The sequence below is a fragment of the Bactrocera oleae genome, chromosome 2 (assembly GCF_042242935.1).
Source record: "Bactrocera oleae isolate idBacOlea1 chromosome 2, idBacOlea1, whole genome shotgun sequence".
Lineage (NCBI taxonomy): Eukaryota > Metazoa > Arthropoda > Insecta > Diptera > Tephritidae > Bactrocera > Bactrocera oleae.
Window position 1 is genome coordinate 90,415,407 of NC_091536.1, and position 114,833 is coordinate 90,530,239.

The 114,833-nt window shown below is 35.0% G+C and overlaps 7 protein-coding genes across 10 annotated transcripts; 4 read left to right on the forward strand and 3 right to left on the reverse strand.

The window, feature by feature from the left end:
- Positions 1–200: 200 nt before the first annotated feature.
- Positions 201–25,715, reverse strand: LOC106623412 (uncharacterized). 3 transcript variants are annotated; one of them, XR_011394960.1, is made up of 3 exons: positions 3,600–3,667; positions 644–844; positions 201–395 (listed from the first exon to the last, which is right to left on the reverse strand). XR_011394960.1 is itself a non-coding variant. In XM_070105980.1 (3 exons), the coding sequence occupies exons 1-3, from the start codon at positions 25,127–25,129 to the stop codon at positions 288–290; spliced, it is 330 nt and encodes a 109-aa protein (XP_069962081.1). In that variant the 5' UTR covers positions 25,130–25,715; the 3' UTR covers positions 201–287. The 3 variants fall into 3 exon arrangements, 2 of the variants coding, with proteins under 2 accessions (XP_069962081.1, XP_069962080.1); XM_070105980.1 differs by lacking the exon at positions 3,600–3,667 and adding an exon at positions 25,109–25,715; XM_070105979.1 differs by having other exon boundaries at positions 3,539–3,692.
- LOC138855694 (uncharacterized) lies at positions 5,482–6,830 on the reverse strand. The gene is made up of 3 exons (XM_070105974.1): positions 6,673–6,830; positions 6,054–6,599; positions 5,482–5,954 (listed from the first exon to the last, which is right to left on the reverse strand). The coding sequence occupies exons 1-3, from the start codon at positions 6,781–6,783 to the stop codon at positions 5,889–5,891; spliced, it is 723 nt and encodes a 240-aa protein (XP_069962075.1). The 5' UTR covers positions 6,784–6,830; the 3' UTR covers positions 5,482–5,888.
- Positions 25,716–44,884: 19,169 nt separating the features above from the next.
- On the reverse strand, positions 44,885–51,063 carry LOC118679839 (uncharacterized). Its single transcript, XM_070105981.1, has 3 exons — positions 50,914–51,063; positions 45,330–45,461; positions 44,885–45,081 (listed from the first exon to the last, which is right to left on the reverse strand). The coding sequence occupies exons 1-3, from the start codon at positions 51,022–51,024 to the stop codon at positions 44,974–44,976; spliced, it is 351 nt and encodes a 116-aa protein (XP_069962082.1). The 5' UTR covers positions 51,025–51,063; the 3' UTR covers positions 44,885–44,973.
- A 7,227-nt stretch (positions 51,064–58,290) lies between these two features.
- On the forward strand, positions 58,291–88,009 carry LOC106623406 (uncharacterized). Its single transcript, XM_014242921.3, has 13 exons — positions 58,291–59,048; positions 61,421–61,606; positions 61,864–62,350; positions 62,427–62,580; positions 65,142–65,223; positions 65,319–66,579; positions 66,672–66,947; positions 84,220–84,806; positions 84,889–85,044; positions 85,103–85,577; positions 85,657–85,895; positions 86,327–87,563; positions 87,648–88,009. The coding sequence occupies exons 1-13, from the start codon at positions 58,432–58,434 to the stop codon at positions 87,873–87,875; spliced, it is 5,985 nt and encodes a 1,994-aa protein (XP_014098396.3). The 5' UTR covers positions 58,291–58,431; the 3' UTR covers positions 87,876–88,009.
- On the forward strand, positions 74,007–77,528 carry LOC106623409 (aminopeptidase N). Its single transcript, XM_014242922.3, has 6 exons — positions 74,007–74,615; positions 74,695–74,850; positions 74,911–75,385; positions 75,467–75,705; positions 75,854–77,090; positions 77,159–77,528. Exons 1-6 carry the CDS (start codon positions 74,056–74,058, stop codon positions 77,378–77,380), a joined length of 2,889 nt encoding a protein of 962 aa, XP_014098397.3. The 5' UTR covers positions 74,007–74,055; the 3' UTR covers positions 77,381–77,528.
- Positions 88,010–91,674: 3,665 nt separating the features above from the next.
- LOC106625741 (membrane alanyl aminopeptidase) lies at positions 91,675–101,502 on the forward strand. Of its 2 annotated transcripts, none has more exons than XM_070105982.1 (7): positions 91,675–91,700; positions 97,699–98,208; positions 98,685–98,843; positions 98,933–99,407; positions 99,472–99,713; positions 99,796–100,923; positions 100,999–101,502. In XM_070105982.1, the coding sequence occupies exons 1-7, from the start codon at positions 91,690–91,692 to the stop codon at positions 101,291–101,293; spliced, it is 2,820 nt and encodes a 939-aa protein (XP_069962083.1). In that variant the 5' UTR covers positions 91,675–91,689; the 3' UTR covers positions 101,294–101,502. The 2 variants fall into 2 exon arrangements, with proteins under 2 accessions (XP_069962083.1, XP_069962084.1); XM_070105983.1 differs by lacking the exon at positions 91,675–91,700 and adding an exon at positions 95,638–95,761.
- Positions 101,503–105,778: 4,276 nt separating this feature from the next.
- On the forward strand, positions 105,779–112,926 carry LOC106625742 (membrane alanyl aminopeptidase-like). The gene is made up of 7 exons (XM_070105984.1): positions 105,779–105,880; positions 108,245–108,754; positions 110,133–110,291; positions 110,360–110,834; positions 110,897–111,138; positions 111,220–112,347; positions 112,423–112,926. Exons 2-7 carry the CDS (start codon positions 108,246–108,248, stop codon positions 112,715–112,717), a joined length of 2,808 nt encoding a protein of 935 aa, XP_069962085.1. The 5' UTR covers positions 105,779–105,880; position 108,245; the 3' UTR covers positions 112,718–112,926.
- Positions 112,927–114,833: the final 1,907 nt, after the last annotated feature.

Sequence of the window (114,833 nt, forward strand, 5' to 3'; positions counted from 1 at the left end):
ATATTTCTAATAAAAAACAATATAGTATACCAGAAAATTTAACATCGCTATCCTTATAGTTTTATGCTGAAGACAAAAGGATAATTTATAATTCATTTCGAGAACTTCGGGCTGAATATCAGTTCACTTCGAAGTGGAATGAAATCAATCATTGAATAATTCCAGATAATTCTTTGCTACTACTACATCCAAACACAGACTTTTTTCTCATAAAATATATTTATTTCATAAAAATTAATTTTTATAAGTACATAGATAAATCGTTGACTAAATAAATAAATTTCTTTCTAGGTCACACATCTTTTAGCATAACTAAGACAACGCTTAGTACAACAATCATCGGCCAAATTGCAGAATTCGCCAACTTTCCCACATTCTGTGCTGCCTGACGGAAGCTGAAAAATAGTTGAAAATATCATTAGGCAATCGGACGATTCAATAAAGCGTTAAAATTAAACAAAACTTTCCGAACGAAAACGAAAAATAAACATTGAAATGCTACAGCAATAATCAAAAACAACAACATATGACAGAAAGCGCGCAAAATGTAATAAAAAAGGCAAGATAAACTCAGGACAGCTCAACTAAAGTAATTTTTAGCTATAATTAAATAAAATCCACACAAATTGGCAATCAACTTTACCTCATCCGCTGGCAATAACTGCATCAACTGCGCCGCAGCAGCCGAAACTTCAGCGCCCGACACAACAGAACTCGGCATCGCCTTGTTGACTTCGTTCACGCCCGACTCCAACTCCGACGCCACCGCAATCGCTGCCGGCTGGCTTGGCGGCTCCACCGCTTGTGGCATTGTCACCGATGCCCTCGGCAAACTTGTTGCATGCTGCAAGTTGCACGAACGTAATTTTATTGGCACATTGTGGTTTGATGTTGTTTTTGTAGCATGTACACGCCCGTTGTTGCAATTTAATAACAACATTTATTAAATGTCAGTGCAAGCGCCGTGGAGGTGGAATGGGCGAGAAACAAGAGAGAATATTAATATAATTTATGCTCAGTAATTTGAAAATTTTTGTCGTAAATTTGCGATATTGAAGCAACTACTGGTATACATAAACACACACTCACCCACACATACGCATACATACACACAGGAAACTACGAGCAGCGACTAGATAAGTGGAGCGACTATTGGGTGTTGATATAAGTTTTAAAGGATTTTCAGCTAAGCACTGGGGAAGTATAAAATAACAACAATAATTATGTAACTCTTATTTCGCCAAAGTACTCTTAGTAGCTTACAGCATTTGTTGTCAGCCTGTTACATTTTACCGAAGTTTGTTGTTTGCTTCGAATATTTTGAATTTTCCCTTTGAAATTTGATTATTTTTACCACTTTGCTGGAACTCAATGAATAATTTAGCAAGCACTCTACTGTTCTAGTAGTTTGACTTCTAGGCAGCAGAAAAAATCCTCAGTAGAGTGGGCTGCATTGCTACTATTGGTAGATTTCTCGAATATTTCAACATAAATTATAATTTACAACTTTGGTGAGGCCAACATTGATCTACAAATTTATATATGGTTCTATGGTAGGGAATCAATTACTATATTATTACGATATGTTAAAAACTGTTCACAGATTTTATCAGTTTCTATTTTTAGGCTTATAACATTTCTGATGAGCTTATAATTTATAAATCCTACTACATTCCCTATTCGTAGAAAGATACTCAGAGAAATACTTCGAAATGGTTCAATATGTAGTAATCGTGACTAAAGTTAACTTTAACTTTCTAGTTCAGTCACAAAGCCAGTTTACATTCAGACTTCTAAAATTATGTAAAAGGAATGTTGACTATCTGGACCATTCCGCCGCATATCCCATGATTTTAATTCTTATTTTAGCATATCTGATTTTTCAGTCACACTTTTTAGCAAGTAAAGACTATATAAAGCTGTTGAAATTTATTTTTCCAATTAACTAGTTTTAGACGGCTTACTGCCTTCTAGTCGGATCCGTAGAGCATTGTTCGTATATTACACGATTACGTTAGTTAAAAAATATAAGATTTTTATTCTCTTGCAACATGTTACTACAGTGTATAATAGTTTTGTTCACCTAACGGTTGTTTGTACCACCTAAAACTAATAATGATAGATGGAGCGATACCTTTAAAAATCGGGCTTTGACCCCACCCCTTAATAAGTTTAATGTATATATTATATCTTCCAAACCAATAAAGATATATCACCCAAATTTGCACAGTACTCATTTTTTTAAGACTTTCTACAATAGTGTGAAAATGGGTGAAATCGAATGATAACTCTGAACACTCCCCATATAATAGTTTTGTTAAAAATTACTAAAAGTGCAACAAATCAATAAGTAAATGTATCAGAGTCATTAGATTTTACATCCAGGATGGCACAAGCGAACTTTATGGGAGCCGTGTCAAAATTGGACGATGAGCATGTCACAGCCCACTTTTAAATTCTAACCAATTTTATTTCGAAATTCCTTAAAAATATATTCTCAAGTATTCCTTTTTCCTTACTCCCGGAATAAATTGTCAAAGTTCAGCCTTTTTGAAAGGTTTTAGAATGAAGATACTTTTATTTATTAAATTGTGGGCGAACCCTTTCTCGAATTTTTAGATTATACTTGTATGAAAAGCCAAGCAGATTCGACTCAGAGAATCGCACTATTATGTTCTATTTTAAAGTTTTTTTCGGAACGGACTTAAAACTACTACCCGAATGGTAGCCATAAACGTACCAAACTGAACTAGAGTAGCCAAGCTGAAATATAATAACAGAGTTTATACTATTAATTTATCTATGTGATATTTGATTTAGTATAATTTTAATGTCATTATTCTAAACTTCATTCGGCTTATTTCGAGTTTTACTATAGGCTAGAGGAAACAACAAGTAAGGGTATTAACCACTTACTTACTTACTTAAAGATTGTTTCAATCCTGTACTGCGTTCAAGAAATTAGAAAATTCTGATCAGATTTTTAGTAATCAAATCAAAATCCAACAAAGATCTTATAACCTATGATTTACGAAATATCTGGAATTATAGTCACTTCACAGGAGATTCTATAAAGAAATACTTTTAGATATTTGTGAAAAGAGTTTATAATAATTAAGTAGGATACTTTTTTATGAATTATTATATTTCTTTATTAAAACGTGAAAATCTTTTAAGTGGAGATCAATTATCATATGCCAACCAAATAAAATATTTTACATAGTTACTTCAATAATTATTTATGAATAAAAAGAGTATACTCCGAAAATTTAGTCGTCTTCGATTAGCTTTATATTTTCGAACTCTACTCTCTATGTTTGAGACTAGCTCTCGGAACGACAAGATAATCTAGCTACATGTCCTACAATAATTCTGGATAATTGTTTCAAATAGTGTAACAACTTTTTTATTTATTTAAGGATTTATCCCGGCCGTGCGTTCGATTCGCCACTCAGCAAGTTTGAGCGAAACTACAACTAGTAATAGTAATATGCGAATATATAAGTATGAAATCACGTATATTTCTTTAAGACCCTACCATAATACACAACGATACCAACAACAATTGCAACAACATTATTTTCATTGTGATCATATACTTCACTTCAAGTTAATTTACTCGTATAAACTTTCTTTGTAATTACAACTTGTTTTAAGTCAATCACAAGTGTATGTACACTCTTGTCACTTTCAAATTCTGAACTGTGTCGAAAATCGCCCATTTAGTGCTTATTATATATTCGCTGGCAAAAACTTTCACTTAATCTTTACACATGTAAATAAAAAAGTATAATTCTGTAGACGATGTCAACATACTGTATCACCATATACCACATACCCATATTATTATCGTCGATATAAGAAGGCGGCGCACAATTTTATCGCTATGACACATTTTCCAGATTTTTTATTATCAACAAACTTGCGAAATTTCTTACTTGTTCACCTACTTACTTGTATCTTTTTTGGTGTCCACTTCAAATTTTGGTTTTTTTTTACTTTCCATGTGCTATATCATAAAAAGTACTGAACTACGTTGTCAATAAATCTGACTTGCTTCAAGAATCATACTGAAGTGCCTAACTTTAAATTGAAGTTTTTACGGGCTTTACCATACATTGATTGAAGAAAGCGAGTGAGTTAGGAAGGACTGATGGGATCAGAACGACGTTCTGTGAGAAGTCGGCAAAGCGTGTGTTTGACTTCTATTAATTTTTAAGCCAAGTCTTAAAAGCCACAGACGGCACACTCTATATGTCAATTTTCTTGGAGGGTTTTAGTTGTTATTCTAGAAGCAACTAGTTTGTTAGGATTTACAACACAACTATTATTTTAGTGATTTTTGTGGTTATTAACAGCTCCGTAAAAAAGACTGCGACCTACAAAGTTTCGACCAAGCAGAGCTCTAACAATTTATTAGAAACTTTTATTAAATATTAATTTTAAAGAAGGGTGTCGCGCCAACTTTTCAGAATTTGTAGAATAAACCGATAGCCGAACAGACACAGCAAAGTATTTCGTGAGATTGTTGAAAAATATAATATATTTTAAATAATTTGATCGGAGCTTATGGACAAGAGCTAAAGTTTGAGGAAGCCGGCTTTGTACACCAAATATCAAGAAAAACTGGTACTGGGAAGAGAATATTTTCGCAGACATCTGGTTGCATGACTTTTATACAAGAAAAATTATATTTCTAGTCATAACTACTTTTTTCTTTCTTGCTATTTCCAACGCAACTCTCGGCTGGTGGTGATATTGCATATTTCTTCTGCCACGGACATCCGAGAATCAAAAAGAGGCACCAACTCCATGGGGGAATCAAAACGATGGCTGGGGTGGAAGTCTTTAAAAATTAGTCATTATTAGACCTAATCAGTCATTTCATGTGGGCCTATCACATATCATTTTGGTTTCATCGATTCCGTTCCAGTTGATCCATTCCGTTTTGACGATGATTTTGATACAAAGGATACGTACACGCTCTACAAGCGCTTATAAACAAGATTGACGAAAGTATCGATAAATATCATCGATTCTGAAAATCATGTAAACAGTCCTTCAACTTCCTCGGAGCTGAACATTGTACAAACAAAGCCTGAAACCGTTCAAATAAGGTTGGATACAAAAAGATGCTCAATGTCAGAGGCTACACGAATTAATGTAAAAAACAAAACCATGAACCAAATTTCTGTTCGCCAATCGCTACAGAAAAGCAACAAAATCAATCCATTTCTGAAGCGGATGGTTACTGGTGATAAAAATTGAGTATCTTAGAACAATACCTTGTAAACACAGTAGTGGTTGAATGGTTGACGGTCCAGAAAGTTTTACACTGTTTGGTGGTATTGGCCGGAAATAATCTACTATGAGCTGCAAAATCGGGCAAAATCTTGTTTTGAAGCTGTGCCAGCAAGAATTGAACCGTCTATATAGAAAACCCTCGTCCAGAAGCGGGCAGATTTAAGTTACATTCACATATACTATTAAGATAAAATAAACATTTATTTCTGTTCTTAAAAACTAAGCCTAAAACTGAATTTGCGTGTAGATTTTCATTTTGCACAAAATTAAGTGACAAACTGTAACTTTATATACCTCAGTCAGTTTTAAGTATTACAAACAACCGTTACATGTAGCGAGAGTATAAAAATAATTGGTTAATTGGATCGTCGTGTTTCGGCCAAACAATATTTACGAGAGTGTAAATGAGAAAAACCAAAATTTATTATTTCTGCTGTTGTTATGCAGTTGCTCAACAGCAATAATAATTAATTGATATTTTGCTTATTCATACTAAAAACATTTACGCCATAAAAAAGATTAATTCGTTTCTTAAAATAAATAAAAATGTGCATATGATAATTGGCAGCGCTTCAAGGGGGCACCTATGTAACGCACTGGTGTAAGAAGCCATGACAGCGTTGGGTGCAGCACTCTTCATGGCGATAACACTGAAAGCAAAGGCAAAGTAAAAAAAAAGCAACGAAAAAGCAACAATTAGTATGTATTTGTGTGTGCGTGTGTAGATATGTAAGCTGATCTTGTATTACCTTCTCGCCAATTGCTCTGCACTGAGTCGGTGTTGTTGCCGGCGACTCACCATCAGCTGTAGCAGCTTTCTCAACTTCTGCTTTCACATTTGGTAAAGCCTCAGTTGGCTGAGGTTCTGTTGGCGCGTCTTGTGCTATTTCTGTTTGCTGTTCCAACTGTTTCGGCTTCGGGTTTCGCGGCATATTTTGCGGTTGCAAAACAAAGAATATGTAATCTGGCCCATTTGAAGTGTCTGCAATGTCGCTGCGCGTTTGAACAGCGGCGAAACGTTCCTGCAAAACTGGCTCCACCGTTTCAACGCCCCACCCGCGCCTAACGTTGAGCAAACTTTTCAGTGCTAGCTTAGCTTTTCCTGCATTGCCACTGCCATTTTGCGGTTGCGTGAGAGCATTATCATGCACCATGTTGACCTCAGCTATACTTCCTAGCAGCTCGTCGAATGTCATGCTGGGACGCTCGTAAAGTGGACCGGGGCGCCGCTTGCCAATGCAACGGTAAGAGTAAGTTAAACAAGTATTCGAACAGCATTCCCAATGCTCTTGACACTAGAATAACATTTGTTAGTAATTGTTGTTGTAAATGCGCTTTAAAGTTCAATTAATGTGAGTTTTTACTTACATATTCATTGTATTCGGCGCATTTTCTTTGCGCTCCCAAGGTGTTATCACAAATCACCAAGCACAAAACAACAAAGAAAAGAAACTTCACTGAATCGCTCATATTAAACATGTTTACTGTTGTAAAGCCGGCATTCAACTGATGCAGCAAGCAGCTCAGCTTAAGTTATCGTGGCGCTTAGCTGTAACTGCAACCAGGGTTGCCGCATGACTTTCAACTGACTGTGGAGTAAACTTGAAAGATAAATATGAAGAAAATATGTCTACCACTTATTGATTTGAGAGTTGGTCAAGTTCAGAATTGTTTCTGAGAGTTATTGAAAAGGAATCGAAGTTTTTTTAACATTTGCTTGATTTTATACAAATTTGTTTATATGTTCATTTTTAAAAAATTGTCGGATATAAGGCTAATTTTCAGAATCGCCTATGTCCATAAAGCCTCGACGGCCCACAATGATTCTACAAACTAGTGCTGGCTAAACCAAAATAAAAAACGGGATCACATAATACTTTCTCGTAAAGTTCGACCGATTTTGGCTTTACATCAATGTTGCGTATGTAAAAAAAGGTTACTTTTTAACCAAAAAAAAACAATAAATTGTTCATAAATAAAAATGTTGCAATAATAGCAAAACCATCGCAAGGGTAAGTAGGCTATGCTACCACGCAGTTACAGTAAAAATATCAAGTAGTTACGTTTTAAATGAAAATCTTACTCAATAGACCTAACCCCTTCGCCGCATTTGTATAAGCAACTTTTTGACCAAATCAGAATCATTTCTGTAACGAGGTTATTGACAGTATTTAGTATATTATCTGTGGGTCACTGCCATGAGTTTCTTTCAATTTGAAAATGAATAATAATCCACAAGAATCTACAACAAAATCAAGTCTCAAACTTATGTTTCTTATTTCAGTTACCTATAGTTTCAAATTCCTGAGTAATCTACATGTATGGAGAGATAATAAAAATTTTTTAAACAATATTGAGTAGTTAATATATATCAATAAAATAAAAAAAATTAATTTTTTATCGATCACCACGCTCAAAAAAGGTAACTTGATTTACTATCAGAGAAAAAACTTAAATTAATATCAAAGACAAAAAAACATACCGCATAAATAATAATAATAAATAAATTGTTGCTTAACTCAATCGATAGAACGTGACTGAGTGGCAAGCAGATCACATCAAACTGAGCAGTATATTGAATGAATTTTAAATAGCCACCAAAAGTCTTAAGCTATACTTTTCAAGAAACCTAAAATACAAGACAAAATGCTAACTATAAGTATAACCAAATCTGAAAACATAACTAACGGTTTGCAACAAATGAAAAAGGTTTTGCTAGTTCTTTCCAGTCATATTCTTTATTATAATATACCGTCAAGTCGAATTAAGGTTACATAATAAGGAAAGAATATTTTTTATGAAAAAATTTGATTTTGATCGGTCAGTTTGTTTGGCAGCTATATTTTATAGTGGTCCGATGTTGGCGGTTTCAACAAATGAGCATTTTCGTGAGCATTTTCTTGTAAAACTTCATATTGATATCTCAAACACTGAGAACTAGTTCGTGTATGCACAGACTGGACAGACAGAGGGACAGACATGGCATAACCGCTGGTATATATACATATACATACATACTTTAGGGTCAGGTTACTGTTCAGGGTATATTAAAATGACAGCGACCGAAAAATTAATAAGTAATGCTTGACGTTGGTGCATGTCAAACAGGTCATTCAAAGAAAAAATTTAAATTTTTTGACGAGACCTCACAAAATGTTCTTCAAAAATTATATTATATACTAACAACTATTTATTCAATTGGCAACTCAAATCCAAACAAATCAGAGTTTTAATACAAAACATATAGTTAAAACTTTGTTTTGCTTACTTTTTCGAACTTCAAATCGATTTTTGCACTTTTTACTACATAAATACATATATGGAGACACATATATTTTTTATAATGTATGTATGTATGTACATATGTGCACAACTTAATCTCAGTCTAGAGAAGCGATTAAACAGAAAGCAAAAACACCAAAATAAAATTAAATTGTAGTAGATATTGTTTTTTCTTTTGTTTTTTGTTAAACCGAGAATTTATTGACTAATAAATTGTAAACAACGGCAACGTCAGACTGCGGGATTTACGGGAATTATTGAAACATTTGCCAAAAAAACACACACTTTTAACAAAAACAAAATGAGCGTGTTTCAATTTATTTTTTAGTTCAAAGTTTTGCAGGTTATAAAAAAAATTGTGTCTCACTCGAGGTAAACTGAACGACTGAAGGATTTATTTATTTACGAATATTTGAACATGTTTGATGTAATCCGTTTTCAAAATTTGAAGTAAAAAATCACATACACAGAAATAATACAAACTGAAAGTGTTTAAGAAATTCCGTCCTAATTTGGAAAGTTAATGCGATAAAATTGATCAAATAAACGAATTAGTAGAATTTAAGAATCACAATAAAAATATTTAGAATAGTTAAACCAATCCTCCTTGTATCACTAATCAGCGTTAATCTTATTCGATGAATACTACCTGGATTATAAACTCCTAAAATTGGTTCATCAGATTCTCTTAGGTCAACGAGGCGTTTTGAGCACACAATGCACAAACTTATTTAGGTGATTAATATCAATTCCAGTTACTTCGCTAGATTCGAAAAGATGCGTCTGCCGAGGTATTTCTATCTCAGTGGCAAAAGCTGGACGATAGTGGAGAAACTGGCAAGATTTACGTAGCACACATTTAATTAAAATAAAAATAAATTACTTATCGTAATTATTTAATTTTCAACATTAACCCTCCCTAATAAAAAAAAAATCGTATCAATGTGATAGTGCATTTTTAAGCTCTATGTTGAGAATGACGGTAATAATATTTTTACCAAGTTGTTCTACTAGCAATCAGCTATTGAAAATCATATAATTATGTATCAAACGCCGACTAATTACTAGTTACTTTCAATTCTTCCAGCCCTTGAAGTGATATGCCAAAAACTTAACATACTTATAGAACCTGCAACAAACAAGGTAAGAGCAGCCGTACTGGTAAAGAAAAGTATGCAGTCATATATGCATAGATATAAACTTCTCTTTAGATGACTTGACTGTAGGGACTCTCGCATCATCTTATATGCCTCCTGGTGGCGAAACGCCACCGTTAGAACTTTGGAGGCTGGCGAATAAAGCTAAGAGACCTCTAGTGACAGGCGCAGGCGCCAATGCGCACTTATAATGATAAATAATATAGCTATAGCTAACCAAGAGGAGGAACCAACATATATTGACCCAACCTCGAAGAAGGTTCATGATGTAACAATGCATACTAGCAAAATCAACACTGTCGAAGATTGGGAAGTGCTTCGTACACCCTCGTTTTCTAACCATGTGTATGTGTCCTCAATAAAAGTGCAATCTTCAGAAATCCTAAGAGTACTAACTTAGATCCATACAGGAAGATTGGAATCGCGTACCCTCCAGTCATACCGAAGGCGGGCAAAGGAGTCCGCCTTTTTCCGAAAAAATATATGTAGGCCAATAACTCTAACCTCATTCCTTTTGAAGACATTTGAAAAAATTCTAGACGCCTATATTGGAGACAAGCTTTTGTGAGCCAACATGTCGAAAGCACAGCACGCCTATACGAAGAGTAGATGCACGGAGACTGCACCTCTTTCGCTAGCCCTAAATGTAGAAGGAGCACTAATTGCTCAGCACAAATTGCTCAGGTTAGGGCAAACAGAAACTCCTGAGGGGAAACTCCCTCCTAGGGTAAGTTGTAGCTAATGAACTTTTGGAAAATTTTGAAAGGAAAATTGATAGCCTATGTAAACGGATATTATATTCTTTACAAGGAGGTACCTCCCGAGGCTCAGCGTGGTTGAATTAAGGCAAACAGTTACAATGAAATTTTCGAAATGGCTGACTAACTGATCAGGACAATATGGAATGCCTTAAGGTCATGCAGTATTGCCAAAATCAATCCCCGAAGGAAAGCACAAACTACTGGCCTCACATGCGAGCCGGATAGACATAAGTACCAACGATACATGCAAAAAGTGAGCGTAGGAAGGTGGGTATGAGAGAGATGCTGTTATACCTCCTATGCTTCTATCCAGCATTATTTAACAATACAATATTTATACAATACTCAAATCGATGAGATTTCGTACCTGTTTGGACTCTTCATCTATAATGTACATATATATATATGTCTTTTCTAGCATTACTAATTAAAATAGTCATTTTCAAATCAATTTCTTCAGTACCAGTTGAACAGCCGCCATATCTATTGCTGGAACTACTAAGTCCAACATAATATTATAATTTTTTTTGTAGAATTTCAAATGCATCATCAATGCGTCACTTCTTATCATGGTTTGTTTTCTGTATATCAGATTAGAAAATAAAAAAATTAAGTAGCCCACATAACTGTACATGACTACATGTGCAAATATGATGAGGGGACACTAATTATTAATGTGGTATATTATCTAACCATATTACTATTTGGCACACACTTATCTAGAACATACAAGAATACAATTTATTATAACTATGGAAAAGCCGAAGTTTCGGCGATTGATGTGCCTACACCTCTAACGACGGCTCAAAACTTGATTAAAATTATTAAGAATTTACTTACTTACAACTTAAACCGAAAACTTTGCTTATTCCCTTAGCTCCCTGTACTCTAATTAATATAACAGTAAACTAACAAATGAGGTTATAAGGAAGCTAGGCGAGTTCCCAAAGCACATATTTTGGCCAAAAATACGCAAGCGGACTATTGCCTACCATTCATTTAAAAGCATCGCTTTTTTATAAAGCTCTATTCTAATTCTATCCGGTTCATTTCCAGTGAAAAGAGTATGGTTTACGAGGCTTCTTCCCGACATATTCCGTTTTCTGCTTCGTCACCTTCCTAAGTGAGGAATCAACGCATCTTCACTAGTATAGGACTTGGACTTTAGCCATTCACATTCATTTGGGTTGCATAACCGAAAGAGCTGGGAATGAGTTAAGTCGAGAGAGCCCTTAATCTCACGCTCATAATCGATTTGAAGAAATTTGTCATTATACCCTCTCTGAAGATCAAATTCAAATTTCAGGGACGAAACATTTCTTGGCCGCAAAACTAGAGTTCGCTCACAATTACCCCACATCGACAAATATTCAAAAAAAATGTTTAAACAGCGACACCTTGTACTGATCCATTCCAGCAACTTATGAACAGTCGAATCAAATTGTAGAGAAACAATACGATGTACATTGCGCACACAAAATACTCAATTCGTTATCTTATCAGTCTGCCAAATGTACGTTTGTCGCTATTTACTATCAAGTGAGCAAGCAGACGTGAAGTCTTACAAAACGCAAGAGCGCCCAAATAAAGGCTAAAGGCTGAATATATGTACATACATTCATAAGTAAATATGGAACTCGCGGATCACTCAATATTACAAAATTCCATACCACTTCAACTTAAAATCTCTGTATCTCAAAGAGTATTAATATTATCAATTTGGTGCCAAAGACTTTTTTGTAGGAAATTAACAACAATTTTGTTATTTACAATTTTTCTGTAGCTAGTGTTGTTTACGAGATAATTCCAAAAAAACGCGAATTTCATGGAAAAATTAGGTTTGGGGGCCCGTACTACCCCGCAGGTGCAAGTTATAACTTTACCGCAATGGAGACTTTTGTAGAGTGTTCAATCCTGAGGAACTGCCGCTGAGTTATAAAATTAAAAAGGAAAAAAATAAAGTTTTACGTGTATTTTATATGGGAAATCTTTACAGGCCTAGGTCTAGTACTTAATATTAAAATTAAAGTCCCAAATTTTTAGGGAATTTTATTTTTGGTATTTCCAACAAAATTTCACCATGAGATCGAAAAAAAAAAATAGTTCAAAAAAAAAAGCAGTCTAATGTACATATACTCATAAGTAAATATGGAACTCGCGGATCACTCAATAATCTAAAACGAGTATGCCCTTTGACTTTACGAGAGTATAAAATGTTCGGTTACATCCGAACTTAGCCCTTCCTTACTTGTTTGCTTTCATTTTAAAACTTCAATAAAGAAACAACATTAGTTTTAACAAATAACTTACTGACAGTATGGTTAAAAATTTACAGCGAAATATTGGTGCATACAAAGTATGGTACAAATTTCTTCTGACTTTTTTGGAACACAATTATCAAGATTGTTTTTATTGTCAGCTTTTGCCTTTTTACAGAGAACCGTTAAATTAGTATTCGTCGTAGCTGTTGCTCGGTTTAATTGATATTAATTATGCAAAGTTGAAAAGTTTATATGTATGTATATAATGTGTAAATATTTCATATTGTAAACAGTTGCAATGTTGCTTGTGTTAATGTGTGCGTATCGCAACATTCAGTCAGTCGAGCGAAATTTGATATTAATTAACCACAGAGCTATATACATACACAGAATTGCATTCATTTACAAAGTATGCAATCGCATGCAAATATATATTTATGGATTTAGGTATATACAATACATATGTGAGAAAGCAAAACGATTTCAAATGAGTTTGATGGATGGAGGCTGCATATTCGTATTATATTTTTCATTTTCACAGGCAAATATTAGTTAAGCTATTGTTTAACTAAAAGTTATACATTTTTTTAAATAATACCTACATTTTCTTCAAAGTATTAAGTTTTTTTATAAATATTCAACAAGTACAACATAAACACTGGCCGTTTCGAAATGCCCATATTTCAGATTCATATCATCAGCTTATTCATTCGCTTTTAGTACATTTGAACCTCAGTATTGGCATTATTTTATGACATATGTTTAAATTGCATAATTTAATTAGAACTCCGTAGGCGATGTGTTATTAAGTGCTACAAATTTGGTTTTAAGGAAAATTACTGCTTCAGTTTAAAATGATCGGCAATTCATAATTATACTTTAGTTTTATTGATTTCAAATTAAGTTGAAACCAACAATATATGTATGACAACAAGACAAGAAAACTGAAGATAATTCTCTCCTTGGATGCATTAAAATATTGTCGCAAAAGTATACTGTACGAAAGAGTATTCGATTGTTTCTGTTGTCCTCGGCCATTATAGCATATAAGTTACCATACAAATTTAAAAAATAAAAAAAAACTTTTTATCTGACAAAATATCATATTTAATACATACGGAAGTTTATCAAAAAAAATTTCATTAACATATATTATTAGAAATAAATTTAAGAATAACGGTAAATAATAAATTATTGACTTCACGAAGAGTTAAGTAATATTAATTACTATTACTAACGCGGAAATATAAAATGTTCCCCCCGTTACCCGCGCTCTATTCTTTCACAGCGCGGAGACCAACAGCTCTTGCTTGAATGATATAAACGTTTTTAATCATTTGCGGATTTTTGCATATTTCTTCTTATGCCCAAAAATTGTCGAAATTGAATCATAACTTTGCAAAGACCCAAACACCAAATATGTGAACCCCAGTGTATAAGGCTGATTTTTTACCGAACATATCGGTAAATCTGTGAGGGTTAGTATTTAAATTCTGGGAGAAGCCATCTTTTGATGACAGCATTTCTTGTTTAATATAACGTTTTGCAACATCGGAGTGTATTTCACCAGCTTTGAGCTTGACAAATTGTGAGAGTATAAAATGTTCGGTTACACACGAACTTAGCCCTTCCTAACGTGTTTTATAATTAGTTTATTGTCAGTTTTAACACCCATGATTATCATTATGCTGCTGAAACATTATATCTATGTAGCTTCTAGCAACAAACACACACAAATATACGTCTGTATATGTGTGTATATTTGAGTTGCAAAAATCAATTGTCGCTGGTGTAGTGAGTTACTCTTGTGGCGTTGCAACCAAAAACAGCACCAAGCCATCAACACTCGTGTCGCATGTCATGTTACCATTCGCCTCATACAAGAACCTAGAACGCTAGCTGCGTGTGGCAGAATGTTGGTTACGTGCGGGAAAAAGCAGCGAAAAAATGTATGTCATTGCCATCTCTCCTAGTTACTCGGTGCCTTTTTATTACTTTTGTTTTTTCAGCGTTTTTAATTAAAACGTAAGGTTTGGCAAGTCAGTTCCTTTCTTTATTTTTTTTTGCTTTTGTCCTATCTGCGAAAGGCGTTGCTGTTGTCACATAAGTTGTGATTGTTGTTGTCTTATGTTCCTTTTAAGCTTTACGAGATTTATTCAATTTAGATTTTAATGCATTTGCGATGCTTCGTAAAATGCTCGGCGGAAGGACAATTATTTTGCCTTAAAAGCAAGCGTGATTAAATACAAGGCAGCATGGATTACGTTATGTAAATGCAATATCATAAATAGAAACAAGTGGAACTAAAATTGCTCTCACTTTAATTAATATACGATATCTGTCAATATAATGGACTCGCGGAAAGCTTTTGTTAGAACTTTCTACTCATTTCGCTCCCGGGTGGGCGATTTCATGCTGTAAAAGGATTACTTAAGAATATGTGTGAAATTCTTCTTGACTACCTAGATCTGCTGGGTTTTCTTTTAAATGCATAGAACATAAAAAATAGAATGTATAATGTTATCATAACAACATTTTCCTAGCCTAAGAGGAGGTGCTCTTCTCAGATACCAGACTTGTTGCTTTACATCTATATCTACTACATGTTGTCTTAAATACAAGCATGATATGAAATGAGGTCCTAAGTTGCCTTACAGAGAGTAAGAAAACTCCTCAGGCTGTCTTCTTAGACCCGCTGTTTTTATCATTGAAATATTTTTATCATGCTAAGTTAACAAATTTTCTACACTCCTCTGATCTTATAAAATATAGGCGTGAGTCACAATAGTAGTATTGATATACTCCTCCTCAAATAGATGTTAAACTACTTCCTAAAAGTGCGTTTACGTGCAGTTGATTGCACGAATGCCACAGCCTGTTAATTACAAACTGCCTTACTACCAGCAGTAGAAGAAGCACACTTGCACAAAGTTGCTTCTTTTATTAAGAAAATTAAAGCTTTGAGTGTTTGTGCCTCTTCCCACGCTGATATTTTTAAATTTAAAACCCCCAATTGCGCAAAAGAACTAATCCAACACAAAGGCAACAACAACGAAGCTTTAATGAGATATTGCAATTGTTTGAGCAGCAAAATGAGCTCAACAAGAGTGGACACGCGTCGAACAGCTCGGCGGCACGATCCATATTAGTATTAAATTCTTTTGCTGCCAATCTGGCATAGCAGCCGTACACGTTAGTCAAGCTCTTTGCACTATCTGCTACAATTACTATTATTATCATTAAAGTTTTGTTGTTTGTTTTTGTAGTGATTACTATCGACACCAAAGGACTATTATTGCAAGTGTACTTGTTCTATTGGCAGGAATTGTCAGGAAGTGCCTTCCTGCGCATGGCTCTATTTGCCGATATATTAGGCTGTATTGCTGCTCAACTGCTTGCTTGCCACTACTGGTGTCGACGTCTTCTGCGTAACTGTATGTGTGTACCATATATATGTGTTTTGTTTGTTTAAGGCGTTGATTTCACTTGACGATTTCATGTTGGGCTCACTTTCATTCCATACAAGCTTAGCTAGCGTCCTCAGCCACATCCACACCGACTTACTCAAAGTCAGCTCCCAATGGACTCAAATGAAAGGCGAATGTATTGCAAATGCTAACAGCACATTATCGCCTGGCAACACCACTTGGGCAAGGCAATACTTTCTTCTTTTTTTCTAAATATTCCATTTCTGTCTATTACATATTCCCCTGCTCCCGCATGTAACTAGTTGTATGTTGGGTGTTCATAATGAGGAAAATAATTGGCAATATAAAATGCAAGAAAAAAGTGCCAGGAAAAAGAAAGTAATAAAGTTTAATAATGAAAATGGAGTAGAGAAGCACGTCTGAGCTGCACATACATATATACAATTAAATTTTACAATATATATATTTTATAGTATAGCTACTTATATAATATATATGTACTTACATAGTTTCTTATGTTAAACTGAAGCCATTCTATACAAAAGTGCGTTTGTATGCGGTTGTGTTTTTGTAAAGTAAAAATATTGTTGATAAACACGAAAAAAAGATCTTAATTAATGACATAGTTTTGCTGTTGCGTTTAATTCCATTTCGGAAACTGTTATGTGAAAGATCAGTGAGTTAAATTAATTTGCTTATTATTATTATTTGAAAATAACCGTGTATTTAGGCAAGCGAATTTCTGCACTTCTGTAATTTTTGTGATTTATGGCTTAGCCAAAAACAATCTTAGCCTTCTCTGATGACTTCACATACAAATGAATATTACAACTAGAGCAGAGATGTAAAAATATAATATTAACTTTTATCACCGGTAATTGTTTTTGACGATTGCAAAGCGCAAAGTTACTTTTATGACCAGATATGTCATATACATGTCACTCACTATACATGCTTGTAAACTACATTTCCAAAGTAGTAAGATTGTTCATATAATGACTCTGATGCATTCAAATTACAGGCATTTATCTATGTAACATCCTGAAAACTGTCATTAGCTAACATTTTAGTTTTCAGACTTAATTTCTAAAGATTTTTCTATAAATTTTCGAACGATCACAAAACTTGTGGTAAACATGTGATAATCACATAATTTTTTCAGCGAAGAGTACCGCTGGACCAATGCCGATATCTCCACTGTTGGCAAATATGGCAAAAACTCTTTTACAATCGGGCTTGGAATAGACAATTTAAACGTTTTAACTCTAGATAGCTAAATCAGAGAGTTGTTGGTAAGAAAATTTTGTGTATCTTCGATAACTTGCTTATTTTTGAAAACAAGGAAATGAAAGAACAAAGAAAAATGTCATACTAAGTTGGTTGTTTCGATTCGCTCACAATCACTACTATAGTAAATAACCTTAAACTTTAGAAAAGGGACTAATTCTGCTAATTGCCTCATCGAACTCATGTGAAGATTATTTAAATATAGAACTTTCGATGTAATTTCAACAATTTTTAAATAAATAGATAAAGGTTACACAACTGATAAGTTAAGCTCCCAAAACTTACAATATACAATAAAATTATTATCAGCCAACCATCACATAAATTCACAAATTCGATTGAGCAAAAGTGTAATATTTCCAAGTATTTTTCATCAAGAATTTTGGGTAGAGAACTGCAAAAGTTAGTCAATGCGAAAAAGCCCATCTGAAATAAAATTCAAAGGAAGAGTGAAAGCGAAAGCGAAAGAGAAAGTGGCGCGAATGTTAGAAAAATTTCAAAAATCATCCCTTTGTTGCTTGGTGGTGCATTAAAGCAGCTTTGGGAGCAAACGCTTCGGCACTTACTTTCCAACATTTTTTGAGTCATTCTTCCTTTTCACTTACCGCTCTCTATAGCAATCGAGCTGGGGTACTTGAAAAATTGTTAAATGCGCCCGCTACAGGGATTCATTAAAAACGCCAACAACAACAAAAATAGAAACAGCACCAACAGCAGCGACAGTGCTAGGTTATTATGCCACTTTAAAGAAGTATCCTCTATTTCCTTCATAAACTTTATTTGTGTAATTGATCACATGAGAAAATAACTACGTTAACCAAACCGAAGGTATCCGACGCAACAAAGACCAAGCCACAGCAAACAGAAAAGCTACGAATATCAAATGTAAACTAGCTGTGCGATAAAATCAGAGAGAAATATAAATTAAGCGACAATAACTATATAACGAGAGAACAACAATGGAGATCGGTGTAAGTAAATGAAGATGTGGTTTTAATATAAAACCTCGATATATAAAAGTTAAATTGAATTAAAGTTACGAAGAGTGAGGCCAGTTTAGCTTAATCTAATATAGTATAAAATATCACATAAGTATATAACAAGCGAACTTATAATCATTTATACAATTTTGGATGCTTCTGAGTTAGAAAGAGTATCTGCTGTGAGTCATTTTGTTACTTTTTTATTCAGAACAACATGTCAGCTATGAAGAAAAACGACCGAGACTTCGAGCCTTTATAACGGTAATTCAAGAATCGTTTTCATAGTTAAATACTTTGTCGACAAGATTCACTTTAATGCATGCGTAGCCAAATAAATGCCATTACAACTAACAATATCACTATCTCGATTACTTCATTCTCCACTTTTTATATAACAGTTATAAAATTAATATTTCTTGTGGAATAATAAGTAATAGTAATAATTAATCAGCAGATTAGAAGTTGTTGAGCAAAACCGCTCAAGAAAAATTACATACGAAATTGTTTGATTGCGACCAGTTAGTTCGAATTAGTCGAAGGCCGATAATTACTATACTGACTGAGATTTCATAAACATACAAATAAACAATAGCAAGCAAAACAATTATTTAAGTGCATTCTTTTATTGTTTTTAGGAAACTGAATGTAATATCTGTTGAAGGAAAGAAACATCTAATTTTAGCAAATTTGTATGAAAAGCTGATCACTCGAAAAATAGAACAAAAGCAGTAACTTAGTTCATATCATATAATATATCATTAAAGACAAATTAATATCTATCATGGGCGATAAAACATATCGTAAATTATGTATTGGATCCAAATACATTTTTAATTAAATGGTTGGCGGTGTTAGTAGTCGCTGTGAATGTCATCAAGAGTCTACTATTTATAGGTTATTGCGTTCTCCTTGATATTTCCAAATACCGGTTATGCATGAATGAGATGGTTGAAGACTATATAATATAATAATCAATATGATCCCGAAGTGCTGAATGGAAGGCGCCGGACGAGCCGAAACCCAAAAAATCGCGCCTGGAGAAGTCAAAAGTGAAGACAATGCTGATTTGTTTTTATGATTCCAAGGGTATTGTCTACAAAGAATTTGTTTCACCCGGCCAAAACGTTAATGCGGTATTCTACCTTGGAGTTTTGAAGCGTTTGGTGCGCCGTATTCGACGTGTTCGGCCCGAATATCGCGCAGATGGAAGTTGGCGTTTGTTGCACGATAATGTGCCGTCTCATCGATCGACGCTTGTGGCCGATTATTTGACCAAAAATCACACTTTAACAATTAACTACTCTTCGTATTCATCTTATATGGCACCGTGCAACTTCGACCTTTTCGAAAAATGCATTTGCCGATGAAAGGAAAGCGTTATGCAGACGTGGAGGCCATTCAAAAGGCTAAAACACTCGTTCGACATGCTTTTGGACCATGCAAAAAGCTGTATTAAAGCAGAAGGAGACTATTTTGAATAAAATTAATTGATTTTACCGATAAAACCATTTGTTCTGTTTTTTTAAGAGTCCTGTTTACTTTGGAACGCACCTTGTAGAAACTAAATAAAAGTGGAGGAAAAATGAAGCCTTATGGTTAAATTTTTTAAGGAGTTGAGCTGGTTTAAAAAAAAAACGTTGTTAAGGTCTAACAAGTTCTTGAATTGATAAAATGGTGAAAAAATCTTTCTTCAGAATAACATAATATATTAAATATTGTATGATTTTATTGTTAATAGTCTCAAAATATCATTACAACTTTTTTATACACATAGTGTGACGAGAGAAGTTGTACTTATTTTTCTTACCACCAGAGAAACTTGTCATAGTTTCTTGAGGGCTGTGGACTGACTGAACACTTAAGTTTGAAAATCTAACCTTAAATATTACAATTTCCACCTTTTCATTAAATGACAAAAGATTTTTGAATAGTTTAATTCTTACGGGTAAATATTTTTCAATATAAACCAATTCCTGTACTAATAGTAAATAGCAATTTTCCTTACCTCTGGCAGAAAAAGACCTGCCAAATAAATTATCACTTAAATTATCCTTATCAACAAAAAACTAATATATTAATCTTGCCTTCTAAACACTGAGCTACTCCAAAGCAGCAGAGTGTGAATTGCTGCCACAATGAATAAAGGAGTACAATTTGCAATAGCAAACCAAAACATCAAGATTCACAAACGGATAGGAAAGGATTCAGGATTTTCACTAATTTACTCCTCCTCAGCATAGTCATTGTCGTTCAATTGATGGCAGATCCAATGGCTTTAGGTGCCTTTCTTTGGCAACACCAGCTGCACCAGCATTTTGTTTTTGCTGTCTCTTATCCATCTGCGACTTCCTCGCTTTCACACATCGAGTAATACTTTAATGCTTGCTTATTCCCATTAAATTAAAGTGATGTAGCGGATATGCTTATCGCGAAGAATGAATGTAACTTTTAAAACCCCACACGATGAAATTGCTCTATCGCCACCCTTGTATTACGTCATTATGCTCAATGCCATTGATGATAATATTAAGGCAAACACACGCAACTCTAACTGTACCCGAACTAATGCCCAGTGGTAGTCCTAGTAGCTTGTGCCCCAAACTCCGCAGTTGCTGCACAGCTGTTAAGTGTGGTTACATATACGCCCACATACATTTTGGATTTGTATGTGGCATGCCGTCACCGCCGTTGGTTTATATTTGTTGCATACCACAGCCATCTGAAGGGTGTGATACGCAGTCAACGCCGCCAGGCAACGTAAGTGGCATGTGGCTGCGATTGTGCGCTTCGAGGCATTTGCACCCACCATTGAGTTGCATGTGATCCTCGAAAATAGTTCGGTGGTGTACAGAGAGCGGTTAGCGATTTGTTGTTAAATATTTGCACGCAACATTCGAGGAAACAAGACGAACAAAAAATTACGCTTAACGTGAATACCTTAGCAGAATAGATTTTCGGACTAATGGGTTATTGAGGGAGCCAATTGAAATGTAGTCTTGCCAAACAATCCAGCCAAAAGCCCAATTGCTTTATTGCTACTTCTTGAATATTATGTCTGCTTTTAGGCTCAATGTATTTCGGACCTGAGCGTGCCAGTTCGCTGTCTAAGAGTGTGCGTGTAGGAGAAATACCTTGTTATTCTGATTCTTATATATTCACTGCTCATTTTCCATTCCTCCCATATATATTGCCTCCCCTGTCGAATCTTTTTGGCTCTATATTATAGTGCGAAAATGGGCAAAATCGGACTACAACCACGCCTATTTCCCATATAACACCATTTTCAATTCAATCTGATTCTTTTACTTTCCAGTATGCAAATCAAGCAACAACGATTATATCGGCGAAAAACTTTGCGTGAATAATACGTTTAAAGTATGCCACCTTGTAACCAAAAATTGTCTAAATCGAACCAAAACTGTTCAAGTCCCTAAGTACTAAATATGTGGACCCCAGTGCCTATAGTTGACCTTCTACCGAAAATATCAGCCAATCCACAAAGAAATCTCAAACGAGTATACCATTTGACTTTACGAGAATATAAAATGGTCGGTTACACTCAAACTTAGCCCTTTCTTACTTATTTTATTCTCTTTCTCCCTCTTTCGTTAGTAGCTCGAAAATTGCGTGCTTGAAATGACAATCGTGATGCCTTCTAATAGAAGGCGCACCGCATTTGTTTACATTAAGTTGCGTATACGTCATGGCTAACCAATGGAGGCGTCTGGACTGCCGCGCGCTGACCGCAATATGTGTAATCGAATAAATCAATGCTGTTCCATATTAAAGCATTCATCAAATGTAACAGACCAACCTTTACCCAGTACATAAGCTGACCGCAGGAAGCGTGTGTGTGGCATGGAGAGAGTAGAAAATTCTATAATTTTTGTATGATATATTCATCGATATCGATTTTATTTCGGTATATTTACTAATTAAGGAAATTAATATATTTTTGAAACTTTTTAGTAAAACTATTTTAAGAAAAAACAAATTTCAAATGATACTCTTATATAATATTAAATATTAAATTTCAATTTTTCATAAAAACTTATTGTTTTGATAATTCTATCAATATGTGACTAATAATAACAATATTTTAAAGTATATTTTATGCCTTAAAACACTTTCTTCGCCATCATATATTGGCCCTAGTTTTATTTAACTTATACAATAACATAATTGATATTGTAATGCGTACTCTGGTATGCGTACTCAGACCAAAAATCTGAAATTGATTTTTCCACTTCCATATTTACTTTTTCTACTTGCATTTAGCTATGCATATGTGCGATACGATGTCACAATCGATGCCCGTATTTTTTCTGGAAAATGTTCCGGTGCATTGAGTCGTGTGCACGAAGCAAAAACTTTACATTAGCTTTTGCACTGCCAAAATAACAAAAATAAAATCCGAATAGAAAAACAAGCTTCATACACCCTACTAGCAGGTAGGTTTACACTTTATATGCATAAATATACTAGTATATATGCATAAGGCGCAATAACAGTTTATACTGACAGTACAAGGTCAGCAGATTTCATATAATATATATATATATATATAATGCATATAAGCGGTGGATATTCAGGTCATTAGCAAAAGTCTGTTTATCATTCAACGCCATTTAATATAATAACCATAATTTCTTTTAAGAAGGCTTTCACGTTTATTACTTATCCTTATTCTCTTGTCATTTATTTTTGTGGACTTCTTGTGGTCATCTCTTCAAATGAAAACTTTGTGGTCAAAGAAAACTCGTTCTGCCGAAATCTTAGCAAAACTTATTGCAGAACGAGAATGAAGTGAGTGTAGTTTTTGATGTGGTCTCCCTCATTCTCTTGCGAATTTTTTTGTGTCTTTATGTATGGGGCTCATTGTTGAAAGGCATAAATTTCCGTTCCTAATTTGAAGTTAATTAAGATTTGATTAAAAGGCATAGCAGCCTCAAGTATTCCACTCAAGTCCGCAGACACTGAAAAGATTAAACCACCAGTAGAATACACGTAAGCTCTAACAAGAACAGATAATAGCGGAGGTGGAAAAGTTGAAAACTTTCAAAGTATGAAATATACAAAACAAAAAATATTTAGAATACAAATCATTGCAGATAAACTAAAGTTATACGTTTAAAGATTGGCTTGTACTGTGGAAGAGAGTATCGCCACCAAATACTAAAATAAATAACACTTTTGTGTGAAATGAATATGAGGTGTGTTGTTGCCTTTAAAATACTCTCCATTTAATAATTTAAACTTATGCCAGGCTTTTTCCAATCGGCGAAACACTTCTTAAAGTCGTTTTCTGTGATAGCCTTTAGCTTTTTCAGCATTGTGCTTTTAATGTCAAACGACGACCCTTAAAGGTTCATATTAATTTCGGAAATAGAAAAAAGTCACACGGAGTAATTTTTGGCGTAAAAAGAGGCTGACGCACTGTAACGGTAACGAAGTGTTATTTAACCACCCAAATTCACCAAGCTCATAAAACACGCCTAACCCTAGCGGCTAATACAGACAAAATGACCAATTAAAACAGCTATGTTCTTAATTTTTTCTTGAATAAACTCGTGCTGCGTATCGGCTTAGAAACTGTTACTGAAAGCAAGTAAAATCGAAATATTTCCAAGTTTTAAAAGCTATATAAATGTTTTCCTAATATGGGATATGGATGCCAGCCATTTTGCTAAATAATAGACGCATCTACATACTCAACGTTTTCCGCTCCAGTAAATTAGAGAATCAGAGTTGAATTATTGGAGAAGTGCTTTTGGGGCCACTGTTTCCTATGGTTCTTACTCCAGCAACTTTCCCGTTCATAAAGTCCTAATGATACGGTATGTTTGTTGGCAAAAAATTTTGTGATAATGCGCGGTAACGGCCGAGGCTCTTTGAAGTCTAAATGTATCAAAAAACTGATAGGGAGGTCATTATTATAAATGGTTTTGGGAAGGAAATAATAAAATTTAATTTATGAAAAAAGTTACTAATACGCCATGTTCCACATACAATACACTCGTAGATATGATGAAATCACGAGGAATGTAATATGTTAAATTTTTTAAATTGTATTTCGCCTTTATTTTTTGCCATTTACATAGATAACATATAGTGTAATTAAGTAGCTACGCTAGCCTGAGACTTTCAAAACATCGAAAAGTTTTTTTTTAGCTAAACAAACACTTTAGGCTACTTAATAGTAATAATATAGTAGCATTTTTTTATTAATATGAACTCCAGATGTGCTTTTCATATTTTTCTTATAAGATATTTAAGTATAGTTTTAAGCATATACTCTATGAAATGTATTTGCAAAATCTGAGAATTATAGAAATAGGAAAACTAACGTTTGCTCTTACAGTTCGAACTATGATAGAAATATTTTAACAGACTTTTCCCACGTCATCTGTGCGTACAAGTCATACTAACTAGTTATTAATTTCTAATGGAACAAGAGCTTATACTAAGCTCTACTGTGAGGCGACACTTAGATGGGAACGATGTGAATCACATGCCACCACTCAACCATATTACATCTTCATTCTGTTTACATTCCATTTGCTATTAGCAATCAATTAGGACTAAGCGCTTACTTCCGCTACAATGAAATTACCAACACCGGATGCAGCTACTTTATACACTTACCCGCATTACAAGCTGGAACATGTTGCTTCTAAAGTTAGTGGCATAATTTGAGTTTGAAGCATTGTTATTCTATTAATTTTTCTGCTTTTTTCATCCGTTTTTCTCGCAAGCAATGAATTTCCATAAATATTTTCACATCCACTTCTCCGCATGTTGTTTCGGTTGTTGTTGCTGTGTGATTGGGTCTGGTTGTCTAGCTCATTTGTTGGCGCGGCGCACATCAGCTGCTTACTGTCAAATCGGATACAATTTCCGCGCAACCGACACACATTCACGGACAGTCACGGACACGCTCACATAGGTAAGCCAAAGAAACATGAACCCTTATGTCAGCTGCTAGTTGGGTTGTTTTGGAGTGTCTATGGAGTTTGTAAAATTGCAACAATTTGCTGTTATTTTTGCAGCTGTGTGTAGTCGCTTCGTTTCAGATACTCGTTTGTCGCCACGCCGCACTGATTTCCACCGCCACACAGCCGTTTCACCAAGTCAGGAAGCAAGCACAGACCACACACGCAACACCACACACGCAAACACACTAACATAATCGATGATTTCTTAATGGCGTAAGAATACAATTTAATTCGAGTGAAATTCAAATTGGAAACTAATTGCAGTCTACATAGACGAAATTCAGCTAATAAAGACACAGTCTTAGTAACTGAAATATTTATATGAGAGACTCACTTTAGTTTAAAATGTATTCTAACTATTAAAAAATAATGTAGAAATTGTTTACGATTGTTACTAAAAGTTTGTTTGTTGTTATTTTCAAGGTATTGAATTAAAAAAACAAAATTAGTAATAATAAATAAATAAGTAAAATAATTCCTACTTGATTGGAGTTCGAATAAAAAATTAAGGTTATTAGACAAAATGAAAACAAAACCAATTTTATTGAGAGTTAACATCATATTTATTGCACACAACTTCCAGTCATATAAATACAGGATAAAAGCAAAATTGAATAATCCAAAAGCTGTACAGAGAACAGAATATACTTGTACAGTGATGTTCGATGAAATAGAGCCAGCATTATAGATGTCTTTTAAACCAATAAATTTAATGAAAATTAATTTTTTTCCGCTTTTTTAATTAGTATTAAAGAAACAACGCATGATTTTGCTTGCGTATTATATAAATTTTTTTTTTGAATAGCTATTTTGTTAAAAATCCATAAGCGTAAATTCGTTGAAATTTTACTTCAAATCACTCGTTTATTAGGGGTCCATTAACTCCAATGCCGTTACACGAACGCGCGTTTGCTTTGGTATTTTAAGATTCGATTCAATTTTTTGTTCGTGTTTTTTACCAAAACTAAATCACACCAGAAGCGCTGCAGAAGCGGGCACTTGCGTTCAGCTCAACGGACGCACGTGAACTGTTCTAGCTGCTAGCTCCTAAAGAACACTTTTGCTGTGAACGCGTAGACACCCAACCAGCTGCCGCGCTGCCACGAAGGAATGGATTGTGCGAAAAGTGCACACAACTGTCGGCTCTTTACTGCTGCCTGTGCAGACCAAAGCGCTTTCTTTCGCAGTTTCACTCTGTGTGTGCGTTATTGCCTGCTGCTGCTGTTTACCTTTCTCTGCTGCGCGTGTATGTGTGTCAGCTAATATCGTAAACGTGATTTGTGAGTTCGAGAATCCAATGCGCAAGCGCTCAATATACGCATTCGGTAGCCGAGTCGTTGTACATACGTGTGTGTGTTTTGTGCTACTGGAGGCTTGACGTTCATTTCGAAAACGCTGCCACCAATATCGAGACGCAACAACGTGTTGGTATGGGTTATGTTTTGATTGTGTACGCACGTGCTCTGTTGAAAGATATTCATTGTAGCTGTTGTTGTTATTGCACACACACGCTTGTTGTTGGAAGTAAGCAGGCTTCTGCGTTTATTTTTATGTGTGCCTGTTTATCTGTATCTCTACATAAGTGCAACTTGCTCAGCGTCGGCTTATCCTGTCGTGCTGGTAGACATATACACATACATATACATTCATATATCTTATGCAAGCGCTAATTGTTGTCCTTTCATTTCTAATGTGCCTCGCTTCTTTTTTCTCCTGTTAGTGGCATATGTCATGCGCCTTGTATTATTGTTGTTGTTGTTACAAAGCGTTTGCAAATACAACTCACTAAATTGTTGATGGTGTTTTTTGTCGCCACAATGATTTGTGCTTGTTGCTTTCGCAAACGCTTGACTGTATTTGTTTACACACAATTGACTAACGGCACATATCTATATATATATATATGTATGTGGTCAACTTGATTGTACTAGTTGCGTAAATTCAATTGTTGCCACGGTGAGTGTGCTGGAACTGCGCGTTGCATGTCTCGTACCAAGGAAGTCTGCAAAAAGCACTCCACTGGCCTCTTGTGTGCAGACTTACTTTGAATTCCTTGAGTTTGCCTTACCGCGCGCTCTTACACAGGTATACATGTATATATGTGTATGTAGTCATTTCTTCCATTTTCGAACTGCCATGTGCAACAATTGGCGATAAGCACTGTGTGTCAGCTGTGCCGACGATAGCAAAAATCAGATAGATTTTCTTTACCACGAGACTGACTATTAGCGAATTTAGGTTGCAATATGGACCACCACTATATAATCATTTTGTACTTTTTCAGCGGACAGACTCAGTGGATCCTTATAATATAAGTGCAATCTAAGGATAAGTCTCAGGATCAGGATTAATCTGGACGACTGGCAAATACTGGAATGTCTAAAAAATACTTAAGACATCAGATATTTTTATTATGGACGCGTTAAGTGTCATTATTAAGAAAATTACACGAAACTTGCTATTCTATGGCAATAATATAATATTTCACCGGCGCCTATGTGCTTTGTAGCAGTTCGATTCGTCTCTGCACTCTTTTTGAAAAGCCTCGTATGTGAAGGCAACAAAGAAATTAACAATCATACTAGTATTAGAGATTGCTTGGATATCTCGTTATGGCATAAGTACTTGCAATGTTATTACTTTTTGAGTACGCCAGTTGGTTGTTCGATTCGCTACTCGCTGAGTTTTGAGGAGCAAATAAGAAATATTTATGTGAATTTTTTCTCTAAGACCACCCGAGTAAGTCTATAATGATTCCATATATTCTTGTTTCCATTCATTGCCGTTTCCGGTTTCGCACTACATACTTTTTTTATTTCTCAACGTTACAATTTAATGTTTCTCCTCTACGTTAAGTGTCGTATGATTGCTGTACCTTAATTTCCCTCCACTGCATTATTCTAGTTTATTTTTATGTCCAACTAATTCAATAGTTATCTTGCACCGAGTAGCAGTACACAAATCGCATATAACGGTTAAGTGCTTGCCATTTCTTGCGCATACCGACAACTACACATACAAATATGTGAGCATTAAAGTGCTTGTAATTAAAAGATTATTGAAAAGCTGATAACACTTTGACGCTTGAGGTGTGTTTTTGACAGCAAAAGGGACTTATACGAGCATATGGTAGACCATACATTGAAAAATAAGAAGTTGGTACAAAAGTTGGGGAGATTCTAACAAAACATTAGGTATTACAATTGGGTAATAACTTTTGAAAATGAAAAATAAATATGTTATAAATCCACAGAAACCAAATCTATGCAACTAATTTTTTATTTTATAGAAAATGTCTATAAAACTTTATATTGTATAAGTGGTACATATATTATATTTTACGAAATCTTGCATATAATTTTCTTATTGTGGACTCTAAAAATTTTAATTAAATATATACATTCGGTTTGTTCTAGAGTTTTTACGGTCGCACTTTTTTTTGGGCCCTTAAAATTTATTTTAATTGGTTGAGTAGTGGAAAAATTTGTTTTGCCTCTCTAATCCGAGGTTTTATCGAAGTATTTGGGTAAGTCAGCTTCAAAACGTGAAACTATATACCAATTTTTCTCCTAGTTCTACTTTTCCAATCGAACAGGTATGATACTTGGAGACTACTGCACATATTTATTTGTAGCAGCACGGTAACATTATTTAGTAAACTCTGAACTATATTTTTGTTATAATTACAACTTTTTTTATAACGAATGTTTTTCGGTCAAAAATGTAATATGCATAATTAAATAAATTCGCTCACTAACACCATAACTGAATATTAAGAAAACAAATTCTTAATCTCAAATTTTCTAAAAACAAAAATATTAGAAGAGATTAAAATGTTTAATGCTGAAAAAAATAATCTTTAAAATCCTTCTTTTTTTTATAAAAGCTTCATTTCAAATCCTTTTTAATTTAGTTTTCCATACAGTTTCTCCGAGTATAAAGTGGCATATCAGTCTGAGCATATATCATGTCCGAATATGGCGCTCTTTCTCGGTGTTGCCTTCTTCTACCCAAATTCCCATTTTTATGCAATCGCAAGCAGCAGCATGAGCAACAGCTGAGACAAAGTAAGTTCAGCAGCAGTTTGAAACCTTGACATACCGCATTTGTCTTATTTACGAGCAACGTACATAAATGTTGCGGCATATGCAGTGCTGCCCGCCACCCGCTGCTAACTTTTATGACGTATCAAGCTGAAATTTTTTACACGATTCCTTTGCAGTGCTTCGTAAAAGTTTTTTTATTTAAAAAAAATAGTCTTCCATGGCTGCGGTAACCTTCTCATTCTCAAAAAGCGGTGGCCACAGAGCCTCCTTTTCACCTTTTCTAAGCAGGTTCGCCAATGAAGTCCACTGTTTCGACTGTTCCTTAGTGTATACCATTAGACCCACGTTTCGCAGATGGTCACGAAACTGCACATAAGATTATTTGGATTGCGCTCAGCCTATTGTGATGTCGTCTTTGACTTTTATCACGTTAACGTCCGTGCCATTTACGAGACACCTGAGTGCCTCTTCAAAAACTAACGCACGACCACGTTGATACTTGTTAAGTCAAATTTTGACGATCGCCATCGAAAAACAGTAGTCGCTGTATGTGGTATCCAAACGCTCTTTGATTTCTGCCTACAATTCACGGGCATGTCCTCTACAAACCTGCGAATCTGATTGATTGCAGCAGTTTATGGGAATCATTTGCGATTGCGGCGCCGTCGAACAGCTAAGCCTAGTAGGTATCACATCTCCCCTGTACATATGCACTTTTGTAGAAGCAAAAGTAACGCTGAAAAGTGGATCAAGCAAAAAATTTGAATAAAAGGCCTGGGACATGGCGCATAAATACATGGCAAAAAGTCTCAAATCATTATTAATAAAAAACACATTTTTTTACCTTTTACGTTCTTACTTTATTTATTTTCCTGTTTGATGTACTTTTCATTTTATTTTTTGTTCATATTATTCATTTTTGCCATTTCGTGACAAAAATTGTCTGCAACGTGTCATTAGTCTCGTTTGCCATATGACCGCCTTCTACTGCGGCTGCAGCATTATAAAACCGATTAAACCGCAATTGAGATGTTCATTTACTCGAATGCACAATAAATTGTGCTATGAAATAGAATTAGTCTTAGAAAGTGTGCAATTGTGAAGAGAAATAAATTTGTGACTTAAAATCGTAGAACTGTTTTGTAGCAATGTAATAAATGTGTGACTCTCTGAACAACATAGTTTGACTCTTTAGAACTTGCCTGGATTTATTTTTTAAAGGAGATCAAGCATTATACTTTTTTTTTTGAGCACTTTGGGCGGTATATTCAAGATTTTGGCACGATTGTGTGTTATGAGCTCGTTGAAAGAGCGAGTATTACTGTTGTAGGTATTTGCGTACATACATACATACATAAAAAGCGAATCGGAGTAAAATCTGAAGATTCATATACTTATAGCAACCTATTATTTGTATAGCCATGGGATGTTCTGCCCCTTGGGGTATACTTTAAATTTATGTAAATCATAAATTTCAGTTCGCTTCAAGTTATAAAGAAATCTGCTCATGAAATGTTGGTTTTAAATTTAAGTGACACTGTGTGCATTTCATTACAAGAATTTTTATTTTAAATCATCTGCGTGGCAAACTGAGAGCGCTCCCATATTTTTTACTCATAATACTCGAATACAGTTTCTTCAACATATTCTACGTTGCAGCTGCCCTTACCATCCCAAGATAGACGTGTGCGTGTGTGTCTGTGAGTAAGTGTTTATTATTGTATGTGTGCTCATTCTTCAGCTAGCGCATTCACAATTGTTTTTCATGGTTCAACAGCAATACAAGCAGTAGCTTGTGTAAAAGTAGTTGAACAAAGGCATTCGCAACAATACCGCTAGACAACGAAGGCAAACATTTAGCACCGTGTGGTTCATTGGAGTTCACAGCAAGTGAGTCTGCGAAATCCATCGAGTAGCTGCATGTGCATATGTGAGAATGTACACACGTATATAAATATAAATGTGTAAAAATTGGTGCGTAAGTGCGTGCAATCTATTTGAATGTTAACTTTGAAAAACATAAAAAGTTGCAACTTGTAGGATTTCTTTACTCTGCAAGCCCCACACATTGAACGGTAAGTAAATTGAAAATTGTGTATGCTCATGTCGTAGTAGTGAGTATATATGCTATATATTATATATAAGCATGTCAATAAGTATTGATGTGAACGTGCTTACTTTGCTACAGTTAGATATGGTTTTTCTTTTGCTTACGGTGGAATAGCGTGATGATTTAATTCAGCGCCACGTACTGGTGATATTGTGTTGCGTAACAAATTCATAAGTACTTGTAGTCCCACATACACACACACATACACACATACAATACATATTATATATTACAAATGAGCTTGTGTACATAAGCAATTTTAATCCCATTACATAGCCCGTTAAGCGTGTGTACACGCGATTACTTGTCAACAAATAGGTGTGAAGCGCGTGCGGATTGTGTTGAACATCGTTGTACACACACACAAACATACAAAGGCACATAAAATATTTTATACAGTGCTCGTTTCTTTCAGGTATATGTTTTTGTGTTTTTTTATAGTAAGAGGTAGCATCGAAAGCAGGATTGCGGAGCTTTAATCTGCTGAACCAACCCAACTAATATCCGGTTTTGTGCTTCAGTAAGTGACCGATTTGCGCCCTTTCGTACTTCGGGTTTACTTTATATTTGTGACTAAAAATGTTAAAATCGGGTGAAAACGTGCCCAAGGCCCCCATGGAACGAACATCACGATTTTCGAACATCCAACTGACTTTACTTCATATACCATTTATAGATAATGGTAAAAGTAAGAGTATTTAAAATGGAACAATACGTCTCTTGCACCCCATATACCTAATATATAATTTTAAAATTTCCGGTTGGTCTTTATTCTTATATGTTACATATAATGATTTTCGTCTTTCTAACAAGTCCTATGACGAATATATCGTTCAGTGTGTGAGTTATATTTATATATAAAAAATTTCTTGAAAATATGTTCTCAAGTATACCACAACAATGTCAAAATTATATATATACATATTTAATGATTTCCGACCTTACACCTGACTTTAAGTCGGTCATGTTCTGCGAAATTTGTAATACTTTAGTAAAATTAAATTGACAAGTTTTCTTAAAAATTATGTGGTTTATCGTTGAACAAGAATGTAATTGGTCTAAACTTTAGTCTAAATCTTATATCCCTAACATAAGGAATGCCGATGTTATGGTTGACGTTTTCACATCAACACATTGTATCAAATTCATCGTTCATTATTTAGCCTCTTCGGTTAAAGCACATCTGACTAAATTTCCCCGGCTTTGATCTTTGCAAGTTGCAAGAGTATGAAATGTTCAGTTACGCCCAAACGTAGTGCTTCCTTACTTATTTCAATCATGTCTCCGTGCAGTTGGCCTAATTCTCAGAAAAACTCGACCATTATTTGAGACCACATCCCCTTAATTTTCCGCTGTGGTTCTTCTGGACTGGTAGCGAAACGTTAAATACGAAAAAAGTGATCTTATACTTATTTATTCGATTTACAGCACCGCTGTATGTTGGCATCATTTCCATTCAGAATTACACAAAGACTGTGAGAATACAATTATCTGAGACGTAGTTGTATCCGCATGCCTGCCATCTGTAAAAACTCATAAAAAACCATATCGATATCACTCTGCCCCATTCTGTTGCCAACATTTTTGTCATTCATAGTAGGCTGAGGTTTTCGGAGTATAGAAGAACACTTGGTACTTTACAGAGGTCCCCTTGCAACCACAGCGTTTATTTTATAAATTTTGTCGATCTCAGTATTTTTTTAATTCGAATAAATAATTATCGGTGTTGCAGCTTTTTATTACCATTACTTTCAATATAATAAGCATTGATATTGCAAATACATTCAACAACTTGCTACTATACGAGTACACTACAGAGCTTCGATTCAAAATTAAATTGAGAAGGCAGATTCTCGTTTGGCTTAGAAATTCGTAATTGGTTAGCTTATTTTCGTTTTCATTTGTAAAAGTTCAATTTCAAATGGCTGTCCCGGCTGCAACAGGGCAATATAAGTAGGACAAGGATACTGCGGAAGACAATATGTAAAGCAGGAGAAAACCACAAATGAAGCGTATAATTATTTAATTAACCGAAATAAACTTCGATGGCGTTTAAGTAGTACAATATTTGTGTGTTTCCTCTCGTCTGTGAAAAGCGGGAGATATTTTTAAATGGGAAAGCAAGTAAAAGTATGGCTATGTGTGCCTGTTTGTATGTATATAAGTGTTTACGCTTTTTAAATTTTGATTAAAAGGCATATTGAGTATGAGAGTTGTTTCAACTACCCAAGCAGGCTGATGAAAACGATTTTTCATGCTACATATTTACAACTGAATTAACTGCTTAAAGCCGTACGAATATAGAAGCGACTTTAAAATTGTTGTAAACATTGGCCTTGTAGTTGTTTTAAGCTAGAATTATGTTGATTCAAAGAAGAATGCACTTTTAGGGATAACAAATATCTGTAGATGTTACAAGGATTGAATTGTTACCAAAACTCCTATTTATGATCCAGTTAGGCACAAATGCTAACCATATATTAGTAAAAGAACTACACTAATAAAAAAATGTTTCGCTAAGTGACGTCAGTTGATTAATTCATTAAGATTCCGGATCAACGAGTACTAACGCCACTTACCAATCCAACTCAAGTAAGCTATAAGTTGAACGGCCTTTCGTCATTAGCTTAATTGAAGTGCTATTAAGGCTGGCAAATCTGTAATATTACCCGCGGATGAAATGTAATGCTGCTACATAAGTATAAAAATCCTTTAGGTAGTTGGTATTCGGTTTATTTACAGCACTTCGTATCTTTTGCTCAATTAAATAGTTTAATTTTTTTAATATATGCAAATTATCATTGAACTTAATAGTAGAAGACAGATGGTTACGAATTATCTGCCAATGAAATTATCATTTACATGAAGCTGAAAATGAAACTTTTTTGAACTGACTTTTAAGGGTTTAAAATTTTATTAGTAGGAAAAAAAACGTGTGACGGAATGCCCCGAACTTACTATCACCGGAATTAAGTATCTTATTAAAGAACTTATACATACCAACGCTTCTACCTCAGTATTGCCTCCACCGTAAATTTAATTGCATGATCCCAGTAAAAATCTGGAATTTTAAAATCACTTTTATACGGAGGATGATTAAAGCAATCTAGTGACAAAAAAAAATAACAGACAATTTTTTATTGCTCAGATTTATTTTATTCGGCGGAGATAGGGGTCGTACCTATAACGTACTAAATAAAAGAACAGAAAACATTATTCAACATTGAAAGTCTCTTATTGTTACTATAACTTTTTTTATTAGACTAAGAGAAATGGAACCATTTCTCACCCGAATAGGTTCAAACATACGAAATTTCACATCTTTGAAATTACTTCACCAATATTGATTTATGTTCTTCTTAGTATCACTCACATAGAAATCGGTTTACAGGGGTAAATATAATGTTTGAGTGCAATAAATAGTCAAAATTTAGTTCTAGATATTTATTTTGTGCATAGTTTTACAATGTAAACAACTATAAATTTCAAAAATATATTATACCAAACTGATGCACTAATTATATTCATATTTATGTGGTATTTTTATGTAGAGCAAATTCTGAACTAATGTAAATTTGACTTTTAAAGGATTGCTTAGCTTACCACATACGCTGCTGTAAAGGATTACTAAATTTTAATTTAAATTCCATTTTTAAATGAATCATTATACTCTTCCAACATGTTGCTACAGACTATAATAGTTTTGTTCACCTAACGGTTGTGGGCCAATGGACGTGGCCCCGCCTTCTAATAGGATTAATATAAGTATCTCCTAAACCACTAAAGCTACAATAACCAAATTCGCTTAGGACAAATCTTTTAAGAACTCCTACCGACAGTGCGAAAATGGTTGAAATCGGATTATAACCTCGCCCTCTCCCTGAAAGCATACAAGAGAGCTTCATATATACATAATAAATATATTCAAATAAAATTTTGCACAAATAGTGCAATAGAGGTATGCCACCTCAGATCTAAAAATCGGAAATATCGGACCATAACAAGCCCCCACATATCGAATATGTGGACCCCAGTACGCACGATAGACTATTTGTCGAAAATATTGGTCAATCTATGACATATATGTTTGGAATTCTGGGAAAATGTTTCTTTGATAAAAATATGCCTGTATGTCAAAATTGCATTGAGTCTGGTGAATACCTCTGTTAGCCCCCGTATACCTAATATAAAGATTTTCGATCTTCCAGATACCACATGTGGCCCAATGTGGGAATAATTTTAATGAAATTTGGAGAGCATATTTTTCTAATTACAGTGTATCTTTGTGCCTAAAATGGATAAAATCGGGAGAAAACATACCTTATCTGATATTACCGATTTTGAAATGTACGGCTGACTTTACTCTATATATTTGTTTATATTTATATATTAATATACTTATAAAAAGAAGTTTTCAAGTATACCTACAACCGTATACAGTCAGCCCTTTAATTTCTCTGCTCCAATAATATCCAAAAAAATGATTTCCGAATTTCGACTTGAGTTTAAACCGATTAGCTTAGTTAGAATGTGTAATATTTTATTGAAAGTGAGTGGACACGTTTTCTAGAAAATTATAAAATTACACTAATATTCTTACTCACTTATATATATAATGAGCTCGGATTCATTGGTTGACATTTTTCAAATCAACTAAATATATTTAAATTTTATCCTTTCGGTTGAGTTTATATCACATATATTATATTTCCTTTGAGGATGATTGTTATATAATTTTCGCTATGTGAAATAATAATAAAACCAAGTGACTCGTGTTGAGCGTCTTTCATACATTCAACTAGCTTTGATCGATCTTCAAACAATGGCAATCTGTTTCACAATTCATTAAGAAGCCTTTATCCATATTAGACTTTTATCTTTTAAGTCTATTTCTGTAACGAAGATGTTCGACGGCGACCAGAGCTTGTTACACCTCCACCTGGGTAGTCGCAGAGATAAGGTTCTAAACCTTTTGAAGCAAGCGAACCTTCCTTTATATTTCTTAAATCCTACCTAGTTCCTGATCGTGAAATTTTAGGAAATTTCCCAAATTGGACATCCGAAGTAGTCTTGAGATGTTCCTTATCAAAAGTCTTTCTATAACATATTTCCACATTCGTATGGAGTGCGACTAAGTATGGAATTGTGCAATATATCACTTTTATTAATTCTTGACTATCAATTTAAAAAGATGATAGACCCTCCGGCTAGAATAGTTATTAGATCCAAACTTTCGAGCGGAAATATAGAGATTAGTCATTGGATTTGAAACTTCAATATGCGTAAGCATTTTCACGGAAGAACCATGCTCTTATCTCTGTTTCCCTTTTTGTTCCATTGGTAATTGCATCGATCGCTAACTCATACTATCTGACTTCAATACATATTATTGCATTACTACTTTACTTTAAGGCATATCTGTTACATATATTGAAAATTATGCTGAAGAAAACGAAAGTCAAACGTATTCTAATAGAATGTCTGCGCTAATGAGCTCCTAATTTTATGTTAAATCATGCGAGTAGGACTCACATTTGCCTATTGTCTACTTTTAGGCGCTTGAATTATAATATTTAAGTCTGCTTTCGGTATAATAAGTCCACTTTCCTCACTTTTTTTAAAATATAATAGACAAGCTAAATTATGTTTAATAATTTCAGTCTACCTTTTTCAAACCTTTAACCAAACAAAAGTTTTATAATATATTATTGACATATATAAGTTATTATATTCAAGTGTTGTTCATATATCTATTGTTTTCTGTTAACTTAAAGCTGCAACTTATTGGCTTATCAGTCCTTTATATCTTCAAAATATTCGAAAAAGTGTTGCTATCAAAAATGTCACCAATTCAGTTTTCGTGCAAAACATGGCAATGTAGGGTAAGTAAATAAAATAATTAACAAAATCAGAAAAGCATTCGAGCACAGAGAGTACTGTTCAGCAATATTTCTTGATGTAGCCGAGGCATTAGTTCAGGTGTGGCACGACCGCCTTTTATATACAATTAAAACTATATTACCTCTTGAGTTACATAAAATATAGGAATCTTATTTAAAAAAAGGAAATTTATTGTTCAAGTAGCTAATTTCATATTTGATCAACGATCGATAAAGGCTGGTATCCGCAGGGAAGTGTGCTCGACACAACTCTATGTCTCTAATATACAGCATATATTTAAACAAAAAAAAAAACAATATTGGCGTCCACTTTTGTAGTACAACCGAAAATTTGGTATCAGAGCGTCAAGAGTGCTAGAAGAGCACTTAGCTTCAATCGAAGAATGGCTAACCAACTGGCAAATAAACCTAAATCAACAAAAACTTATTTATTTTAATTTAAAGCAATTGATGTAACATATGATGTCTTGGATAGAAAGCTAAAATGGACAAAACAAAATAAGAGCAGCAAATTTAAACTGGCTTTTAAATAAAAACTCAAAACTTAGCCTTGACAACAAAGTTCTGCTATATAATGCAGTAATAAGGCCGATTTAGATGTATAGTATTCAACTATGGCGTACGATCTGTGCAACTAACATTGACATAATACAGATGTCCCAAAAATTCTTAGAACAATGACGGGCTCACCATGGTACATTAGAAATGAAAGAATCACAAAGATATTGGTATTCCTAAAATATGGTAAAGAAAGAAGTAGAGGATAGCAGAAAGAAATACGAGCTTAGGCACCGGGGAATATCCGAATCCATTAGCTAATGGCTCAGAAATTGAAAAAAGTTAAAAAAAATATCTTCCAACTATTATGTAGTATTATGTCATTAATTTCACATGGTCAATGACTCCATTTGGACTGATAAGAACGAAAGCAATTATTTTACAAGAGTATTATTTATTTAAAATTAGCCAATTTAAGCAAGCACCTCAGTGAATCTGCTTTATAGGTTACTTGTACATGTTAAACAAAGCTCTGTAAACTCTGCTGTTGACAACCATTTGGAATGACTTGTTTATTTAGTGGTTATGCTTACCATAAGAGAATCGAGGTAGACGTGGGGTTGAATACTTATGAAAATTTTAATTTCCGTGACATATGTTCACAGTAGTTCCTTTATCTCTCCTTGTAGTGTGTAAGATGAAAAGAATTTTATATATTTTGATTAAAGATATATGTTATATTATATGATGAAAAATATGTTGATGGACCATTAATAAAGTAAAATAAAATTATTTAATGTGATAAAAGTGAAATAGCTGATATTATATACATAAATATGCGGTGTGAAAATTTGAATTATTATATTTTTTCGTTAACGTTTCACGATGAGCCGAATCCAAAAAACGTTATTCGCGCACAAAGCAGTTCCAAGCAAATGGTTGCCTGTTTTTATTAGCATAAGATGTCATGGACATGTCGCAACCATAACACTAGAACAGCGTTGAACAGTAAATTCAGAATTGTACACAACCAGTTTTTTGTGAGTTGTCTTTCAAGAAATCAGTAAAACCAATCGCCGCAGACGGATTACTCTTCATCACGATAATGCGAGCTCTCACACATTGACTGAAACAACTACATTTTTGAGCATGTAAAAAATTAACTGAGAGGTTAACGTTTTTCAACACCTGAAAAAGCGTTTGATGCGCTTAAAATGCATATTTTGGAGATACCTCATTCAGATCTATATATCTATAAAGCGATTTTCGATGATTAATATTTAGTTTTGATCTCTAATTCCGATATATTTTATTATTATTATTATTGTTTATTAGGAATGATATACAAATATTAGACCTAATTACATAGAGGAGCACAAGCAACGGTGGCCATCGGCTCCACATGTTAATATATAAAGAAAAGGCTAAAGTAAAACTTATATTCTATTTTGCAAGTTACATTCTACTAGAAAATTATAAATCTTTGTAATATTATCATGAGATGGTGTAGTTAATAATTTATGATACTGATCAGTGATAAAGTAATTATTCCTAATACTCTCTAAAGCCAAACAATTGTTGAAAATGTGATCGGTGGACAAGTTGTTCCCGCAGTAAGGGCAATTTGGTGGTTGCCAGCCGATGAGAATGTGTTGATGTGTTAACTGAGTATGACCTATCCTTAGGCGTGATGGTTGAAGATGGTTGATTGTAGGCGACTGATGCTGGTGGGGTAAATGACTTGGTTCCGAGCAGGATTGAGATTTGTGTATCGATGTTCAACGCGTCTCCACTCCATAAGACTTTTATTGCGACTATGTTCTTGAAGCATTTTCTTAACATCATTTTGGTCCTGGGGCTCATATTGAAAGATTGGCGCTGATTCGAAATATTTCGCGGCATTATCGGCTTGCTCATTACCGGGAACTCCGACGTGGCCAGGTACCCAGAGCAAAGCAACTTTTTGCTTATGTTTAATGCATAGATCTCGGATTTTTCCAAAAACGTTTGAGCTGTTACGTATGTTTGTTACTGCATTCAAGCAGGAGAGGCTATCCGAGCAAATCACGAATTTACCTTTTTGATGAATTGCGAACTCTAATGCTTTGTAGATAGCAAAAGTTTCGGCCGTAAATACAGACGAGTGAGGCGTAAGAATACCCCCTGTTATAATAGTTCCATTGGATGAGGTGGCTGCAAAGGTAGTATTTGTTGCTTTGGAGCCGTCTGTGTAAATTGGTGTAAAGTTTCTTTGTTTGTAAGTGTCAACTAGCTCCAGAAATCGTTGTTGAAAAGTTGTGTTACTTGTGTTTGATTTTTTTAAGGTGTGAAGTGATGTATCTATCATGGATTGGCTAATAAGCCAATCAGGTTGCGTATTGGTTTTATTAAAATTCGGTGGTATATTGATTTTCAAAAGTTGACAATATCTGACGTATCGACGAAGAGTCGACTTTAGCCGGAAATTTCTTTTGTGTCTGGAGGCAGCTATTAAAGTCTTATGAAGTCCATAGTTAGGAGAATGTAAAACTTTTGGAATGAGTTGAATCGTGGCATCGTATACTCTTTGTCGCAATGCCGGAAACCCAGCCTCTCCTAGGATGCATTTTATAGGAGATGTAGGGAAAGCGTTAATACTGCGACGAATTGAGGCGTGATAGATGGGTTCAAGTTGCTTGATGTTTGTGTTGGCACACCAGCCAAAGATAGGTAAGCCATAGTCGATCTTGGAGAGTATTATGGCTTTTGTAATATTGATGAGAGTATTGGAGTGTATGAATGATTTTTTGCTTGATATATACTTAATAATATTGAGTCTCTTAGAAAGATTTTTTCTGAGATTAATACATTGATGCTTAAAAGTAAACTTATTATCAAACCATATACCTAAAATTTTTAAATTGGATACCGACTGAATAATAGTATTGTCAAAGACTAGTTGTGGAAAATTACATTTAACTTTTTTGCAAATATGAAGAAGTTTGCATTTGGGTGTAGAGATGGATGCTCCTGATTTAAGGCCCCATTTTTTAAATTCCGATAGTACTTTATGGAAGGTCTCATTAACCGCTTGTGGATCTTTTAAGTTAGTATAAACAATGGCATCATCGGCATACAGTGTGAGTTTGACGCTCTTGATATTTAATCAAATATCAGTGAGTTTGTCGAAAGCAATAATAAAAAGTACTACTGATAAGGGCGAGCCTTGAGGTATACCGTTTTTGAGTTGGTGTGTATCTGAAAAGACGTTATTGACGCGTATTCTAAATTGTCGGTGAGCCAGAAAGCTTTTACTATTTGGAAAGCTTTTGGACCAATTTTCCAGGACGCGAGTTGGCTTAGAACTGCATGATCGAAAGCTTTCTCGAAGTCGGTAGCTAAAATTGAGGCATGGTTTTTTGTAGAAAGAGAGTCAGAAATAAAGTGCTGGAGTTGAATAAGTGAGTCTATTGTGCTGTGCTTGTTTTTAAAGGCGGTTTGGTTATGTTTGATAAAATTGTTTTTAGTAACAAACCACATCAACCTTTTAGCCAAAATTTTTTCAAACGTTTTGGTGAGACAGTAAAGAAATGGGACGGAATGACGAGAGTAAATTGATGGGCTTACTTGGTTTGGCTATTGGAATCACTGTGGCTGTGCGCCAAACATGCGGATATGTGCTCTTGGAGAAAATAGAGTTATAGAGAGAAAGTAGCCTATGCTTGGCTAGTAACGGTAGATTAGAAAGCATAGGATAAGATATCCGATCGATACCAGGAGTTTTGCCTTTTGCATGCTTGAGTGCGGCTTCTAATTCGCAAAAAGTTATTTTGTCATCTACATATCGTGCAGATCGTGAAAGATTCGTTGGGTTATATGGTGTTGAGAGCCAGTGCTGCTTTTCGGAGATGTACTCCGCGGAAAAACTTTTGTCATCTGAAAGGTTAAGCCAAAAATTGGCGAATGTGGCTGCAATGTCTTCGGGGCTCGTCAGTAACGTATTGTTAGATTAAATGGCAGTTATAGGTGTTGGAGGGACTCCAGTTAGCCGTTTAATATCCGACCATATTTTTTTGGGAGTGGAAGATGGTGAAATTTTGGAGGTAAAGATTTCGAGGCTTTTACTTTTGGCTGTTTTAGCCGCTTTTTTGAAAATGGAGTTGGCCCTTTTATAGGCCATAAGATTTTCGTTTGATATCTCACGTCGGAAAATTTTCAACCTCTCATTTTTGTGAGTGTGAAGTTGTAGAAGATCTTTGTGCCACCAAATAGGTGAGTAATTGGAAAACATTGGCTTGCTTTGGGGAATCGACTTATTTGCCGCCGAACGTATTATTTTCGTAAGAACTGCTGTTTCTTGATGAATATTATTTGCTAGCGAATTGGGTAGATTGTTTCTAATTTCTGTTTGGAACAGCTCCCAGTTAGCCAGATCTGTTTTGAACTTAGGAATCTGGTTATATTTTATTGAGTATAGGTTGACTTGAATAGTGATTAAAATAGGGAAGTGGTCACTACCGTGAAGGTCGGAGCTGACTTCCCAGTTCATTCTGGGAGAGATTTGTGGAGACGAAAGAGTTATGTCAACATTTGTTAAAGATGAGTGTGTTGAAATGTGGGTTGGGGAATCATTATTTAATATGGTTAGATTATGGTTTGAGACAAAGTTTTCAATTAAAAGTCCTCTTCCGTTGGAGTTGCACGAGCCCCAAAGTCGGTTCCAGGCAATAAAATCGCCGGTCCACAACAAAAGCTCAGGTAGTTGCAGGAATAAATTAATAAGTTCAGCATCATTAAAATCTTGTGAGGGAGGGATATATGTAGTTGCAATACAGAGTGTAGAAATAAGTTTTACTTTTAAAGCTATTGTAGACAGGGTAGAGTTTATGTGTATCAATTCGTGTGGAATTACCCGTTTTATGATTATTCCAACACCTTGTTTGTTTGTTTGTATATTTTGCAAATTAGCAAAATACCCAAGCTATTGTTTGGGATAAACAAAAAATATAGTGAGAAGCAGATGTAAATATATGTATGTATAAAGGTGTATTTAATTTTAATTTATAGATGAGTTTGGTTTTGTGTAAGTCACATGTCGTCGTCTGACGTGACATCCCTTTGAGAAGTGGAGATTACTCGTGAGAGCGAAGGGAGAGGGTCGTAAAAAGTTTGGGGTTCAGCAGGCTGGGAGGGGGATATGCCGGTGAGAGTATGTTGATCTGTGGTGAAATCATTGTTGGTTAGGTTGAGATATGAAGAATTATATAAAATATTAAGAGATGAGGAATAAGACGAGAAGTCATACTCCTGATTATTTGTTTCTGCAACTGAGGTGGGTTCTGTTGCTGAAGAGTGAGGTGTGTTGGTAAGGTCCATAGAAGGGGAACAATTGGAAGAGTTTTTTTCGTTATGAGTAAGATTTACAAATGAGGTGGGTTCTGTTTCTGTTGAGTGGGGAGAGTTGGTAAAGTCCATAGGAGGGGCATAATTGGAAGAGGTGTTTTCTTTATGATCAAGATTTACAATTTGGTTATTGTCTTTGTTATTTTTTGTTTCATCTGAATTTTTACTTCGTTGTTTTTGTTGGTTGTTGGTAGAGAATCATTTTTGTTTGCATTTTGGTGGGATAATATGGCGTAAGAGCTGCTAGGAGAGCTTTGAATGGTTTGTTGTTCTTTGTGCATTTTGATAGCTTCGCGCATAGAACATTTATTTATTGTTTTTATTTTGAGGATTTCTTTTGCTTGGAGGAACTTACTGCATTCTCTGCAGGAGGATGGGTGTTGTTGGGAACAGTTGGCGCAAAGAATGCGTTCGCATTCTTGTGGGGTATGGGGAGGAAGGGAGCAATTTACACAAAGTGGAGAACGGTTACAATGTTTTGCAGAAGCTGACATGATTTGCAGCGCATGGAGAGGGGTATGTATTGTCGAACTAAAACTGTACACCAGGCAATATCAATTTTACTGGGTAGGTTATAAAGATTAAAAGTTAGCAACAACACTCCCGTAGGACGTTCTTTTCCTTCTATTTTTTTGGAATTTATAGGCTGCTACGACACCTTGAGAGCTCAGTTCTTTAATAATTTCCTCTTCAGGAACATTATTAAGGAACGGCGCATAAATTGTGCCTTTCACGTGGTTTAGGGATTGATGGAATGTGACAGACACATCACATATGTCTCCAAGAGTCTTAACCCTGAGGATTTGTACGCGATTTCACTGTTTTTTACTAGAAGAAGTAATTTTCCATCACGTAGGAAGGTTATTGAGTGCACTTGGCTGCTGATCTGCTGGATGGCACGGTGTATAGCGAAACAGGAGTAGGATGAACGGGGTTTTAATGGGTCGGTTGTACTAATTATTATGAATTTTGGGTCAACGATTTTGGTTTCAGGGAGCAAAGGGAATGCAGATAAGGGTGCACTTATTTCGAGATCACTTTTCTTTTTTATTTTTATTTGTCCGGTATCGAGTATTTCGAAACGATTAGCTTCGCGAATTCGTGGCCTACGGCCTATTTTGCACGTTTACTTTAACAACAACTATGCGTATGTGGCACTTGCTCTTTACTCGAATCTTTGAGAGCACTTTAGTATGACAACAGCGCTACAAAAATTACAAACAAATTGCTGAAGAGTTCAAATATTTTAAGGGAAAAGTAAACTTGGTAAGTTTACTTTATTTCTACCGATCAGAAGATATTGTTTTAAATTTATTCAATATTCTTCCATCTTATAAGAAATTATATATTTACATTTTCTGTTAAGGAATATTTTCCTTATTTCGAGAACTTAGGGCTGAATATCAGATCACTTCGAAGTGGAATGAAATCAATCATTGGATAATTCCAGGTAATTCTTTACTATTACAAAAAAAACATCCAAACACAAATTTTTTTTCTTATAAAATATATTTATTTCATAAAGATTATTTTTTATAAGTACATAGATAAATCGTTGACTAAATAAAAAAATTTCTTTCTAGGTCACACATCTTTTAGCATAATTATGGCAATGCTTCGTACAGCAATCATCGGCCAAAATGCAGGGATCGCCAAATTTCCCACATTCTGTGCTGCGCGACGGAAGCTGAAAAATAGTTGAAAATATCATTAAGCAATCGGACGATTCAATAAAGCGTTAAAATTAAACAAAACTTTCCGAACGAAAACGAAAAATAAACATTGAAATGCTGCAGCAATAATCAAAAACAACAACATATGACAGAAAGCGCGCAAAATGTAATAAAAAAGGCAAGATAAACTCAGGACAGCTCAACTAAAGTAATTTTTAGCTATAATTAAATAAAATCCACACAAATTGACAATCAACTTTACCTCATTTGCTGGCAATAACTGCATCAACTGTGCCGCAGCAGCCGAAACTTCATCGCCAACCGCTGCCGGCTGGCTTGGTGACTCCACCGCTTGTGGCATTGTCACCGATGCCCTCGGCAAACTTGTTGCATGCTGCAAGTTGCACGAACGTAATTTTATTGGCATATTGCGGTTTGATGTTGTTTTTGTAGCATGTACACGCCCGTTGTTGCAATTTAATAAAAACATTTATTAAATGTCAGTGCAAGCGCCGTGGAGGTGGAATGGGCGAAAAACAAGAGAGAATATTAATATAGTTTATGCTCAGTAATTTGAAAATTTTTGTGGTAAATTTGCGATATTGAAGCAACTACTCGTATACATAAACACATACTCACTCACACATACGCATACATACACAGAGGAAACTACGAGCAGCGACTAGATAAGTGGAGTGACAATTGGGTGTTGATATAAGTTTTAAAGGATTTTAAGGCAAGCACTGGGGAAGTATAAAATAACAACAATAATTATGTAACTCTCATTTCGCCAAAGTACTGTTATTAGCTATGTGCTGAGAGCTTCCCGTTATAGAATGATATGTCTCTCCTCTAGAAAAAAATCCTCAGTAGAGTGGACTGCATTGCTACTATTGGTAGATTTCTCGAATATTTCAACCTTAATTATAATTTACAACTTTGGTGAGGCCAACATTGATCTACAAATTTATATATGGTTCTATGATAGGGAATCAATTACTATGTTATTACGATATGTTAAAAACTGTTCACAGATTTTATCTGTTTCTCTTTTTAGGCTTATAACATTTCTGATGAGCTTATAATTTATAAATCCTACTACATTCCTTATTCGTAGAAAGATACTCAGAGAAATACTTCGAAATGGTTCAATGTGTAGTAATCGTGACTAAAGTTAACTTTAACTTTCTAGTTCAGTCACAAAGCCAGTTTACATTCACACTTCCAAAAGCATGTAAAAGGAATGTTGACTATCTGGACGATTCCGCCGCATATCCCGTGATTTTAATTCTTATTTTAGCATATCTATCTACTATATAAAGCTGTTGATATTTATTTCTCTAATTAATTAGTTTTAGATCTTAAAAAACTCTCTCACATTTCGTGACTTGAAAAATTGTGTGTATTATTCGGCTTACTGCCTTCTTGTCGGATCCGTAGAGCATGTAGAGCATAGTTCGTATATTACACGATTACGATAGCTAAAAAATATAAGCTTTTTATTCTCTCGCAACACGTTGCTACAGTGTATAATAGTTTTGTTCACCTAACGGCTGTTTGTATCACCTAAAACTAATAATGATAGATGGATCGATACCTTTAAAAATCGGGCATGACCCCACCCCTTAATAAGTTTAATGTATATATCTTCCAAACCAATAAATATATATCACCCAAATTTGCACAGTACAAATTTTTTTAAGACTTTCTACAATAGTGTGCAAACTAAATATGTCAGAGTGTTTAGATTTTACATCCAGGATTTCACAAGAGAACTTTATAGAAGCCGGTGTCAAAATTGGATGATGAGCATGTCACAGCCCACTTTTAAATTTTAACCAATTTTATTTCAAAATTCCTTGTAAATATATTCTTAAGTATAACTGAGCAATATCCAAATTAAAGCAATCAGTTGGTCGATTTATGTGCCCCCAATATATCCTATATATGATGTCCACCTTTCCTCCTGACTTTAAACTATTTAGGTGAGTCAAAATATGTAATATTTTAATGAAATTAAGTGGATAAGTTGATTGGTCCATTTGAATCCACTCAAAAATATGTTTGTTAAAGATTGAAAAAGAGATTTTCTACTGCTTTTTCCTTACTCCCGGAATAAATTGTAAAAGTTCAGCCTTTTAGACTGAAGATCCTTTTATTTATTAAATTGTGGGCGAACCCTTTCTCGAATTTTTACATTATATGAAAAGTTAAACAGATGTTGGACGCAGAGAATGTTCTATTTTAGAGTTTTTTTCGGAACGGACTTAAAACTACTACCCGAATGGTAGCCATAAACTAACCAAACTGGACTAGAGTAGCCAAGCTGAAATATAATAACAGAGTTTATACTATTAATTTATCTATGTGATATTTGATTTAGTATAATTTTAATATCATTATTTTCAACTTCATGATATGACTTATGAAATATCTGGAATTATAGTCACTTCACAGGAGATTCTATAAAGAAATACTTTTAGATATTTGTAAAAAGAGTTTAAAATAAATTAGGATACTTTTTTATGAATTATTATATTTCTTTATTAAAACGTGGAAATCTTTTAAGTGGAGATCAATTATCATATGCCAGCCGAATAAAATATTTTACTTCGTTACTTCAATAATTATTTATGAATAAAAAGAGTATACTCCGATAATTTAGTCGTCTTCGATTAGCTTTATATTTTCGAACTTTACTCTCTATGTTTGAGACTTGCTCTCGGAACGACAAGATAATCTAGCTACATGTCCTACAATAATTCTGGATAATAGTTTAACAACTTTTTTATTTATTTATGGTGACGTATTGGATTTATGCCGGCCGTGCGTTCGATTCGCCACCCAGCAAGTTTGAGCGAAACTACAACTAGTAATAGTAATATATGAATATATGAGTATGAAATCACGTATATTTCTTTAAGACCCTACCATAATACACAACGATACCAACAACAATTGCAACAGCGTTATTTTCATTGTGATCATTATCTTGGCCAACACTTCACTTCAAGTTATTTTACTCGTATAAACTTTCTTTGTAATTACAACTTGTTTTAAGTCAATCACAAGTATGTGTGCACTCTTGTCACTTTCAGTTTCTGAACTGTGTCGATAATGGCCTATTTATCCTAATCTTCGAGCTCAAAAGTCTCCCATTACACCTTTGAGCTCGATATAGCTTAATAGTGTTATTTCCCAAATTTCTCAAAGACTAATCAATTTTGGTGATTTCTTTCGTTAACGATTTCTCAAGTAAATCAACCGATTTCGACCCGGTTTGCGGCAAACGATGTGTTTCTTCAAGGTTTAGAACTGATTAGTTTTTGGTATCGATCGGTCAAGTCGTTTGGAAGAAACTCGAAATTTATTTTTGAGATTTCTTGAAATCTACTGATTAGGTCCAAATTTACACGAAATGCAAGTGCAATGAAACCCTTTGGAATGCCGTTTAGTTTATTCAAATCGGTTGAGTTGTTTAAAAGTTATAAGAGGTTTACATACATCCACACACACACACATACATCCACACATACATACGGACATCGTCGTAGAAATGTTCGGGGAAGCTTCCTTGACCCTCAGAACGTCGAATCTGTTGAGAACTCGATTTTTGCAAAATGGGGTGAAACCAATAACTTCCCGATTTGTAGAAAATTTTCAATTTTCTTAGCGGGAAGTTAAAAAAGTATAATTCTGTAGACGATGTCAACATACTGTATCACCATATACCACATACCCATATTATTATCGTCGATATAAGAAGGCGGCGCACAATTTTATCGCTATGACACATTTTCCAGACTTTTTATTATCAACAAACTTGCACAATTTCTTACTTGTTCACTTACTTACTTGTATCTTTTTTGGTGTCCACTTGAAATTTTGTGTTTTTTTTTACTTTCCATGTGCTATATCATAAAAAGTACTGAACTACGTTGTCAATAAATCTGACTTGCTTCAAGAATCATACTGAAGTGCCTAACGTTAAATTGAAATTTTTACGGATGATGGGATCAGAATGAAGTTCTGTGGGAAGTCGGCTTCTATTAATTTTGGACTTCTATTAATTTTTAAGCCAAATCTTAAAATCCACAGACGGTACACTCTTTATGTCAATTTTTTTGGAGGGTTTTAGTTGTAATTCTATAAAAAACTGTAGTTTGTGAGGATTTACAACACAACTATTATTTGAGTGATTGCTGTGGTTATTAACAGCTCCGTAAAAAAGACTGCGACCTACAAAGTTTCGACCAAGCAGAGCTCTAACAATTTATTAGAAACGTTTATTCAATTTTTTAAAGAAGGGTGTCGCGCCAACTTTTCTGAATTTGTAGAATAAACCGATAGCTGAACAGATACAACAAACAGTATTTCGTAGTTGCTGAAAAATATATTTTAAATAATTTGATCGGAGATCGGAGAACCCAGGTAAGCCAAACCTCTAGTATTGCCTCAAATTACGCTATGTGACGTTAGAAAGATAAAATGTCTCACTAAGAAATTTCTGAACCAGTTTTTGTGATTGCTAAGCTCAATATTCTTCGAGCCTATCACACATCATTTTGGTGTCGTTGATTCGTTCCGTTTTGGCGATGATTTTGATACAAAGGATACGTCACGCTCTGCCAGGCCAATTGACGAAAGTATCGATAAATATCATCGATTCTGAAAATCGTGTAAACAGTCTTTCAATTTGCTCGGAGCTGAACATTGCACAAAAAAAGTTTGGAACCGTTTAAATAAGGTTGGATACAAAAAGATGCTCAATGTCAGAGGCTACACGAATTAATGTAAAAAACAAAACCATGAACCAAATTTCTATTCGCCAATCGCTACAGAAAAGCAACAAAATCAATCCATTTCTGAAGCGGATTGTTACTGGTGATAAAAATTGAGTATCTTAGAACAATACCTTGTAAACACAGTAGTGGTTGAATGGTGGTGAGTCGGCGCAAAAGGAGGACTAACTAGGATTGACGGTCCGGAAAGTTTTACACTATTTGGTGGTATTGGGAGAAAATAATAATCTACAATGAGTTGCAAAATCGGGCAAAATCTTAATTTGGAGCTGTACCAGCAACAATTGAACCGTTTGCATAGAAAACCCTCGTCCAGAAGCGGGCAGCTTTAACCAATATAGAGAAACTGAAAACGTAGATGACAAGCGAGGAAGTGGGAGGAAATACGTGACATCTAAAAGTGAGGGCAAAGCTGTTGTTCTTCGTTTTGAGAAGTAAACCATGGCTCAGTCTAAGAGAAGTTAAACAAAAAAAGTGGGTTAGATCTTATCTCTAAATACAATACTGGACATACACATATTTGAGTTAAATTTCTATAATTAGCTTGTTTAGGTTTCTATTTTGACTTTTGAAATTTTTGTACCTCAAATAGATTAAGGTTACATTCACATATACTATTAAGGTAAAATAAACATTTATTTCTGTTCTTAAGCTTAAAACTGAATTTGCGTGTAGATTTTCATTTTGCACACAATTAACTTTATATACCTCAGTCAGTTTTAAGCATTACAAACAACCGTTAAAAACGTATAAAAATAATTAGTTAATTGGATCGTCGTGTTTCGGCCAAGCAATATTTACGATAATGTAAATGAGAAAAACCAAAATTTATTATTTCTGCTGTTGTTATATAATTGCTCAACAGCAATAATAGTTAATTGATATTTTGCTTATTCATACTAAAAACATTTACGCCATAAAACAGAGTAAGTTAAACAAGTATTCGAACATCATTACCTATGCTCTTGACACTAGAATAACATTTGTTAGTAATTGTTGTTGTAAATGCTCTTTAAAGTTTAATTAATGTGAGTTTCTACTTACATCTTCATTGTATTCGGCGCATTTTCTTTGCGCTCCCAAGGTGTTATCACAAATCACCAAGCACAAAACAACATAGAAAAGAAATTTCACTGAATCGCTCATATTAAACATGTTTACTGTTGTAAAGCCGGCATTCAACTGATGCAGCAAGTAAGCAGCTCAGCTTAAGTTATCGTGGCGCTTAGCTGTAACTGCAACCAGGGTTGCCGCATGACTCTCAACTCACTGTGGAGTAAGCTTGAAAGATTTGGCCGGAGAAGCTAAATACGAAGAAAATATGTCTACCACTTATTGATTCGAGAGCTGGTCAAGTTCAGAATTTTTTCTGAGAGTTATTGAAAAGGAATCGAAGTTTTTTTAACATTTGCTTGATTTTATACAAAATTGTTTATATGTTCATTTTTAAAAAAATGTCGGATATAAGGCTAATTTTCAGGATCGCCTTTGTCCATAAAGCCTCGACGGCCCACAATGATTCTACAAACTAGTGCTGGCTAAACCAAAATAAAAAACGGGATCACATAATACTTTCTCGTAAAGTTCGACCGATTTTGGCTTTACATCAATGTTGCGTATGAAAAAAAAGGTTACTTTTTAACCAAAAAAAACAATAAATTGTTCATAAATAAAAATGTTGCAATAATAGCAAAACCATCGCAAGGGTAAGTAGGCTATGCTACCACGCAGTTACAGTAAAAATATCAAGTAGTTACGTTTTAAATGAAAATCTTACTCAACAGACCTAACCCCTTAGCCGCATTTGTATAAGCAACTTTTTGACCAAATCAGAATCATTTCTGTAACGAGGTTATTGACAGTATTTAGTATATTATCTGTGTGTCACTGCCATGAGTTTCTTTCAATTTGAAAATGAATAATAATCCACAAGAATCTACAACAAAATCAAGTCTCAAACTTATGTTTCTTATTTCAGTTACCTATAGTTTCAAATTCCTGAGTAACCTACATGTATGGAGAGATAATAAAAAATTTTTAAACAATATTGAGTAGTTAATATATATCAATAAAATAAAAAAAATTAATTTTTTATCGATCACCACGCTCAAAAAGTGTAACTTGAATTAATATCAGAGAAAAAACTTAAATTAATATCAAAGACAAAAAAACATACCGCATAAATAATAATAATAAATAAATTGTTGCTTAACTCAATCGATAGAACGTGACTGAGTGGCAAGCAGATCACATCAAACTGAGCAGTATATTGAATGAATTTTAAATAGCCACCAAAAGTCTTAAGCTATACTTTTCAAGAAACCCAAAATACAAGACAAAATGCTAACTATAAGTATAACCAAATCTGAAAACATAACTAACGGTTTGCAACAAATGAAAAAGGTTTTGCTAGTTCTTTCCAGTCATATTCTTTATTATAATATACCGTCAAGTCGAATTAAGGTTACATAATAAGGAAGGAATATTTTTTATGAAAAAATTTGATTTTGATCGGTCAGTTTGTATGGCAGCTATATCGTACAATGGTCTGATTTAATCAAATATTTTCGAAGGTTGTAGCGTTATCTGGGTTAATAAATTTCTTGAGGACACCTCGTCAAATAAAAAAGTTTTCCATACAAGAACTTGATTTTGATCGGTTAGTTTGTATGAAAGCTATATCGTATAGTGGTCCGATGTTGGCGGTTTCAACAAATGAGCATTTTCGTGAGCATTTTCTTGTAAAACTTCATATTGATATCTCAAAAACTGAGAACTAGTTCGTGTATGCACAGACTGGACAGACAGAGGGACAGACATGGCAAAACCGCTGGTATATATACATATACATACATACTTTATGGTCAGGTTACTGTTCAGGGTATATTAAAATGACAGCGAGCGAAAAATTATTAAGTAATGCTCGACGTTGGTGGATGTCAAACAAGTCATTCAAAGAAAAAATTAAAATTTTTTAACGAGACCTCACAAAATGTTCTTTACAAATTATATTATATACTAACAACTAATTATTCAATTGGCAATTCAAATCCAAACAAATCAGAGTTTTAATACAAAACATATAGTTAAAACTATGTTTTGCTTACTTTTTCGAACTTCAAATCGATTTTTGAGCTTTTTTACTACATAAATACACATATACTTTTTATGATGTATGTATGTACAAGTATGTACATATGTGCACAACTTAATCTCAGTCTAGAGAAGCGATTACACAGAAAGCAAAAACACCCAAATAAAATTAAATTGTAGTAGTTATTGTTTTTTCTTTTGTTTTGTAAACAACGGCAATGTGAGACTGCGGGATTTACGGGAATTATGATGAAACATTTGCCAAAAAAACACACAATTTTAACAAAAACAAAAATCACATACAGAGAAATAATACAAACTGAAAGTGTTTAAGAAATTCCGTCCTAATTTGGAAAGTTAATGCGATAAAATTGATCAAATAAACGAATTAATAGAATTTAAAAATCAAAATAAAAATATTTAGAATAGTTAAACCAATTCTCCTTGAATCACTAATCAGGGTTAATCTTATTCGATGAATACTACCTGGATTATAAACTTCTATATTTGGTTCATCAGATTCTCTTAGGTCAACGAGGCGTTTTGAGCACACAATGCACAAACTTATTTAGGTGATTAATATCAATCCCAGCTACTTCGCTAGATTCGAAAAGATGCGTCTGCCGAGGTATTTCTATCTCAGTCTGGCAAAAACTGGGCGATAGTGGAGAAAGTGGCAAGATTTACGTAGCCAACATTTAATTAAAATAAAAATAAATTACTTATCGTAATTATTTAGTGTTTAACATTAACCTTCCCTAATAAAAAAAATCTTATCAATGTGATAGTGCATTTTTAAACTCTAGGTGGAGAATGACGGTAGTAATATTTTTACAAAGGTGTTCTACTACAACTAAACAACGTGGCTTCTAGTGGCGCCATCTGTCTGAAATTGTTATCCCTCATTTGTGTATTCTTCAATGTTGTCGTATAAAATTTATATAACAGCTGACATGTATAACAGCTGAGATATCGCGCGACATGTGACATTACATTTTGTAATGTCGGTCGGAAAATGAGCATCGAACAAAGAGCCAACATTCAGTTTTGTTTTAAACTTGGTAAAACTTTTACCAAAACTCATCAAATGATGAAACAAGTTTATGGCGATGATTCTCTATCCCGTAGCCGTATTCACGAGTGGTTTAAACGTTTTCAAGAGGAACGGGAGGACTTGAAAGACGACGAACGTTCGGGCCGGCCAAAAGATGTTGTGAACGAAAAAAACACGGAAATTATGCGTGAATTCATTCTAAAAGAGCCGAAATCATCGCTTAAATATATGGAATCGGAATTATCAATATCCGTAGCGTCGATTAAAATACAATAATTTGACAGAAAATTTGGGCCTCAGAAAGGTTTGTGCTCGATTTGTCCCGCACACTTTGAAACAACACGAAAACGACCTCAGAATTCAACATTCAAGAGACATCATTAAAGACCCAAACTTTTTGTATTCGCCTGATATGGCACCCTGCAATTTTTATTTGTTCGGAAAACTACATTTGGCCATGAAAGGAAACCGCTATGCTGACGTTGATGCCATCCAAAAATCGACGTCCGCCATCCTCAACGCTATACCGACAAATGACCTAAAAAAGTCATTCGATAACCTTCTTGAACGTGCAAAACGTTGTATTCAGGCGGAAGGAGACTATTTTGACGGCGAACAATAAGTTTTTCAAAAAAAAAACAAATAATATTCGTTTTTTAATAAAAGTCCTGAAACTTTTGAATTGCATCTTGTAGCAATGAGAACTTTGGAGGCTGGTCGACGTAGCGAATAAAGCTTAGAGACCTCTAGTGATAGGCGCAGGCGCCAATGCGCACTTATAATGATAAATAATATAGCTATAGCTAACCGAGAGGAGGAACCAACATATATTGACCCAACCTCGAAGAAGGTTCATGATGTAACAATGCATACTAGCGAAATAAACACTGTCGAGTGCTTCGTACACCCTCGTTTTCTAACCATATGTATGTGTCCTCAATAAAAGTTCAATCTTCAGAAATCCTAAGAGTACTAACTGAGACCCATACAGGAAGATTGGAATCGCGTACCCTCCAGTCATACCGAAGGCGGGCAAGGGAGCCCGCCTTCTTTCGAAAAAATATATGTAGGCCAATAACTTAAACCTCATTCCTTTTGAAGACATTTGAAAAAATTCTAGACGCCTATATTGGAGACAAGCTTTTTTTAGCCAACATGTCGAAAGCACAGCACGCCTATACGGAGACTGCTTCTCTTACGCTAGCCCTAAATGTAGAAGGAGCACTAATTGCCCAGCACAAATTGCTCAGGTTAGGGCAAACAGAAACTCCTGAGGGGAAACTCCCTCCTAGGGTAAGTTGTAGCTAATGAACTTTTGGTAAATTTTGAAAGGAAAATTGATAGCCTATGTAAACGGATATTATATTCTTTACAAGGAGGTACCGCCCGAGGCTCAGCGTGGTTGAATTGAAGCAAACAGTTACAATGAAATTTCCGAAATGGCTGACTAACTGATCAGGACAATATGGAATGCCTTAAGGTCATGCAGTATTGCCAAAATCAATCCCCGAAGGAAAGCACAAACTACTACGATACATGCAAAAAGTGAGTGTAGGAAGGTGGGTATGAGAGAGATGCTGTTATACCTCCTATGCTTCTATCCAGCATTATTTAATAATACAATATTTATACAATACTCAAATCGATGAGATTTCGTACCTGTTTAGACTCTACATCTATAATGTACCTATATATATATTTATATATATACAGCTGTGTTCACAAAAATAGCAGTGCGGGAAATGTAATCAAGTAATGTTATTTTTTTTTCAGGTTCCGTTACGATTATGCCAACGTTTACGCATTGTTGTTGTAGAATGGAATGTGAATAAGGAAGAAACAAAAAAATCCCATTAGATTTGCGAGATTTAAGCAAATGAACAACTCTTTTTGCTAGAAGCACCAGTCTTTGGCTGTTCCTTAAAATTAAACTAGTCATTTTCAAATCAATTTCTTCAGTATCAGTTGAACAGCCGCCATATCTATTGCTAGAACTATTAATCCAACAAAATATTAGGTAAAGTAAAAAGTTCGTTCGGTTTTTATCTAAGAGATGGCGTTATTGTCCATAGTACTAGTGTTACGTGTCGCATCATGTAATACTATACGGCGCTGAAAACGTGTTTATTCGCACTAAAAGTTTGTTTTTGACAGTTTTTCGATTGATTGAGTCAGTACGTTGTGAGCGCTCGTCAAAGATGGACACCAGCAAAGAGAAAATTCGCTATATTTTACAAATTTTCTTCGATCAAGGCGAAAAAGCAGCCAAAGCAGCTAAAAAAATTAATTTAGTTTATGGGCCCGATAGTGTAAACGAACATGTAGCACAAAAGTGGTTTGATGGGTTCCGTTCCGGTAATTTCGATTGGATGGTTTTGTTGTGTGTTTGGTGGGATTGACAAGGAATCATCTACTACGAGCTGCTCCCCTATGGCCAAACGCTCAATTCGGCTCTCTACTGCCAACAACTGGACCGCTTGAAGGCAGCACTCATCCAGAACAGGCCATCTTTGATCAACAGAGGCCGAATCGTGTTCCATCAGGACAACGCCAGGACACACATGTCTTTGGTGACGTGCCAGAAGCTTTGGGAGCTCGGATGGGAGGTCCTAAGCATCCAGCTTATAGTCCGGACCTGGCACCAAGTGATTACCATCTTTTTCTGTCCATGGCGAACGCGCTTAATGGTGAGAATTTGGCCTCAAGAGAGGCCTGTGAAAATTGGCTCTCCGAGTTTTTTGCCAATAGGGACGTATCCTGAAGATAGCATCTCGTTGGCAACAAATTTACGAACAAAACGGCGCATATTTGACTTAAATCGGCAAATATACACAAAGTTATCATCTTTTGAGAAATCAATAAAAAACCGAACGAACTTTTTACTTGACCTAATATTATAATTTTGTAGAATTTCAAATGCGTCATCAATGCGTCACTTTTCATCATGGTTTGTTGTGAATATCAGTTTAGAAAGTAAAAAATTAATCAGCCCACATAACTGTACATGCCTACATACGCAAATGTGATGAGGGGATACTAAATTATTTGATAATGATTGGTATATTATCTATCCATATTACCTATACTTGTAGTACTAGAATAGTATAAATGTACAAATTCTTTGAACGTTTTTGAAGAAAAGAGGAAATAATATCGATAGATAGGTATGTAATAATAATAATAGCTAAAAAATTAGTTAAATAATTGTAGGGGAAAAAATAGGGATTTTCTTATGACGAAGTTGTGTTGCTATCTCAGAAAAAAGTTGATATGGCATGACAATAGATACTAACCTTAGGCCTTCTGTAAATATTTCACACTATTTGGCACACACTTATCTAGAACACACAAGCATACAATTTATTATTACTATGGAAAAGCCGAAGTTTCGGCGATTGATGTGCCTACAACTCTAACGACGGCTCAAAATTTGATTCAAATTATAAAGAATTTACTTACTTACACCTTAAACCGAAAACTTTGCTTATTCCCTTAGCTCCCTGAACTCTAATTAATATAACAATAAACTAGCAAATGAGGTTATAAGGAAGTTAGGCGAGTTTCCAAAGCACATATTTTGGCCAAAAATACGCAAGCGGACTATTGCCTACCATTTATTTAAAAGCATCGCTTTTTTATAAAGCTCTATTTTAATTCTATCCGGTTCATTTCCAGTAGAAACAGTATGGTCTACGAAGCTTCTTCCTGACATATTTTGTGTTCTGCGTTGTCACCTTCCTAAGTGAGGAATCAACGCATCTTCACTAGTATAGGACTTGAGCCATTCCCAGTCATTTGGGTTACATAACCGAAAAAGCTGGGAATGAGTTAAGTCGAGAGAGCCTTTGATCTCACGCTCATAATCGATTTGAAGAAATTTGTGATTATACCTTCTATGACGATCAAATTCACATTCTAGGGACGAAACATTTCTTGACCGCAAAACTAGGGTTCACACACAATTACCCCACATCGACAAATATTCAAAAAAATATGAAAACAGGACACCTTGTACTGATCCATACCAGCAACTTATGAACAGTCGAATCAAATTGTAGAGAAACAATACGATGTACATTGCGCACACAAAATACTCAATTCGTTATCTTATCAGTCTGCCAAATGTACGTTTGTCGCTATTTACTATCAAGTGAGCAAGCAGACGTGAAGTCTTACAAAACGCAAGAGCGCCCAAATAAAGGCTAAAGGCTGAATATATGTACATATATTCATAAGTAAATATGGAACTCGCGGATCACTCAATATTGATTTCAGTAACGGTTTATAACTCAAGACGAGTGCAAGCGCATAACAGTTTCAACGATCACACAGTAAAGACATACTACGAATATTCTAAGTGCTTGCTAAAGAAAGTTTTATAAAATCAATAAAAATTCTAACACAAATATACGAAAATGTCAGAGACTAAAACCACAAAGTGTGCTTTAAAGCTATGCTTTCTTCACCGCAATAAGCTCAATATGTTGTTGTTCGTGCTGTTACTTTTCCATATAAGTGTCGGTAACGCGACGGAAACAGATACTGCTATCGATCCCGCAAAGCGATACTCCTTCACAACAAAGCCACCGCCCATAGATGTGGGCCTTGCAACAAATCACACGCAAGAAACGAAAAAAATAACACGTTCGCTGCGTCTTCCGAACACCACATTCCCGCTACATTATCACCTACATATTACAACGCACATACATCGGGAAATTTTCGAGTTCACGGGCAATATGACTATTGACATTGAAATACGCGAATCGACCAACGAAATTGTATTGCATGCAAAAAATATTACCGTTACGGCGATTACGATGCTTGAACTGCACACAAACGAAAGATTGCTTGACCTCACCTACACGTATAAGAAATATGGCAGCTACTTGATCATACATCCGATTGAAAACTATGTCTCTTTCGAAGCGGGTCAACGTTATCGAGTGGAAATTTTATACAAGGGTCTCTTGCGCGAGGACTCATTCGGTATCTATTGGATGACCTACAGTGATGAAAAAAATGCCACAGTGTAAGTAGTGCGCATATGAATAATGGACAGCTGCAAAATGGCGGGAAGGGTTAGGAAGAATACACCATACATATGTATGTGTGTATGTATTTATGAACATAGTTGGTAACAAATGTAGAAGCTCGTGCGCGCATTCGTGTATACGTATGCATGCGTATGTGTATGTATATAAGTATTTGTATAATTGATATGGTCAAATGAAATCAGACTATTTGATTAAAAAAATTATCTAAGCACAATGTTAGCTTTATATATATATATATTACACACGCGTACATAGATATAACTATACATGAAACGGCAGCTAGACAACGCGTGCTTCGCAACTGTGTGTCACTGCTACAATTCGTCTTTGGATTATTATCAAATTACCTTCACAGGCACAAACATATGGTACATGCATACATATGTATAATTATGTTTACATATGGCAATATGTCGTTGCATGTATGTATGTATAGCGGGTGTCTCATAGTTCAACGCTGATGAATTGCCCCCAAAACAAACAGACTGCTGATAAGTTCTATCAATGAATTTGTGTGTGAAAGGAAATAGTGCTGATAAGTGTGCATTGAACAAACGCAAAAACACGAACAACAAATAATAAATAACAACAAATAGTAATAATTGTAGAAGTGAAATTTTTACAATATTATGCAAACAAAAACAACATATTTACAGTGAAATGAAAATATAAGCGAGAGTTATTTATGTGTAAATAATATTGTGTTGAATTCAACGGAAGATTAGTTGCCACAGCCGAGTTACCATGACACCAAAATGATTGTAATTGTGAAAATAATTCGAATTTAGAAAAGTGTTTTTGAAGAAATACTCTCAAATATTCAAACTACCGAAAAAATATGAAAAATTTATTCAGTTTTTTTTTTTAATTTTTAAACTACAATACCCATAATAAATGCCACAAAGGTAAAGTTTAGATAACCAGTCAAAAATATTTATTATCGATGGAATCATCTAAGTTTCTCTAATTAAAATGCACAAATTCGATACCAAAATAAATTACCAAAAGCATATTCAAAGAACATTTTATGATCATCTAAAAACCATTAACAGATGACATCACTTACTTAACGAATTAGACCAGTCTAGAGCCCCAAAAAATGGCATAATTTTGACCATTTATTCTGGGTGTAGAGAAAAAATAATCGTATTCCCTTCTCCCAGCTATTATTAAACATGTATTTAAGGGTATACAAAATGATTTTATTAATATTTTTATCAACAAGAAAAAACGGTAAATTAGGTTGCACCGAAGCTATAATACCCTTCACAAATATAAATATTTACATTAAAGAACTTGATTTTGATCGTTCAGTTTGCTTGGCAGCTATATGCTATAGTGGTCCGATATTGGCAATTCCAATAAATCAGCAACTTCTTGGAGAGGCGTGGGACGCATATGAAATATCAGGTCGAAATCTCAAAAACTGAGTTTGCGTATATACAAACGTATATATCGTACTAAATCGACTCAGCTCGTCACCCTGTTGATTTATATTTATATATTTTATAGAGTCTCCGACGTTTACTTTTGGGTGTTCCAAACAACGTGGCAAACTTAATATACCCTGTTTAAGCTATATAAAAGGCCCCTACTAAGCCAATTCTTATTTTTCTAGTGGGCCTCAATGTACGACAGTGTTTCTTAATAAATAAGTCTTAGCTAGTAAAACATGTACGTTTTGAAGTAGTTGTATGTATCATTAAATTTGACTCCGATGAAAAATTGATTCATAGAGTCCGCTACTATCATAAAATCAGAGCGTAGAAAATAACTTTAATTCAAATTCAGAAGAATCAATAAGAAGTAACATCAATTTAAAGAAATAGATTGGTATGAAAAACTCCACAGAAAGTAATTCTGGATCCGCCACTGGCTGCCATACAAATTAACCGATCATAATCAAGTCCTTGTAATTTTTTTTGCATTTTACAAGATATCTTGGCACGGATTATTATCAAAGGCATAACTTCAATCTACGAACATATTGTTCAGAGCGAACCACTATAATATATAACTGCCATATATGACCAATGGCCGATAAAAATAAAGTTCTTGTATGGAAAACTTTTTAATTTTATGATATATAACACATATTTCTGATCGAACCGCTATATAAATTATCATTGAGAGCTTTTTATACCCTTTTATAATATAAAAAAGCACCTATGCATTTTTTTTTGTTTAACTACAAATTTAATTAAAACTTTCATTAAAAACCTCTCGGTAAACACAGACACCCTTCCACGCTTTTGCAACGTACACACCTCCATAGCCAGACAGCCAAATTAATCAAACTTCTCTCTATCTAATTTTCTTTTTAATTTAATCACTAAACTACACACAGTTATGTGACGGCAACGCAATTTGAGCCGACTAGTGCACGCTTGGCCTTCCCCTGTTACGATGAGCCATCATTCAAGGCGAACTTCACAATAAGCCTCACGCACAGCAACAATTACACGGCCATCTCCAATATGATGGTGCGTCAAATTGAACCGAGCCTTGGCGCAAATGCTGCACTCGATGACAAGTAAGTACTCTGTAGTCATAATTGAGTAATACCACACTCTCACACACACACACACACACAAACCCGCACATATATTTACGCATGTGTTGTTGGATTATGAAAGCCAATTAATAAACCGTAAATTTACACGTATTCAACAACTGCTCATCCGTTTATCTCATCCATCAAGCCACTCATTCACCTACAGTGTCACCCATACATACATATATATACGTCCACTTTTCACTAACAGTACTACTTGCTTACTTTGTGCGCAGCAGCGTTGATGACACAATGGTGACAACCACATTCCACACCACTCCACCGATGTCGACATACCTGGTCGCATTCGTCATCTCCAATTTCGTGTATATTTCGGAGGAATATCGCGGCGTTCAACAACGCATCTTCACCTCGCCACGCGTCGCTGATAAAGGCCGGAAGGCTTTGAAGAATGCCGTTCGTACGGTCGCCATGTTGGAGGATTACTTTGGTGTCGATTATCCGTTGGCGAAATTAGATCATGTCGCGCTGAAGAATAACTACGGTGCGGCCATGGAAAACTGGGGTTTAATTACCTATAAGGAGGACAACCTGGCGCAGACGGATGACGGAGATATGCATAAAAACTTGAAAGATGTGATAACACAAAATCATGAAATCGCGCATCAATGGTTCGGCAACTTAGTATCACCGCAGTGGTGGACATATGCATGGCTTAATGAGGGTTTTGCCACCTATTTTGGTTATTTAGTCACCGATTTAGTAAGTTTTTGTTAGTGTGTAATTTGCTTTTGGTGTCATAAAGTATAAATGTATTAAATTTTTCACATTTATTCAGCTTTATCCCGAGTATAAAATCATGGACTTCTTTTTGATCGAAATTGCTGAGCGCGCTTACAGTTACAACTATATGACCGTACGTCCGATGACTTACTATGTGGAAAACGAGACTGCAATTTTGTCAACATTTGACATCATATCCTATCACAGAGGTTGGTTGCTATATTTCAAGTCTCAACTCTACGAAATCTAATATTTGACAGAGCATTGACCCTTATTTCCGATATGAGTTTTCATGTTGCACTATAAATCAGCGTTACAAAAGCTTTAAGGGGGTCATCCAATGTGACGGACTGTTTTTAGGATTTTTTTCAACGGCCAGTAACTAGATAAGCCTCAAGTTTATTATCATTTACTAACATACATTTCGACAGTATAAATATAAATTTTAAGCTATAAAAGTAAGAAAGGTCTCAGTTAGGGTGTAACCAAATATTTCATACTCCTGCAACTTACCAGAATCAAAGTCGTGGAAATAACTTCAAGTGTTAGCAAAAGTTTATTTTATAAATGTTGCCAAAGAAGGAATATAATTCGATTTCATCCATTTTCGCACGGTAGGTATTCGAATGATTTGTTAAAATCGAATTTTGTAATTGTACTTTTAGTAGTTTAGGGGATATGTAAATTACAGTTTTATATCTTGACTAAGTGCTCAGTTATGACATTTTATAGGTTTTCAATTAATAGCGTTTTGTGGGCGTGGTCTGATTACACCCATCTAATCCTATCTGAACATGTGACAAAATATTATCACGATATCTCAATTTTTACTCAAGTTGATCATATATAACTCCACATTTTTCTCAATTAGTTTTAGGTGATATAAACAACCGTGAACAGAACTATTATATTCTGTAGTAACATGTTGTAAGAGTATAATTATTTTGTAGAACATGAAAACCCGACTTGAAAAAATGGCCTCGCACTTCCTATACTATTCCAGCTGATTGGCTTATCTGAAACCAAAAAACTAGACTTTTGGTAGACATTTGAAAAAAAAAAAACTAGCGAATTTTGCGTTGCTTTTTGTTTTTGGCTATAGAAAATCGAAATTTTCGAAATTTTTGATTGATAATAGTTCATTTCATGCGTTTACATGTGCTGAGTGTACCCTACAAATTTCAACTTATTCGGTCAAGGCTTTTTAAAATACGATGAAGGAAAATTTTAAAAAAAGTTTTGAGAAAAACGCGTTTAAAGTTTCCGCAATTAAGCGCTTCCAACAACTGTATCTTTAAAACGACTTTGAATTTTTTAAAATCACTTTACTTCCGTCTTCTAGACGTGTTAAGAAAGCAATTTATGGAAAAAAATGATTTTTTGAGCCCGTCACATGGGATGATCCCTTTAAACTTCAGTTTAGCATGCTTGTATGTCAAAACTGGGTTGAATTGTATTAAAGTACAAAGATTTTCGAACTTTCAGTTGACGTTATTCCGCATATGTACATATATCGGTCAATATGTGATTTATCTTAATGAAATGTATGTAATGAGCGTGTTTTTCCAATAACAGTGTATCTTTGTGCATAAAATGTATAAATCGGATTAAAACCCCTAACCCCCATATTACTTTTATCAGGATTTTCAAACATCTTGTTGACTTTATTCCTTATGTATTTTTGGCAGGGTTGCAAATAATTGGAATTCCAAAATCAAAATAAAAATTTTAATAATAATTATAAATTTTTTTAATCCCAAAAACTGGATTGAAAAATATAAAAACCAAAATGTTCTACTTAAGCAAATATGTAGTTAAGAATTAAAAAAGTAATTTGTTTTTGAGTTTACATATTTTTTAGTTCATTCTTTTACGACTTATTCAAAAATTGCAAGTACCGTTTGTTTTTTCTGTGAAATTTCTACATTTGTCGTTTAGGAGTAAGATTGGTTGCGCAATTAAATTAAAGGCAGTCACTTTTGCGTCTACCAACGAGATAATTCTGATTTTAATCAACGTAATTTACACTTTATTTTTAAATTCTGTTTGTTTAACAACAAATTATTATTTTACTTCGGCTTAATTCTCACGAAAAATCAGAACGGGGAAATAAAAGAACCTAACAAACCTTTTGTCGATTAGGTCAGGCAGTATGTGAGTTATTTATGCTATATGAAATTGCTTGCAAATATGTTCTCGAGTATATATGAGCAATATAAAAGATTAATGACCCTAATATACCCTATATATGATTTCCGACTTTCTAGCTGACTTAAGACTTTAAGTTTAGGTTAGTCAAAATGTGTGTTATTTTAATGTAATTAAGTGAGCCGATTCTCTTTAAAATTAATAACCTATATTAATGGTTTAAGTTTTTTTTTTTCAATATATTGAATTTAGCCTCTTAGGTTGAGTTTATATCACATATATCTCATTTGAAGATAGTTTTAATATAATTTTAGCTGATTCGAAGAAAACATACTAATAAAATTAAGGGAATAAATTACCATTAAATTTAATTAATCAATTAAGATACCAAATTTGATTGTAATCCATTTATGATTTTATCGAATAATGAATATTCAACTCATTTGCAACATTTTTTGGATATAAATTCTTTTGAAAACATATTTTTGAAAACAAACAGTCTTGCAAGTTGGGAGAGTATAAAATGCTCAACATTATATAATATTATAGTAATTAGTTAAATCAATAGAAAAACATTAAACATGCAATAAAATTCCAATTCATATTTTTACTATACTTGCAGCCGCTTGTGTGATCAAAATGTTCCATCACGCTTTCAACCAGAAAACTTTTGTACATGGCATCAGCCAATATTTGCGCAAATAGTAAGTTCTACTTCTGTGAACAAAAGTTTCAGAGATATTTTAAAAGAACTGTTCAATAACATTTAATATGAAGAAATTTTCTCCCCTCTCTAAAGTCAGTATACTTTTGCGAACGAATTGAATCTTTTCGATGCAATACAAACAGCCGTGGCCGCGGATCCTACCTTTAGTCAGCAAGCCTGGAGTCAAGACGCCGTGCGCGACATAATGCTCTCATGGACGCACAGTGAATGGATACCGATCGTCAGCATAGCACGCGATTATGTAAGCAATACCATAACAATAAAGCAACGTTCGAAAGATCAGCACTCGCGTGAACACTGGTGGATACCGTTGAATTTCGCCAGCGCTTCCGCAGCAGATTTCGACAATACACGTGTCGATTACTTTATGCCGCCACTGGAGGAGGTAACATTAAACGCCAGCCAATTGGGTATTGAGTTGGGCATCGACGATTGGCTAATCGTGAATAAACAGCAGACGGGCTTCTATCATGTACTCTACAATGATGCAAATCTCTGGCTGATCGCTAAGCAATTGCACGACAATCACACGGTCATACATGCACTTAATCGTGCAGCTATCTTTCAAGATCTAGGACCACTAATCGAGAATAATGAAATACAATCGGTAGATGTGATATTTGAACTATTAAATTATCTGCAATATGAGGACAATCTCATGCCATGGAATCAAGTGGCAGACACAATTATCTCACTTGGCAAGAATCTCTTTGGTACGCCCTCATACAAATTGTACACACATTTTGTGCGCCAACTGATTCGCCCAATGTTTCGACGACTCTACGAAATGCCGTTGCATGAGAATCTCACAAACACCGAAACGCTGGCTAGACAAAAGATTATGGAAATGGCTTGCTTCGTCGATCTTAAGGAGTGTCTCGACTACACTCACAATTTGGCACACGAATATATTTTCGGTAATGTCAAATTCGGCAACGATATGAGCTACTATGCCATGTATGAGACCATTCTCTGTTTGGGCGTTAGATATCTGAGCGATGAGGAATTCAACGCCATACTGAAACTATTCGGTGAAACGCAACGCGACACGTTGTGGTATGATGATCTTATTTACTCGTTGCGATGCACGCAAAGTAATTCCCACCTACAGCAGTATCTCAATTTCTTGTTGGGCGAGAACTCGACCAAAAGCATTATGAACGACAACGAGTCCATGATGTATTTATTCTATTTGTTCAAAAGTAATCATGTCGCACGCCCTGTTATGTGGCAGTTCTTTGAAAACAATTATGGCGTGCTGTGTCGTTCGCAACTGTTCGTCGAAAACTTTAACCGCATTGCGGAATACCTGAAGCGTTCGAACTACGAACAGGTAATTTACACAACAGAATATTGGAAATATTTGAAATATTAATGTATACACATAGTTGTACAGCATATTTATTTTTTCTTTGCTATTTGCAGTTTCTGGATTTGCGTAATAAGATTGCCGCTGAACTAGCGAAAGAGAGCCGCGAAAAAACGCTTATTGCTGCAAATTCACCGCGTATTGGTCGGAAGGTAAAAATCAGTGAGACCTTCCTGGAGAAATTCAATAATCAAATCTACGAGTGGCTCAGGCGACATCAGGAAACCACATATGCGGCGTCTTTGGGTGCGCGCAGCAGTGCCACACAGATTAGTCATCTGTTTCGCGTGGCGGGGAAGTTCCTACGTAAAGTGCTCATCAAGAAAGGCAGATGAGCCGTTTAGTTTACATTTAACTTCTTTTATAAAGAATGGATTAAACATTTATTAAACTTTTATTTAAAAAATTAACAGTATTATAAATTAATTTAATTGTAACAAACTTGAAGCGAGTAGACTCGCCGATGATGTCGAGGATTACATAGGTCAACAAAAAGTGTTTTTTTTTTCGCATGGTTTTTACCTAATCCATTCTTGTTATAAAAGCAAATATATATTAGAAGAACGATTACAAATCAAAAATATTTGCTTTTTAAGCAATTATATCGATTTAAACATTTTTGATTTAAACATTTTGATTATAATGTCGGTCGTCGCACGCGGTTGCCGTCGAAAGAATAGGTAGGTAGTGTTGCTTACATCGCACGTTGTGTATTGACGAAGTTATAGCACCTATACGTGTACGTCTTATAGTATTTCGAAGGACGCGGCTTATCTTTCTAAAATTACCAGAATGTATCGCAGGTCAGAAAAAGTGACTAACAATGAGGTCTATGTAAAAGTTGAAGATCTATTCTAAGCACTAGGTATAGACGATTGATAGGTAGAGTAATTTGTCTATAATAATATATATGTATAATGCTATGAAACATATTTAATCTCTTGTTGAAACTTAACCGCGTTTTTCTCGAAACAACGTTCTTACGATCGACCCGGATGATAAAAAATTTTCAATCCAACCGATTGTATATGGAAGTTGAATACCACATACTATTAACGTGCCACATACCAATAACATGTTCACTCTGTTTCATTAGGATACCTCACATACCATCCCAATCATATGGAATAAAGTCTGACGGATGTTAGAAAATCCAGATGTTAGTTATATGAGGGCTACGTCAAATTTTTACCCAAGTTTATCCATTTTAGGCACAGAGATGCACTGTTATTAAAAAAATACGCTCTCTCATTTTCATTAAGATAACTCACATAATAGCCAATATATGCGGTGTAAAATCACCAAAAAGTTCGGAAGTTTTGGCTCCACTCAACCCATTTTGGATATACAGACATACTATTGTCAGGAACGAATCCTCGCTGAATTTCAATTATATATCTTATCTAGAATATATCTCTAAGGGTTACTTGACACATGTGGAGCCATTCTTTTACCCTTCTAAAATGTTGCTACAAAGTACATATATATTTTTGTTCACCTAACGGTTGTTTGTATCACCTAAAAATAATCCAGTTAGATATAGGGTTATCTATATATATAAATGATCAGGACGATGAGATGAGTTAAAATCTGAGCGACTGTCTGTCTGACCGCTGCCACTGCCACGCCCACAAAACACTATTAATTGAAAACTTATAAATTACCATAACTAAGCCGCAAATTAAGATAGAGAACCGTTATTTGGTACAACGAATCGCAATCATGAGGGGCAGTTGTGGGCACAAGATGGGCGTGTCCCCGCTCCCTAATAGGTTTATTGTATATATCTCCCAAACTACTTAAGCTGTGTCACCCAAATTGCACAGGACATAATTTTGACACCTCTTGCGAGAAATCGGATGATAACAGCGCCCACTCCCCATATAACGGTTTTGTCAAAAACTACTAAAAGTGCGAGAAAGCAATAACGAAATGCATCAGAGACATTAAATTTTACATCCGAGATGACACAAAAGGGCTTTATAGGAGGTGTCAAAGTTGGACAATAGGCGTGGACAACTGGACAATGAAGTTGAACATTTTCGCTACATTTCTTAATGTAAATGCATGTATGAAATGTTCGGTTTCACCCGATCTCAGCCCTTTTGCACTTGCTATTAACAATTTTGACAACATTAAAAAGGATAACATTCAAGGGAAAAAATTCAAAGAAAACATTTTATCATTGTTAATTTTTGGCAGACCATCAACATCCGGTCCAGTACCATATAAAAAAAAAAATCCTGTACCTGTGTTGGAGAATCAACTACTCTCTCAGAACAGCTATCTATCACGGAGTTCATTTATATCCATAAATTCTGCTTGCTAACCTGATGACGGATTTCTTCATCATCAGATGTTGACTGTCGCTAACGATGCACATGTTACATTCTCATTTAGATAAATTTATAAATAATATTGGATCTTATTCGAAAGAACAAGGATAATGCTTCCAACAAGAAATGAAATTTGAGAGACTTTAACAAGGCCAGCATACTGAAAGCTTAATGGGGGATTATATATGGGGTCAATAAGCAAAACTTCTACGGAACATGACAGGAAAATTAATCCTAAATGGATAAACGGTATCTTTTAATAACTTAAACAATAAAATAATAATAAAATGTTTATGTATTTTTATTGAGTGGAATTTTCCCTTCTTTTATATATAAAAGCAAATTTAGAACAATTTTTTATTAATATTCTTATTTTAGGACTTGGGACTCTAGAACCCGTGCGTAAAAATGCTGCAGGCCGGTGTAATTTATCCGTTCGATCCAACAGCAAAATATGTGTATTCACTTATAGATGATTTCTGATCTAACCAGAAAGTCCATTAATTTTCTAGAGGGTAGCCAAGCGGCATTTAAGGCTATCCGCAGAGCCTACACTTAGTCTCACTGCGTTGGGTTATGCAAAGAAACAATGACTCGACTTTAAGTAAGATTTCAAGTAAGAGGAAACTAAGTAACATTATTGAAGTCTTCACAAGGCACCAATATTCAACATTTTAGTACCGCATTATGCAATATTAAAAGTTGTGTTGGTTTTGGTCAGATTGCGTTCATTTTTTAATCGTGTCAAGAAGATTTGATAACGAACACAAACAGAATTTTGTTCAATCGGTCGAGTATTTTTTCAGATAGTGGGCAGTGTCGCACCGTTCGAAACTAACTCATCGGCATTCAATCACTGCCGGCTGACATTGCCTCGCATTCAATATATCATCGTCCAATTGCATACAGATATCTCAACGGAAGATATCTTCGGAGAATATCTCACGGACTGACGAACATTATTAAGAGGTGTGTCTAATCACCATATAATTAGAGAAAACGGCAAATAATGATACTAATAAGAAAGTTCATTCCCTCTACTCGGCACCGGACACACATGCAGATGAAAGCTTAAGTGCATTCTAATTTTTGCAACGTTCACATGAAATTACTTTTATAAAATTTTATCGAACAAAAACACAGTTTCTATATAAAAAGGTATGGAAGTGGTGGAAGTCAAAGCTTTTCAACATTAGTCAAGATGCACACAACAACTTATTGGTAACTGCAGCTTATAAAGCTCAGCAAGAGTAACAGGGTGCCGAGAAGTAAAATATAAATTTCCCAATGCCATAGAAAGCTCTTATTTGAACTTTTCACCAAAAATTAATAAACTATCAAAGTCATACTAATGCAACTTGCTTGCGTCAATACTGTTGGAAAGAAATAATAAGGGGGGGTGATACATGTAAACGCCTGAATTTAGGCCAATTTTTGGAGGCTTATGGAAAAAATGAATGAAGGACAATGCAACCCAGCATGTTTATTAAGTACAGATTAAAATATGAAAATCCAGTTAAAAAATGTTTTTTTTTTCAAAATGGCCGCTGTGGCAATCGATCTCTTGAAGCTCTCGCGGAAAAGGCATCAATTGGCCTGAGTTTTAGCTTCAGTTTCAGCTATCTGAAATAAAAAAAACGGTTGGATCTTGTTCATGAAACATGTATCTTCTAGTATCTTCATATCAAACAAAAAAAAATCAAAAACTGGCACGCCTCAGACTAAAAGTCGGAGTTTTTACCCTTTTTCCGACATTTTGTGGGTCAAAAAGGGTAGTTTTTAAAAAATTTTGTGGCATTTTGGTGGTATAACTAAAAGCTAACCCTACAAAAAAAATGAGTGCCAGTTTTCATAAGAATCGGTTCAGAGCTTTTCGAGTTATTTTGCACGCCATTTTTAAAAAAGTCATTTTGAGAAAAACGCTATTAAAGTTTCGACCATGGACGAGCGTCGAGTTGAGGCGGAACAATTATATACATTTTTTCTTAATAAATAAATTTTTGAGTAGAACGATGCTAAAAGCACAAGACCTTAAGCAATGATTTAGTTATTTATAGTAAAGTACGTACGTACTAGGAACTGCCTAGATTAAAAAAGCAGTTATATGCAGCATTTTCACGTTTGCGTTCAGATTGTCTCCGAATTTATAGGTAAAGCCCATTAACCCAATGTAAAATTTTACATCTAAGATACGGCTTCAAAGTGGTTGGCCAATTGATTCGAGAGATGTATCACTTAAAATCAAATAAGTATTTTCTTGTACCCAAAAATAACTATGCAAAAGTAGCAAATATCGTTTAACTCCAAACGCGTTATTATTCCGATTTTTTTTTTAAATCCGAAGATTTAAGTCATGTGATTTGAAACTGTTACGCTTTTGTTAAGGTACGTAAATGCATTCGTGTATGTTGGGAAACCAGCTACGACTGACTATTTGAAAGTCAACAATCGGTGCGTTAGCAGTTAAAAATTTGGCTAGGCTGGAAAATTAGTCAGTGAATGTGCAGAGGCTGCTAGAAGTTTAGTACACGAGAGTTGTGTACGAGTATAGTTCAAGAGAATTTCAGGCATTTTGTTGGAATTCCGCTATTATGAAACACTGTTGTTGTTACTATTAAAGTAAATCTTAACATGCTAAAATTATCACAGCAAATTAATTTTTACAGTTATAATCGCCGCGGTGGGGAAAAATTGTTGAAGAAATCTATTGATTTCTATTGCCGGAGTGAAGCTGATTATAAATCAACAAACATAAACGAACAATTAATCTAATGAATAAAGCAATTATCCAAGAATTCCTAATAACTGCAATAGGGCATGATAAAAATATTAATTCTGACGATAGCATTATATTTCAAAAATCAAATATGTAAAGGGTGATCCATTTCGAGGTTCCCTACTTTAAAAAAAAAGAGAAAATTCATATTTAGTGGGGAATGTTTATTATCATATGAAAGAACATTACTTGGCATTTATTTTTTCAAGATTATCTCTTTCAAATGTTGCCCCGGGCTACGTCTTAGATGGTCCATCAAATTTCAAATCCTCACGATTCCATTTCATATTAGAAAGCTGGCTCCGTGTTATACATGTGGCAGAGCGCGTTCCTACGAATGTCAAGGCTTAAATCTCTATTTAACTTCAAATTGAGTATGAGCTTCTAAAATTGTTGACTATAGCTGTCTTGCGTACGTCAAACCGTCGAAAATTGTGAAACGAATATGGAAATATAACGAATATATGGAATATGGATCGATGATTCCACCGGCCCACAAACGACACCAAACCGTTGTTTTTTCTAAATGAAATGTCAGCTCTTTAATCTCTTCAGGTTGCTCTTCGTCCCAAATACGGCAATTTTGCTTCTTTACAAACCCATCGAGCCAGACATGAGCCTCATCCCTGAACGAAATTTGGCTCGAAAACGTTGGATCTTCTTAGAATTTTTCAAGAGCCCATATAGCGAAGCGATGTCGCTTGGGAAGGTTGAGCGGCCTCAGTTCTTGCTGTATTTTAATTTAAGATCTCGACGTAAAATGTGCCAAGTCATTCCATACGTCAGTGCGAGTTGCTGCAACAGGCGCCGAATCGACTCTCCACGGTCTCCGTTTACATTCTCAGCTACGGCCTCTATAAGATATTTAAATGAATTTTCGTAATACTGAACAAAAATAACATAACAGCTTGACACTGGTCATGCGTGATCCGTCAAGAAAGGGTATTGAAAAAAGTACCTCTACTTAGATCACCCGTTATATATGAGCACAAATCGATTATAATCGTGATCGGCAATAAAAGCTAGTTTATAAGCCCAGTACGTGACCATTAACTAAAGGAGAATGATTACATATTCTTAATTACTGCCATAATACGCGCCGACGAGACATATTGAGGTATGTATTCGATAAGAAATCTAGATCGACCAATCTACTTATATGGCATATAAGTGCGTAGAGACTTTCCCAGTAAGCTTGAATGAACTCAGAATTTTATATCCATAGATTGTTTATCATTGCTTCTTGACGGTAAACTTTCGCAATTTATCAGCATTTATGATCCGATATACAGTTACACGATATTTAGACATTAACCACTGGGTATTTTACGGTTGGGTACCGTTGGTTTGTGGTTAATAAAAGCAATGTAAGAGAGCCGCTCATTTATTTGCAAGTTTCATCATTTTTTATATTAGACCTCCTTGAGGCAAAACATATATAGGGGGGGTTCATCCCCTTCTGTTATGTTTATGGTATTTTAACAAAAGCTGTTATATTTTTATAAACAAACTCACTCGTTTCTTTATTCTACTGGGCGGGATTCCGATGACCATGGCGCAAAAGTTAGGTTCCATCACAATTCAGCGCAACTTTATAAAGGTTTTTCAAATATTTATCGACAATCGGGGCATTACTGTCACTTGAAAGCTCCGACATCAGCCACTTAATGTCGGCATATGATATTGGGAACTATATTGGTTGGTTGGCATCGAAGTTTATTGAAAAACAGAATTTTCGAATAAGTTCGAACTTGTTTTATTTAAAAGCATTAAAGAGAAGAACTAAGCTTGGCTAAAGAGCCTTTTCCGGTTACCCCGTTTAATAATACTAAGAAATACACATATCTCCAGCGTATACCGGATACCACTTTTTACGGGATTTTTCCACTTTGGACTGACATCCTAATTAATTGTGGCAAAATCACCCAACTTCACTTAGAGAATTGATAGAGAAATTTTATACAAAATATTTACACATTCGTTTAACTAGATCCGGTAGTTTTTGTATTACCTTATAATCATTGTTTTCATAATTGTATAAAACTTATCTAACATAGCCGAAATGACCACTAAAACGCAATAAAGATAATACATATAAGTTTAAAGTCAAATACCGTTTTTTCAAACACTATTCGAATATCAAAGAAAAAATAAAAAAAAATGCAAATTAGTCCATCATATAAAGAATATAGTCCAATATTACTGATAAGTAATCGTATTTTTTTTTCGATTTTCCATTTACGGTCCAACATAAAACCTTTAAATTACACCTTTTTTATTGTCCAACGAGTATTTTATTTTTTGAACTACGGCGGTTTGGTTCACGAAATGATTCGCGGTAAATTGAAAGTAAATGTCGTCCTTTTGGCTACGTTGGCCATTATAGTTTCGGGATTGACAATAACCGAAGCGACTTTAGGATTACTGCCTCCGGAGACCCCAGAGCAATCTAGCTCGCGTATCGCGGAAAAGGAAGCAGGAATTGGTTATGAAGGGCGCGCCGATATTAACTATCGTTTACCGAACAATACCGAACCAATACATTATGATATCGATCTGACGACGAATGTGCATAACGGTACAAGAAATTTCACAGGCAAAGTACAAATTTTACTGACCGTAACCGAAGACACAAGGACCATTGTTGTGCATGCGCGTCAGCTACAAGATTTCGAAGCCAGCATAAGAAACGGAAGTGGCATTGAATATGAATTGCTGTCTACCTACGAATTAGAGAGGGAATTTCTCCAATTAACGCCACGACTTGCCAGCCTCAATTTGAACAGAGGCACCAACTGGACTTTGACCATTACATATAAAGGTCTACTGCGTACCGATACCGGAGGTTTCCACAGACTCTCTTACACCGATGCTGACAATAAAATACAGTAAGTATTGTGAAATATTTACTAATTTATTGTGGCGCATAGAAGTGCAATAGTGAACATTTATTTGCAACATTTACAGTTATATGGCCACTACACAATTTGAATCGACAAATGCTCGACATGCTTTTCCATGTTATGACGAACCAGCCAAACGTGCAACCTTTACAGTTACCATCAGGCATGATCCCTCCTATAATGCTATATCCAATATGCCGAAAAACGAAACAGCAAGCTAGTAAGAAACTGAAAACTCTCTTAGCGTTTTAAATTTGAAAAAAAACTTCTCTACTTACAGTGCCGGTGTGACCGTATTCGACAAATCGAATGTGACCATACCCACATATTTGGTGGCTTTTCACGTCTCAGATTATGCATATACCGAGGCGTCATTATTCGCTTTGCCGCATCGGCTTTACTCTAAGCCATCGACCCTAGCAAATCATCAATTCGGTCTAGTATCGGGCATGTTGGTCCTACAAAGTTTGGCTGATTACTACAATGTGTCGTTCGTAATGCCACAATTAGTGCAAGTTGGAATACCTGGCAAGGGTGGTGCTATGGAGAATTGGGGCTTGGTAACATATGGTGAACAGTATTTGCTATACAACAAAAGCTCTTCAACCACAAATACTCAGACGGGTATTGCCAATATTATAGCGCATGAGCTTACACATCAATGGTTCGGTAATCATGTAGCGGTCAGATGGTGGACATATTTGTGGCTAAAAGAAGGATTTGCCACACTTTTCTCATACGAAGTGGTAGATGAGGTGGGTCTCTGGAGGTTTTACTAATCAGAAATCGTTTAAAAAACTAATAACCCTCAAATCCTGTCCCTTGTTTTACTTTAGGTTTACCCCGAATGGGATGTTTATCAAATGATGCACACAGCCGATTACCAATCAGCACTATCAAATGATGGCAGAGGCACCGTAGTGCCAATGACGCATTATGCACAAACGCCGACTGAGATCTCTGCACGTTATGGCACCTCATCATATGCGAAGCCGGGAAGTGTGCTGTTCATGTGGCAACACGCTTTGGGTGATAAGGTTTTCCGCAGCGGTTTAAACAAATATCTGACCAACAAGTAAGTATTCGTTGCGATCGAAACTCTAGAGACTGCAGAACTAAATAAGGCCTCTCTTCTCTAATATACATTATATATAGCTAACATTACATCTGTATGTTAATATCAAAACTCCTATTTATTTTATGGTATATTCTTTCCAATGCAGCGCCATTCGCTCCGCCGAGGAATGGGATTTATTTGATGGTCTGCAGAGTGCTGTTAATGAGCACAGGGTGTCCATTCCTGCAAGTATACGGGTTATGTTTCCGACGTGGTCACAACAATCCAGTTATCCGCTACTCACAGTGACACGCGATTATAATGCAAATAAGTTCACCGTCACACAAACCCACTACAATGACAATAAGACCCTTGTTTCGGACAAAACCTTCTATGTGCCCTTCAACTATGTGTCACGGTCGAAAGCAGATTTCCGTGATACCACCGCCTCCAATTATTTGCTCAATGTGAAGGAAATCAATATTACAGACAGCTCTGTGGGCGCTGACGACTGGTTGATATTAAACAAACAATCCACCGGTTATTATCGTATTAACTATGATACACGCAATTGGCAACTTATTGCCGATGGTTTGGTGAAACGTCCACAAATTGTGCATACCCGTAATCGCGCACAACTCTTATATGACGCGAACAAGTTCGTTACCAACGACCGTTTGGAACACGCCATTCTTTTGCGATTGCTGGCATATTTGCCCGGTGAGGATCAATATGCACCTTGGACCGCTGCCAATGCCATCATAACCAATTACTATGCATATCTCAATGGACATGCAGATTATGAACAATTTAAATTGTACATCCAATCGCTGGTTAACAATATCTACGAACTGTTGCAGGTTAATGACGTGCCCGGCGAACAGTTATTACGTAAATTCACACGTAATACCGCTGTTAATCTTGCCTGTACGTTTGGTCTTGAGAATTGTCTCGTCGATAGCAATAACAAATTGAAGGCGGTAATCAATGACGGTACTGCCATCGAACCAAATACCAGATCGCAGGCTTACTGCAATGGTCTTCGTCGTGCCAGCGATGCCGATTATGATTATTTCTACAATGATTTACTTAGATCAAACGACGCGACTTACCGCAATCTCCTAATTAGAGGCCTGGGTTGTTCTGAGAGCACAACTCAATTGGAGAAATTCGTAAAGAGTTCTATTGATAGGTCTAACTCATTGACTAGTTCGCAACGTACAACACTTTTGAGTGCGACTTACTCGCGCGGTCCTACCGGTTTATTAATTAGCATTGATTTTCTCAACAATAACTGGGAAGCTTACGCCAGTCTTTCGACCAGCACAGGCTCTACTAACCCATTGAGTCGGGATATCGTGAGCATATCTAATTATGTTAATAATAGAGATCAAGAAGCGAAGGTAAGACCTAACGAATAAATAATGGGTAGACGGAAACAACAAACTAATTTGCAACGATTTCATTTCAGCTATTGGCACTTGTCAATAAGGTTAAGAGCAGCAACATAGTGCAAGCAAATCTCGAGGAAACTGTAACACGAAACATGAAGGTGAACTTTGATTGGTTGGATAAAAATGGCGCAGAGGTTATATCCTTCGTGAAAACTTATCGCAGCAGCAGTGCAACATTAAACGCATCCCTTTTGTCGGTGGTGATGGCGCTCGTTGTGTCGATGGCGCGATTTTGGTAAATAACTGGAAATAATTAAACTGATACGAACGTACTGAGGCAATATGCTATAGACATAAGTAGAATACTGTGAAATAATCTGTACATGGAAAGTTAAAAGAAAAAAGAAAAAATTAAACTGTTTCAAAAATTAACCGATTTAATGATAACGAATACTTTTCATTTAACGAGTTCAAGTTAAAGTACACCCAGGAAAATATAGAGAAAACAATACTTAATGATATTATTAAAATTTTCCTTGAGCCAAAAAAACATGAAAGTTTTACTCTCCTTTTCTGCATTCCTTTTATGGGTCTCAAATAAATATAAAACGCTCTTCCAGGAAAGAAGTAGGATTTTTATTGATCTATGAACCGCGAAATATTTTTCCTGAGGAATAAAGCCAAGCATCTAATCTAAAAAATCTAATACTTGTAGAAGGTAAAAATAACGCGAGGCTTGTAAATATACTAACAGGTCGGCTAAACATTTTATCTATATTGTTAAGTATTGCCCGTCTGAGACTATAACATTTTCCCATCTTTATGGCAATTTGTGGATTCCCCATGTTCTTATGTGAACCGTGTTCCAGTGAAGGCGATCTGTATCGACCGGAACAAATGGTAGTCAGAAGGGCAAGGTTTTGGGCTCTTAGGCGGGTGGGTCAAAACTTCCCAGCTGCTATCTTCCAAATAGTTTTTAATCGGTCTTGAAACATGAGGACGAGCGTTGGCGTTGATTATAGAAAATTACTGTGTTCTGTGTAGTTACAAATTCCAGCAATTTAATTTGATGAGTTGCTATCGGCAGCGTTCTTCAATAATGGTTTCACCTGGTTTTAGAAGCTCATAGCACAGTACGTCCTTCTTATCCCACCAAATACAGAGACTTACCTTGGGGTTATCAATATTCGGCATGGCCCTTGATTTGGCTGGTCGGCCAGATTTCACATACGACTTTTTGCATACAGGGTTGTCGTAATATATCTATTTTCAACACCAGTCACAATCCGATGCAAAACGATTTCTTTTTCTAGCGTTGAAGCCATTCATGCAGAATTTCTGACTTCTTGGCTTTAATTCACATCGCACCCGATTTCATTGCTTTTGAATGTATTCGGCTTATGTTAAACGTTTTGAAACGGATGTTTAAATGTCTGCTAAAGGTTCTGCGAGCGTGTCAACAGCCTTCATCGAGTAATGGTTCGAGTTATTCATGTTCAAAGCCAAAACCACCCCGCAAGAGTTTGATCACCATAAAAATAAATAAAAGTTATAACTATATACCAACTTTTCGGTACCATTTAGCTTTGTACTACATTTAGTCTTTCGTTTCAAATTAGATTCCAAAGCAATTCGCGAACAAATTCAGCATAATTTTGTGTTTTAGTTTTTTGCACAGAGGTTTATGTAATGCAATCGAACATACTCAGTATCACGCTTTATATATTTAAGTTTTCGAAGTTCTATTAAAACATATATATTTATTCAAAAGTTTCAACAGCTTGGCTGGAATTTGCAACCATATTTATGTTTGCATCTCCTAATAATACAATTCGTTGTTGCAAATATGTTCGATTGGCAGAGCTTCACCATAGTATCCAGTCAACCCTCCCTTTCAGTTCTCTAAACACATCTATCCGTGTTCGTCCGAAATCATTTTGCCATTGAAATATAAACACTGGGCTATCTACCCATTAAGATTCCAGACAACGTAAATTATTCTTGTATACCCATAAGACGGTTTATACCGTCTAAATCCATTGCTAAATAGTCACGACGCGACTTAAACAGACTAAACATTGCTTAACTTTCTCAGTGTTAGTACTTCCATTAAGGAGTTCACTAGGCGAAACGCCATAATAAGATACAACTCATTCTAACTGCTCCATAGTATGAAGGCTTTTTTCTCCTATGCCGTCTTCTATCTACTAAACTCTAGTAGAAATCCAGACAGCAATCTACGAAGCTATTAATGAAATGAATGCAGAATACGTGACAATGGTTTCATAACAATATAATATACTACTTGAGTTGAAATCAGTTTTAAACTGCAGTATTTTAAACGTTTCTGTCAATTCTATTATATTACCATAAATTTATTTCGTCGCCCATTTATTTGACTCAACATAAATAGTACCGTTTTAATGGCTTAATAACTGTCGTGTGATATGATAAGGTAACACGATTGATTTATTTTTCCATTAGCTCACTAAATCAAATTTACGTAACTCAGCTTAGTTGTGTATACTTAACGTAATGTATAATTTTCTAAAATAATACTTGTTTTATGGTTGTCGAGCAGAAGTGTGAAACTGCTAAGCAAACTATATAAATCCGTTTGAAATCAAATCGCTGCATTTTTCAAAAGTTAAGATGATAACTTCAAATATTTTGAAATTAACGGAATACAAACAGTGATACGCGATTGAAACGCAACCGAAAATTTATTTATCTTGAAGTCTTTAAAATGTAAGTTTTGTAAAGTTTTTAAGTAAAGTTTTGAAAGGTCTTGCAATGGCGAAATTGTAAGCCAATCTCGTTTAGGAACTAATATTCAAATTTCAAGAGTATATTAGTTTTTTTCACTTAACGATCGTTTTAACAGCTAAAACTAATCGATATAGATATAGAGTTATATATGCATAAATAATCAGGATATTAGTTGACATCCGGCTGGCTGTCTGTTCATCCGTCTTTCTGTCTGAACAAGCGTTAATTTGAGTAAAATTAAGATATCGTGATGTATGAGAAAGTCGATATTGTAGATGGGCGTAATCGGACTATTGTCACACCCACATAGCGCCTTTAAGCGCCATAACTAAGCTCCACATTAAAATACAAAACTGCAATTTGATACAGGAAATCGGTAGTCTACTTCTCTTAACCCCAACATACCCTTTACAGTGTTTTCCCACTTTTCAACTGACCTTTTATGTTAGTCAACTTGTATCTTTATTGAAATTTAGTAGACATGTTTTTTAAACACAAGCATTCACATAGGTAAGCTCGCAACACTTGATTTATTCTGTATTTTATGTAAGAGGATTTTAACACTGCCAAAGACACAAATGATAAGGATGAGCCTAAGCCAATTTTTTTATGGAGCCTTACATTGAATTATATCTATATACAATAATATTCTGATGTGGCCCTAAGTTTATGTAACTGTGATCATTTAAGCTACACTTTCGTAGGTGTTAGAATTTACTTTTATTTAAGCTTTATAAAAATAATCAAAATAGTACTATTGTAATTTCCCATTAAAAATTACAAATGATTTATAATAGTTTTATTACATAAAATGAAAATAAAAAAATAATTAAATTATGGCTGAAAAAATTATTGATAATGACGTCAGTGTTTTGATTAAATCTCTGATAAAAAAAAATTATAATAGACATATGTACCATATATATACAAGTATTACATATCATATAAATATACCATAATAGTTAAAAGCTATATAATCTTTATCATGATTTGGATCGATCAATTTGTGTGACAATTACAATATATCCTACAGTGTACCGATCTGAACAGACTGTTCGAAGATTGTAGCGTTACTTAGAACAATAATCTGTACCAAATTTTGAATATATAATTTTTCAATGTCAAAATGTTTTCCGGCACCGATCTTGGGGAAAAAAGGACGTGTGCGAAATTTCAGAGCGATATCTCTATAAGAAGCCCGTCGCACGTTCACGAATACGCCCAAAACGAGATGACCACCAATCCCGATTTTCACAAGATCATCGCTCGCTTTTCGTTGAATGGGTACAAACCAAATTGTCGCATTTGGAGTAATGATATTCCACAAGCTATTGTTGAGACGCCGTTACATCCTGAAAAACTCACTGCTTGATATGCTCTATGCACAGAGGGAATCATTGGTCTATATTTCTTCAAAACTGAAGCCGGCCATAATGTTACAGCCAATCTGGTACGCTTTAGAGCCATATATAGATGTGGATGACCATTGTTTTCATCAAGATGGGGCTACATGCCATACAGCCAACGAGGTAATCAATTTATTGAAGGAAAGTTTTGGTGACCGAATTATCGTGGGCTCCCAATATCATGCGATGTAACACCGCTGGACTATTTCTTGTGGAGTTATGTTAAGTCACGTGTTATTGTTGACCAATTGGGCTTCTCGGCTGAAATTTATTCGAGCCAGCTAACTTGTCCGAAAGCTTTTTTAAAATATAGTGGCAAACGGCTACCTTAATAACAAAGCTAAATTCTTGGCCATAATATCACATCTAAAAAAACACCATTCACCAGTACATGAGTGCTACGAATCCCAATTTGTATACAAATTTTCTTGAGTTAGTCCATCTAAAATATTTCCACTTCATTATGTTAGGATATCTAGCATTTTTAACTACTGTGTTCCGTATAAGGTCAGTCATAAGCTCGGAGTTCCACATATTCCGATTTCAACAAGGTGTAAGTACGTTTTGTGGTATTCTTCTTATTTATACAAAGCTCTTCAAATTGAGCACATATTCGTACATACCACTATATGTATATATGTGTATCTATATAAGTGTGTACTCATAATTCAACTATATACCATATGTGCACACTTAAGTCAATATGTCTACATGGGAGAACGTGTTTCACGTACAATTTTAAACCATATAACTGTCGGCTAATATAGTTTATAAACAGTCATAAAATGGCACCCGAACTAATGAAATTTGCTTCGAAACAAGCCCAATAACGCAGTTGATAAGATTTAGTGCAATTTATGACTATTAAAAAAAGAAATCCCATCAATACCCAAAATGCCCTTGAAAGTAAACCACTACAAGTATTCGGCATTGTGGTATATATGATAACAATAAAGGATAAAATAGTGTGAGTCACAAAAAGAACCTTTACAAGTTGGGGTCTCATGGCGTGGTAATTTATAAAAAGATTAAATGATTTTCTAGATACATACGAAGGTATGTAGACTTAGTCAAATCTTATCTAGTTGTAGTATCTAGAAAATTTCATAAAAATGTTTAATATGACGGGTTTTACGCTTACTATTCTTACAAATGAAACCTTGGGATATATTAAATATCCAATATTATGACGCCAAGGATAAATCAAATATTATATGTTGGTATGGAAAATAGGCCCGGCAGAACCATTTAGTTTCCACAGTACGGTACCAAACCTTAGCAAAGACTGTCCAACGATTACGTTTCATTAGCAGGTACTTATTTTTCTTTTAGAAATAATATTTAAGAGATTTTGAGTTACGAGCTGAGTCGATTCAGTCATGTCCGTCTGTTCGTCAGTTTTAGAGATATCGATCTGAAATTTTACACACGTCCTTTTCTTTCCAAGCAGTTGTTCATTTGTCAAAACTGCCAATATTGGACCTCTATAACATATAAGTTGCTGCAATACAGAGCGATCGATCAAAATCCAGTCCTTGTATAGAAAACTTTGATTATTTGACAAGATATCTTTACGAAATTTGGCACGGATTATTGTACAAAGCAACAGTATATTGTTCGAAGAAATTGTTCAGATTATAGTAGTCCAATATATTTATATAGCTGATATAAAAAATTACCGATCAAAATCAAGTGTATGAAATCTTTTGTATTTGTGAGAGGTATTATAACATGGGTGCAACCGTTATTTTTTTTTTGTTGACTGCTGTTTCATTGAAAACTCGACCAGAAGAGCCCTCAGTTTCCTAACACTGAAAACAGAGGCGCATTTAAAGTTACTACGTCGGGTATATAAACTGTTTGCAAGTCTCCACTTTTGTAATAGTTTGTCAAATAAATTAACAAATTTAAGCAACAACAAATTTACCCAGTGAAAAAATGCACAAAAGTCTGCATTGGTATCTCAATAATCTCGTATAAACTATTTCAACTTTTTTACTAAGCCAATCTGTTTAGTTTATACCAGTTTCTTGTAAAATTTGTCACCCCTCGCGGTTTGGCGAATCGAAGCCAACTAATTTAATTTAATTTATACCAGTTGTTTGTTCGATTTGTTACTCTCCAACAATTCGCTGTTTGCAAGCAGCTAATTAGTGCCGCTAGCAGCTATGAAAATATTTTCAAGTCTCTGTGAACCTCGCTGTATCAATAGAAATCAGTGAAACAAGTTTCAACGGTTAATTTCATCAAATTATGATAGCTTAAAAATACATAAGTGGAAGCGATTAACAAATAAACATCTGATTGGTAAGAAATGGACATTCTGAGGTTAAACGCAGATAAAATTATTTCTCAACAATGGCGTAGTCTAAAAGTTGGTTAGAGTCTCAAGTGTATATTCTTATAGATTCGCATCTATTTATTTTGTGTTTATGTGTGTGTTACAAACGTAATTATTCTAACAAGTCCATATCAAATAAATAAACATTTCATAACACAATTGAACTAAACATTTCTGCAAATGTGAATGAACGTTTATTTGCAGTAGTGCGAGTGTCATAACAATTAAAGGTATTCATATATGGAGATAAAAAGGCACAAAAAACAAAATCAACCATAATAAGAACACTAAAATTTGACGGCTCTCATACGGCCACTCCAACTTGATATGTACATAAGGCAAATGAGTATCTGAGTATGCATTTGTAGTGGAATATTGCTTAGAACTCTTGTTAACACATTGTTTCTACCCCATAGATTAATTTATATGAGCCTTTATTAGCATGTTATAGTAGTGTTTCGCCCAATCAGGAATCCATTAGATACATTATCGGATTGCTGGTAATAAATTATTCATATATACCGACATACACGTATTATTCTTAAAGAAAGATAAGAACCCCGAACTCGTCAACATGCTTTTAAAAGTGTATAACTCTCATCCATACTGAGCATTTCGTTAATTGAGCTGCGGTCGCAAAGATCACGAAATGTTTTGCAGCAAGTTGCAAGTGTGTATTGTAGTCCTTTTGGCCACATTGGCCCTTATTGGATACTGTGAAGCGGGCATATACAGTCTGCCGCCACTGGATGGTGAGAATCCTTCAGCGCGTTTTGTAAATGGTAGAATCGTTACTGGTGGTTCGCCGAGAGCTGACCTCAACTATCGACTACCGAACGCCACCGAACCCGTGCACTACGACGTCGTACTGACGACAAACGTACATAACGGCACAAAGAGTTTCCAGGGCACAGTTAATATTGTTATTAGAGTGATCGAAGATACAACGACAATCGTTTTGCATCAACGTCAATTGAACATTCTTCAAGCGACTATAAAAAATACCGCTTTAGCTAGTGCTACTGAGGAAACTTTAAATATTTCTTATGAAGAAGAGCGCGAATTTCTAAGTCTGACGCCAGCCAATCAAACGCTCACATTTACCCAAGGCAGCAACTGGAATTTAACCATTAGCTATACCGGTGAATTGCGTGAAGACAATGGTGGATTCTACCTTTCAACCTATACTGATGTCCAGGGCAGAGAACGGTAAGTGGTCAAATTAAATATTTAATTTATTTCGCGTTCGCTGTATACTCACATTCAAGTTGATTACCTCGATTATGTACAGTTATTTAGCAACCACACAATTCGAGTCGACCGATGCACGACACGCCTTCCCTTGCTATGATGAGCCAGCCAAACGTGCCACATTCAGCATTATCATTAACCATGATCCTTCTTATAACGCCATATCCAATATGCCATTGGACGGAAACCTCAGCACGTAAGTAAATGTTGGTCACATATTTAACATAAATCTAATATCATCTGTTTTTCAAAAGGCCTGGCTACTCCGTTTTCGAACAAACTGTGAATATGCCGTCTTATTTGGTCGCATTTATTGTGTCCGATTTTGAGTATACTGAAGGTATCTTAAATGCGCGCCCACAACGCATTTATACACGTCCCGGCACTGTGGATGATCAAGAGTTCGCTTTAGTCTCTGGCTTATTGTTGCTGCGTCGTCTTGAAGAATACTACAATGTGCAATTCACTTTGCCGAAAATCTATCAAGTTGGTGTACCCGATTTTGCAGCTGGTGCTATGGAAAACTGGGGTTTGGCTACATATCGCGAACAGTATATGTTATACAATACCGAGAACTCTACGACGAATACACAAACAAATATCGCAACCATTGTTGCACACGAATACTGTCATCAATGGTTTGGCAATTTGGTAGCCATTAAGTGGTGGACATATCTTTGGCTTAAAGAAGGTTTTGCTACATTGTTTTCCTGGCAGGCAACAGATGAGGTAAGTGCACGCGTTTCTGTTATACTTTATATTTTATAGTATTACTTTAAGCATGCTTAATTTTCCTTTTATTCGTTAGGCTTATCCGGAATGGGATGTATATCAAATGTTCCTTACTGACGACTATCATCGGGCACTAACCGCTGATGGTACCGGTCAATTGAGTCCAATGTCGCATTATGTGCAAACACCAGCGGAAATTTCAAATCGTTACGATTCCATTTCATATTCGAAAGCTGGCTCCGTATTATACATGTGGCAGAGCGCGTTCCCTAAGAATGTCTTCCGCCAAGGCTTGAATCTCTATTTGACTTCAAAGTGAGTATGAACTGTTTTTGTTTACTATAGCTGTCTTGCGTACGTCCAATCGTCGAAAATGGCGAAACGAATATGAAAATATAACTAATATATGAAATGGCAGCTCTTGAATCTCTTCAAGTTGCTTTTCGTCCCAAATGTGACAATTTTGCTTGTTTACCTTGAAATGAGCCTCATCGCTGAAAATATCCTAGTTCTGATCTCTTATAGCTTAGTCATATAAGTTTGACTGAAACATGTTTTTATTTTATTAACTCGATCACTCAAAAATATTGATTTGATCCAATACCCTTCATATAGCTCTAGAATTCTAGCTTTTTCTTTTAGAGATCCTATACTCCTTATCTTTTAAACACCTTTTGATTTGTCGATTTCATAAAAATATATAATACTAACTCCATATATTATATATAATCCTCATTATTTTACAGCCAATTCAGTGCCGCTGAAGAAGATCAACTTTTCGAAGCTCTTGCCATTGCAGCCGGTGCTAACAATGTACCGCTTCCGGCCACTATGCAAAATATGTTCTCTAGCTGGTCCCGTCAATCGACTTATCCTCTGTTAACCGTTACTCGTAATTACAACGGCAAGTCGTTCAGCGTACAGCAGGAAGCCTTCTACGAGGATACTAACACAAAATCGGATCAAACTTGGTACATACCCGTTAACTATGCGCACAAATCGAATCCGGATTATCGTAATACTACCGCTTCGCATTTCTTACTGAATGTCAAAGAGATCCAAATCCAAGATAATGATTTGGCAGCTGATGATTGGTTGCTACTTAATAAACAATCGACCGGTTTTTATCGCATCAATTATGATGAGCAAAATTGGAAGCTCCTTAGTGAAGCGCTACAAAAAGAAACATTTAAATTCGATCCACGTAATCGTGCACAACTTATTTTTGACGCCTACAAGTTCAGTTCGACTGGACGCCTCAGCCAGGATATCTTCTTGAATTTACTACAATACCTGCCGAATGAAGATCAATATGCGCCTTGGACAACTGTCTACTCCATAATGGTTACTTTCAATAATTACCTGAATGGTGATGAGGATTATCAAAATTTCCAATTATTTGTTGGTGAATTGGTTTCAAATATCTATGAAAAATTAGGTATCAATGACGTAGGTGGCGAACATCATCTTACCAAATCCATACGCAATATTGCCATTAATCTTGCCTGTATGGCTGGCATTGAGAGCTGCATTCAAGAGACCAATAACAAATTGAAAGAGCTCGTTGATAATGGTGTAGCAATCGAACCAAATCTACAACGACAAATCTATTGTAATGGTCTAATGCAATCAGGCGATGCCGAATTCAATTATGTATATAATGAATTAATGGCATCCGATGATCAGGCATTACGTCGTACACTCATCGCATCGTTGGGTTGCTCGAGAACCCAGTCTCAATTGCAAAACTTCGTATACAGCTCAATTGATGAGTCCGCCGGCTGGCGTGTACAAGAGCGCATCACAATACTTAGTGCGGCATATTCGGCCAACAGTGTTGGACTTAATGTAAGCATTGATTTTCTCAGCGAAAATTGGGAGGCTTACAGCAATTTGACGCCAGGTTTCGGTGGCGATAACCCGCTCAATGCCGATATCGTAGGCATGGCCGCATACGTGGTCAATGAGGAACAGCAAGCCAAAGTGAGTATGAATAGAATTATTTATTTTGAAAAATATTGAAATTATATCGAATTGTCATTAAATTATTATGTAATTTATTTATAGTATTTGGCGCTGGTAGATAAGGTTAAGGGCAGCAATAAGGTACAATCCAATTTGGAGGAAGTCGTCAGGAATCGCGTTCAGCGGAATTTCGACTGGTTGCGCAACAATCGGGCTCCGATCATGTCGTGGGTGAATACAAACACCGTCAAAGCTGGCAGCGCGACGCTCAGCGCATCATTGGTAACACTATTCACAGCGTTAACGGTTGTGTTGGCACGTCATTTTTGAAATGTTAGTTTAATAACTTGAAATACATATGTACATTTTTACATAATTGGCAACTTTTTAAGCAGAATTTTTGTGATTAAAACTAGTTTGTAAATATGATATTAAATAATAAAAAATACATTTTTACACACAAAGCGTTTTTTGTATACCTAATATTAGTGGTTGAGATCAGTTCTAGTAGATAGAAATGAGTTTCTTATTGGTTGAAGAGTCGTAACAAAGTAAGTCATGCGATTTACAAGCGTGTAGACGTTACGCATACAAAACGAAATGCTTTCGTTGCCATAGTATAAGTTCTATGTTAACGGCACATACTGACACAGTTTTCTTCGTACGTTCAGTACCTAATACCTACATATGTATATGTAAGTGTAGACCTATACTTAGGTATGATCGGATTAGGCGTGAGAACTACTCAAGAAAATGTATTAAAGCTTGAAAATGAGACAATATTCTTTGTAGAAACAAATGCGAAATAAGCTTAGGCTAGTAAAACCACAAACCCTACTACACATGGCAAAATGTCCTATCAATTAATGATAATATTTACATTCATTAACTTGGCAAAAGTAATACATAAACAAAAAGTTTACACACAATTTATTAGCTTACATAACATAACATTGTAAAAATCATTTACTGTTTTACGATGGCCCCAGTGAACACACACGCAATTTTTTGTAGTTTACTATTAGTCTCTATCCAGTAGAGCTAACGACATTACATTCAATACTTATTCAATTTGGTAATAAATATTCAGTTCTTATCAACCATAATCATAATAACTCGGTCCCCTATCTACGTCATTAAAAATCTAATATTGAGCTCGTGATAATTGTAAATTCAGTTGTACGCACGTATTAGATATTTCATTTAGTTTTTATTAGTACCTTAAATTTATGAGATTTTCGACAATTTATGAAGGCTAAGACTTTCTTTCCGCTAGTAATTGATAATCACTAGTAGAGCTCGATAAGTCAGTGCCTCATAATATGATCAAAAACACATTGAATAGCAGGCAATTCCTTAATTGCTTTTTCCAATACTAAAATACATACATACATACATACAAGTAAAGCTAATACAAGCGTTATAAAAAGAAAATTGGGAATCATATGAATTGCAGCCAAAATTCTTTGAGAGGCGATTTTGCATGTCGGAAATGCTGCTTAAACGCTACAAAAAGAAGTCACAGTAAACGCAAAAAAGCATATGCTAAACCTTGCAAACCTGCTGAATCAACGGCAGAGGTAATACTTTGTAATTGGTGGGATCAGAACGGCTTGCTGATTTATGGGCCTCTAAAACCGATGAAATCATTAATGGAGAATAGCTACTGACAACAAGTCATAAAATTGAACTCAGCGATTGCCGAAAAACGTACGGCAATAATTTTCCGGCATGACCACGACGTCATATGAAAGACCGGTTAAAAACAATTTGGAAATCACTGGATGGAAATGTTATCTCACCTGTCTTATTGCCAAGACTTTGCCATATATGACTACCATTTCTTCACATCAGAACAGGGTATAAAAATTTCACTTGATTAATTCTTAGCGCAGTTCTTTTGAGCTGAAATTTACAAATTGACAGAAATTTGGGAAAATATGAAAGCTTCAGATGGGCAATACTTTGAATAACACTTATGTACATGTTTTTCTTTAATAAACGTTCAAATTTTGATGACAAAATCGAACGAATACAGTTTTAGATGTAATAAATATGATGTTATATAATGAGTTTCTTTTTAGGCATATGGTTTTTTAGGAAGCAAGAAAATACATATAATTTAATGCTATGACCAAGAATTTAGCTTTATCATAAAGACCATTCGACAAGCGACTTTACCGAACCGCATAAAAAATAATCCAGCGGCACTAAATCGCACGAAACTAAAAGTTTCCGTCAATAAATTGTTTGTTTCGTTGGCTGTATGGTAGACGCTACATACCTTGGTAAAACCAAATGCCGTTCACATCAACATTATCCAATTCATAATGAAAGAGTCATTAATCATGGCTCTATGTATAGCGTTCCCAATTGATTTTAACATTATGATCGGTTTCCTTTTTGAAGAAATATGGATTAATGCTTGACTCTTCCCATAGAATACACCAAACAGGGATGAGAATGTAATAGCGTATCAACAATAGCTTGTGAATTATCATCGCTACAAATGCGACAATTTTGTTAATTAACGTACCCATTCAAGTGAAAAGTTGTTGGTCATCTCATTTTGGGCCCTTTCACAGAACGTGCGTTTTGTAAGCCCGCAAACCAAGATCCTTCCGCAAAAGCTTCTATAAAGTGTATGGGCCAATTGTTGCGCGCGATGACGGATGGACTCATGCGATACTCTGTACCACAGCGGCATTAGCGTCTTAGGTGCGCACTGAACGGCGTCTCTGAGAATGCCCATCATTATCATTTCAAAACTTACTTTAAACACGTATTTTTCACAGACTTTATGTCATAAATTTCGAATGATATGTAAGGTTTCTTATCGAAAATATGTGGATATGTTTTCTTGAAAATACTGTGGTTTGTTCTAATAAATATGTTTTTCAGTATAGGTAGATCTATTGCTTGTCATTATAATTATATATTTCTCTCTAGCATAAAGTTCGGCAAACATCTGGAAATGTTTCACACGCTTATACTCTTTACACGTTTCACTCAAATTTCAAGTTCAACTAATAATTTCGAATAAATCTGTAATATTTGTGGATATATTAAATGACACGTAGCACTTAATACTTACATTCAAACGCTCATGAAATTGAAATTGTTTGTATAGCAATATAAATATATAATTAATTTGCAAGTATAGTATTTATTGTTTGTGTAATAATCACAGCTTTCGATTGGTCATTTCTCTTCTGCATATGTTTAACTATTTTATTACAAAAATTGCATGTGAGAGCAATAGGTATCCAACACAAAAGAGTATGTGAATATGTATGTATGTCAATACAGTGGGAGTATGACTTGTTATTTTGTTTGTATATTATTTTTTCTAGTCTATTTGATTTACATCATTTGTTCGTTCTATTCTCATAAAGCTGCATTGAAAGCAAACAGTTGATACCTTCAATAGTATAATAGAATAGTAAACCGAACAAATTATACCAGTTTTTCAAAAATATAAAATTATCGAACTCAAATCGCTAACTTTTTGTTGCTTTGTAAAATGTTTGACAAGAAAGCAGCACCATAAGTTAACGACCAGAGAAATGGCCTATCGATGACATCTAAATTGAACGCTAACTTTTTGTGACCTTTGCTATAAAATTTTTAAGTGAAAAGGGGTGTCGTTTTAAAAATTAAAAGAGAATAAAAATTTACAAAATTTGATTTGCAAATTTATTTAGAAAAAAAAACTCATATGTAAATAAAATTTTTTTTAAATACCTATACCTATACACATAAATATAAATACATATGTATGTAAATTATTGTTTGTATACATACATATAGTATATATGTTTTTTACCACCCTAATTCGTTTATATTACTTGTAAAACTAATTTTCCCTCCCACCATTTCCTCTCTAATTGTTTCACATTTTGTGCAATCATTCTTACGAATATGAAAGATAGAGAAAACAAGTGAATTACTACTATATTTTATCGCTAGAAGTGATGCTCTTATTCACATCATCTCACCTATATATTTGTAAATTTACACTTTGAGCGGAATCGATGCAGTTTGTCGGAATGTTTAAAGTTGTAGTATTTTTCTTTTAAGCTGGGCGCAAAGCCTATGTTTTAAATATTGTTAAGTTTATATTATTTTGCATTACCTTTTAAGAATGAGGTACAGGTGAGTGCAGATGTAAGTTTTAATTAATAAATTGTTGTTGTATAGTTAAAGTGTATAGTGATAGTGGAGTAAATTTTAGTGATAAAAGTTATAATGCGAAGATTTGAGTAAACTTCTGAGCTTTAATAAGTTATTTTAACTTAATTTATTATTATTTTATTATGTGTCCTTCCTCATGATTAAAAGCGAAGAAAAGTTAACAACAAATACATTGATTTTTAAAATTTCCTTTCTGGTTATGAGCATTTCTCTAATTTCAATCTTTCAATATTCATAAACTGAAAGCTACATAGATCGAGAACATTTGTACTCTTTATATACCGAAGACGCTATTGCTGTTGTTAAGCAGAGTAGCCAAGAAGACACGAATGAAATCATCCGCCATCGCACGCAACAATTGATGCTGTGCCCATTCACTTTATATAAGATTTTGAGGAAGAATCTTGGTTTATAGGTTACAAATTCCAACTCGTGCAAGAATAGAAGAACGAACATCCAGCGCGTCGCACGTTCGGCGAATGAGCGCAAAACAAGATGGCCATCGTTCCTAATTTTCAGAAAAACAATTTTTTTCAGCGCTGAATGGGTACGTAAATACCTATTTATGACTTTTTCGTTCAGAATTTGAGGTTGTTGATGTTGACGACCTTTTGTTCCAAATGATGGCCCTACATGTCATACCGCTAACAAAGCAACTTTGGCGTTATCACGCGTTGTAGGCCTGTTTTGTGGCCTCCAATACCGTGCGATTTTACACCGCTGAACTATTTTTCGTAGATAAGCCCGAGACGATTGACACCTTGGAGGAAAATATTCGACTCGTTGTGATTACAAAGCCTCAGTAACTGCAAAACGTGGCCTCTCGACTGGTATTTATTTCAGCAAGTAATGGCGGTCACTTGCCCGAAATAATTTTTAAAATGTCCAACCCCTTCTTTGAAAAAAGCTAAATTCTTGGCCATAACATTAAAGTATGTGCATTTTTTTTTCTTGAAAACCGCATGTCTAAAAAAAAGCACCCTATATATAGGTGAAACGCGTCAATAGAAACCTCGAACCTCAATATAGCCATTTCTGGATAGCTTAGTAAGGTTCGACAACAAAATCAGATAGTCCTAATTCTTATCTAAGGAGTATAAAAAGTTACAACAATTTTAATGTAAATTTGCAAACCTTAGAATATCATAATTGCACAAATATTAAATCGTGACTTAAATTTGAAAAGTAAAAATCTAAGGTCGTAATAAAAATAAAATCATATATGATAAAAAGATAGATTCCTTTAAGTTTTAATAGATCAATGATTTCATAACTGAACGAAATTCTGTCAACCTTCGACCATAAAAACATACAAACATACCGACAAACTTGTTCATAAATTATAATATGTTTTCAACTTCAATAAAGATCAGCAATAGTTTAAATAATGAAATAACGTTAATACCAATAAATTTATTAGATTTAACTTCTGCAAATTAGATTAGATATAGTCGTAATATGGTGACTAACAGAATTATGAGTATGATATGGTATCAAAATGCCATATCTGGAGATTAGAATGACTAGAATACACGTTGCTCATCGATTTAAGTTTTAATAAACATGTCTTTCGGCTTTAAACCAAACCACATTACACTTTGAGGGTTTTATAAATAATTGTATAAATGAAATATATTTATATAATTAGCCTTTACCTCACCACTACCGATGATTTGTGGGGCCTACAAGTTGTAAGGCATCTTCGCAGGGCTTGGGATATTGAGTCAAATGGCAGTGCGCACCTTTAGGTACTTCGGGTCACCTAACCAGCTGATTCGTTTCAAATACTCGCATTCATCTAAAATTTCCAGGGAGGCAATTAATATAGATATTCACACCATTGATCTTAGCCAACATTAATTTAAAAAGTGGTCTACTTAGCTACCTAGGTATGGATCGTATGATCATACAGCAAGTAACGATACTTTGTAAAATGGAAAAAGCAAATTCCAAACAGATCTTTCTAATTCCAATACTCCGTTTATTTTGACGACAATCTATTTTAGCAACAGTAGCTTAATATGGACCGCTAAGGACCGATCATTACTTAATAAAACATATTTTCAGGACATAAAGATTTTAGCGATTCTGCCTCGGACTATATGCACACATATCCCGAAATTTCGGGATTTAAAAAATCTTCAGTACTATTGTCTGCCTTAAACACTAGTTCTCTGTTCTAACTACCGATAACACACAATCTTTTTACAAAGCAATTTATAATCAAATGGAATCGGAAAACGCTTCACGGCACACAACTTAGCATCTTCTGGGTAGAGTTAAGAATCCGAAGGTAATCTAATGATAATGCACGAATCTTAACTATATAATTTTATTTTATTAGAAATCAGCATTTTAAATAATAATAACCTTTGTATTGAAAATTGCAAGCGGAGAAACACTTGCCACACTTATTGTTACTGCAACTATATCTTAACAAAGATCGAACACTTTAAGCTTAGCCATATACCAATTTTGTGATTATAAGAGGTATTTCTTCATTTTTAAAGGCAAACCTATTATATATTTTTAAACAACAAACCACTTTGTGTTAACCGAATATAAGATTTAACAAGGTTTATCAATGTGACGAACATCCAAGGTAGATATCGACCGATTTAGCTAATTTTTGTACAAAATTTGTTATGCGAGTATCAGAAGTCTTATATGGGTTTAATTTAATTTTATTTTTTTGGAAACATTATAAATACCTGAGTTATATAAATAAAATCAAAGACGATACTGGGATTCATAAACGCGATATATGGAAAGTATGTGAGCTTTTATTGATGTTATCATCTGAGCAAACTTGACACGAACTGGCACACTTAAACGCAGCTGTTTGCTTACAACGCCAAACAGAAAGCGAAAGTTATCGCTCTATCAGCATATTCATCAGATTTGGCGCCCTTCGATTTTTTTCTGTTTTCGAAACTGAAAAATTCGCTTGAGGAATGCGATATTATGATATCTCTATCTATGATATTTGCTCAAACTATCTATCGCTAATAAAGACGCTCATTTTACTTGTATTAATAGGATCCTAAACCTTTTTCGACTAATTTAATGAGTTACAACCAACTATTATGAGAGAGAACTAACCAGTTTACAATTTTCTGCGCGTGATAATCTAACCATGGAAGAATGGATGAAAGTTTAAGATAACTCAGTTTTTGCTCACAAATTCATTGCTGGGAGTGACGATCGTTTTAATCATATTAATCTGAAACATTTGCCGACCGATTAATTGTATTACAAACAAACGTTAAATGAAGAAAACCGTTATACTCGTACATTGAAAGAGTGTAAGCAGGCAGGTATGCAGGAGTCCAAACGAGACTACTTGTTGATAACAGGAGATAAGCGAAGCTGTAGACTGTAGCCAAGTTTATGAACAACGAAAAAAACCCACCGAGCTGCATAAATAAACTTGTCATTTCTAACCTCATTAATTGAAGCGCGTTTACCGATAAATCATTCAACCTCTCTGCTCGTACTTTATTCTGATATGCGCAAATTGGAGAGGGACCAAACATACCAATCTTTTACAACACAGTTAAAACTAAAAAGAACTAATTACGTATTTTCAATCGTTGAAAGTAAAAAAAAGCTCGTATAATAAAATAAAAAGGGAAATAAATAAATTATTGAAATATTTTTGCAGAAAACAATTGTGCGCTACGGCACTAGAACTCGCACTTTTTATGAATTCACTTCAAATATAAACACTCATACTGTATTGTATTTGTGTGTATTTTTTCCAGCAATTAATTTGTCCGCACAAGCTATATGCTGTCTCCATTGTGTGTGTGTATTTGTTTATATAATGATATTGCTCTAACGAGTGGCTATAATTGCTTTTAATATAAAATATCTAGCCCATTTTAGTAATAGAGATAATTATCCTTATCATTTTAAAACGGTAGATAAGCCACGACGATGCTTAGCTATAAAGGTCTATGTGCCTACATTTAGCCATTAGTTTAAGACATTTAACCGCCTCAAATTGCGGTTTACTTAAGGTTAGCAATTAAAAGGATTTACATTTGTATAACATATACATATATATATATAGAGAGAGAGAAGTATATATTGGTGCTGAGTTGTGAAATAGTGTTTGCATTCCTTAAAAAAAAGGATATCGCAGAAAATAAAACCGAAAAGTAACAAAAGTTGAAAAAAAAACTAAAGTGCAATTCTAAAGTGAAGTGAGATTTTGTTGACTTTTTTTTTGCTCATTTGGCATAAATTCAGAAGACAAAAACTTATTCGAAAAAAGTTTTGTTGAAATGTTTAAAACAAATAAGCGATAACAATAAATGACTTAAAAAAAATCCGGCTGTATTATTGAAAAAAGTCTTTCAGAAGAGCCAGTGAGCCATTTTGCCCGATTAATCCAACTGTAGTGAAAATTTTGAAAAACAACCATTCATATGTGGACCACTAGTTATATATATTTATGTATGTCAAGTAATCTGTTTGGATCAAAGGGTATATGAAAGGATCAAAGTCTGATGATAAAACTCAGCTTGGTAGTCTTTGTGAAAACATTTATAATTTTTTTTTATAACTTTATTTACTTTTTATAAAGATATTGAATAAAGTATCAAAAAAGAAGACACTTCAATATTTCGTTCGACCTTTTACAATTATGTTGATGACCAACTAAGTCATAACTGATTCTTTCTTAATTGAGTTTACAATCACATACTCCAACTGTGAAGCCTCAAGAGCTATTAAGTTCGCCACGAAGTTTGTAACACCTGGACCCTATAAAAAATATATATGTATATAAATTGTCAGCATGACGAGCTGAGCCGATTTGAGCCATGCTCGTTTGTCTGTATATATGCGAACTAGTCCCTCAGTTTTTAAGATATCAATCTGAAACCTCATTTTCTCTCCAAGGAGCTGCTCCTTGTCGCAACCGCCGATATTAGAGGAATATATCGTATAGCTGTCAACTGAACTGAACTATCGAAATCAAGTTCTTGTAGGAAAACTTTTTTTATTGGACGAGATATCTTCACGAAATTTGCTTTATTACTTGATGGATGAGGGAAATTGTTTTCAGTATTTTACCCAGAAAACACAACCTTGCCTGAATTTTATCGGATTGGGAATGAGCTGGGACTTCGTTATTTTCTTGCGTTCTAGGATTGAGTCTATGGGCTTCATGTGAGATTCAAGTGGAATCCTTGTGGCCATTCGCACAATAGATCAGTTTCTTGACATAATCTTACTTAATCTATCAACTCAATAATGTTTTAGGGCTCTGCAGTGTAGAGTTTTGTGGGCCTATTAACCTGTGCACCACCAGCTCGTAAAATAATGGAAAATTCAGCTTCCATGCGTAGTTTAGTCTTATAAAAAAAACAGTTATTTAATACTAGCTGTATTAATGGAAATTTTTTATTTGTCTTTTTAATTAGATGTCACTTTTATTGAATGAAAACTGTAGAATTCTCAAAAATACATAATAGAGCGCTTTCAAAAATTATCTCCCGCATAAATCATGAAACAACTCTAGAAAATTTATAGTTCATACGAGTAGATATTGATATCGATTACTCCAATTTTTTATTTGCAAACTCAGAACATAATTTATGATACCAAAGATAAGAAATGTAATAAATAGTTGTAGTTTTTTTATATTCGTCATCGAACTCGGTTGTGGTATATAACCTAATTATGACTTGTGAATTTTGAATATGTTCACATTATTCACAATAAGTCGCTTACGTAGATAAAAAATTTTACTGATTTGAGTCAAAAACATTTCGATATGGCAGCAGGTTATCAAAGTAAATAAGTTAGACTTCTAAAACAATTGAAATTAATGTAATTTATTATTTTATTTTAATTTTTGTAATTTTTAATTTTTTATTCGTCTATTACTTATTCCAAAATAATATAACTTAATAAATTCACATTTCTATTTCATTTGTTTAAATTATAGAATGGCAAAACAGTACCTCGCTGCCTTTTTGGTGGCATTTTTCTGCGTCACAGCTTTTGCTGCGCCCTACGCAGAGCAAACTGAGGTGACCGGCAGAGCGGTTGCAGCCGACGGTAACGACTATCGTTTGCCAACGAATATACTTCCATGGAATTACAAGATCAAGCTTACGCCGTATCTACTGGAAAGTGATGGCAATAAACGATTCACTTTCGATGGTGAAGTTACCATTCAAATCAATTCGACCATCAATACAAAAACATTGATTATGCATACGAAAAACTTAAATTATACAACTAGAGAATTATGGTCTGAAGACGCACCCGACAACAAGACTAGCTTGGGCGCGGGCTCGTTAAATGCAGTCACTGACAAAATCCAATACGATTTGACGACAGAATTGGTAGCGAATAAAACATATTTCTTGCATTTCGTCTATACTGGCACCATGGATGATGACATGTCTGGTTTCTACCGGAGCTCCTATGTGGATTCTTCGAATAACACAAAGTAAGTACCCGTTAGTTAAGTGTGATAAACAGTAGAGATATTACACGAATAAAATTTCGACTTACCTTACTCATTATTTCACAAAATTAGCATTATATTAACATCATTTTTGAAACTCTACTCTTAAACCTTGCTTACCCTTATTGTGGTATTATATAGACAATCGAATTCAATTCAATTATACCTTCGGTGTTGCCAAAGCTATTGGTTTTTCGTGTTTACTTCGAAAATATTTCCTTTAGAGAATTTTAGTTGAACTGAAGTATATCTCTATTGAATTAGTTCGAATTCGGGAATAAGATCGGCATTGTTACATTCATTCGCGCCGGACCAGGAAACACTTTAGTTGGGAGAGCAATTTATTATTGATTAATTTCTTTTTTCACCGAGTTGTAACACAGTTAAACGGATCATAAAGAATTTTTTCGAAATTCATCAAGTAAACACAATTTTTAAATAAATTTATTTCTTCGAAGATGGATTGGTTCTACGCAATTCCAAACGACTGATGCACGCCGCGCCTTCCCCTCATTCGACGAACCAAAATTCAAGGCTACCTTCGACGTGACAATTAGACGTCCAGCAACCATGAACTCTTTTGGCAACACTCGCATTTCCAACAAAATCACTAATGGGTGAGTTCATTTCCTAAACGCTCTTCGAGTATTTTAAAATGTTAGCTGGCTCCACATATTTTTAATGTAATTATATTTTATTTTTTCAGCAATTATGTGGAGGATGTGTACGTGCAAACACCACGTATGTCCACTTATATTCTCGCTTTCATTGTATCCGAGTTTACGGAACGCAGTAACACTAATTTCGGTGTAATTGCACGACCTGAGTATTACGATCAGACCGAATATAGTTATACTGTTGGTCAACAACTTTTAGCCGCTCTCAGCAACTACTTTGGCATTAATTATTACGAAATGGGTAATGATAAAATGCATATGGCTGCAATTCCTGACTTCTCTGCCGGTGCAATGGAAAACTGGGGTCTCTTAACCTACAGAGAACGTACCTTGCTGTACGATCAGGAATCGACAACGCTCAGTGCCAAGCAATCCATTGCCACTGTGGTGGCACACGAACAGACCCATATGTGGTTCGGTGATTTTGTTACTTGCGATTGGTGGAGTTATACATGGTTGAATGAGGGTTTTGCACGCTACTTCCAATACTTCGGTACAGCTATGGTATGCTTACATGTTCTATATATAAATTACGTTCACTTATTTTAAATGCTCTACTTCCAAACAGGTTGAAACAGAATTGGGGTTAGATCAACAGTTTGTTGTCGATCAAGTACAAGTTGTAATGAGTATGGACTCAACCAATAACACGAATCCGATGAGTGATGAAAATACAAATACCCCAAGTGATCTTTCCCGCATGTTCAATAGTATTTCCTACAATAAGGGCGGCAGTATTATACGCATGGTCAAGCATGCTATCGGCGAGGAAAACTTCAGGAGATCGCTAAACGATTATCTAAACCAAAAGTATGTAGCTATAGTATATGCATATTTTTAATTTATAAAATGGCAATTTATATTTGTCCAATGTTTTTTTTTCGTTTGCTAGCAAATACACTAACACCATTCCAGCTAATCTGCTAACCATCTGGCAACAATACTGGCCGGAGCAGACTAGAAGTTTTGCTGAAAACGTATTTAACAGCTTTACGCAACAAGTCGGTTATCCGCTCATCACTGTCGAATTGTCTGCTGACAAGAAGAGTTTCACCGTTAAGCAAGAGCGTTTCCTGCTCAAAGATCGTGATACTGCCAACACTGAATTGCTCTACACTGTCCCAATCTCATATACAACTAGCGATGCGAAAGATTTCATAAATACAACTCCCAAATTTTACCTGGAGGCATCAAAAACCCCAGTCACATTTGACTTAGCAAACAGCATCGAATGGATCATACTGAATATACAGGAGTCTGGCTATTATCGCGTCAACTACGATGACAGTACTTGGGATGCCATACATCAGGCATTGCACTCTGCTAACTGGGGAAGCATTCACGAACTCAATCGTGCTCAAATAGTCGATGATTTGCTCAACTTGGCGCGTGCTGATATCTTGAAATACGACAAAGCATTGGAAGTGCTCGAGTATTTGGAGAGTGAAACAAATTACCTTCCTTGGACTTCGGCCTTTAATGGTTTCTCATACATAAATATTCGCCTTGGTAGCGATACTAAACAATTTTCCGAATACATACTTGAACTAACGAAAACGGTATATGACAAGCTTGGCTTTGTGGAGAGTACCTCTAACAGTGCCTTGGATATCTATACTCGTGCAAAAGTGCTATCGTGGTCCTGCAAGTTCGGCAATGAAGAGTGTATTAGCAAATCAAAAGAATATTTTGCAAAAATTAATACAACTCCAGTGCCTGTGAATATCCGTTCGGTTGTATATTGTAATGCTTTGCGTTACGGCAATGAAAGCGATTACGATACATTGTTCAACAAATTTTTGACAAGTAACTCAGCGACTGAACAAACCCTGATACTCAGTACATTGGGTTGTGTTAAGGATGAAACCCTGATTCAGAAATATTTCAACGCCATTCTGAGTGACGATATTCGCCGTCAGGATAAATCGAGTGCACTGTCCAGTCTATACACCGAAAATAATGAGAATGTCGGTCCAGTTTTCAAATTGGTAACGGATAACTATGAAAAACTGGCGGATGCGTAAGTTCTGATCTTCAAGTCTAAGATGTGGAACTATGATATTTAATTATTTAATTTCTTCTTTTTTTGTTGCAGAATGGGTAGCTACTCTTCCGTTGCCACTGTAATCTCTAATATTGCCTCTCGTTTTACCACCGAGAGTGAAAAACAGAGCCTGAAGGCTTTCAACGATCAGAACAAGGATAAATTTGGCAGCGCCCAGTCCAGACTTGTGTCAGCTGAAAACACAGTGGAAGAGAATTTAGTATGGGCCACAAATAAGTTGGGACAATTTAGGACCTATTTAAATAACCGCAACGGCGCTGCAACCAACACAATTGCCATTCTGACCATGCTTGTATGTGCTCTCGTTGGTCGCTTCCTGCAGTAAGTTTGGTTCCTGCTTCCTGGTTGTACATACTTACACGTAGTTGCGTACAGTAGTTCTAACAATTAGATTAAATCTAGATAAAAATACGTTCTTCTTTTTAGTTTGTTTGTAAATACATTTGTATATATGTAATTATGGAGTAAAATTTGAAATGTCATTAAGCCAATTTCTTGTGAATAAAACGAATATGAGCTTTATAACAATCGAAAGAGGCAGTATATTATTTTGGACGAGCACGGTGCCGGTATCAGATTAACCAATTAATGATTCATGTTACGAGAGCGCAAATTGGATGTTTCCGGTAGAAATGAGTCAGCTGATTACTCTCAACAGCATATTTATAAATAAGTAGACTATTTTTTATAGTTGGATTTTAGTTTTGAGCTTTGACTTTATGAATAATTATAACTGACTAGATGTGTGAAAAATCGTGTATACAAACTAAATAATCACAACATTGGTCAAATGAAAACAAAAGAAATTAACGGATTTCTACGTTGCCACTTAAGGCATAACTAAAAATTAATATGAAATCTAGTCCCACTCAACTTTGGGCCTTCCAACAATACAGATCTCTCTACCTCTTTCTCTCTCCATTTACTCTCACCAGCTAGTGCCATAAGACCGAGTTCACACGCGAAGACTTTTGTCCAGACTGGTTTTCGACTGAGTCGCTCATTCTTGCGCAATATATTTTGTGTTCTTGTTTATAAGAGCTCGCTGCTACACACTTCGGTCTTCCTTTTCATTTTGAAATCATTTCCATGTTTAAAATTGCGCTCGGATTCAAGTTAATATTTACAATATGTTGCGAATTTGAATTTTTTTATCTATTTTTATACCCTGAACAGTGTATATTAAGTTTGCTACGAAGTTTGTAAAGGAAACATCGGAGACCTTATAAAATATATGTCCTGCCCTTTCCTCACTAAGATGCTGCTCATTTGTCAGAACATAGGCAATAATGTTATATCCAAAGAAATTGTTTAAATCGGATCACTATAGCACATAGCTGTCATATTAACTGAACGATCGGCGTAAAGTGATTTTAGGAAAAAGTTTTCCATTCGACGAGGTGTCTTCACGAAATTAGGCACGGAATATTGTCTAAGACAACAATGTTATCTCCGAAGTAATTTTTCAGATCAGACACTATAGTATATAGCTGGCATACAAACCGATCGATCGAAATCAAGTGCTTGCATGGAAAACTTTTTTATTTGACGAGGTATCTTCACGAAATTATGCACAAGTTTTTGTTTAAGGCAACAATGTAATCTACGAAGAAATTGTATATATGATACGAAAGGGAAGGCAGAAAATTGTCTCGCCCATGTGAATACAATGGGCTACAGAAAAATATATTACCCGATAATGAGCAACAAAAGTCTTCTCGTGTAAACTCGGTCTAACAAACACTTTCAGAGCAGTTCCCTACCTAAGCCGACGAAGTTATTTGTAAAATACGACTAAAAAGTCTCGGATTTCCTGGGCTTAAACCCTTGACAACAGTTTTTGTTCCATTTCCATGCCTAGGTCACACTGATACTTAGATGGCCGTCGACAGATTACGTGGGGCGATCAACCTCTTTGTCTCTTAATTTGAACATACTTAAGTTTCAATCCAATCCTATAATTCTAACCAATAAATGCTTCACTGTGAAAACAATAAACGAACAATATCTTTAATGAATAAAACTGAACCTGGTTTCTGAAATAAAATAACGATGAGTTCCATTTTATATTGTCTGACGGCAGTAATAAGCAAAATTGCTCGTATGGAAAGCAGAAAATTCATTTGACATTCCTGAAATATCATTGCAAGACCAAAATTTAACTGTTTGTGCCGATGTGGGCACAATAAATAATTATACTTTCAAATGAAATCAACACGACGAATTTGGTGGAACGCAATATCGATGAATGTTGGCTAATTGGGTTTGCTCAATCGCGTTATTTGAAAGAGAGGTTAATAGTTGTTGTTAATAGTTGGGTTATCAATATTAAGGTTCCTCCAAAATACAAGTAGTACATATTCCTATCTTAAAATTTTCGAAATCGGACCATAACTTTTATGAGAACCCCAGTGCCAATGGCTAACTTTTTACCGAAAACATCGGTAAATCTGTCTAAAATCCCCCCTTTGCATCATCTACAAGAGCATAATAAATCAAAAGTTAATTATGCTATTTCAATCTATGATTTTTGCTCATTTTAGAAATCCTAAACCTTTTTGGACTAATTTATTGCGTTAAACCAACTATTATGAGAAGAAAGAGCCGAAAGAGAGAGAGCCAACTTTTCACATTTTTTTTTAACTGTAAGAGTCTTCCAGCTTATTAATTTACAGAATAACCTATAGCATTTTATAAATCTAGAAATACACAGTTTTATGCGCCTGGTAATCTAACCATGGAAGAATAGATAAAACAGTTTAAGATAACTAAATTTTTGCTCACAATTTCATTGCTGGGAGTGACGAGATTAGATACAACGGTTAAACGAAGAAATCCGTTATACTCGTACACTGATAATGTAAACAAGCAAGTATGCAGGAGTCCAAACGAGACTACTTGTTGGTAACAAAAGAAAAGCGAAGCTGTAGACTGCGCAAAGTACTTAGACAACGAAGAAAGCCCACCAAGCTGCGTAGACAAACTTTTCATTTCTAACCTCATTAATTAAAGCACGTTTACTGATAAATAATTCAACACATTTATTTTGCTCTTGAAGTGCTTCGAAATGAAAAAATACTGTTTTTGGTACGAAATATATTTTTCTATTTGATATAATCTCCCTTAATTCCAATACACTTATTCCAATTATCCTCCAATAATTTTATGCCACCCTTTTAATGACTTTACGGAAGCTCTTCAAAATACGCTTCCACGGCTGTAATACAAGTAGTTTCTTCATTCGACGAAAAACGCTTTCCACCAAGGAATTGTTTCAGGCTCCTGAAGAGATAGTAGTCGCTGGAAGCCAAATGTGGTAAATACGGTGGATGCCTGTCATTGTTAAAACACCTTTGTGTGCAGATGCATTGTCTTGATGAAAAAAGATTTTTTTATGCTGCAAATCAGATCTTTTGTCACGAATTTTTTCATCCAGTTGATCCTAAAGGCTGCAATAATATTCAGAGTTGATTGTTTGCCTTTCTGCAGACACTCAATTAACAAAACTCCTCTTGCATCCCAATGATACCATAACCATCTTTATTGATCGCTGTGACTGCAGCTGCTTTGGACCTAAAAAACCAGCTTCAGGTCACTGTAAACGTTTTTGTATTAATTTAGGATCATGGTGGTAGATCCAAGTCTCATCCAAAATTATAAACATTTGTTTTCGATCCATTTTTTCATATTAAAAAAATACTCTGACACGTCTACTTCAAATGTACTTGTAACTTAGCATGTGTTCTCACGACAGATGTACCAACTTGAAAAAAAAAATGGAGCTAGTAGTGATATTTCTTGGTGAGAGCAGAAACTGTTCAACCAACCTGTACGTCTGCGTCCGCGACACAATGCCAAATGCCTGAATAAACGGCCGCCAGAGTTCGGGCCCAGTAAGTCTCTCGTGAGACCCTACTGGAAACGGTCAGCTGGAATTGGAAGTTTTTGCGCTGGCTAACTCAATCATTTTAAATGCGGCGCCCATTTGGCTGCCAGCAACCAAATATAGCTCTTATATAAGAGGTGTGGTTTCAGCACACAGATTAGCATCACTAAGGCCATGCTGCAGATTTAGAACTGTATCAGATGCTGCCATGTTATTTCGGGCAGAATTGCGATGTTCATTAATGATATTCAACACTTCAAAACAGCTAACCAGCATGCTCAAGAAATTGTAAAAATCTACGCGAAGTGCCTCCAACAATAGCAGAAAATATGGAATACGTCAAGTAAAGGAATGTGGATCCGTTTCTTGATACCGAATAGAGTGTATTATACGCATGACGAGGTGAATTATTACCTTACACTTTTTATCCGGTCACGGCTGCTCCACAGCTTATCTTTATAAATACAAACACATTGCAACACCTTACTGCATACACTGAGAATATTGTATTGAAACGACAGATCACCTAATGGTAAAATGTGTCCGATTCCGAAATGAAAGACGAATATTCTTTGAAGGGCTGACATAATTGATGGTACGGGTCATCAATATCTTTAAAAGACTTACACCCATAATCCCATATCCATAAAAAAAAACATATGTTTGCATTTGACAAACACACACACTTAAAATATGAACACTCACGTGTATATACCTGTGTGTTATGTCATAATCAATGTGTGTCCATACAAGCAATATGCTGTATCCCTTGTGTGTGTGTGTTTGTAAGTGTATCGAGTGGCTATAATTGCTCTTAATATTGTAAAATAAAATATCTAACTGTTTGTAGCAATAGAGATAATTCCCCTTATCATTGCTAATAAAGTTTGTTTAAAACGGTAGATAAGCCACGACGTTGCTTAGCTATAAAGGTCTATGTGTCTACATTTAGTCATTAGTTTAAAACATTTAACCGCCACAAATTGCTGTCTACAGCCAAAACGGTGGAAATACAAATCACTTAAGGTTAGCAATTAAAAGGATTTAGATTTATATATATAAATATATATATAGAGAAAGTGAGAAATATATATTGGTGCTGTGTTGTGAAATTGTGTTTGAATTCCTTAAAGAAAAGGATATGGCAGAAAATATAACCAAAAAGTTGAGAATCAACGGCGAACAAAAGTGCAAATCTGAAGTGAAGTGAGAATTTGTGGGACTTATTTTTGGCAAGTGGGCGTGGCATGAATTCAAAACACAAAAAATTATTCGAAAAAATATTTGTTGCAATTTTTAGAACAAATAAATGGTTATTATAAAGAAATGTCTTAAAAAACCTATGTTGCTATAATTTACAAAAGCTCTTTCAGAAGAGCCAGTGCAGCATATTGCCCACCATCTTAATTTATTTTGCTTTGCATTTTTGTAAAAGTTCGAAAGAAAATTTTTCTAACTGTTGTGAACAATTTTAAAAACAACAATTTAAATGTGGACTACGAGTTTGTAAAGTGGTCTGGTTTGATCAAAGGATATATGAAAGGATCAAAGTATGATGAGAAAGCTAAACTTTACAGTCAGTTTTCGTAAATATATTTAATGAAATAATAGAAAAGAGACCTTCATATTTCAAAGATATATCGGTAGACTTTTTACAGTTATGTCAATGTTTAACTAAGACTGTATTTCCTTTTTCTAGTCTACAATCGAATACATACGCAAACCAGTCTAAAAATTTCAAAAGACCTAATTTTGACAATTTGTTCAGGAAGGCAAGAAAAAAGAATCAGATTTAGATTTATAATTTGTTTCAGGCTATAATAAAAATATCCTTCAGTGTATACAAACTTTTGTATATTAATATTTTGAAACATATTTTGTTTAGTGATATTTTGATGCCACAAGCATCCCACTCGGACAGCTAAAAAAGGGCCGGTCCTGCGTGATAGCAAGTACTACTAAGTATTGATTGCAAATACCTCCTTTAAACGATAAAGCGCTTTAAATCGTCTCGACTCGTCACATAATTCGCTGATACATTCAATATTTATTTTTCAACAAGATTTTTAGCCTTACAGCATACAAGTATGCCTATTGGGCAATGACCACTAAAAGCTCTTAGTAGTTTACTAGTAACAGTATTTTGGATCTGCTGCGTTCTACTCTGGGCCAGAAAGATCTCACACCTGTGCTGGTCGAACTCCCGCAAGTTCCATATACCCAGCGCTATAACACAAGATAGAGTGTTGCTCAGGCGATGTTTAGTTTCCGTTTTTGATAGTTATTTTTTTTAAAGTAAGTTTTTTTATTATTAATAATGAATCATTTAATTTTGTTAAATTCAATAATAGATATTGCAAATGAGTTAGTTGTCGTTTATTTGTTCTTTTGACATGTAAAAAATGAAACTTTTATATAATGTTGCCGTGTAATGAGGCAACATTTTCGTCGAGAAAAGGCAACGCTAATAGATTAACAAGGAGTTCATCTGAACATCTAGGAGGTTTCAATCACTTTTTTATTATTACCTTTAGCATTTGTCCGTTAAAAAACAGTTATTTTTTTTAACCTATGTGTAAGGGTTGCGTTTGTTGCTGTAAAAAGATAAGTGCGTCGAAAGTATCAATAGAACTCTTTTCATTTTGCCATTACTCATTCTCTACTTTTTTAGTTGCGCTTATCAACTCATGTCAAATTTAATCAAACACAAATTTTATTACCTCAAACATCTAATGATATCATTTTATTGTTGTATGGATATATGTAAGAGTAATAACATTTTTAAAAGTACAGTATGTACTTTAACTAAAATGATTAAGAAACCGACTCTTATGTTTGTATAAGCTTTTGAGAAGTTTCTTGGCTTGATCTTATTTAAATGTATTTAATACCAACTGTATTAATTGAATATGTTTATTTGTATTTTTAATAAGATTTCACTTTTAATGAATGAAAACTGTAGAGTTCTCAAAAATACTTAATAAAGAGCTTTCAACAATTATCTCCCGCAATAATCACGAAACAGCTCTAGACAATTTATAGTTCTTACGAGTAGATATTGATATCGATTACTCCAATTTTTTATTTGCAAACTCAGAACATAATTTATGATACCAAAGATAAGAAATGTAATAAATAGTTGCAGTTTTTTTATATACTGGTCATCGAGCCCGGTTGTGATATATAACCTAATTATGACTTGTGTATTTTGAATATGTTCACATTATTCACAATAAGTCGCTTAAGTAGATAACTTTTGGTGATAAAAAAATTTTACTAATTTGAGTCAAGAAATTTTTGTAATTATTAATTTTTTATTCGTCTTTTACTTATTTCAAAATAATATAATTTAATAATTTCAGATTTCCATTTCATTTGTTTAAATTATAGAATGGCAAAACAGTACCTCGCTGCCTTTTTGGGGGCATTTTTCTGCGTCACAGCTTTTGCTGCGCCCTACGCAGAGCAAACTGAGGTGACCGGCAGAGCGGTTGCACCCGACGGTAACGACTATCGTTTGCCAACGAATATACTTCCATGGAATTACAAGATCAAGCTTACGCCGTATCTACTGGAAAGTGATGGCAATAAACGATTCACTTTCGATGGTGAAGTTACCATTCAAATCAATTCGACCATCAATACAAAAACATTGATTATGCATACGAAGAACTTAAATTATACAACTAGAGAATTATGGTCTGAAGACGCACCCGACAACAAGACTAGCTTGGGCGCGGGCACATTAAATGCAGTCACTGACAAAATCCAATACGATTTGACGACAGAATTGGTAGCGAATAAAACATATTTCTTGCATTTCGTCTATAATGGCACCATGGACGATGACATGCATGGTTTCTACCGGAGCTCTTATGTGGATTCTTCTAATAATACAAGGTAAGAACCCGTTAACAAGGTGTAAAAGTATAATGTATGCGTGGCAATGTGATAAACATTAGAGATATTTCGCGAATAAAATTTTGATTTTCTTTACTCATTATTTCTCAAAAAAAATCTTATATTAACATCTTTTTTGGAAAACCTTAAGAATAGCATTACTTTGGCGGCAACACGTCTTGCGAAATTGGTGGTACCTCTTTTCAAAAATATATTAAACTTTAAGTAGCTTTAAAATCTTTTAAAGATGTATCCATATTGTAATATTTTGTAAATTGTTTCAATTGAAAGTCGAAACTCAACTGTAAGCCTTCTTAAATATCCCTAGTGTGACCTCTATTGTAATATTGAAATATTTCCTACATTTTGCTTAAATACAAGTACTTTGATAAATGAATTAAAAATTACATAAGTGGAATCATTTTTACTAATATATTTTCAACTGTAAGCTTTTTTTAATAGCTTCACTTATTATAATCATATTGTAGAGTTTTTCATGTTATTTTTATACCCTAAACAATGTTTATCAAAAAGTTTGTTTGTTACACCTAGAAGGATACGTTGTAGACCAGATAAAGTATATACATATATATAAGGAATCAGCTTGACGAGCTGACTCGATTTAGCCATGTTTGTCAGTGTCTATTACCGTCTGTCTTTATGGTATATAAGCAAACTTGTCTCTTCCTTTTTGAGATATCGATTTGCATTTTTGCGCATGTCCATTTTTCTTCAGGAAGCTGCTCAATTGTCAGACTGATATCAGACCACTGGAGGATATAGATTCCATATAAACTGAACGCTTATAAACAAGTCTTTGTATAGAAAACTTTTTTATTTAACGAGATATGATCACAAAAGTTGGCATTAGTTATGGTCCCAGGCAACGTTATAATCTTTGAAAAAACTCTTTACAGCGGGTAACAAGAACATATAGCTATAATGCATTCAAACTGACCAATCAAAATGAAAATAAATATCCTTGTATACCCTTTTATGCTATAATAAGTTCACCTATGAAGGGCTACACCGAAGCTACCGTTTTTTTTTGTTGCTTATTATAAAAGTATTTCCTTCACAGAATTTTAGTTGAACTGAAACATATCTCTATTGAATTAGTTAGTGAGGTCGAATCGGGGTTAAATGTTAGTGAATGGATTCTAGTAAAAGTTCAAGGCGTTGCAGTAGCCACTAATTTAAGACAATTCTAAGAAATTCTATTATTCCCACTTGAAAAAATTTCTGCTTTGCTCGTTATTAATTAATTTCCTATTTCACCGTGTTGTAACACAAATAAAAGGTGCGTACTGAATTTGCTCGCAATTCTTTATGTAATAATATATTACACCATATAATTAATAAATTAATTACTTCACAGATGGATTGGTTCTACGCAATTCCAAACGAATCATGCACGCCGCGCCTTCCCCTCATTCGACGAACCAAAATTCAAGGCTACCTTCGACGTGACAATTAGACGTCCAGCATCCATGAATTCTTTTGGCAACACTCGCATTTCCAACAAAATCACTAATGGGTGAGTTCATTTCCTAAACGCTCTTCGAGTATTTTAAAATGTTAGCTGGCTCCACATATTTTTTTCAGCAATTATGTGGAGGATGTGTACGTGCAAACACCACGTATGTCCACTTATATTCTCGCTTTCATTGTATCCGAGTTTGCGGAACGCAGTAACACTAATTTCGGTGTAATTGCACGACCTGAGTATTACGATCAGACTGAATATAGTTATACTGTTGGTCAACAACTTTTAGCCGCTCTCAACAGCTACTTTGGCATTAATTATTACGAAATGGGTAATGATAAAATGCATATGGCTGCAATTCCTGACTTCTCTGCCGGTGCAATGGAAAACTGGGGTCTCTTAACCTACAGAGAACGTGCCTTGCTGTACGATAAGGAGTCGACTACGCTCAGTGCCAAGCAATCGATTGCCACTGTGGTGGCACACGAACAGACCCATATGTGGTTCGGTGATTTGGTTACTTGCGATTGGTGGAGTTATACATGGTTGAATGAGGGTTTTGCACGCTACTTCCAATACTTCGGTACAGCTATGGTATGCTTACATGTTCTATATATAAATTACGTTCACTTATTTTAAATGCTACTTCCGAACAGGTTGAAACAGAATTGGGGCTAGATCAACAGTTTGTTGTCGATCAAGTACAAGTTGTAATGAGTATGGACTCAACCAATAACACGAATCCGATGAGTGATGAAAATACCAATACCCCAAGTGATCTTTCCCGCATGTTCAATAGTATTTCCTACAATAAGGGCGGCAGTATTATACGCATGGTCAAGCATGCTATCGGCGAGGAAAACTTCAGGAGATCGCTAAACGATTATCTAAACCAAAAGTATGTAGCTATAGTATATGCATATTTTTAATTTATAAAATGGCAATTTATATTTGTCCAATGTTTTTTTTCGTTTGCTAGCAAATACACTAACACCATTCCAGCTAATCTGCTAACCATCTGGCAACAATACTGGCCGGAGCAGACTAGAAGTTTTGCTGAAAACGTATTTAACAGCTTTACGCAACAAGTCGGTTATCCGCTCATCACTGTCGAATTGTCCGCTGACAAGAAGAGTTTCACCGTTAAGCAAGAGCGTTTCCTGCTCAAAGATCGTGATACTGCCAACACTGAATTGCTCTACACTGTCCCAATCTCATATACAACTAGCGATGCGAAAGATTTCATAAATACAACTCCCAAATTTTACCTGGAGGCATCAAAAACCCCAGTCACATTTGACTTAACAAACAGCATCGAATGGATCATACTAAATATACAGGAGTCTGGCTATTATCGCGTCAACTACGATGACAGTACTTGGGATGCCATACATCAGGCATTGCACTCTGCTAACTGGGGTAGCATTCACGAACTCAATCGTGCTCAAATAGTCGATGATTTGCTCAACTTGGCGCGTGCTGATATCTTGAAATACGACAAAGCATTGGAAGTGCTCGAGTATTTGGAGAGTGAAACAAATTACCTTCCTTGGACTTCGGCCTTTAATGGTTTCTCATACATAAATATTCGCCTTGGTAGCGATACTAAACAATTTTCCGAATACATACTTGAACTAACGAAAACGGTATATGACAAGCTTGGCTTTGTGGAGAGTACCTCGAACAGTGCCTTGGATATCTATACTCGTGCAAAAGTGCTATCGTGGTCCTGCAAGTTCGGCAATGAAGAGTGTATTAGCAAATCAAAAGAATATTTTGCAAAAATTAATACAACTCCAGTGCCTGTGAATATCCGTTCGGTTGTATACTGTAATGCTTTGCGTTACGGCAATGAAAGCGATTACGATACATTGTTCAACAAATTTTTGACAAGTAACTCAGCGACTGAACGAACCCTGATACTCAATACATTGGGTTGTGTTAAAGATGAAACCCTGATTCAGAAATATTTCAACGCCATTCTGAGTGACGATATTCGCCGTCAGGATAAATCGAGTGCACTGTCCAGTCTATACACCGAAAATAATGAGAATGTCGGTCCAGTTTTCAAATTGGTAACGGATAACTATGAAAAACTGGCGGATGCGTAAGTTCTGATCTTCAAGTCTAAGATGTGGAACTATGATATTTAATTATTTAATTTATTCTTTTTTTGTTGCAGTATGGGTAGCTACTCTTCCGTTGCCACTGTAATCTCTAATATTGCCACTCGTTTTACCACCGAGAGTGAAAAACAGAGCCTGAAGGCTTTCAATGATCAGAACAAGGATAAATTTGGCAGCGCCCAGTCCACACTTTTGTCATCGGAAAAGACAGTGGACGAGAATTTAGTATGGGCCACAAATAAGTTGGGACAATTTAGGACCTATTTAAATAACCGCAACGGCGCTGCAACCAACACAATTGCCATTCTGACGATGCTTGTATGTGCTCTCGTTGGTCGCTTCCTGCAGTAAGTTTGGTTCCTGCTTCCTGGTTGTACATACTTACACGTAGTTGCGTACAGTAGTTCTAACAATTAGATTAAATCTAGATAAAAATACGTTCTTCTTTTTAGTTTGTTTGTAAATACATTTGTATATATGTAAGTATGGAATAAAATTTGAAATGTCATCAAACCAATTTCTTGTGAATAAAACGAATATGAGCTTTATAACAATCGAAAGAGGCAGTATATTATTTTGGACAAGCACGGTGCTGGTATCAGACTTTTGAAAATTTGGTTTGATACTGGCAGTAAGTACGGAAGAGAGGAATGTCGGTGACTGTTTGAAGCATAAGCCGACGGCGCTAGTTGGAAAATACGACTAAAAAGTCTCGGATTTCCTGGGCTTAATTCTGCTTCTTTGACAACTGTATTTGTTCCATTTCCATGCCTAGATCACACTGATACTGTGCAGTTAGTACGTTGATAGATGGCCGTCGACAGATCACGTGGGGCGATCGACCTCTTTGTCTCTTAATTTGAACATACTTAAGTTTCAATCCAATCCTAAAATTCTAAACAATAAATGCTTCACTGCAAAAACAATAAGCGAACAGTCGCTTTAATGACTAAAACTGAACCTGGTTTCTGAAATCAAATTGAGATGGGATCGATTTTATTTTGTCTGGCGGCGACGATTTCAGTGGAATGCAATGTCGATGTATGTTGACTTATTGGCTGTGCCCACATATGCGTAAAAATAGAATCAATATTTAAAAGTTTCAACAGCATGACAATATGTTGCTCTGCGAATCAAATATGTTATGTTAAAAATAGATCCCCAGATTTGACTTCCCCTTTCTTCTTTTGATGGGTTATTTCAAAAGAAATCAACAGATCATTGGCATGCGAGGTTGGTCAATTTATTCAAGGTTTACATATTAATGTAATACATAGCGGATAGTGGATAACGGATAGTGACCCTTGATTCTGTATATAAACGTTAGCCACTAAACTCTTTATGCTAGGTGAGAATCACTATACCCAAACGACTGAACGTAAATTGTGATGTCACGTAAATACGAATAAAGTCTCTAAAACTCTTTATATATTTCTAAATATTTGCTTACTGATAATTAACAGTTTTAGCACAATAGACACCTCACTTAAAAAACTGCTTATATCCAAACAAATTTGATACATTCTGATCTACATACATACATATGTATGTCTGTAAAAATTGGTCTGCTTATCACCTACCATCGATAGCTATACAATTTGTTTATTTGTACTTTGGTTCTTTATTGCCGAAATTATCATAAAAATGGCAGGAAAATATTAATGAGACAATAAGCGCAATAAAGAAGCGACAACAACCAGGTAAGCAACTGAAAACATTATTTACTGTACCCACATTAGAAAACAAAGACGTAATGGAGACACTGATATTGGAGGGATTTACGGTAAAAGGAGGGCATGCAAACAAAAATCGGAAAAGTTTTCTACATGAACGTTTTTTTGCATTTATACATTCCGTTCTGTACTCCTTTATTTTGCATACAGAGAAACTCAAACATTTTTAAACTTACCCAGAAAATTTAATTGCCTATTACGAGTGGACGTTGAAGTCAATTCCTTTCCTCAGCAACATTAGCTTTCACCTTTGTACGAGGTATCACCCAACTTTTTGTATATAGCATGAAATAGACATTATATTATCTTTGAAAGTTGCTATTTATTCAAAATAGGTTCCATTAAACTCAATACAACGTTTGGTTTTTATAACCGAAACGGGGTATATTAATTGCTACGAAGTTTGCAACACCCAGAAGGAGACGTCCCAATGAAGTATATATATTAAATAAATAGTCAGCGTAACGAGCAGAGTCGATTTAGCCGTGTCGGCCTGTCTGCCCTTCTGTCTTTATATACACGAACCAGTCCCTATGTCTTTGAGATATCGATCTGAAATTTTGCATACGTGCTTTTCTCTCTAAAATGCTGCTAATTTGTCGGAAATGCCTATATAGGACCACTAAAGCATATACATACATACAAACTGAACAATCGGATTCAAATGCTTTTTCATTTGTTGAGATATATTCACGAAATTCGGCTTGGGATATTGTCTAAGGTAGTGACGCAAT

Coding starts and splice junctions, on each gene's coding strand:
- LOC138855694 (XM_070105974.1), bottom strand. CDS start 6,783: ATGTTTAATATGAGCGATTCAGTGAAGTTTCTTTTCTTTGTTGTTTTG. Junction 6,600..6,672: donor GCGCCGAATACAATGAATAT/GTAAGTAAAAAC, acceptor ATGTTATTCTAG/TGTCAAGAGCATTGGGAATG. Junction 5,955..6,053: donor GCAGAGCAATTGGCGAGAAG/GTAATACAAGAT, acceptor CTTTGCTTTCAG/TGTTATCGCCATGAAGAGTG.
- LOC106623406 (XM_014242921.3), top strand. CDS start 58,432: ATGTCAGAGACTAAAACCACAAAGTGTGCTTTAAAGCTATGCTTTCTT. Junction 66,948..84,219: donor TGCTCATCAAGAAAGGCAGA/TGAGCCGTTTAG, acceptor GCATTTCGTTAA/TTGAGCTGCGGTCGCAAAGA. Junction 85,896..86,326: donor AATCTCTATTTGACTTCAAA/GTGAGTATGAAC, acceptor ATTATTTTACAG/CCAATTCAGTGCCGCTGAAG.
- LOC106625741 (XM_070105982.1), top strand. Junction 99,714..99,795: donor AACGATTATCTAAACCAAAA/GTATGTAGCTAT, acceptor TTCGTTTGCTAG/CAAATACACTAACACCATTC. Junction 100,924..100,998: donor TATGAAAAACTGGCGGATGC/GTAAGTTCTGAT, acceptor TTTTTGTTGCAG/AATGGGTAGCTACTCTTCCG.
- LOC118679839 (XM_070105981.1), bottom strand. CDS start 51,024: ATGTTTAATATGAGCGATTCAGTGAAATTTCTTTTCTATGTTGTTTTG. Junction 45,462..50,913: donor GCGCCGAATACAATGAAGAT/GTAAGTAGAAAC, acceptor TGCAACTTGCAG/CATGCAACAAGTTTGCCGAG. Junction 45,082..45,329: donor AGTTATTGCCAGCAAATGAG/GTAAAGTTGATT, acceptor ACTATTTTTCAG/CTTCCGTCGCGCAGCACAGA.
- LOC106623409 (XM_014242922.3), top strand. CDS start 74,056: ATGATTCGCGGTAAATTGAAAGTAAATGTCGTCCTTTTGGCTACGTTG. Junction 74,616..74,694: donor GATGCTGACAATAAAATACA/GTAAGTATTGTG, acceptor CAACATTTACAG/TTATATGGCCACTACACAAT. Junction 75,706..75,853: donor AACAAATATCTGACCAACAA/GTAAGTATTCGT, acceptor TTTCCAATGCAG/CGCCATTCGCTCCGCCGAGG.
- LOC106623412 (XM_070105979.1), bottom strand. CDS start 3,595: ATGATCACAATGAAAATAATGTTGTTGCAATTGTTGTTGGTATCGTTG. Junction 845..3,538: donor TGGTATCGTTGTGTATTATG/GTAGGGTCTTAA, acceptor TGCAACTTGCAG/CATGCAACAAGTTTGCCGAG. Junction 396..643: donor AGTTATTGCCAGCGGATGAG/GTAAAGTTGATT, acceptor ACTATTTTTCAG/CTTCCGTCAGGCAGCACAGA.
- LOC106625742 (XM_070105984.1), top strand. CDS start 108,246: ATGGCAAAACAGTACCTCGCTGCCTTTTTGGGGGCATTTTTCTGCGTC. Junction 108,755..110,132: donor GATTCTTCTAATAATACAAG/GTAAGAACCCGT, acceptor ATTACTTCACAG/ATGGATTGGTTCTACGCAAT. Junction 112,348..112,422: donor TATGAAAAACTGGCGGATGC/GTAAGTTCTGAT, acceptor TTTTTGTTGCAG/TATGGGTAGCTACTCTTCCG.